Source organism: Cibotium barometz, chromosome 44 (assembly GCF_041138505.1).
Source record: "Cibotium barometz isolate CiBa-2024 chromosome 44, ASM4113850v1, whole genome shotgun sequence".
In the NCBI taxonomy this organism is placed as follows: Eukaryota; Viridiplantae; Streptophyta; class Polypodiopsida; order Cyatheales; family Cibotiaceae; genus Cibotium; species Cibotium barometz.
In genome coordinates this window covers 6,044,533-6,188,711 of record NC_141089.1, presented here as the reverse complement: position 1 = coordinate 6,188,711, position 144,179 = coordinate 6,044,533, and the positions used below count along the sequence as shown (strand labels likewise).

The following is a 144,179-nucleotide window of genomic DNA, read 5'->3' as shown; positions in this document are numbered from 1 at the left end:
AATTGTTGGAGAATGAGTTGTAGTAGTCAATGAAGAGCACGAGGAGATGATGTTGGTGATCTATAAATTGTTGCTATTTGAAAGTGATTGTTGGTGCGATCAATAAAATGAGCAGAAAGCATCATGATGTTGTCTTCTTCCTGGCTATGGGATGATTGCACTTTCAAAATTGGATCGTAATGAATTTCAAGACCATGGCCATTGGTTGAGGTGATGACATTAAAATTTCCAAGCTTGATGCTTTCACCTGCGTCAATCTTGTTTCTTGGAAGCATAGAACGTGTGACGACATCAACGATTTGTCACAAAGCATGTTGTCTTTGTGTTGTCTTAAGGAGACTCTGTTTAAGGATTGGATGATTGTGTGCGAGTGTTTCCAACTTATTTTGGAACCATTACCATCTTCTTTCAACTCGCAAACATTGAGTCTCTAGTTGGACACTCTCATCAATCTTTATGTGTGTGGATTGTATGGGTTCTAACAAGAAAAAGTTCTTTGGAACTTCGATTCTTGAGAGAGTTGTGTATGCCAATCCATGGCCATAGATTTTTTTGGACTAAATGCCAAGCTTTCCATCGTGAGCCCTTGATACCTGTGTATCATCCTTGATGATGCACATTGTATTGGGAATTGCTTTCTTGTGATTGTCTTCAGAGCATTTTTACCTATCTAGAAATCTTTTGCAACCATACGCAATGGTGTCCATGTATGGGGTATTGCATGTGTGTATAAGTGGTTTGACTCGTATCTTTTTTTTGTCCTATTTGTTGAAAGGAGAACTTGATCCAAACAAGTGGGGGTGAATCTTGCAAGTTTGAGCTCATGAACTTTCCCTCCGTACCATTCACAAGCCCATTTGCAATGTCATGGTTTCTAGCACATAACTTAGTGGTCATATTTGGCTTCAATTGGAGGACTTGGTGGAGGCCAACGGTTGCTTGAGGCTCATGTGGTATTTGTACTTTTATGCTGCATGTTTGGTGTCGTATGTCGATTGCCAGAAGGAGATGAGCCTCTCCTAAATTTTTATGATAGACTTTTTCATTATGCTTATTTTTATCGTCATTAGTGTAAAAGAGGTGGCCTATATCATTTTGTGGAGGAGGTGATCTACAAAATGTAACATTTAGGTAATGCAAGTCCGCGTCTATATAAGTGCCTGTTCTTATTCTGTTAAGAATGTTTATGAAGGTTGGATCGTGTTGTCTCATAGTGGTTTTTAGCTCGTAGCACCTTGGTGTTGTTTGCCAATATGTGGGTGCGATTACTTCTAGTAATTGTGTTTGTGGCTTGAAGATCCATGAATCATGAACAAGACTTTCTTGAAAAATATCACCACACAATAATGACATCAACGCCACCAAATGGTTTATCATGCATGTGCTTGATACAACACAATCGACTATCAGCAATGCTGAGAGCTTTGGATCCAATGAGGGAAATCTCATCAAATACAACCGAATTAAGATTCTTGTAATGTGTGGATAAGATATCTAGTTTCTGTGTGGATAGACTTGTAGGTGTATTTGTGAGTAATGGTAATAAGTGCAATGCTAAATGGATTGTTGTTCCACCTATGTTGAATGCAGCATTTCCCGTGTAGGCCATAAGTAGGGGATGTTGAAGACTCAACATCATCTTGAAACGGACTTACTGTAATGTCATAAGAGACCTTGTATATTGAGCAATAGTGTGAATGTCTTTCCTGTGCCTAGTCCACCAGTCAAGAAACGATCAAGGGATTTTGTTAGTTCTTGTTTGTAGCCTCTTTCAAAGCATGACATCATTGAAGATTACTCATTGCTCATTGTTTAGTTTTGGAGCTGTTCTTAAAATGTTGCATTGGGCATGACGATGTAGGTTTTTGGGGCTCTAAGTTCAATTTTTATTTTTATTTTTTGGGTTTGGAACATCAAGTGCAATGTCATAGTGCTCTCTTTCATTTTTTGTGCCACGATTTTTAGAATTTGAGCTCAATGCTTTTGAGCAAGACCTGTTGCATTCATTCTCATCTTGTATTGTGTTGATGGCTTGCTATACTTTTGTATGTTACTAAGAATAATGTCAACATTTGAGGTGTAGACATCATGCTAAGACCCATAACCGTCCAAGCTTGTTGAGAGCTCATTATTTTGGAATGGCATGAAAAAGCAAGCATTGTTCTCAATAGTGATTCTCAGGGTCCCTTTCCTTGTTATAGTTTATGTACCGCAGTATTCTTGGTTTCTTTTGTATTTTGTGTGTTCTTTCAGTTGTGTCAAAGAGTGCTAGGAAATCTGCAAGGAATATGTTGGAGAGATGTGCAGGTCATCTAGTGTACTTTTGAATTGAGTCAGGGAAAAATATTTCAATGCTATTCTCAGGCAATTCTGCGAAGTGGCTCAACAGTGCTAGCACTAGCATTCAACACACCATTGGAGTTCTTGCTTTATGGTTCTAGTCAATGTGGTGTCTACTTTTGTCATATATGAAGTGCAATAGCTTGTTGCACCATGCGCATTGAGAACAAATTGAATGTCTATGTTGGTGAACCATAGTTTAGATAGATTCTTATTGAAATTATTTGTGTTTGTCTCTTGCGGCCTTCGCTGCAAAAAAATTGGCAGCATGCTTATTGTACTACGAATGTAGAAAAGGTATTCTAGTTCAGTTATTTGCAAGCGTTGCAACCAATTTGTGAAGGAATCTTGGCAAGGTGTTGAATTCCTTAAGGCTAGTTTAAGCCTTTTTCTTGTTGTTTTTGGCAGTTGTGAATTGTTTGAAGTCTTTGGGAGCGGTCGTTAACAAGATTGTTGATCACATAGGAATCCTAGGGAACCCAAATCTGCATGTCTTTTTGGTTTTCATGCATGTTTTTCTATGGCAATGTGTTTGTGTCTCACGAAGGTTCTCTGGAAGCTTATCAGAGTTTGTGCTTATGTATTTTTCAACAAAAAGTGCAATTGCTTGGTCTGTGTCTTTGTCTAAATTGGAGCATTTTCAATCCCTAGCAGGCCCTGATCATGTTGACTTCCCCTTCTTTGGAATTCTATGACAAAGAAGTAATCTTGGAGTCTACCTATAATGGTTTCTTCAGATGTAAAGAGTTTTTTCATTGCTTCGAAGCAATGGACATAGTAGCGTGTACATGTAATGGGATGAGATCGAATGAGTCGTCATTCTTATGCACCAATTATCTCATCAAGTGCTTTCTCGATTGGGTTCAAAGCTTGCAGAGAATCAATCAGATCTCTTCATAGTCTCTCATCTGGTAGAAAAAGTGACGAAGAAAATGGGAGGGCCTAGTTGGTGAATCATCGAAAAAAAGATTTTTCTTGAGCTTCTCTTTGAAGTCAAGAGAAGTACGCAATGTCTCAAAGTCTCTATAGCCTATCTTAGAGGCTAAAATTTGCTCTATATTGGTGTCACAAATGACATCTCTTACTGTGAGGCTAGAACCTTTCAATTTGCATTTGCATAGCCAAACCCAAATTGATGATAGCACTTTGTTGATCATGATTTTCATAGTTTTGAAGAATAAATATTCAATGTTTAAAGCAAACCGTATAACACAATGCATCAACTCCCATTTTGATGTCAATTGGTAGTTTTTCATTGCGTACAGATGGTATTTTCTTTCTTGGCCAAAGAACAATGTTGGGAAGCATAGTTCTTCACAATGTGTATCCTTGAACAGACTCAAAGGTGGAAAGCCTTCACATGGCGCAACATGAATTATTGAGTCATTCATGTCTACCACTTGATACGAAGAGTAGAGTCCATGGACAAGGTCAAGAAAACGTGGAAGGACACATTGAACTCTCTCTAGATCAGCCATCACATTCACTATTGACTATTGAACTCTCTCTAGATCGGCCATCACATTGACTGTTGTGCCACGCAAGCCAAGTTGCCCGTTGTGTGTGAGCTCATGAATCTGCGCAAAGGTATTCTAATCAATATCAAAATGCGCCTTGATATTATTCAAGTTTTTGACACTTTCAATAGATGTATTGAAGCCTTGAGTCACAAGTGAAGCAAAGAAGAGATCGTATTCTTCTTTCAGCGCTTTGCATAGAATTTGCAAATTCTCAATGAGTATTCATCGTGCTTCTGACCAACATAGAACTGAAGGGGGCATAGTGAAGTTGGCAAACATGAGGTGCAAACAAGAAGCACATTTATGTGAGGATGTATCTTGTATGGCTTGTAAATAGGTTTTAAGGGAATGCTTCATTTCCATGCAAACAAGTTGAGGTAACTTTGTCATTAGGTTGTAAACTTTATTTGCAATAGAGCTTAAGCTATGCAATGAAGAGGGATACATTCCCAAGAAAATGTTAGATATCGTATTTGCAATCTTTTAAATGTTGGCGATGATCAAATGTACAAGCAAGTCTTCTTCCTCCTTTGACCATAGAATTTGTTTTTGTTTATCTTTATTTTCTTTCACTCCACCAAAGCTATAAATTTTATCATGCGATTGAAGAAGTATGAAGTGGTGCATTGCCATTGCCTTCTTTTTTTTTTGCCCAGATTGATCAACTTTGGCTCACTACGCACATAAAAGTATAAGGCTATGTGCAAGCTTACTTTAAAGGTACAGGCAACGACTTCCAAGACACTCATTACTAGAGCCAAAGGATTTGTCATTGTGTGCACAAGTGAATGAATTTTAGACGATAAAAAATGGACAAATTTCCATTGTTTTGCAATGCAACAAAGAAGAGAGGATTGAAAAAACAATCAAATCCTTCTCCACATAAGCTTGAGACAACCATTGGACCACAAGGCTTTTAAAACTCTTCAAGACACAATCTTGATTGCACCATAAAGTGAATCACATTGAAAAGACACATATTCAACGGAAACTTTGAGGAAAAGTGAAAATCAATAGACATAAGTTGTAAAAAATTCAAGTCTATTTCACAATCATCCATTTGGGAAGTAAAAAAAGTAAAGAGGTGATTATGCCATTGGGATAGTACAATGGTGATAGATAGCTATGGAACAAAAAAAAATGTATTTCAAGGTATCTAGGATGTAGAAGGAGTTGGGCTAAAACCAATTACACAACCTTGATTGTCAACCAAAAATGAACCCACCACTTGAGTAATTTCAAAGAGTAACACCCTAGTTAGAATAGCATTTTTTTGCTAAAGATTCATAAGAGAGTCTTTAAGACGACTAAGCACTTTATCAACACTCTCACCAATCAAGGTCACATCAGTAGCTAGTCCACTAGGTGCAACAATTTGAGCTTGAAGAGAAGCCACTTCAGAAATTTCCACAGCTTTGCCGCTTCAAAGTAGTAGCCACCATTAGAGAGCTTGTTTACCTTTGTTTACTTGCAGATTGCACACTTATTTAAACTGAAAACTCCATTGAATTTTGTTATCTCCAAAGCTCCCAAAACCTAATTAAAACACTAAGGAAGATATATACACATACAATTTTCATTCCATGTATTTAAGCACTCACTTTTACCTCTTTGCCATATCCCATCTCGGATATTTGAACATGAAAGGCAGCCTCAAGCTCGCGTTTGCATTTATCTCCGAAAATAGGTGTCAATAATGTGATGTCCAAGATAGAGATAGTGTTAGGCAGCTCCTTCCAAATGCCAATGTTTCGAGCAACAAACATGACAATTTCACTTCTTTAAAACTAGTCAACCATTTGATGGTAAACATTTTTCCTTTTGTTCACGAAGGTAAGTTACAATTCAAGCTTCTTGTGAGGCACTTACAAAAAAACTACGAAGAAATTAAGCATTGAAGAGACTTAGAGGTGCCAAATCCATTAAAGTTGGACCATCTGCAATGGTCAATTTCTTGAAGTTACCAACATCTCTACTCTTTTGAACTTTGTCAATTTAAATAACAACAAAGCCAATGGTAGCTTTCAAGGTAGGATCACTTCGGGCTTTAAGAAAATAGTTACAAATTTGTATTTTATGCACAAATACTAAAGATACTTCAAAGGGCTCAGCCTTGATTATAAAAGTAGTAGCGTCAACACACAAAGAAAAAGCAGCACTCCCCCCATCATTGGCATTTTTAGGAACAACAATTGCACCTTGTATGTGTATACATGCATTTTCTTCTACTTTGTCCATAAATTTATGAATAAACCCTTCGCTAAATCACTAAGGTTATAGTGCTAAATCCCTCCCTATCAGTGAAATCCGCTTTTAAGTACTTCTTATAATCTTTAGTTGCCTTAAATGTACCATAAACATTCAGCACCCTACCCTCAAAAGCAAAATGAAGGCTACTATTAGTAATTTGTGAGATACTAAGGAATGGAAGAGATAGAGAAGATTGGGTAGAGGTGTGAGGAACAAGCGAGATCAACTTTGGTTTGCTTAGCTCCTCATTAGCTTTGCACACTGCAACACAAAGTATAAATCATCATTGGGTTTTATAAGGATTATTTGAGAGTGAGGAGAAAGAGGCTTTACCTTTCTTTCGTTTATCAACAAACATTTCTATATTTACTTTATGCTTACAGTGTTGGCCTCTCTCTTCTGAGAGCTTTTGCAAACAATTCCTTCGATTTGTGTACAAGAAAGATGGGGATCTTCCAAGCACACACAATCAGACTTCAGAAACCATTCACAAGCTAATAATGTCGAGGGATAATGCACACCCTATTCATCCTGCTCTCAATAGCTTTGGAAGAAGAAGTGGGATAACTATTTTCTAAACAAAGAAGAAAAAAGATAAGCTTTTCCACATAATAGTCTAAGGTTAAAATATGTTTCAAAGACTAAGTAAATTTACCATTGTCAAAATCCATGTTTGAGAGCTCCATGCTTGTTCAAGCAAGCAAAATACCCACAAGCAGGAGACACTTCTTTATATAGTAGTTGGGCACATTTCCTTTAATTTCTTTACAAAAGAAAAGAGATAATATTAATATTAATGATCCTTACCCTCAGATTCATAAATCAACTTCAGAAATCACAGATAAAATCACACATTCACTAATTAAATCAGCCGACCATGAAAATATGCGCCCACTCTTTATGTTTACTCACACATGCCATCTCATTCAAAACTTCTTTTGTAGAGAAAAAACAACATTACTCCGAAAAGATTTGCTCCGAAAAAAATAAGATTACACTGGAATAAAAAGCAACATTAGATCAAAAAAACAATGAAAAACGGCTGCTGAGAGTGAAGATGATGGACAACGATCCAACAAATTTGCATGAAATATCTAGAAAGATATTTGAAAATTTTTGGTTCGCAAGGGGTGCCCATGTGCTCAACGGCAGGTACACGATAAGAAGAGAGAACTCATGTGCTGTGCATTATAAGAGAAGAAGAGTTGGGCGCTATGTTTTAGATTTATCTATTTAAATTAAAACCTTAAAGATTTTTATTTTATATAAAATTGTGTTTTTCAATTTGACATTAAATACATATCCTATTTTCTAAAAAGAAAATCACTAGCTGCTCCTGAAAGACACTTTATATCTAGCTCATATTATCCGTTCCATAATTTATAAACAATGAAAAATTATAGATGGTATTAATGGCTAAGCACAGCTAAAAATCTTCAAAAACAAAAAAAAATCTATCTAAAAATCCATCTAATAAACTCTGCTCTCTCTCACTAGAGGATAGGATATGCCAGCTCTGTCACATAAAGCCCGAGACAGAGGATCATTACATATGCCGATGCCTGTATACTATGAGAATCAAGGGAGGTTCCACTGGACCACTTTTTTCCAGGATCATGGACTTCCTAGATTAGAGATGCGTGGGACTTTTTCTTCTAGAGCTCCGTAGACACAGGGAGTCCTTAGTGAGATCTAGATCAGCTATACTTGCTCGAGGACCAGCAGAGAGAGCTCTCACTGACTTCTTCCATTCCAGCACTCTGAGGGTCGATCCACCCATCATATCTAAACCACGGGCTAGTGCAGGAGCTCGGCCGAGAGGTGTGACACTCGACAAAGCCGCTGAGTTATGCAAAGCTCAACGCCCCATACCCCATGGCCTTCGTCCACGGCCAAGAGCCCATAGCCACGCCACCACAGGAAGATTGGGCCATCATCTCCCATCATTGCAGGACCTTCTCCCGCTAGCTAGAGCTCAGTTTTACCACCTTGAGCACCATGTCATAGTGGCCCATGAGGGATGTATTAGGGTGATATGAGAGCTCTCTGCTCATGTACCTAGATCAGATTTTATAGTTCTAGATTTTTGTTATCTTTCTTTATTACTATTTTATACCCAGGATAATGTACCTCATGGATATGATGTAACCTTTTGGTCTCATAGGTCATTTTGACCTTTTGAAGATGTTAATACAACTCTCTCTCTCTCTCTCTCTCTCTCTCTCTCTCTCTCTCTCTCTCTCTCTCTCTCTCTCTCTCTCTCTCTCTCTCTCTCTCTCTCTCTCTCTCCCCCCCCTTGCACGAAATGAGTAGCAACAATAAATTGAGAATGTCATAGCCACCGAATCAAAAGCATTATAGGAACCAAGGCCTCAGCAACACGAACGTGACATCATGCAAGAAACCAAAAAAAAATCGATCTAAAAAGTTATTGAAACTCTACGCACTCTCTCTCTCTCTCTCTCTCTCTCTCTCTCTCTCTCTCTCTCTCTCTCTCTCTCTCTCTCTCTCTCTCTCTCTCTCTCTCTCTCTCTCTCTCTCTCTCTCTCTCTCTCTCTCTCTCTCTCTCTCTCTCTCTCGATCATGAGTAGGAGCAGTGAAGTAAATTGGCCGCCCCTAACACGGACGTGTTAGCATAAGGCCCATGGATATAAACAAATCAAAGTGTCATCCACATGAATGCCTCAGCAGTCAGCATCAGCCCGCCCCTAATAGAGATGCGTGACCATGAGCTTTCTTGATTCACGTCACAGAGATAGCCCAAGTGTGGATGGACTCATAACATCACAGAGAGAGGCACAAGGGGGCGTGACCCCAAGTGTGGGTGGAGGCATAACATCACAAAGAGAGAGGCATAAGCGTACGTGACCCAAGTGTGGGTGGAGGAGCCGCAACACTTTGTAAAGTCTCTAGTTAACACTAATCTTAGCCTCCTTTATAAATCCTCTAATAAAAAAAGGAAACAATGTTTTGGAAATGGACGGATGAAAAATGAGATTATATTAGAAGAGGAGTTTTTACAAGGAAAGTTACATGGTAAGGTGGATGTGATTGGAAAAAGGATTGTGATGTAGAGTTTAAGATTGAGGTGGTTGAGTGATTGGTTAGATTGCATTTTTTATAGGGTGATGGGTAGGATTACAAGTGAAGGGGGAGGGGGGGTAGGAAGTTGCAGGGGCCGATGAATGGCAAGTTCAATCGAGTGTGGTAGGATGAAGTTTACAAGGAGGGTGCTAATCTGTTTAGTGTGAGCATGCAGAGAATTGAATGATCTGACCCAATAATAGTAGTTGGTTCCAAATTTTGCATTGATGCTCTTATTATTTGTCCATATGTGGTCTATAGTTGATTGGTGTAATGTGGTTGGTAATGTGATGTGTTATGATATGTTGTGAGCAGCCAAGAAAGATGTGAGCATATATTTTTGTTTGCTTTAGTGCGGCAATGTTAAAATCGTTGACGAGATAAGGACAATTTGGTGTTGTGTGCTGAATTGATGGAGAATGAGTTGTAGTAGTCGGTGAAGAGCACGAGGAGATGATGTTGGTGATATGTAAAATGTTGCTATTCAGAAGTGATTGTTGGTGCGGTCAATAAAATGAACAGAAAGTGTCGTGATGTTGTCTTGTTGTTAACTATGGGATGATTACACTTTCAAAACTAGATCATAATAAATTACAAGTCCGTGGCCATTGGTTGAGGTGATGACATTGAAATTTCCAAGCTTGATGCATTCACCTACGTGCAATCTTGTTTCTTGGAAGCATAGAATGTGTGACAACATCAACGATTTTTTGCAAAGTATGTTATCTTTGTGTTGTCTTAAGGAGACTATGTTTAAGGATTGGATGATTGTGTGCGAGTGTTTGTAAAGGTCCAACTGATCTGGAACCATTCCCATCTTCTTTCAGCTCACAAACGTTGAGTCTCTACTTGGACACTCTCATCAATCTTTATGTGTGTGGATTGTATGGATTCTAACAAGAATAAGTTCTTTGGATCTTTGATTCTTGAGAGAGCTATGTATACCAATCCATGGCCATGGATTTTTTTGGACTAAATGCGAAGATTTCCATCGTGAGTTCTTGAGACGTGTATCATCCTTGCTGATGCAGGCTGTATTGGGAATTGCTTTCTTGTGATTGTATTCAAAGCATTTTTACCTATCTGGAATTCTTTTGCAACCATATGCTTTGGTTTCCATGTATGGGATATTGCATGTGTGTATAAGTGGTTTGACTCATATCTTGCTTTTTGTCCTATCTGTTGAAAGGAGAACTTGATCCAAACAAGTGGGGGTGAAGCTTACAAGTTTGAGCTCATGAACTTTCCCTCCGCACCATTCACAAGCCCGTCTACAATGTCATGGTTTCTGGCACATAACTCAATGATCATATTTGGCTTCAATTGGAGGACTTGGTGCATACTAATGGCAATTTCTTGAGGCTCATGTGGTATTTTTACTTTTCTACTGCATGTTTGGTGTCGTATGTCGATTGTCATAAGGAGATGAGGCTCTCCTAAATTTTTGTCATTATGCTTATTTTTGTCGTCATCATTGGTGTAGAAGAGGTGGCCTAGATCATTTTGTGGAGGAGGTGCTCTACAAAATGTAACATTTAGGTAATGCAAGTCCACGTCTGTATGAGTGCCTATTCTTATTCTGTTGAGAATGTTTATGAAGGTTGGATCGCGTTGTCTCATAGTGGTTTTTAGCCCGTAGCACCTTGGTGTTGTTTGCCAATATGTGGGTGCAATTGCTTATAGCAATTGTGATTGTGGCTTGAAGATCCACGAATCACGAATAGGACTTGCTTGAAAAATATCACCACACATAACAACATCAACGCCACCAAATGGTTTATCATGCACATGCTTGATACAACGCAATCAACTATTCGCAAGGCTGAGAGTTCTCAATCCAATGAGGGAAATCTCATCAAATACAACCACATTGACATTCTTGTGATGTGTGGATAAGATATCTAGTTTCTTTATGGATAGACTTGTAGGTGTAACAAAGAGTAATGGTAAGTGCAATGTTGAATGGATTGTTGTTCCACCTATGTTGAATGCAACCTTTCCCATGTAGGCAATAAGCAGGGCTGTTGGAGACTCAACATCATCCTTAATGGACTTATTGTAATGTCGTAAGAGACCTTGTACAATGAGAAAGTGTGAATGTCTTTCATGTGCCTGCTCTACCAATCAAGAACTGATTGAGGGATTTTGTTGGTTGCAGCCTCTTTCGGAGCAAACCTCTTTCGGAGCATGACATCATTGAAGATTAATCATTGCTCATCGTTTAGTTTTTGGAGCTATTCATAAAATGTTGCATTGGGCATGACGATGTAGGTTTTTGGGACTCTAAGGTTAATTGTTTTTTTTGGGAGGTGGGTTCGGAATAAACTACAATGTCATAGTGCTCTCTTTCATTTTTTGTGCCAGGATTTTAAGAATTTGAGCTCGATGCTTTTGAGCAAGACCTGTTGTATTCGTTCTCATCTTGTATTGTGTTGATGGCTTGCTATAGTTTTGCATGTTGCTGAGGAATAATGTCAAAATTTGAGGTGTATACATCATGCCAAGACCCATAACCATCCAAGCTTGAGAGCTCAGTATTTTGGAATGGCAAGAAAAGCAATCATTGTCCTCGATAGTGATTCTCGGGGTCTCTTTCCTTGTTGTAGTTTATGTACCGCATTATTCTTAGTTTCTTTCGTATTTTGTGTGTTGTTCCAATTGTGTCAAAGAGTGCTAGGAAATTCATAAGGCATATGTTGGAGAGATGTGTAGGTCGTCTAGTGTACTTTCGATTTGAGTCAGGGAAAAATATTTAAGTGCTATTCTCGAGCAAGCATTCTAGGGATTGTCGCCGTTTTAGCAATAATGTACATTCTTCTGTCAGGGCCATGTTGTTATGGGCTGCCACACCTCCAAGAGGGAACTCAATGAATTCACCTTAGGGAAGAGCAATAGAACACAACTATCATAGGGCACTTACCAATGCTTCAAACTTGTGTCCCTTGAGGCCTCCAAGCTCACTTCTTGAGAAGCTGCAATCCTCCAAGCTCCACCTCCATGCTGTCACCGTAGAGTCGCTCGTACCACCACATAAAGCAATCACTCTCTCTCACTCCTCAACACAAGCATGCAACATACAAGTATAGAAGAGGCACAAGTGCTAGAATGCTCTCTCTCAATCTCTCTCTCAAGACATAAACAAGAGCTCTCAATACCACAAAGAGGGATTGTGTCCATTCATTATGAGAAAATGCCTTATATACAATTGGCCCTTATTCACACTTGGGCTCCTAAAACTTACTTAACTAAAGCCTTGGGTGGCCAATATCTCATAATGTACAACTTTTATAGTGCCTTTGCATGACACTTATTAATGTCCTCAAATGGAGGAGCATATTTGTTAATCCAAAATGGGATTAACATCCCCCCTACTGATGTAGGTTCTATCCTCATAACCTGTTAACTGAGGTCGAAAGATGTGGACGTCGAACTCACTCACGATAGAAGTTACAGTGTGATTGAAGCTTTTTTAGGGTTATTCTGAATGCCGAGTGTGATCTCCAGAACTCGGTGTCGACCGTCTTCGAATGTGACATGCATATAGGCTGGAAGACACCTTAGGCAATGATAATACAACATTGTGCCTCTGTCATAGGGTCCTTGATTCATGTCAAATTGTGGCTACTCAACATCATACCCATCATACCGTTCCTTGGATTGATCTATCGGGACCACGAGCAATTTTAAGAATCGAACGCTGGCCACTATTAAGACAGGTCCGGGATACGGCGCCATGCCTGTATCCAATTCAGCATCTGCTTTCGTTGCTCTCCTATATCTGTAAATGTGGCTGGCATGAAGATGGGAAAGTTATAACATACATGTGAATCCTGTTGCTTGGCCTCTTGAAACTCCAAAGGTGTCCATCTTCTCTTCAATGGTATGTACTAGGCATCCACTCTTTGAGTTGGTGGCACACACATATATTCATGGCTATATTCTGAGATTGTGAGATACTCTTTTCTCCAATCTGGCTGGATGCCGAAATCCTCCAACTTGGGGTTTGCATCATCTGTTATAATTGTTGTGTACCCCCCTCTTGTGTGGACTGGATGAGTCTTCCTCCATCTACGGAAGCAATAACTGATCATAAATGTTACCATTCTTATTTGCAACAGATCGGCCAATTGTGGATTTACTAACTTGGTGTACCGTGCCATGTTAGACCATAAAATGCCCTCTCCAGCCAAAGGCAGGAGCTCTTCTAATTCCGGTCCAAGTGCTCGGAGAGGGTACGGTACATAGGGTTGCTTTGTCAATGTGACATCTGAGTATGCTTTTCTGGTAAAATCCGCCGAGTTGGTTCAAAGGCTTAGGTCCTCAGACAAGTTTATATCATATTGAAGCAATGAGAGGGTTAGTGTAGACAAAAAGAGAGTAAGAGTTTGAGGAGGAACTCGAGGAGTTATTGGCAACAACTGACCTATCTTCGAGACTCGTTCAAGGAGTAGGCGCATCTCATCTATGGGTTCTTGTCATTGACTTCATTCTTGGATGACCATTTAACGTTCCAATTCTTGGATGACCATTTAACGTTCCAATTCTTGGATGCGTGAGTCCTTGGTGCTGAGAAGGTTTGAAATAGCTATTTCTCTCACCATCCTCGCACAGCATCCAGCTCCTAAAGGCGCCTTATGGCTTCTTCTTACACTTGTCTGGCGGTAGCATATCTTCCCTGAGCCTCAGTAATCCTTTGAATTCTTTTTGCAGCCAATTTTTGACTGTTTTGTAGTTGTTGTGTGACTTGCACCATTGCTTCTTAGTGTGTAATCATCATTCTTTGTATCTAAGACTGGTTGGTGCTGATGGTGTCATTAAGTGCTCTAATCTTCTCGGTAGTTGCTTTGTTGTTTTGTTCTCTTTCTGGTTGCAATTGGGTCACTCTATTTTCTACTTCCTTTAGAGTTAAGGATAGTGTATGGATTCAGCCTTGTAGCTCTTCTTCCTTGGCTAGGGAAGTGTGCTTGAGCTCATGTACTTGCTGGGCATGGATAGCTGCTTGCTCCTGGTTATGTGTAACTTCATTCTAAAATTGCTCTTTGGCTTGCTACAGTTGCGCTTTCAAATCGGTATTCTCTTTAATTCTTTGCACAATAGTTTGGCTTAGAACTAGATTATTGTTTTCCATCTCTTGGTACTTGGCTTCCTGCTCCTTGGTTACCTTTAAACTCTTTAGGATCACATCCCTATGGGTTGCCGCTGCCGCTGTTAGGTGTTCTTGCAATGTCTGTACTCGGTTGTTTGCCTCTTGAACCTACTTCCAGAGTGTGGCATTGCGATCATGAAGCATGTGGGTCATGAGTAGATGGCACCGCCATACCCATTGTTCTTGCTTCCAAAGGGAAGCACTTGTGGCTACGGCCCCTTCTAGTCTTGCATGTGGCAGATTCAGGAGCTCGTCCAATCCCTCTATGGTTTCTTGAAATAATCTTTCATAATCCCGATTGTGTAGGAAGGAAGTTTCTGGTATCACCTCCTCATCCTCCAGACGTCTCCTTTTGCTTGGACTCGATGCATCTTCAGCCCGTGGCCTTTTTCCTGTATCCAATGGCTCTTCTGTGACTTGCACTAGGAGTGATGTAGCTTCTTTAATTCCTTGAGGTTATACTACTACTGGCAATGCTTATGGTTCAGGCTCTTGTTGCAACCCCACAAGTGTGTCTGACATTGTGGAATTCTTCACGAAAGACATATTTTCGAAGATTAATTGGGTCGGGCTTTGAGGAGGAGTCATGTGTTATTCTTCCATCCTTTCTTGATGTGTTGCCTCGCTGACATTGGCTTCCTGCTGCCCTAGTACTTCTTGGTACGCCTTTATTTCTTGCGCAAGTTTGACCTCAATTGTCTATGTTTCTTCAGCAACATCTGGTATGAATTCCCTCATCTTTCTTTCAGTCTTCTTTTTCCTTCCTCTCTTGATCTCCATTATCTCTTTAGTCTCCATGAGCACAGCTTGTCCTTCTTGCATTTCCACAGTAGTCAGTGTTGGTTGCTCTGTTAGAAGTGCTAATTGCATTCTTTCTTATGGTTCTGGTTCTGGGAGAGGTCTCTGAGCCACATGGTTTAGTACCTATGTCATCAGGTATACGGGTTGCAAAGCTTTGATGGGCCTTAAGGTAATTCTCCATCTCCCTATGGATGTAGTAGGCCCAATCATCCTCCTTTTCCTCATGTACCTTGGCTATTCTGTTTAGTGGTACCCTATTGTACCTGTCCACTGGCTTCACTTACATTATTAGTGACATCGCCTTGCATGCCTTTTCTGTGACTTCAACCCTGATATTCTCATATTCGAATCCATTAGAGTTGTACGAGCACTTCTTCAGCATTGCATCTAGGGGCATCTTGTCAAAAGCATGTGTATGTATTTTTATTGATGGTGGGAGCTGCAAAGCCTCACATATCAAATCCTCTGTGATTAACACTTGCTCCATGGTGCCATCTGCTTTAGTCACTATCCCCCTCTTGGTGGCTTTGTCGTACGTCTTTATGTACTCTCCACATAGTTCTATGTCCATGTTTCGGGGGAGAATCTATGCCATCTGCCACCTTCTCTAGCAAGTGTTAATCCTTTGTGATTAACACTTGCTCCGTGGTGCCATTTGCTTTAGTCACTATCCCCCTCTTGGTGGCTTTGTCGTACGTCTTTATGTACTCTCCACATAGTTCTGTGTCCATGTTTTGGGGGAGAATCTATGCCATCTGCCTGAGGCCCACCTTCTCCAACTTGTCTTTAACTTCTACATCTTCTAGAATCTGGAGGCACTCCGGGCTGTGGTATAGTAAAGCCACCTTTCCATGCATTGTGTGGAGCTCTTTGCTGATTATTGCACCATGGAATGCATGGGCATATTGACCCACGTAGCTCATCTTCTTGCCCCATGTTGGTCTTTTCTTTTGGCTCACTGGGGATCCCATTGCACTGGGTGTCACCGTGGGAGTCTCTGAGGCTTCTGGGTCAGATGTTGCTAAGGTCGACATCTGTACATGGAGAAAAAGGTCACTAGTGGGGCATGTGCCATGCCTTGTTGTTGTCTTCTTTCTTTTTCTTTTTTCTTTTTTTTTTTAATGGTAAGAAGGTTAATTATGATGAAAAGTGTGTTAGTGGTGTGAGCAATTAACGGGGTATACATGTTGTGACGTGACAGGGTCCAATTCCCGTGATTAGGTTAAGTACGACGAAAGTGCATTATTAAGGCCGTACAGGGTAATCCCGTGAAATGGGGTAAACTCGTGAGAGTTAGTTTCATGAGTTGGAATTCCGTGAGTTTTAGTTACGTTGTGAAATGGTAGTTTCGTGAGATGGGATAAACCCGTGAAGGTTAGTTCCGTGAGTTGGAATTCTATGAGATTTAGTTACGTGAAATGGTAGTTTTTATGAGATGGGATAAACCCATGAAGGTTAATTTCGTGAGTTGGAATTTCGTGAGTTTGCAAGTTTTTGACTCTAGTGAGTTTGCAGGTTTATGGCTCTACTAGCCGTGATCTTGTAGGTTTTTGGCTCTAGCCCGCTGATAGCCGTTTTTTTGACTATCCACATTACCACAGGGAGCTATCTCGGCCAAGGAAAATCACATAAACTCTTTGTCATAAATACCTTTTCACTGTAAATAGGCGTGTGTGCGTTAGGGACTTTATCCATATCTTTTATATATTTTTATATTATTAAAAAAAGTAACTTATCAAAAATAAATAAAATTATTACGACCCATTTTGTGTAAATATTTCATTTCATATAAGGGCCTAAATATGGGGGTCTCTATTTTCTCTAATTATGTAAATACTTCATTAGGTGTGTGTATTACAAAACCTAAGTATATTTTATTTATTTATTATTATTATTATTATTATTTCTTCATAATACTTTTGGACCATCATTGTACATATGCTTCAACTTCACCATGCATAAGTAAATCCTATGCCCTCACATTTCTATCCACACCGCTTAGAAAGCCTACTACCTAATATCACTTTTTCCCTTAGACTATTTCATCTTTTATTCTCTCATCTACCTTAAAATAATGAGGGTCTCCCTCCCTTTTGACTTCCATAGTTTAGTATTTTTGTATATATTTTTTACTATTAAATATTTTTTATATATTTTATTTTATATATTTTCATTAAATAGTTTTTTATATATCAATTATTTTTGTATATTTTGTTTTAGTATTTTTATTCACAATTAGATCTCTTTGTTTATTTTATTTTCCTGTCAATAATAACCATATCATCATGATATGTTGACTAGTTAAAGTACTAGCTTGTTTTTTTTCTTATTATATCTTTATAAAATGGAAAAAAAAAATCTCCTCCATGCAGGTGTCCACATACACTTGAGTCTCTAAGGTCAGGACATGATGTATGTGGGGCTCACTCTCGGAGCTATCAAGAAATTCCACCAATGGGGATCCACACAAAGATTTTGAAAATTCAAAAAATACATGATTCTGCTAAAATTTTTGCACCCGCCTTCACTCCGAATTTGGACTAGTCATCAAAAGACAAAAGTTAGATCATGAGCTCAGGAATATGTCAAATTTTTTGAGAATTTTTGGAGCTAATGGCGGTGAGATATGAATTTTTTATTGGACCCCAGTCTGCCCACTTTTTGGCAAGGTACACCTAGTCTCTTCTCACCTCCCTTACACATTCATCACCTACACACTTACTCATTCCTTTCTCACTCCATCAAACCTGCAAACTTCATGTCCTCTCTCACTCTCTCCACCTTTGTCCTCTCCTTCCATCTCCATTTGCTCTCATATCTACTCTACACCCATACCTCATCTCCATTTCTCTCCCTACTACTTCCATATTACTAAATTATTTTTCCAATCTCAAAAAATACATAAAAATTTAGCATGAATGTATCATATTAACCTCTGCAAATATGGGGTTTCCATCTACAAAAACCCCCATGTTCTTCACCTCAATCAACTTTTATGGCGTCGAATGCAAGAAGGATACCGGCCGGCCGGTTAACTTAAAAATCTACACATGGGTGAGTCCAAGCTTCTTCGAGCTTTCAACCACACAAAGGATCTTTCCAAATCTTTACTCCTCTCACTCAACCTCTCAGCCCTTCTCACCCATTTGTACATTGTACTACTAACCTTTTATAGTGATTACTAACTACTAACCACTAAACATATGTAAATAAGCACCCACTCTACTACTTTTTGAGTAGGCATTACTACAAGTTATTTGCTCAAACCTCTACATCACACTCTCCTCTCATCTTCAATAATTCTCTCACCTTGAGCCCACATCCATGTGACTCAAGGGATAAGAAGAGGCCCACTCTCATTCCAAAATAAAAAATTCATAATCTATTATTTTTTATAATAAAATTGATTGGGCTTAATCCTAATTGGAGCTTCTCAAACCTATAAATAGAGCCCCTCCATTCCTTGTGGAGTAAGGGGATTACACACATTGTACACCACTCCCAACTCTAGTGTGTAAGGAGATAGTGAACTTGTGATCTCTCTCTACACATTAATACCTTTGATTGCATAGAGAAGCTTGAAGCTAGTTATGTCATTGTGAGGGCTTGAGTGATGCCATGCTCCCTATCATAATTGTATCTTTCCCTTGTTGCATAAATAAGATTAGTAGTTTGGGTGCAATTGTGTACAAGTCTTGGACTCCTACATCTCCAAAGTTGATTTAGCAAAGTGGTCCGATGTTTGATTTAAACTAAATTCGATCCTTGTTTTTTGTGGTGTGATTTTATGCTTGGTGGCTTGAGGGCCTGTTTTTCATTTGTTGCCTTTCAATCCATGGTAAGAGGGTCGTATGGTGAGAGGGCTCCCGTAACCTTAAGACCATGTGTATACCGACAAATAAATCAAGCTTATATTGTCTCTCTAAGTTCTTCTCCAAGTTTGGTGTGCATCTATTTGTGTTATGCTAGTCTCTTACACACACAATATCATATGTTATGAGTGTTTGTTGAGGGTGTGTGTGCCTTTTGATTGATGTATATGGTTAGCTTGTGTTGATTGGCTACAAGGAAAGATCTTTGGTGTCCTAGTTCACACACATAACTAGGTGGTGTCCCTTTTCTGAGTGTGTGGTTTTGGGGTTCTTATGTTTGTGTTACATTGTGCCCCAAGCCCATTGAGTAACACGGGAGCCTTGCAGAGTGCTTAGAGGCCGCTCTTCTTGTTGCCCGCCCCAGACTGCCTCATTGCCATGAGTTTGGAGGTTTTTTGGTTGTGAATTATTTAGGTTTCATTTTTTGATAAATTTGATGAATGCATGATTTAATCAAACCGTAGAGCAAAGTTTGTGCAAGAGGGGTAGTCAATGATTATGACATTGTTTGACAATCAAAGATATTGATTGACAAGCAAGACATTGCTAGACAAAGATATTCCATGATTACAATCAATGATCTGAACACATGAAAGAAAAGAAAACACAAAGGAAAGGCCCAAGCTCCCACCTCAACCCGTATGTGTCAATTTGTACTCGAAGAAGTGAGGAGAAAGGTGATGCAAGACGGGCTCGATTGTTGTGTTGTGCACATGACTGCAAAATGACAAAAAAAGGAAGGATTTTTTATTTTATGGGGCAGCTGTCGGACTGGGCAGCTACCTCAATGAATAATGCCATGTGTCTTCCTCTACGATTGGTCCATAAAAAGTAACCGTTTCACAGCGTGAAGCATTTTGGACCAGTTCACAACGTGAAGCTTTTGAGACCAATTCACGACGTGAAGCTTTTAAGATCAGTTCATGGCATGAACTGTTTTGTACGAGTTCACAGCGTAAAGCTCTTAAAATCAGTTCACGGCGTGAACCTTTTTGAAACATGTGTGTGCAAGATTGATACCCTATATTTCTCTTCATGCTTAGACACTCAACCATGCATTCAAAGAAGTGAATAATGCCCAGTTTTACCTTGTATCCATTTTGTGGCTAATGGATACCTTCATCTTTTTATTGCCATGGAAACCAAGGTGGTACTTTGGCACCTTTGGGTAGGTGTTGTTGCAGGTGTTTTAACTCCATGTGAGAGTGCTTGATTCTTCCCTCCACCCAACTAATTCTTCCCTCCACCCAACTGAACAGTGTTTCTATCGAGTCTTGTGGATTGGGGCTTGTATCAGTGTCCATTTGTTGCACCTTCTTTTTCCTCCTTTCAATGTCCTTGTCTAGCTCCTTGATCAAAGTGGTTACAAGTATTGGTTTTGTTATTTTTAACCCATCTTGCTGGGTTGGCTTCTTCCTCCACACGTGTTTGTGTACTCTTAACATTGGTTTTAGTTGGGAGTTGGTTCTGAATGCCTTTACTACCCTTTTCTTTGTATTCGAAGGTGTTTGCAATGGTGGCACTGGGTGGAGTTTGGGCACCCATACTATTGTATTGCCTTGTTAATAACCTTGTGCCATTAGCAATTCCTTTCAAACCCATTGCTTACGAATGCTTTGTGGAGTGTTATTTTGTTTGAAATACCACAAACTTACTTGTGAGATGAAGACCATTTATGCCCCTTGTCTCCATTTTGAACCCTTCTTGTTGATTCCTTATTGACGCCCTTCTCATCCTTGTAGAGCTAGTTTCCAAGTTGACCCTTAGGCATGACCCTTAGGCACACACTCTTGTGTACCCTATGATTTGGGCTACTTTTTACGTAGGGATTGCGAAATTAATACCTTTTTCGTTTTATGAGCTGATGTCACCGTGCTTGGTGTTTCTATATCCTCAATCATGGCCTACTTCCCTATGTTTATCGGGCTCCATAAGGGTATGAAAATGATATCGTTGCCCTCATTCAGTAGTGATGTCCTCTTCTCCCATTGGATATTACAGTTGCTGGCGCAAATCCAGGATTGTCCTAGGATCATTTCCTCCTCCATTGAACCTACATGCATGACTAACACCTTTCCAATCAAGGAATTATTTCTGATGAAAACATTAACACTTAAAAATCCCTCAACTTTCGTAGTTGTCAAGTGCACAATGCGTACTTGTGCATTGGTGGTTTCAAGGTGTGGTTTATCTAAGGCTACCCATGTCTCATATGAGATCAGGTTATGACTTGATCCCATGTCTATCAATGTAATGCTCCTTTGTATGACATTTAGCTGTAGAGAGTTTCACCCTAAGTCGCACTGGCTCAATGTTTAATTCATCTTTGTTTAGGAGAGTTAGTGAACTCATGTTCACATGCAACATTCTCTTCTGGAGTATCTATTTGGCTTTGGCCTCCCTTGCCTTAGCCTCTTCTTGAGCTTGCTGGATTTTTTCTTTTGTAATCTCCTTCCGTTGTTTTAACAGATGTTCTTGCAAGATCATCTCTTGGGTCAGTGATCCAAAATATTTTTTAAGTTTGCTCCCATTGATATAACCCTCCATTTGTACACCCTCAATTATCTCAATTCTAGCCAACCCCTAAGGTGTGATCTCGAACACTCGGAAGGGTCCTAAACCTTTGTAGTTGAGTTTCTTTTTTCTAGTGCTTTCTACACCATACATGAGGACAAGGTCTCCATTTCCAGTTCTTTGTGTTTTAAGTTATTATCAAACCAATGTTTTCTTCGTAGTTTTTCGACCATAAGTCTATGTGATGCAATTAGTCTGGTCTCATCAAGCTTCTCTAAATCGATTAGCCTTTCAGCTAATGCATTCTCCGTCAAATGTTCTTGCACTGCAAGTGTATCCCGTCACTACCTTATAGGTATGCCCGTAAGGCTGCTGTTAGCTTATGCTCCCAATCCGTTTGACTTGCTTCCAATGTTTTTTGTCAAGATAGTACACAAAATCTTGTTTGTACTCTCTACTAGCATGTGGATAATAAGGTGATGACTTCCAGTGGATAATAAGGTGATGACTTCCAGTGGACTACTAGGAATCCAACAAGTAAGTGATGAATCACCTCATTAATGAAATGTGAACCACGATCACTAACTAACTCTAATGGGCAGCCGAATCTTGAAATAATTTGCTCATATAAGAACTTTGCTATTGTTCGAGCAGGCTTTGGCTTCTGCCCATTTTGTAAAATAGTCTATGGCCACAACGACATATCGGGCTTGTGATGGATGCGTCGCTAGACTAATAGGTCCAACAAAATCAATCCCCCATTTCTCAAAAGGTTGTCTTACAATAACAGGGGTGAGTGGCATCCTATCCCTTTGTTATGGGATAGAAAATCGCTGACATTCTTCACACCTTTTGACAAACTCTGTGGCATCCCCGAATAACGTAAGCCATCATAGACCTGCTTGAAGCACCTTGCGAGCCGTAATCTCTCTAGCAAAATGTCTTCCGTCTATCCCTAAATGCTTCATCCAAATCGTGAGATGAACTCATGTTCTCTCACGCATCTTCTTAGAACATTGTCCTTACCTAGCTTATATAGTTCTCTCGTAATTAATTGATAAGGTGCAGCAAGCCACGCATTCTATCTTTGTTCAAGGGTCATTCTTGGTGGAAAACCATAAGCTAGATAATCGGATATTTCCTCCCTCCATTCGGGCACCATGTCCAGTTTGAACAAACAAGCATGAGAGAGGTCATCATCATCAACACCAGTTGTCGGTTCCCTGTTTGGAATTCTTGACATATGATTGGCCAACACATGTTGTGTCCCCTTTCTCACCGTAACTATGAAGTCAATTCCAATAGTAATAGCAACCAGCGTGTGATTCTTCCTAAGGTACAAGGCTTGTTCATCACCAAATATAATAAGGCCTGATGGTCCACGAAGAATACGAATTTGTTGGCCAATAGGTAATGTCGATACTTCTTGACTACATAAACCATGGCCAACCCTTTTCGCTCTATGATGGTAGTGTAATTCATCTCTGCATTATTCAACTGGCAAGACTAGCGAAGCAAACTGGGTAGTCCAATTTGAACTCACCAAGCTGTGCTAATACGTATCTAATAGCAAAGTTTGATGCATCGATATGCACATGAAATATAAGGTCCCAAATAGGTGGTCTTAAAATTGGTGCGCTAGCCAATGCTTGCTTCAATCGATCATATGCTTCCTGGCATTCCTTAGTCCATTCAAAGATAATGAGTAACTTGTATAATGGCCTAGTGATTTCAGCATAGAAGATTATGAAGCGGCGGTAATACTCAATGTGGCCCATAAATCTTTGCACACCTTTGTAATTAGTGGGTGGTGGCAGTTCCAAGATCAACTTGACCTTGTTGTCATCTGTGGATATACCGTTCTTAGAGACAATGTGTCCCAATATCCTACCGTGTTTGACCCAAAATTGGCACTTTAAAGGGTTTAGGGATATACGATACAATTGACATCGCTCAAACACCTTCCTTAAGTAAGCCAGATGGTCTGTCCATCGAGAGTGTACACGCAGATCATCAACAAATACCTCCAACCACTTCTGCAAGTAGTCTTTGAAGGTTGTGTACATTAATCGTTGGAATGTTGCTCGAGCATTGGTGAGACCAAAAGTCATGACTTTGTAAGCAAACGTCCCCCACATTGTATTGAAGGCTATCTTATGTTGGTCTTCTGGTGCTATAGACACCTGATTGTAGCCTAAAAATCCGTCCAAGAAGATGTAAGCTTCTTCACCAGCTACTCTCTCCAAAACGTGTTCTGTATATAGCAATGAATAATGATCCTTCCTAGTAGCTGCGTTGACCTTTTTAAGATCAACACATACCTTAAGTTTTCCATTCTTCTTCATCACTATTACGATTGGTGACAACCAATCTGTATGTTATATCTCATAGATGAAATCCGTAGCAATGAGTTTATCGATTTTCTCCTTTATAATTGCCGCATATTTAGGATTCATCTGGTATGTTTTTTTGCCTTGTTGGTCTTGATCCTTCCATGATTGTGATCGTATGCTACACCACCTCAGGCGATACACCCTTCATCTCTTTGTAGTTCTAGGAGAAACAATCCTTAAACTCCTTAAGGAGAGTAACAAGCTCATTTTCTTTAACCGAAGTCAAGTCCTTAGCAACATAAACAAGCTCATTTTCTTTAACCGAAGTCAAGTCCTTAGCAACATAAACAAGTTTGGCTTCCTCCCCTAGTCCCGCAATATCAACTTCCTTGACTTCAGCTGGGCCATCGTATGATGTAGACAACCCATCTTCCTTAACTCTTTTTTGCCGTTAGTCGGACCACCTTTCGTTTGTCAACTGTGTAGGTTTTAAAATGGTATGGGACTAAAAGCAAGTTTGGTTTATCCTCATTCTCACCTTTTGTTTTAGCCATAACTTTCCTACCCTCTTGCTCAACTTCTACCAAGGCTTTGTTTCGTTTTCAGCACACCCAGCTTTCATAAGCTTAGGCGTTTCTGGTTCTTGAAGGATGACTTCTTCCTTATGTTTCCCTTCACGTGATATCTTGCTCAATTCCTCACCCCAATCCTTAGAAAACTTGACGTGTACCTTAGTGACTTCGAGGTATCTCAACCACTGGGCATCCGTGCGTTTTCTTTGTAGTAGGGCATTTCGTCAAGGAGTATATCATTTCTTCTTTCGCTATCTTTTAAGGCATTGGGCACTAGTATGGCCCTATGATCCAGTCCCTTCTATGCTAGAGACCTTCTCTTCTGATTCCTCATCAATGGTTTGCCAATTGACCATACAGACAAAGGTAGGGGGAATAGTTCCAGATTCTACATATATTGGGTTCCTCGGGGTTGCATCACATCTATGGTAGCTAGCACATGCATCCAATTTTCACTGAAATCCAGAGGAGGAAGTGATGTATACATTTTCGATTCCTCTTCCTCTTTGGAATTTTCCACAGTGGGCTGGCATATTTGTACGGATGTGGTCCGCTCAGTTGTGACCAAATCATCACCAAACAGTTACCCTTCCATAGGGTGTGCTCTCCATGTTCTCAGATCTATCTTTAAAATTTGTGAGTCCCTACGCACATACACATGATCTAATGCCCGCACCAATTTGGATTCCCTCATGAAGGGTCTCCTCAATATTATGTCATATGAGCCCGGTTGGCGCAGAAAGTCCATTACTACAAATGTATGATATTAGCGAAACATAAAGAGTTTGAGTCTCACATTCTCTAAAAGCCCAATGGGCCTTGAAGATGTCCATCTGCCATTTTAATGATAAGATCTACTCTTTTTAGACAGGATTTTTCCAACACCGTTTTAGGGGATGATGCTAACCCCCGCCCCACCATCCAGGATAGCTAGTGCTACATGGAACCCGTTTATGATGAATTGGGATTGTAGCATTAGTGTTGTCACTTTCGTAATAACACCCCAATTGATTAACCGGTATCTTGATGACTCTGGTTGTTCTTTCCCTTGTGTGTTTTAAGGTTCTTTCTGCCAGAGGTGACCGAACATCCTCTGTAGTGTCGGCTGGACTTAGCGTGCCTTCTACCCATTCCTTTATGTCTGCCCATAATGTTGGTGAACTGTGTAGCAGTTGTCCTAATGGCATTTGCACAGAAGTGGATAGTACGGCCGCGAGAGGCTGCCTATGTCTCTAGGTTCTCTAGCAATTGAGGGTTCCTTCCATGTGTGCATCTCGTATCCATCCCTGGGGAATGAATGGATGGACTCATCCTGCGTATCTTCCTCAAACATTCTTGACATCGTGTTTCCTTGAGATTCCTCTTCCGTCTCTTCTATAATTGGAGTAGGTATGTCCAATTCCCTTTCCCTTGTTGGTTTGTTTTCTTGGATATATTGTATCCCTGAGCCGGTTAGCCCTTAACTTAGCTTTGTGAAGTCGTTGACACTCTTCTACTAGGGCCTTGGCTTCCTCAAGCTTCCTTATCTCCTCTTCAGCATTCGGGTATTCACCGACTCTTTTAGGGGTTGATGGTCTTTCCCCTTGCATCTCTAGGTCAGGCTCTTTTTGTTTGACCGCTTGATCCCCTTCTTCTCTTGATTGAGTGGATCTAGTGTCGTTCGTATCTTCTTCGGATCCATCTTGGATTGTGACCCTAGTGTCACCCTTACCCACTTTTTTCACCCTACTTCTCCGGCCAGTTCTGGAAATGGTTACCTCTGTTGGGTTCTTCCCTTTGTCCCCCAATTGGGCATGGGCTCCTGTCAGGACATTGAGTGGCATGATATTTCTAGGTTGCACACTAATGGTCCGGACGGTGGCCTGGTTAGAAGTGGAAGACAAACTATTTGCACGGTATGGACAATCTTTGATCAAATGATCAAAGATTGCACGGTGGCTTTGGTTAGAAGTGGAAGACAAACTATTTGCACGGTATGGACAATCTTTGATCAAATGATCAATCCCACATGCCTAGATGTTTCTTTTCCCTCCTTTACCTTCATTTTTTCTAGTATTGCATTACTGAGTTCATCCACAGTCATGTTTGCGACTTGCTTGCTCCGAGTTCTAATCTTTTGGTGACTCCAAACATGCGAAGTCATTGCTACCAAAGATATTTTGACATCTTCCGGTTGTGGCAGTTCCAGCATATTATTTTCATATATAATCGCGCCAGTTTACAGCATGCATCCAAAGTAGCCGGTTGGGATAATACCAGATAATCATGCATCTTGTGGTTTCTAACTCCTCTCTGGAAGCAAGGCAATAACTGATCATCATCACTTAGCCTTTCCCGTAGTTTGCACCTTGAATTTAAGTGCTTTGGCCCTGACACATAGTCTCGCATCGACTCCATTTCCTTTTGTTTGATGTTATGCAGTTGTGTCACAGGACTCCATTTGTCGCCACTTCTGGCAAAGCTGGGCACAAACACATTCTTGAGATGTGTGAAATTAACCTTATCTTTGGGTCTAAGGGTTTAGAACCATTGATACGCTTTTCCTACTACTAGGGTCAGTGAGAAAGCATGAATCATTGTTACATCACTGACTGGCCCCCCAAGTGTTGCATGTGGACTCAAAGATCTCTAGATGTTGAATAGGATCCCCATCCCCAGATAATTTTTGAATGAGCTTTGAAATGATGTGTGGCTTCATTTGGGAGGGTCGGGATTCTAAAGCAATGCCTAGTTACCTGGCCATTCCTCGGCCCATTTCCACAGCTATATTTAACAAATCCATCCTTATAAGATCTATGCTTAGATCCTCCCTTGGTCTTTGAGGAACTACTCCCCCCTACCTAGACCTCATCCTCTTCCTATGTTGGCTCTTCTAGGCATTTCCGGTCTATATGACAGTCCGCCGGCCACTTCATTCTGGAATGGCTTATCATTAGTCGCCTATGTATGCCTTTGTAGAATTAAGAGTTCCATGTCTTGTAGGAATGTGAGATGATTGATCATCTGCTCAATGTCCTTTTTGGTGTACAAGCAGTCTTCCAGTTCACCCGCTTCTCTCTTGGTAGATTATCTCCTTCATCTAGGGTTACAAACCCTTCCTCCGCTATGGGCTCTTCATTAATGGGTTCTAAGTTTGGAATTTCTCCCTCACTTCTGCCCATGACTATTTCTAGCTCTTTACCCCGTGATTGAAGTAAATTTACACTTCCCATCTCCTTTTGTTCGGCTCTAGCCCTTCGAGTATTAAGCTCTTGTTTCCTTAAGCTCAATTCTCATAACTGTCGTTCTACCTCAATCCTTTTCAGATCCAATTCTACTTCCTCTAAGGTTGGGAAGAATACTTGACCAATCCTGGCTGCACTTTCCATGTCTCTTCTCATCCGGGGGGGGGTGCCAGTGTTTGACAGCCTCGAATTTGAAGTTTGGATATGTACTTCTTGCCTTGGACCAAGTCTAGTGCTGGTGGGGTTGGCGGACCCATGCCCGCCGCCCGCAGATTGCACTTCTTCATCATTGCTGGTTTGGAGACCAAAAAAACGCCAGGCTATATCAATGATACCGCTGGATTTGGTAAGGGAGGGTGGTTTTTTTGGAGACCAAAAAAACGCCAGGCTATATCAATGATACCGCTGGATCTGGTAAGGGAGGGTGGTTTTTCCTCTTCCCCAAACCCAAAGTATCGTAGCCCTTCTTCCATGGATTTTTCACTACTAGTTTTGACGGTGGTCAAATTCCTTAAGACACTCAATCAAGTGCTTACTAAGTGGCCTGAACCCACACTCTTTTGATAGGAACATCCTAGGTAATTTGATGCACTATCGTCATGAGTGAGGTTGTCTCCTTTCCATACCTCAAGCGCATGCGAATATGATTTGATAAGCTATTTTGCTGCCCCAATCAAATTTTGATTGGATTCTGTCGACTCGTTTCTAAGGTCGTGAGATTGCAAAAAACATTTTAGGGCGTGAAATGTCAGAAAATTTCTGATAACAAAATTAAAGGGTGAGAGGCAATAGCAAAAAGCAGGGGGGCTAATGGGCAACCTTTTCTAACTGATATGTTGATCTCAAAACCCCCTACAACTCTTCCATTAAGCAGCACTTTAGAATATCCACCCAAGGAGAGAGTATAAATGCATGTGGCCATTTTAATTCCAAATCCAAGCTTTTCCATCACCCAATGAATGACCACTGTATCCTATCATAAGCTTTCTCTAAGTCCAATTGCATCATAATGCATTTCTGTTGGGTTTTAATGGCCACATCTCTACCCAGTAATGCAGTAAAAATATTATCATAAATGGACCTGCCTTTGATAAAGCCATGCTATTTTTTAAAAAATTACCTCTTGCAGCACAGGAGTTATTATGAGGGCAATCACCTTAGCTAGAATTTTGTACATCACTGTTAATAAAGTAATAGGCCTCCAATGCCCAAACCTGCTACCAACTGAGTTGGGCCTTCCTAGCCTCTGCCTTAGTCTGCTTGACACTAGATTTGCTTTTAGCTTTAGCCCAACCCCCTTCCATCATGTTCTCCCTAGATTCCACTAATAATTCCTTCCCTTTATACTCTTTCTTATGAGTTACTAGAGGTACTCTCTCTTTGTCACTTCCCCCGCATTTAACCTCTTTAACCTCGTCCCTTGTAGATTCTAAGTCAAGGAAGTCTTTGGCCATATGCCTAAAGGCCCCACATCTGAAGCAAGCACCAGGGAAAGCTCCAAACTTGAGGCTTAACTCAAGCTTACCCAATTGACCTAAATCTATCTCCATAGATTTTGGAGTTTCATTAGCTGGATTCCAAGTGATACACACGCTATTACCATCCTTCCTCCTTCCTCATCACCAAGAACATATAACACAGAGCAAAGGGATTGGGCTATATCACGCAACACAGGTCTTAGCAGGGAGGAAGCCCTATCACTTCTACCCAAACAGGGCATGCATTCTGTAAACTTTTATTGACATCAAACAAGGGATCAAAAGGAAAGACATGCACTAACCTTTGCCCAAAAAACAAGGGTTCCTTAGTAAACAACTCAGACATAGACTGACCTTTGATAAACAACACATTGAAAAGACCCTTCCCCAGGTAGAAAATCTTAGAAACAACGCAGTCATGCATAATGCTTTCTTGGAGCCACTTACCTGATTCGCCCTTTGACGGAGGCTTGCCCGGATAGAAAAGAAACACGCTACACATCAAAAACAACCCTACTTGGCTTTTAATGAAATATTGGCTAAGTTTCAAATGTACCTTGCTCTTCACCTGCTTACAGTCTTTTATTCAGCTAGTCCGGAACACATTTTTTATTTGCGCACTCCGCCTTGACGTCCTCACCTCTGCGCTTCATCTCCTCCTCTACCTCAGGATCCCAGTCCCCCCATCCACTCGCCCCCTCATCCTCACGTAGAAGCCATCTGCTAGAGGCCACCGCCATGCAAGGCCCAAGATGTCGACCACCTATAGATGTACAACGGACATGCAACCACACGAGTGGATTAAACACACCACTAACCCACTAGCCTTTAACATGCGCAACACGTAGCAGTTAGAATCCGATCGCGATCTCACTCCCATTCACCTACCTAGACCACCATACAACGATCATCATCGTGCTTTTTTTAATCATGGCTTTTTGTGGGTGGTGTTTATTGGCCTTTCTTTTTCTATTGCCTAAAAGGATCGTGAAGATCACTCTCTTTTTTCGAGCCCAACTAGCAAAAAATGCACATAGCTATGGAAAATAAGCCAAAAAACATTCTCTTTGCTTAGGAAAATAAGTGAAAAATGTTTGCGTATTATTAGAGGCTTTACAAAGGAGGCTAAGATTAGGGTTGAAGGCTTTACAAAGCATCGGGGTTCCTCCACCCGCACTTGGGTCGCGCACATTTGTGCCTCTCTCTGTGACGTTATGCCTCCAACCACACTTGGGCTCTCTCTGTGATGTGAATCAAGAAAGCTCATGGGCACGCGTCTCTATTAGGGGCAGGCTGATGTGACTGCTGAGGTATTCATGCAGATGACGCTTTGATTTATTTATCTCCATGGGCCTTGATGCTAATGCGTCCGTGTTAGGAACGGTCGATTTACTTCACAGCTCCTACTCATTTTGGAGAAACTGACACACACACACACACACACACACACACACACACACACACACACACATAGTCCACAGAGATGATGTGTTTGTGTTAGGGGTAAGGTGATGTTGAGGCCTTGATGCATGTGATGCTTTCAAACTACTGCTACTCATTTCGTGCAAAATGAGAGAGAGAGAGAGAGAGAGAGAGAGAGAGAGAGAGAGAGAGAGAGAGAGAGAGAGAGAGAGAGAGAGAGAGAGAGAGAGAGAGAGAGAGAGAGAGAGCACAGAGTTTATTAGATGGATTTTTAGATCGATTTTTTTTTTTGTTGATGAATTTTTGTTGTGCTTAGCCATCAATGCCATCTAAAAAAAATTCGTTATTTATAAATTACAAAACGGATAATATGAGCTACATGTAAAATGTGTTTCAAGAGTACCTAGTGATTTTCTTTTTCAAAAATAGGATATATATTTAATGTCAAATTGAAAAACATAATTTTATCTAAAATATCAATAAATCTTTAAGGTTTTGATTTGAATAGATAAATCTAAAACACAGCGCCCAGCTCTTCTTCTCTTGTAATGCACAACACACAAGTGCTCTCTGCTTATCTTGTACCATCCATCACACAGGCGCCCCTTGCGAACCAAAATTTTTGAATATCTTTCCAAATATTTCATGCAAATTTGTTGGATCGTTGTCCATTACCTTCACTCTCAACAACCAATTTTAATTATTTTTTCGATCTAATGTTGCTTTTTATTTTGGTGTAATGTTGTTTTTTATGGAGTAATGGTGTTTTTTCTATGGCAAAGAAGTTTTGAATGAGACCGCATGTGTGAGTAAACGTAGAGAGTGGGCACAAATTTTCGTGGTCGACTGATTGAATTAGTGAATGTGTGATTTTATCTGTGATTTTTGAAGTCGATTTGTAAATCTAAGGGTAAAGATCATTAATATTAATATTATTTCTTTATCTTGTAAAGAAATTAAAAGACATGTGCCCAACTACTATATAAAGAAGCGTCCCATGCTTGTGGGTATTTTGCATATTCGAACAAGCATGCAGCTGTCAAACATGGATTTTGACAATAGTAAATTTACTTAGTCTTTGAAACATATTTTAATCTTAACTATTATGTGGAAAAGCTTAGCTTTTTTTTTCTTTGTTTAGAAACAGTTATGCCACTCCTTCTTCAGAAGCTGAGCAAGATGAACAAGGTGTGCATTCTCCCTCAACATTATTAGTAGCTTGTGAATGGTGTCTGAAGTCTAATCGTGTGTGCTTGGAAGATCCCCATCTTTCTTGTCTCCACAAATCGAAGGAATTGTTTGCAGAAGCTCTCACAAAGAGAGAGGTCAACAGTCTAAGCGTAAAGTAAACAGGGAACTGTTGTTGCTGATAAAGGAAAGAAAGGTAAAGCCTCTTTTTCCTCACTCTCACATAATCCTTATAAAATCCAATGATGATTTATACTTTGTGTTGTAGTGTGCAAAGCTAATGAGGAGCTAAGCAAACCAAAGTTGATCTCAATTGTTCCTCACACCTCTGCCCAATCTTCTCTATCTCTTCCATTGCTTAGTATCTCACAAATTACCAATAGCAGCCTTTGTTTTGCTTTTGAGGGTAGGGTGATGAATGTTTATGGTACATTTAAGGCAACGAAAGATTATAAGAAGTACTTAAAAGCGGATCTCACTGATAGGGAGGGCTTTAGCACTATAACCTTAGTGATTAGCGAAGGGTTTATTAAAAAATTTATGGACAAAATAGAAGAAAATGCATGTATATGCATAGAAGGTGCAAATGTTGTTCCTAAAAATGCCAATGATGGGCGGAGTGCTGCTTTTTCTTTGTGTGTTGATGCCACTACTTTTGTAATCAAGGCTGGGCCCTTTGAAGTATCTTTAGTATTTGTGCCTAAAATACAAATTCATAACTATTTTCTTAAATCCCGAAGTGATCCTACCTTCAAAGCTATTATTGGCTTTGTTGTCATTCAAATTGATAAAGTTCAAAAAAGTAGAGGTGTTGGTAACTTTGAGCCATTGACCATTGCAAATGGTCCAACCTCAATGGATTTGGCAACTGTAAATCTCTTCAATGCTTAATTTCTACATAGTTTTTTTGTAAGTGCCTCACAAGAAGCTTACACTATAGCTTACCTTCGTGAACAAATGGAAAAATGTTTACCATTAAATGGTTGACCAGTTTTAAAGAGGTGAAATTATCATGTTTGTCGCTTAAAACATTGGCATTGAAGGAGCTTCCTAACACTCTCTCTATCTTGGACATCACATTATTGACACTTGTTTTTGAAGATAAATGCAAACGTGAGCTTGAGGCTGCCTTTCATGTTCCAATATCCAAGATGAGATATGGCAAGGAGGTAAAAGTGAGTGCTTAAATACATGGAATGAAAATTTTATGTGTATATATCTTCCTTCATGTTTCATGAGGTTTTTGGAACTTTGGAGATGACAAACTTCAATGAAGTTTTCAAATTGAATAAGTGTGCAATCTTCAAGCAATCAAAGGTAAACAAGCTGGCTACTGCTTCGAATGCCACAAAGCTGTGGAAATTTCTAAAGTGGCTTCTCTTCAAGCTCAAATTGTTGCACCTAGTGGACTAGCTACTGATGTGACCTTGATTGGTGAGAGTGTTGAGAAAGTGCTTAGGCTTAAAGACTCTCTTGTGAATCTTTACCAAAGAATGCTATTCTAACTAGGGTGTTACTCTCTAAAATTACTCAAGTGGGTTCATTTTTGGTTGACAATCAAGGTTGTGTAATTGGTTTTAGCCCAACTCCTTCTACATCCTAGATACCTTAAAATACAATCTTTTTGTTCCATAGCTATCTATCGCCATTGTACTACCATTGAATACATGTTTTATAATGCGCTTCACTTTATGGTGCAATCAATATTACATCATGAAGAGTTCAAAAGCCTTGTGGTCCAATGGTTGTCTTAAGATTACGCGGACAAAGATTTTATTGTTTTTTCAACCCTCTCTTTTTTGTTGCATTGCGAAACAATGGAAATTTGTCCATTTTTATCATCTCAAATTCATTCACTTGTGCACACAATGCCAAATCCTTTGGCTTTAGTAACGAGTGTCTTGGAAGTCTTGACCAGTAACTTTAAAGTAAGCTTGCACATAGCCTTATACTTTTATGTGCGTAGTGAACCAAAGATAATGAATTTGGGTTTAAAAAGAAGAAGGTAGCGGCAATGCACCACTTGATACTTCTTCAATCACATGATAAAATTTATAGCTTTACTGGAGTGAAAGAAAATAAAGATAAACAAAAATGAATTCTATGGTCAAAGGAGGAAGAAGACTTGCTTGTACGTTTGATCATCGCCAACATTGAAAAGACTGCAAATGTGATATCTAACATTTTTTTGGAAATGTATCCCTGTTCATTGCATAGCCTAAGCTCTATTGCAAATAAAGTTTACAAGCTAACGGCAAAGCTACATCAACTTGTTTGCATGGAAATGAAGCATTCCCTTAAAACCTATTTACAAGCCATACAAGATACACCCTCACATAAATGTGCTTCTTGTCTCTGTGCCTCGTGTTTGCCCAAACAACTTCGCTATGCGCCCTTCAGTTCTATGTTGGTCGAAAGCACAACGAATGGTCACTGTAGCAAATACTCATTGATGATTTGCAAATTCTATGCAAAGAGCTTGAAGAAGAATACGATCTCTTCTTTCGTTTCACTTGCGACTCAAGGCTTCAGTACATCTATTGAAAGTGTCAAAAACTCTAATCAAATCGAGGCATGTTTGATATCGATTAGAATACCTTTTGCATAGATTTGTGAGCTCACACACAATGGGCAACTTGGCTTGCGTGGCACAATAGTCAATGTGATGGCCGATCTGGAGAGAGTTCAATGTGTCCTTCTACATTTTCTCGAGTTTCAAGCATCCATATTGGTTGGAATAAGGAGAAAGTTGTCCTACAATCATTTGTACATGAGTGGCTCTGTTCGCCCTCTTACAACCATGTCAACCTTGAATGCATTACTCCCTACACCTCTTTATCGTGCGAACAACATTTCTCTCAACAATAATTGGTTGGCACACATAACAACCCTTCGATGAAGTCTTGAAAATAACAAACTTCACAATGATGAGTACATCAATGTTTCTCTCAACAATAATTGGTTGGCACACATAACAACCCTTCAACGAAGTCTTGAAAATAACAAACTTCACAATGATGAGTACATCGATGGACGGGATGATGAGCCCTTTTCTGATTACCTTGTCCATGGACTCTACTCTTCGCACCATCAAGTGGTAGACATGAATGACTCAATGATTCACGTTGCGCCATGTGAAGACTTTCCATCTTTGAGTCTATTGAAGGATACACATTGTGAAGAACTATGCTTCCCAACATTGTTCTTTGGCTAAGAAAGAAAATCCCATTTGTATGCAATGACAAACTACCAACTGATAAGAAAATGGGACTTGATGCATACTGATAGACGGTTTGCTTTAAACATCAAAAATTTATTCTTCAAAACTGTGAAAATTATGGTCAGCAAAGTGCTATCATCAATTTGGGTTCGGCTACGCAAAGGCAAATTGAAAGGTCCTAGCCTCACAGCAAGAGATGCCGTTCGTGACACCAATATAGAACAAATTTTAGCCTCTAAGATAGGCTATAGAGACTTTGAGACATTGCATACTTCTCTTGACTTCAAAGAGAATCTCAAGAAAAATCTTTTTGCGATGATTCAACAACTAGGCCCTCCCACTTTCTTCGTTACGTTTTCTACAGCCGAGAGACTATGGAGAGATTTGATTGATTCTCTGCAAGCTTTGAACCCAATCGAGAAAGAACTTGATGAGATAGTTGGTGCATACGAACGATGACTTATCCAATCTGATCCCATTACATGTGCATGTTACTATATGTCCATCGCTTCGAAGCAATGAAAAAACATTTGGCATCTGAAGAAACCATTATAGGTAGACTCCAAGATTACTTCTTTGTCAAAGAATTCCAAAGCAAGGGAAGCCAACATGATCATGGCCTGCTATGGATTGAAAATGCTCCAATTTTGGATAAAGACACAGACCAAACAATTGCACTTTTTGTTGACAAATACATAAGCACAAACTTTGATGAGCTTCCATAGAACCTTCGTGAGGCACAAACTCATCGTCGCCATACAAAAACATGCACGAAAATCGGAAAGACATGCAGATTTGGCTTCCCTACGATTTCTATGGGATCAACAATCTTGCTCCGAGTGCTCCTAGCAACTTTAAACAATTCACAACTGCCAAAAACAACAATACAAAGGCTTAAAATAGCCTTGAATAATGCAACACCCTGCCTGCCAAGATTGATTCACAAATTGGTTGCAATGCTTGCAAATAACTGTACTAGAATACCTTTTCTACATTTGTAGCACAATAAGCATGTCGACAATTTTTCTTACAGGCGAAGGCCACAAGACATAAACACAAATAATTTCAACAAGAATCTATTTGAACTATGGTTTGCCAACATAGACATTCAATTTGTTCTCAATGCGCATGGTGCAACAAGCTATTGCACTTCATATATGACAAAAGTAGACACCACATTGACTAGAACCATCAAGTAAGAATTCCAACGTGTGTGTTGAGAACAATGCTAGCACTGTTGAGCGACTTCGCAAAATTGACATTGCGATCTTAAACACACAACAAGTGAACTCGCAATACAAATTGTATACGTGGCCTTGTCACTACCTCTCAGCACTTCTTCTAGGCAATGTATCTTTGTTAACACGTGTGTTAATCCCATTTTGGATTAACAAATATGCTTCCCATTTGAGGACATTAATAAGTGTCACGCAAAGGCACTATAAAAGTTGTACATTATGAGATATTGGCCACCCAAGGCCTTAGTTAAGTAAGTTTTGGCCACCCAAGGCCTTAGTTAAGTAAGTTTTGGGCACCCAAGTGTGAATAAGGACCAATCGTATATAAGGCATTTTCTCATAATGAATGGACACAATCCCCCTTTGTGCTATTGAGAGCTCTTGTTTGTGTCGAGAGAGAGAGAGAGAGAGAGAGAGAGAGAGAGAGAGAGAGAGAGAGAGAGCATTCTAGCACTTTTGCCTCTTTTATACTTGTATGTTGCTTGCATGCTTGTGTTGAGGAGTGATTGCCTTATGTGGTGGTGCGAGCGACTCTACGGTGATAGTGTGGAGGTGGAGCTTGGAGGATTGCAGCTTCTCAAGCGAGCTTGGAGGCCTCAAGGGCCACAAGCTCAAAGCATTGGTAAGTGTCCTATGACAGTTGTGTTCTATTGCTCTTCCCTAAGGTGAATGCATTGAGTTCCCTCTCGGAGGTATGGTAGCCCATAACATTTTTGGCACCACTGCCGGGGAAACACCTTTGTTGCTTCCATCCTCTTTGAGTTTCAGCTCCCATTACATAAGATTCACCATTGCCTTTGCATATTCTGGTAGTGCGTTGTTGTGTAGGAAATGAATGGATAAGATTTGAGTGGAAGTAAAGAATCATGAGAAATTGGTTGTGTTTATTGTGTGTTTGTGTGGTGGAGTGGTCTTGGAAGAGGGCTCCATTGTTTTTCTAGTCAATTTTGATGTTGGCATCACCAGAATCATCAACGTGAAGAACGAGCAGGGTGGTGTTCTGTTTTTCTTTCTTTTTAAAAATTTACAAAAATTATAAAAATAAGGAGCCATTGATTTTGCCTTGAGCTGTATTATATTCCTTAGGCGTGGCACAATCATCTTGGAAGCATTTGGATAAGGATTTTGTACCCAAAATTGCCTCAGTCAATGCGGGAAGTTCCCATGTAAAACTGCAGGAAAATAGTTTAGACAAGAAAATAGTTCACGATGTTGATTCACTTTTTGCAACTTCATGCCATGAAATGCTCCCGGCATTAACGCCGTGATTAGCGCCTCAATTCACGGGATTACCTTACCAAAAATAGGTAGCCTTATCCTGACACCTCTGATACCACAGGGTATGACAAAATTAAAAATCATGATTTACCAAAAACTCGTTCTTCACAACGTGAACTATTTAAGAGCAGTTCACAACGTGAATTGATTGCATTTCACGGCATGAACCATTTTCAGTTCATGACGTGAACCATTTTAGAACCTTTCACGGCGTGAACCATTTGCTTTTTACGACGTGAAACCTTTTCCCTTCACGATGTGAACTGTTTTTACAATTTCATGCCTTAATTAAATGCGACTCATGAACCTGGTATTGTCAGATTTAAGGCTAAGGAAGTTTTTGAGACCATTGACAATCATAACAAGGTAACGTGGAATTCTGAGTCCAAAGCAAAAAAATTTAACACGTGAAAGTGTAAAAAATCGTTCACGACATGAACAGTAGATGGGCCCTAGAGCTAGTACATATGCCAATGCCTCAGGCTCTAAATGTAACATTCTAAAATCTAGAATCATAAGCCTGACTGAAGACAATGACTTTGATCTTCAAAGGTGGGGTTGTGAGGCGGTACAAAAGGACTATATTGTCAGATTGCTTGGTGTTCCTTTTGGGGTTGGACTTACTAATAAACAGCTGGCAATGTGGGCCATTAATATATTTGTGGATAAATTGAAGAAGTGGGAAGGTTTGAAAGTCCCCTTCCATAATAGGATTGATATTTGCAACTCAGTTCTGAATGCTTATATCATGTTTCTAGATTTTGTGTTAAAGTTTGGGAAGTGTCATTGGAAGAAAATCATTGGCCCTATTAAGGACTTTCAATGGGGAAATGGTAATGGTAAGAAAAGAGTCCTTGCTTGGCTAGCTTGGGATAAAGTAAAAAGGAAGGGAGCATTGGTGTTATTCATTTGCCCACTCATTGTGTTGCCAGAAGGACTTTGATGCTCCCTAGGGTTTTATCTCAAAATGTTACTTGGGATTTGTCTGCCAAAACGGATGCATCAGAATTGTTATGCTCATCATGTTTCATCATCCTCTCTCACGGATTAGAAGAGGGGCTGGCCGCCGTGAACTGATTCATCAGGACTTTCTGTTGTAGGGTCTCTGTTATTCCTCTTACCTTTAACTGGTGCTGGCTGGCCGAACAATTCATGATTTGATTTAGTTCAGTTTCTGATTTTGTTTCAGGGTGTGTACCCTCTTTTGCTGAAGGTTTCATCAGGTCTTAGTGTCTCCCCATGGACCTTCCACATGGGACCTTGTAACTACATTTTTTTCTAATATATTCCACCGTTTTAACTAAAAAAATGTTACTTGGGCTTTAATGATAAGGGAATTGGTCTTGATTGAGGTGAAAAAAGAGTAGATAGTAGGTTTTCTAGATTTGGTGTGTCAGATTTGGAACGGTTAATATCAATAAATATTATTGGTCCCCAAAAAAAAGCATGATGAACTGAAACGGCCCACCTACTTCTTATGACTTTTTTTCCTTAGCCAAAAAAAAGGAACCATAGGGGATTTTTGTCATAGCATTGAAACTAATTCAAAACCATAGGGGATTTTTTTCTTCCCATTGAGGCGTTCTTTTAGGAGCCAGGAATTTAGGTATTAGGCTGTTAATGCTAAAAGGAGGCGGGAAATGTTGAAGAGGAATAAGGAGTTTAATGGGGACGATTTAAAAAATAATAATATACTGTTAGTTGATGACGGGCAGCGCCGCCTTGTCTGGAGAGTCTGTGCGAGACAACGATTTGACAAGCTTCGGGCGGAGGGTGTTCTTGCAGAGACACGAGCTCTCCAGTCTCGCCTAGACCTTTTACTGGCTTAGGGCGCTCTATGCAGCAGCAGGCAAGGGCACTTGCAGTCTTTTCTTGGTTTGGCCATGTCTGTTATCCGGTTACGGGAGTTCTTGATGTTGCCTCCGTGGTGGTTGTTACAGGGTCTCCTGTTATGCAGTGTCGTTGCGGCCAAGTGCTTCCTGCTCCCATGGAGTCCCGGACGGTGGTGGCGGTTACCCGCAGCGCCTCCCGCGCGTGCGCTCTCTATTCTTCTTCGTTTTCCTCTCCTTCGCTTGTTCGTGTGCTGGCGCTGCGGCAAGAGCTGCCAGTTCTCCAGGCTTACTCCATCGCCCCGTCTCCAACGTGCTTCTGGGCCTCCCGCATCCATGAAAAGCCCCGGAGATACGTCTTCCCCAGCCTCCACCCTGCCTCTCAGTAAGCATTCTCACAACCGCTTTTCTGCAGCATTAAACTATCAAGAACCCTACTTGACCACTTGATGAAATGCATTTTCATAAAAATAAAAGAATCAGGCACAACCACATTGTAGCATCCTGGAGTTGGCCTTAAGACTGTGCCCAATTATTTTACATTTTTAAAGATGCCATCATGAAGGAGACTCACGTGGCAAGGTTTGCCATTTGTCAAAAGGCCACATGATGTTTCTATAAAATGTCACCTTGACATTGGTTAAAAATCTGCACCTTCGTTTTGTTCACCCTTGGAGCGTGACGGTAGGTGCTACAGAAGCAACAGAGTCTCAATAGAAGCCAATCTTAAATGGGAATGGGTTTACCTAAAGATAGGTCCTACAGCTGACCGTGTCTCAATGGCTCATGCAATGGCCCCTTAGGTGATGAAGGTGGTAGCTTGGTGTCTGTGAGAAACCACTTGGGCCATCCTGCACCAAACCTAGTGATAAATCCCTAGTGTAGGATGCTGAATCTTGATCAATGTGCCATCGATGGTCGTGGGAGCCCACTATGTGCACCCTCTATTTGGGGGCAAGCTAATCCTACTTGAAGGGGTCCTAGTAAACTGTAGCTGGCCATGACTACCCACAACAAAATCAAGAGGGGGGTGGCCTTTCGATACGGAAGATCGCCAAATGGATGTAAAGCCAGGAGAAGATGTCCGCGCCACGGGTTTGAGGGGGAGGGAAGGGGTGCTGTGTGCACCCCTGGTGAACTGACACCTTAAATGGGAACTTGGCTATGTGCAAAGGAGCAGAGCACAGATATCCCCCGAACCCAAGGAGCTGAAAAGCCCATCAGGAGTAGGGTGTCCTCAAGAAAAGAAGCCCAATCCACATTGTTGTAGGCGTTCTTGAAGTTGAGGAGGAGGACCACCAAGTCCTTCCAGTGAATTTGGGCCCTTGCAGTCACCTCTCAAAATGCAAAAAAATGTTAATCTAGGATACTCCCATCTCGGATCAAACCTATCTGCATCCCATGGATAAGGCTTATGAGATGTAACTGCAAGTGGCGGCTAATAGGTTTGGCGAGGATTTTGTAAGTGGTGCTGAGAAGGGTGATGTGACACTAGTGTCGCACCTCAAGGTGGTCGCCCCCCCCTCTTTGGGTGGGGATCAAGTGGATCAGACCCTTAACAAGGTGCTTGCGGAGGGAATCTATGACCATGACTTGGCCTTTATAAGGTCTTTCTATAGCATGCAACTTCTATGATCGTGTATGATCTTGTAATGCACAGCAAGACCTTCTATATACCTTTATGTTAGTGAGCATGAAGCAATTCACTTTTATCTTTATTCACAGGAGAGCGAGCTGAAGAGAGAGAATGTAGAGAACATTGGATTGGGTCCCAATCTGAAAGAGTGTACACAGCGGAAGCATACAAGCACTAGAGTGTGCTAAGAGAGAGTGCAAGAGAGAGAGTGCAAGAGAGAGAGAGATATGAAGCAATTATGCTGAATATACTGCAGTGAAACAGTCCCAAGCAAGAGACATAAAAGGTCTTATAAGTGAGGGATACAAAATGAAGACTAGACAATGAATAAAGAGAGAGGCAAGCCCACCTATATATAGGTAAAGAGGGCTGGCCGACTGGGCACCATGTAGTTGGTCGATTGGACATGAAGTACCTGACCTAGGAAAAATGCCAGAAAAATATGGAAAAAATAGAGTGGTCAGCCCACAACCAAGGGCCATGACAAGGGACCAAAAGGAATCCAAATATGAGCAGAAACTGGGGATGAATGTGGTAACACCCCCTCTCAGCACTAGGTGTTGAACAAACTCCGAGAAGCCGAAGATGAGGAGCCAAGGAAGCTTGAGAAACCGGCTTGGTGAATAAATCTACTGCACTCTCTGCCAAAGGACAATACTACAAACACAAATCTCCAACAAGAACCCGTTCACGAACATAGTGATATTGAGTCTCGATGTGTTTCGTACGAGCATGAAACACAAGGTTCTTGGCGATGGCAATGCAACTTTGGTTGTCACACCAAAGAAGAGTAGATCCGGTATGAGGAAAGCCAAGTTCTCCCAATAATCTCCGCAACCAAATCGCCTCACATGCAGCATAACAAACTGCTCGATACTTTGCTTTTGTAGAGGAAAGTGCCACAGTAGGTTGCTTTTTATTGCTCCATGAAATGGCTCGAGACCCAAGTGAAAAAACACAACCAGTGGTCAAACGCCGAGTATCTGGATGTCGAGCCCAATCTAAATTAGACCATCCAAGAAGAGTGCACCCTTGGCCATAGAAGATGCCAAAGTCAAAAGTACCACGCAAGTATAGAAGAACTCCAAGAGCACACCGCCAATGCTGCTGATGGGATTTGGAGATGAAAGAACTCAATAAACTGACTGCAAGGAGGGTGATCTGGGGGTGTACGCAAGGAGTCGATGGGCATCAAGGGTGGCCGGGGATGGTGTGTGCAGAAGCCGACAGACAGTCGATGGGAATATGTATTTTGAATGTTGGGGGTGCGCGAGTTTGAATTGGGCGAAAGAAGCGGCAACAGTGGGGGTGGTGTGCAAGGTGAAATTGTGGGATGCACACAATTATGATTATTTGTGAATGTTGGGGGTGCACAAGTTTGAATTGGGTGAAGGAAGCGGCAGCAGTGGGGATGGTGCGCAAGGTGAAATTGTGGGGTTGTGCACAATTATGAAAAAAAAATAAAATATTGGGGGTGCGCGAGTTGGGGGTTCATAAGTGAAACAGTTCGGGTGCGGAAGTTGGGGGTGCGCAAGGGGAGAGGTGGCAAAGTTTGGGTCCCCAAATTGGAATGGGTGAAAGTGTGGGGTCCCCAAGGTAGATGGCCCAAGGGGGGTAGGGTGCTCGTTTTTTGGTTTATTTTTATATATTTTTTTTGAGAGTGCGCAAGGTGGGTATTGGGGTGCACGAGGGGGATACGGGGCGAAGGGGGTATGCCCAAGGGGAATATGTGGCGAACGGGGGTAGCCAGGTAGTGTGGGGGTGTGCAGAGGGAATAAGGGAAGGAAGGAGGATGCGGATGCACGAAAAAGAGGCATGGAGTGCGCAAGTGTGTAGGGTTTGCACTGGATGGGATGCGCAAAAGGGGTGCGGGGATGAATGGGATGGGGATGCACGGGATGTGCAAGGGGGTCCATGTGGGGATGCACGAGGGGGTCCACGGTGAGGAGATGGGGATGCACAGAAGTGTGGGGATGCATGGAAGTGCGGGGATGCATGGGGCATTGGGGTGGGGATGCACGAGATGCACGGATGGGGATGCATGGGGCATTGGGGTGGGGATGCATGAGGGGGTCCGTGGTGAGAAGATGGGGATGCACAAAAGTGCGGGGATGCATGAGATGGGGATGCACGAGATGGGGATGCACGGAAGTGCGGGGATGCATGAGATGGGGATGCACGAGATGGGGATGCACAAGGGGGATGCACGGAAGTGGGGGGATGCATGAGATGCACGGATGGGGATGTACGTGGTGTGCAAGGGGGATGCATGAGATGCACGAATGGGGATGCACGAGGGGGTCCACACGGGGATGCATGAGATGCACGGATGGGGACGCACGAGGGGGTCCACGGTGAGAAGATGGGCATGCACGGGATGGGGATGCACAAGGGGGATGCATGGAAATGTGGGGATGCACGAGGTGCGGATGCACGAGGTGTGGGGATGCATGAAGTGTGGGGATGCACAAGTGGGATCCACGGTGCATAAAGTGGTATACACCCAAAGTAGTGGTTGTATTCCCAAAAAATAAAAAGCTGCACACCCAAGAGGTAAGGCGAGGATGGGAACAATGATGGGGCTGTCGAAATGTGGGCACGAGACCCCAAAGTGATGCACTTGGTTTTTTATTTTTTATTTATTTTTGGGTGTGCCACCTCATGTAAGGAAGGAAGGCAATGTCAGAATATGCAGCGGAGATGATGACAAAATCTGGGAACACAAGAGCAAAAGCAAAAACGCAGGCAGAAAAACAGCACAAGAGAGAGACAGATGTAGGCGTGTAACTCTGCTCTATATACACAAGAAGATCCCGAGGAATGATACAAATGAGGTATGGGGGCTGAGGACCTATATATACCCCCCTAGAGGGCAGTCGGCCAGCATAAGGAAAAGCCCACGATTGATAAAAAGGTCCACGACTGCATAAATGCAGTCGGCCAGCAATCTGGTGCCCAAAATTGATCAAAACCAGTCGGCCAGCAGCAAGAGTGCCCACGACTGATAAACATCCAGTCGGCCAGCACTGTACTGCTCTTGGCACCCTCTGGCAGCCCTCCCAAGCCTCAGAAAAATGGGAAAAAATAGGGGAAAAATGCGGAGAGTGGGGAAAAATGGGAAAACACCTCATAAGGGCGGGCACACCCACAACAAAGGCCCTCGTGTATAAAACTAGACAGGAGATGACTTCTAACAGGCAAGGGGGGATGGGGGGTTGAGGCGAGGATCCTAGGTGGCCGATACTGTGAGGATTATGTTGTTAATCCCTCATATTGTGTACTAATTACTACTTAAGTACTTAACTTAGAGAACAAGAGACTTCAAGAGAACACTTGAGAGAAGATTGAAATTGAATTGATTAAACTGAGTACAATAGGTCTCTTATATAGGAGATGAAGAGACACATTTGAAGAGGCATGTCCTTCGACGGAAGGACATGACCATAGACGAAAGGATACAACTTTAGGAGGCTAAGAGATGTGTCTATTCGATGTAGAGGCACAACCATTCATCAAGGGATACAACTATTCGTCGAAGGGATGTGGCTATTCGATGAAGAGGTACATCTTTTGGCGAAGAGTTGCAACCAGTCGAGGGTAGGGGTTCCCTTGGTTGGTTACTCTTTGCATCTGCAACAGGAATCAGCAATGAAGAGAGAATTTGATACATACATACGTCACAATCGTGACATTTCCCTCCCATTTAAAATAAAACCCATGTGTCAAATGATTGACATCCGTTTGTCAAAGAATTCCTAAAGAAGATTAGGGTACTGTTGCATGTCTTCATCTGTTTGCCAAGTGGAATCAGACTCATCCAAATTCATCCACTTCACAAGAAATTTTGTAGTCAACTTTCTTCTTGTTTCCTTCTGTCGCACGTCAAGAATCACTTCTGGAACAAGGATAATATGGTCATCTTCAATTTCTGGTACATATGAAGATAAGTCTGGAATAGGCGAATCTCCTTGAACATACTGTTTGAGCCAAGAAATGTGAAAAGTCGGATGAACCTTCCCCCATGAAGGTGGAAGTTCCAACTTGTAACTGACAACTGAATTTTTCTTAAGAATCTTGAAAGGCCCATAGAAGCGAGGTCGCAACTTTGGAAAAACCGACATCACTGTTTTGTATCGGTGAGGTGCACATACAACAAGACCAAATCTCCTTCTTGAAAATCTGCACGTTGACGATGCTTGTTGGCTTGTTTTTGATATTTTTGTTGCACATGGATCAATTTATCTCGAACTTGCACAAGCACATCTTGCATCTCCTGAACCAATTGATCTGCCAACGCCACTTTGTGTTGTAAAACAAAGTTTGTAGGCACAAGAGGAGTATGACCATATGCTGCTTGAAATGGAGTTAATCCAATTGCTGAATGATGGGAATTATTAGAAGCAAATTCCACGAGTGGCAAATAATCTTCCCATGATTTCAAACGGGATTGAATGTAATGTTGAATCATTTCTTCCAAAATCTGATTGGCTCTTTCAGTCTGTCCATCCGTTTGAGGATGATAGGTTGAACTGAACAACAAATTCGTGCCAAGAGATTTGAACAAAGACGTCCAAAAATGTCCAGTGAACTTTGGATCTCTGTCAGAGATGATGGTCTTCGGCAAACCATGCAATTTGAAGACATGTTGCACGAACAATGACGCCACATCTGAGGTTGAAGCAGCATTCTTGCAAGGAATGAAATGTGCCATTTTGGAAAATCGATCATCCACCACAAGAATCTGAGCATTGAGGCAAAGTGGTGATAAAATCCATACTGATACTGATACTTTCCCATCTCTCATTGGGAACTGGCAACGGTTGAAGTAACCCTTGAGGAAGTTGTCGAGAGGCTTTCATTATCTGACACGAATGACAAGCTTTGACAAATTTGATAACATCTTGCTGCATCTGAAGCCAGAAGTATGTAGCAGACAAAAGCCGATATGTTTTGTTGATACTAGGATGAGCAGCATAAGGAACTTCATGATGCTCTTGAATGAGAATCTTTCGCAATGAAGTATTGTGAGGCACATAAATGCGATCAGAAAAGAATAGCAATTCATCTATGATGGTGTAGGTTGTAAACATGTTCATTTTTGCAGGACTGGGATTAGAAGATTTGAGAGCACGGAACGCATCTCCAAAATCTCTATCAGTCAAATACTCATTTTTGAAACAAGCAGGGATTTCCATTTGCACATCTGTGATGGCAAAATTAGTGGCTCGAGGCATGCGGTCCAAAGCATTTGCAACCACATTCTGAAGACCAGGAACATACGGGATAGTCATGTGGAAATTAGCCAAGAATTCAACTCATCGGCCTTGTCGAGAGTTCATTAGGCTGAGTGAAAATGTACGTCAGAGATTGATGATCTGTATGTACAACTGAATCTGCTCCAAGAAGATAATGTCTCCAAGTCTGATAAGCATGCAAGATTGCGAAAAACTCCTTATCATACACAAGATACCTGCTTTGAATGGCTGAAAACTTCGTGCTGTCAAAAGCAATGACACGATCATTCTCCATTAAAACTCCACCAGAAGCACGATCTAAGGCATCTGTCATTACATCAAAGGGCTGGGTGGGATCTGCAATGGCCAAGACCGGGTTGTCGTCAAGGCATGCGTGAGATCATTGAAGGATTGCTCAGCTTCAAAAGACCACTGAAGTTTGTCCAGCTTTGTCAATTCTGTCAAAGGGCATCAATCTCTGAAAACCTATGCACCTTGTTGTGATAAAAAGTTAGCAAGTCCCAAGAAAGATTGAACATCTGAAATGGTGAGAGGCAAAGGCCAATCCACAATCGCCTGAATCTTTTAGGATCTATTGCAATCCCATTAGCAGAAACGATGTGACCAAGATATTCCACATGGTTCTTGAAAAATTCGCTCTTCTTCTTGTTGATGTACAGCACATTGGTGTGTAGTACTTCAAAGACAATCTGTAAATGCTCTTTGTGATTGACCATAGATCGGCTAAAAACCAGAATATCATCGAGATAAACGATCACAAACTTGTCCAAGTACGGTCCAAAAATTTCATTCATCAGGGTCATGAAAGTGGCCGGGGCATTGGTTAACCCAAAAGGTATGACCAAGATTTCATAATGGCCATATTTTGTCCGAAAGGCTGTCTTGTACTCATCACCATTACGGATACGAATTTGATGATAGCCGGACTTCAAATCAATCTTGGAAAACACCTTTGCACCAAGCAGCTGGTTGAACAACTCATCGATGCGAGACAAAGGGAATTTGTTCTTGATTGTCAGCTTGTTGAGAGCACGGTAATCAATGCAGAGCCGCATTGATCCATCCTTCTTTTTGACAAGCAAAACCGAGGTTTCGAAGGGACTTTTGCTGGGACAAATGTGACCTTTGTCTAGCAACTCCTGTAATTGCCTTTGTATCTCTTGAGATTCAGAGTAAGAAACACAGTATGGAGCTCGGGTTGGAGGAGGTTGACCTGGGATAAGATCAATCGGGTGATCCACAGGACGACGAGGAGGCAATGTCGTCAAAAGATCATTCGGAAACAGATCCTGAAAAGGCCTGAAGAAGGGTTGCTCCAAGTAAGCAGTTGTTGATGACGAGGCTTGAGATTGCTCACTAGTTTCTGCTTCAATTTCCCGTAACATGACCAAGGATGTTGTACAGTCACGTTTGCGGACGAGGCGTTTGACTTGCAGGGCAAAAACAACAGTGAAGGGTTTGGCACTGAAAAGGCCACGAAGTTCCAGCTCTCGACCATCATGGTATAACTGGATTGAATGAGAACGAAAGCTGATCACTGGATCATATCGATACAGCCAAGATTGTCCTAGTATCATGTCATAATGTGACAACGGCATCACTGAAAAATTAAGGTGATCTTGGTAATCTTGAATCTGGAACTGAAGCTGTTGCACCTTTTACAATTAAGGAAGGAATCATCGGCAAGCTCTACTTGAAAAGCATCCACAAAATGTCGGGTCTGTAGGCAAAGCTTGTGAACCAAAGAAGTGTCCACAAAATTAGTGGAACAACCACTGTCCACCAGCACATTGATGGGATGGTCGCCAATGAAACCCAGAAGACTGAGGACCTGCTTGGAAAGATTCATCGGAACAGGATTGGTACTTTGGCCATTAAGCATCACGGTACTGACAACTTCAGAAACGCGAACAGAGCAAGCTATTTGTTTGTTTTTGTCTTTCACAGGAGGCGGGTCATGATCAACATGGTGGCAACTGTCCACCTGAGAATTGCGCTGAGTGTTGGAGGGTTTAGGGCGCTGAGGACATTCATACCACTGGTGATCGCCAGAACAAATTGTATAGAGGCCTGGACGACTAGGTTGGGATGAAGTGGCAGTCCATGAAGAGTTTTGCTGTCCTGAAGAGGTTTCTCGCTTGAAGTTGCCAGTGGGGCTGTTGAGCTCATTCATGCAGACATCGTTCAAATCTCATTGGGACGTAGGATTGCGGATCTTGCGGTATCTGCAGAGTACGAAGGATCTTGGACTCTTCTCTACACAGGAGGGGGATTGATGGATAGAGTCCGACTCCAAGGTTGGAGTGACTCAGATCGGGGAGGAGATCTACTTCAGGTTACAGTTTTACCCTCGTCTCAGGAGCAATTTCTTGGAGTAGTAAGAGGCAGCCAACTATTGCCTTATCATTGACAAAGGCAGAGTATCGGATTGCTTGTGGTGCTGCTTTCGAGGTTGTGTGGTTGTGGAGGTTGCTTGGCGAGATTGGGTTTCCACAGAAGGAGCCCACAGTCATCCAGTGCAATAACCAGAGTTGTATAGCTATTGCTCTGAATCCATGCCCGGACCAAGCACATAGAGATACAATATCACTTTGTACGTGAGAAGATCTTGGCTGGTGACATCTTGCTACTTTATTGTTCGACGGAGGACAATGCGGCGGACCTCTTCACGAAGTCTCTATCTCAGGCTATGTTGTGGCGGCACTCCAGCTCCTTGGGGTTGGTTCCACATCCAAGAGCTGAGAGGGGGTGTTAGAAGTCATCTCCTGTCTATACAGTTACACCAGGGCCTTTGTTGTGGGTGTGCCCACCCAGATTAGGTGTTTTCTCATTTTTCCCCACTCCATATTTTTCCCTATTTTTTCCCTTTTTTTTTTGTTGTGGGAGGTTGTCCTGTGCATGTCGGCATACCTCTGTATGCGGGCCGACTGTAGTATGGTGTGCTCTGACACTGGCCGACTGCTCTTTGTCTTTTTATTGCTGGCCGACTTCACTCATGCTAGCCGACTAGAGATCTTGTAGTCGGGTGTCTACACAGGGTGTCGGTTGTCCCTACTACAGGCCGACTGCACATATGGGGCCATATAAAATGGCCCCATGGCCCCCCACTTGTTGTATCATAGATTCGGGATTTTCTTGTGTATCTAGAGCAGAGTTACACGCCTCTCTCTCTCTCTCCTTCTCCATTGCTGTATTTTTCGTATTTTTCTGTAGTGCACTTGCTCTTGTGTTCTCAGATTTTGTCATCATCTTCGTTGCATATTGTGACAGGTCCCGAGAGCCTTGACCGAGCGACCGGTCTCTTTTTCCACCTCAACTCTCCAATCACGAAAGTGTTGAAAAGCCTCATCCTTGGTCTTCAGAAAGAAAACCCAAGTATATCTAGAAAAGTCATCCACTATCACGAGCATGTACAACGCCTTACTCAAAAGACGCGGTACTCATAGGACCACATAAGTCTACATGAACAAGAGCAAGTGATGTCGAAGATCTGTGTGTCACCTCCTTCGGAAAGGCGGCTTGGTGTTGTTTCCCTTGTAAACAAGAGGAACAAGTAGAAGATGGAGCCTTGATGGTCGGTAAACCCTCAACCAACCCATCCTTTGAAGCTGATAGCTCAAATGGCCAAACCGAGCATGCCAAAGAGCAAAGAAGCACCAGAAGAAAGCAGAGCGGTCAACTTGTACAGACCACTATCTTGGACTCCTTGAGCCAAGATGCTACCAGTCGCCTTATCACGAATGGTAATCTCATAACGAGAGAAGATCACCTCTGCACCCTGAGCTGTAAGAGCACTCACTGACAAAAGGTTAAAAGCCAAATCTAGAATGTACAGAACATCAGAGAAGTACCTCTCGTCCTCGGAAGAGCGGAAGATGGTGGGGATGGTGCCATGTCCATGCATTGGCACGGAAGAAGAATCACCCAAGGTGATCTCGCATGATCTGGCAGTGAAGTCCTCGAACCAATCTCGATGGGGTGTCATGTGAGCAGTAGCACCGCTATCCACAATCCACGATCGTGACTGAGAAGTCACAAGAGCAAGTATACGACGAGTACCTGCTAATAGAAGAATGCCATCATCCTTCTTGGTCTAAGACACCGCTGTAGAGGAAGAGTTCTTTGCTGCTTCATCCCGCTTCTTGTGACATTGGGGCGATTTATGACCCTTCTTGCCACAATAATGACACTCAATGTCTTTGTTTTTAGAAGATGTGCTTTTGTCTTTATCCTTGTCGGTATCCTTGGAGTTCTTGTCAGAACCCCCTTTCCCTTTCTTTTGTTGATTCTTCCCTTTATCTCGCGGGCCATCAGAGGTGCCAGTCTGCTCCTCAAAGCGAGACTCAATCTGCATAATGGAGGGGAGAACTTCCTCCCAAGTAATTGGAACAAGACGAGGAGAAGAAACAAGAGACTGAAAATATGCATCAAACCTCTCTGGAAGCTTGGAGAGAAGCCGAATAGCCATGTCCTCTGCAGAGATGTCCTTGCCACAAACAGCAAGCTCGTCTTGGAGATCTTTCATCTTCGAGATGAAAGCAGATAAAGATGGAAAGGCAGAAACTGATAAGTTCATAAGTTGCTTTTCCAACGCCAAAATCCGACCCGGAGACTTAATCTCGTAGAGATGTGCAAAAGCCTTCCAAACTTCATGTGCAGCATCTGCCGTACGCACATGAGAGAGAACAAAATCTTGACAGTTCAACATCAGAAAGGAGAAAACACGATGATCATTTGCTTGCCAAATATCAATCTGTGCTTGAGTCACACTACCGGAAGGGTGGGAGGAGTGGCATTAGCCGGTGTAACAAGCTAATCCCAAAGATCCACGCCATGCAAGGCCGATTTCACCTTCACCTTCCACAAGGTGTAGTTGGAACCATCCAACTTTGTAGACTCAGAGAACATATGAAGAGTAGTCGGAGCAGCCATCACAAAAGCTTGGGCTCAATCTCAAAAATATGCACAATCTTAGAAGAAGAAGTGTCCTCCACAGGTACCAAGAGTGCCACCAAAGCCCGAACCACCACAATCCCCCTCTGCAAAAGGGAATGTCCACCGGAGAGGAAAACGCAGCCAAAGAGGGGCTGCTGTCCTGAAAAAACAGGCTGCCTAGATCCAAACTCTAAGTAGGATTGAAACGCTGATGAAAAAGTTACCTTCTGGCTGCAAGCGATGAAGCCAAACTGAAGGAGAACCAACCAGCAGAAGCTGTCCAGAAAACGCAGCAAGAAGAAGGCCGCAAATCTGTGAAAAACGCAGAGGATAAGGGGCTGTAAATAGGGCTAAATCTGGGGCAGCAGATGGAATCGCTGAACCGGGAGCAATGATACCATGAAAGAGTGCATAGAGCGGAAGCAATAGAGCACTAGAGTGTGCTGAATAGAGAGTGCAAGAGAGATAGAGATATGGAGCAACTATGCTGAATATACTGAAGCAATACAGTCCCAAGCAAGAGACACAAGCAGTCTCATAAGTGAGGGAGCAAAAGATATACAAGGCAAGATGAAAAAGTGAGAGGCCAGCCAACCTATTTATAGGTGGGAAGAGCTGGCCGACTGGAGTTACATATGCTGGCCGACTTGGAAAAAACCATAGTGGCTCTGTGAAAAATCCCAAAAAAATATGTAAAATAGGGGTGGCCAGCCCACAATCAAGGGCCATGCAAAAGGGACCAAAAGGACACCAGAAATGGGTAGAAACTGGGGATGAATGTGCTAACAGAGAGGTTTGTTGGCTTGTTTACTCGGCTTGTGAGCACGCCTTTGACAAATGTCACAAGATTGGGCATGAACCCAGCAATCCTTGAACATAGAGGGCCACCAGAGTCCTGAGTAAAAAAGCCGTTCAGCAGTGGTGTGACCAGGATATTGACCCCTAGATGGACTGTCATGAGCATCCTCCACAAGCGCGGAGACCTCGTGGGGGTTGACACACCGATGGAGGATACCATCCTGACCAGCTTTGTAGAGTCGGCCAGCCACCAGTTGAAATGGACGGCTTTTCAGCAAGAGGCGATGCTTGTCCTTGGGAGAGAGATTGGTAGGAAATTCGCCTGTGGACAAAAGAGCAACTACATCCCCATACCAAGCTGGCGCAGCATCTACCTTGAAAAGCACACTATTAGGAAGATCATCATGGATACTTGCAGGGGTGGCGGGCTCGCTGGAGTCAATGTGTGAGAGATGATCTGCCATCACATGGGGTTTGCCTGGCCGCAGAAGGATTTCAAAGTCGAACTCTTGGAATAAGAGGAGCCATCTCCACACTCGGCCCACCACTTGGGGTTCGTTGAGGAGGTACTTGAGAGCATGATGATCGGTGATGACTATGAAGTGCACGCCCAGTAAGTAGTGGCGAAACTTTTGACAGGCATACACTATGGCCAAAGCCTCGCTTTTGGTGGTGCTGTAGTTTCTTTCTGTAGTGTTGAGGAGGTGACTAGCATAGTAGATGGGCCGGTCAATCTGGTACTTCTCACCTGGTTGGGCTAGCATTGCACCCACGATAGTGAGGCTGGCATGTGTATGCACGTGAAATATGTTGGACCAATTGGGAGGTATGAGGATGGGTGCTTGTGTGAGACAATGCTTAAGATAGGAGAAAGTGGAGGACTCAGAGGTGGACCAGAGGAATGGGGTGGTGGGACTAACAAGGTGGGTGAGGGGTAGGGCAATGTCGGCATACATGCGGATGAAGCGATGGTGATAACTGGTGTGCCAACACCAAACTTGAGTGCCCTTAGGAGTGATGGGAGGGGGTGATCTCAAGATGGCAACTATCTTGTCGGGATCTGGGGCGAGGCCTTGGGCGGAGACTATGGGGCCGAAAAGTGTACCCTGCACAACTAAGAAGTGACATTTGAAGGGGTTGAGACGGAGATGAGAGGAGCGACACTTACCAAAGACTAAGGCTAATTGGTGGAGATGGTCAGCAAAGGCTTCCAGACACGTTGCAAGATGTGTGCCGGTGAAGTCATCCATGAATGCTCTGAGGAAGCTGGTGAGAAATTCCTAAAAGATGTTGGTGACGATGTGTTGGAAGGTGGCTGGAGCGTTGCACAACCCAAATGGCATTTTGTTGTAGAGGTAGGTGCCCCATTGGGTGACGAAGGCTGTTTTGACCAGTCATCCGGATGGATGGCCACCTGGTTGTAGCCACTGAAACCATCCATGAAACTGTAGAGAGCATGACCAGCTACATCTTCCAGCACCCTATCCATGAAGGGGATGGGGAATCCATCTTTGATTGTGGCCTTGTTGAGAGCACAAAAGTCAACACAGACCCGGATTTTGTTAGTCTTCTTCTTGGGGGTGACCACCATGGGGGAGAGCCACTCCCTGTGTTCCACTAGGGCAATGGTGCGAGCGGCCTCCATTTTCTAGAGTTCCACCTTCACGGCTTCTACATACTTGGGGATGAGTTTGTAGGCGTGGCCCCCGGATGGTCGGGTACCCTCTTGGAGAGGGATGGTGTGCACGCCTATGTCGGTTGGCACGTCGTCCAGATCCTAGTAGGTGCAGGCCTGCCCGAATCCGTGGCTCACTACTTGGAAGCTTTGACTCTTTCTCTAGTTGGTGCAGTAGCAGATCCAATTGCTTTCGGGCAGCTGGGCTAAATTGGAGCAGTTGGTAGAGTGACATCCCCACCTGCTTTCATTGAGGAGGTCAGCCAAGGAAGCTGTTGAAGGGTGTGGGGTGGGGATTCACATCAGCATGCCCAGTAGGGGACATGGGTGGAGCCTCCTGAAGATCTTTGATAGTTTGCAGAAAGGCGTGGTCTACCACATTATGAGAGATGTGTGAGGGGACTTCACCTTGCTCCGTTGATGGTTCTGGTTCTCCAAGGACCCGCGTTTGAGCACGAGTGACCACACTTATGGTGGGGTGCTCCACATGAGATGAGGGTGGTGGGTTGTTTGGGTGAGGGGACACTCCCAAGGTGAAGGATGGGTGAACTGGCACCGAGGAAGGGGTGTCTGCAACACTTCCCACAGAGACTAAGTGAGTGGCAGCTGGCGTTGGGGAAGGAAAGTCAATGGAGGCACCAGCTCGTTGCTTCGGGTAGTCCCGGGTGTAGTGATCCTTGGCCTTAGGGCAGTGATGGCACGGGGGTCTGTCTTCTGGATGAGGACATTGACCTTGGTAGTGACCATATTACCCACAACGGTAGCATAAAATGGGACGGTTACGAGGAGCAAGTGGGCGGGGGGTAGGGGTGACTGCAAGGGTGGTGGGTGTAGGCGGTGGTGGGGTGGGCATGAGGGGTGGAAGGTAAGGGTTAGGGGGTGAGGGTGGGTGTGGGTATGCAGGAATGGCGGGCGGGTAGACAGGTGTGGGTGTGGGGGTGAAGGATCTGGCGGGGGTGGGTGGCGGATGCTGATGCAATTGGCGGAAGCCCTTCAAATAGTAGCAATCCTTGTCCTCATGATCACCTTCCTCATAGAAAGAGCTGTACTTTCTCCGTGGGCATTCTCGGGGGGAGTGCCCGGGGGCTTGGCAAATGGCGCACCACACTGTCTTCTTTGCTTGTTGTAACCCCTTGAGTTCTTCGATCTCCTTCTTTAGCTGGGCTAGGGTGTTGTCTTCACTTTGCACCTTGTGAAGCTTCAGAGCGTCCAGCTCCCTTGTGAGTGTGGCCACAGGGTCAACAGGTGAGGACATGACTCCAGAGGCTGAAGAATTGTTGTCACGTTCAAACATCAAGCGAGCATTCTCTAGTTGAGAGGCCAGCTCTTGGAAGTCCAGTAAGGTGGTAGGTACAGGCCTGCTTTCCTTGATCTTTTGTTGGGTGGACTGGGGCAGGGCTTGCAGCGCCTATTGCTTGACCATAAAGTCACTCGGGTAGGTTGGCAGACGAGATACCAAGACCCTTGTTTGCGTCATCAGCTTAGACACGCTCTCCCCGGGCAAGAGTTGAAGTCTTCCCAAGTCTTGGAGAATGCGGTCTGCATAGTTCCCCGGCTTGAAGGTGCGAAGGAAGGTATCCCTCAAGGTGGGCCAGTCCATGAAATGGTCACTCACAATCTGACTAAACCACTTGTCAGCGGAGCTTTCTAGAGTGGATGGGAATAAAGCCAAGTAGGCATCCTCCCGCTTGAGACCACGGCTTTTGCACATAGAGATGAAGCACCGCACGTGGTCATCCCCATGTTCCGAGGTGGAACCCTTGAACATGGGAAACTTGATGTTAATCCGGCACAACACCATTGACAAGGGTTCTCGAACCGGAGGGTTGTTCTCGAGGTGACCTTGATTCATGGCGGCTATGGGTAGAGGGAGAGGAGCAGGAGCACTTTTTGGAGGCACAAAGTGGATTGGCCGCTTGCGGCGGCTGTAGCACTTGACAGAGAGGGGACTCTTGATGGGATTGATGGAAGGACTCCGTGAACGTGTATTGGGCATGCAGAGATGATGAACTATGACAGACTCAAAATTTTGGGAACTCCTGACTCACATGAGTCCCCGGTAGGATCGCCAAATTTTTAGTGTACTTGTAGCGGACTGGGATGCACGTCGTGTGTAGGCACACTAAATCACTAGGGTCCTCTCTTGGGCAGTATACCCTCAAGAGTTGGCACAAGCTAGGGAGATGGTGATCTCTCTGTCCCACTCCACTACGCACTCACATAGACTCAATAACGGAACACCACACGAGATACCTAAGTGACATACATGCAACACAAGATAGAAGTAGGCAATAGTTGGGACATCACAAGACCATGTATTGCATTGGGGATTCCCCTCGGTACACCACAGTCTCTCTATATACAATGGGCGTGGCCCCTTGGGCTATTATGAGCCAAGTGCTAAAAGTGGTCATTGACAGATGCCGTTGAGTAGGTGAGAGCGCCGAGCACAAGTAGGTGACAGATGCCGTTGGAGTGGGTGAGAGGCGTCGATGAGTAGGTGGGCACCGCTTTGTCGGTCAAGTGGGTAGCCAAACTTGGAAGTGGGGTCGCCGGAGATTCCCACTTTGTGTGGCTGGTGGTTGGTCTTGTGGGCACCCTTGAGGTTCACGAACTTTGGGATGCCTGATCTTGGAGGTGCCTGATCTTGGGGTTCACACAGTGAGGATGCAGACTTGGGGATGCCCGATCTTGGGGGTGCTTGATCTTGGGGTTCACACAGTGAGGATGCCGACTTGGGGATACTCGATCTTGGGGTTCACACAGTGAGGATGCTGACTTGGGGATGCCGGATCTTGGGGGTTACAGAGGATGCCGGCTTGGGGATGCCTGATCTTGGGAGTTCACACAATGAGAATGTCGACTTGGGGATATTGACATACGTAGAAATTGATGGGGAGTTTTATGCTTGCTCTAAAGTAGACGTGAGTATCTCCTAGTTGTGTGAAAACACAATCTTTGTTTAGTCTTAGATGAGAATTGGACATGGGAGATCTTGTGGTTGGAATTTTGTACTGGAAGTACATGGCACTAGGACTTGTTTGTGCATTGAGTGGAGTAGTGTTGCCGACAACTAAAGTAGGATGCCATTTGGTATGACATTTAAGTTGTGCTGTGGGTCTGTGCTAGGATTGTTATGGTATAGCTTGTTGCACTATAAGACTGGATGTCCTATTGGGATACAACTCTTGGACGAGAGTTGGATTGACAGTAAGGACTTTGATCTTTGTACTAGGGTCTACAAGAGGAGTCTTACACTGGCCAAGGTTAGAGGCAGTAAATTGAGCAGATGCTATGGATGGATGTCCGGATTTGGGGGTTCGCTTACATAGGTTTGTCTCCTTATACATTCACGAGGATGTGAATTGAACAGGAGGGAAGTATGTTGCATCTTGACAGGCCTAGGGTTAGGGCTAGGGATGTGAACTAACCAAGAGTAGGGTTAGTTCTTAGCGAATGTGTGGGGACTTGGAGGGTCCACACATAGGCTAAGGATGCTAGCAAGATGAGCCTAGATTGGCTAAGAGCTTATAATTAATACCCTAGGGCTAATAATAGCTAAAACCTTATAAATAAATTAGGAAAGCTTATAAATAAAGCAAGGGCCAATAATAGCCAGGTTATTGCTATATAAGTGACTTTGGGGGTGCTTATGAGTTGTTGAGGCATCCATGCGGTACACAAGAGGGCTACCAGGGGCGCGCAAGACCTCATGATTGTGGAACTGCAAGGTGGGTGGTTCAGCCTAGTGGTATGGGACGTGGGTCGCTAGGCTAGGGCCATTGGTACCAAACAGGCTCGTGGGGGCAATCATTCCTTGGCTCAGGGGTGAGTTCTTAGCTTAGGAGGATGTTTTTCATGAAGATTAGAGGCAATACCCCTTAGTTATCACTAAACTTTCTAGCCATTTTTGGCATCATCAGCTGCATGACAGCTATCATCCCTTTTCATTTTTTTTTCCAAGAGCTATTTGTTCATCTATAGTCGATGTTATCTTTGAGTAGTTTAGGAATGTTTATATGAGTAAACATGCTGTGTGGTACTGGACAGGAAGCAGTTTTGCAGATTCTTTAGAGCTGCACATGCACGTGCATTAAGCGGAGGTCAAAGCTCCAAGTCAAAAAGTAAACGACTTCAAGCTGAAACAAATGAATGTTTGGACTGGTGGGAGAAGGTAAGAGAGGGAGGGGGAGCTATGTAAAGCATTGCCAACTGAAGAGGGATTCAATCTTTTTTTAATATCGATCACATATTGGCATCGTTAGCATATCTGCATGGAATTTTTGCTTGCTAATAGAAAATGGAACAATTGAGCAAACCAGCTGCAAAGGAGTTGACAAAGAGGCTGAATTACACGAATTTGCTTGGACTCGACGACAACCTAAAAAACGGCAGGTGCAGTTGCAATAGTCGTTAGAGTTATCATCTTATCTCGTTTCTAGCTAAGCCTTGTGGTAAATGCAGGTGTATTTGATTACTCTTTGTCTCAAAAAAGCTCTCATTATTTGGTTATATGTTTTTCTTTTCCAAGAATGGCATTTGTGCTGATTTTGGACATTGGCAGAACAGCTTTAGAGAAGGGTCTCTCAATGGCGAACTTCTTGAAGTGAAAGCGAAGTACCCTCGTGAAGTGTTGCTTTGCAGGGTATGCTTAAATCAACACTTCTTGTTTCATTTAAGTTGGCATGTCAAGTAGCTGTTTCTAGTGTTAGCACTGGCATACCTTTGCTTGAAGTGTTCTCTAGCACAGGTGTTTTGCTGCTTACAGTAGACTTGGGGTTAGGTACACTTTATACTTGGTGGAGAGGAGATGGAGAAAACTGGAGATACACAGTAATTCTTGATTATTACAGGTGATAAGTTATCAAGCAGATAGGCATACATCAGCTAATCAATCTTCTTCCACTTAGAAAGGTGGTACCTTACCTTGAAGGCTGTGAATGTATGAAGGATGCTGATGAGAGGTTGATAGTGGCACTTGGCTTGGTGGTGGGTTTTCTTTTGAAATAGGGGGTGAGAGGATTAAGGAGAAAATCAGCTCACTGTAGATATAAATATTGTGGGAACAAATGAGCAAGAAGGAAACAAATATTTTCTTTTGAATTGTACATATAATTTGCTGATTATTCTCTTTACAGTTAATTTACACCACGCATCAACCTGATTGGTGTTTATGAATCTTTGTTTGGGGTGTAGGTGGGGGAGTTCTATGAAGCAGTCGGTTTTGATGCTTGTGTTCTTGTAGAGTATGCATCTCTTAATCCCATGTCTGGGTTGCGAAGTGACACAGTACCAAGAGCTGGCTGCCCTGTCATGGTAAGGCAACACCTTCTCTAAGAGTCTTCCTTTTCTCTTATAAAGAAGAGATCTGGTAGTCCCTATTTTACCCACAAGCTTATTTGCCTCATAGTACGTTATTTTGATCACTTAAATGAATTGGGTAACTTCTGGATATCATTGGTTGAGCTTTCTTTGCTGCCTTCAAACATTTGAAGCTCTATGCCGATCACAGAATTTGCGGCAGACATTGGATGCTCTCACGTCATCTGGCTTTTCAGTGGTAAGCATCATATATGGATGAGATTGTGAAGCTTATACATCTGGCTGTTTGTTTCCAAATTTTTCTAGATATGAGCCACTTACATGCTCATCAACCACTATTTGCACCTTGATGACAGGTTGTAATTGTGAACAGAAAATGGTGATTTTTTTTCCACTTCTGATAATGGATTCAAGCTATGTAAGTTTTTGCTTAGATTGGCGTTGTTTTTCTCAGTGTGTCTATGAGGAAATCAAAGCTCCCAGTCAAGGGCGGCAACGCAAAGATCGTTTTATCTCAGGGTATCATAAGATTTTGTAAAGAGAGCAATTTTATCTCTTAGTTGCTGTGTTCTGCACTTCAATCAATTATTGCCTTGTAATTCTTGAAATATTTTTGATGGCTTTCAGTCATGCACATCCTGGAAGTCCTTATGTATATGGTTTAGCGGAAGCAAACATCGACTTGGATGTGTCAGAAGAAGTTTTTGTGGTTGGTATGCACGGCCTCATTTCTTCATGCAAATCGTGAATTGTGGTTTGGTTGCAAAATGATCATATGTTAAAAAGTCTGCTGTTGCTGCCACAGGTATATCAAAATCTGCACGTGGTTATTGCCTGGTCTCTGTCTCAGAAATGATGAGAACATTCTCGGTAGAAGACGGGCTAACTGAGGAGGCAGTGGTTGCAAAACTCAGGGCAAAAACTTGCTATTATTTTTTCATTCATCGGTCCTTGCGAGATGATTCTTCAGGTACTCAACAAGGAGGTGAAAGAATGTGAGAACAGATAATTTTTAATCCTCCTGTGATGGAGTGAGTGGTAGGGTTTGTAGTATGGGAAGATATGCCTCCTGTAAGCTGAGAGTGCTGATAGCTATTGCAGGAGTGGTTAGATGGGGTGAGTATGGCGAGGGCGGCTTGGTGTGGGCAGAATGCAAGGGTAAATCATGCGAGTGGTTTGATCATGATCCTGTATCACAAGTCATCTCAAAGGTAAATAGAGTGTGGTTAACCAAATGTAGCAATTGGTTTCTGTACCTCTGTTTGAGAGAACTACTACATGCTTCCAAACTTGGTGTGTCTTGACTTTGTTTTTCAACGTTAGTAAGTGTATCACAAAGGTAAATAGAGTGTGGTTAACCAAATGTAGCAATTGGTTTCTGTACCTCTGTTTGAGAGAACTACTACATGCTTCCAAACTTGGTGTGGCTTGACTTTGTTTTTCAACGTTAGTCAGTGCACATTATATCGCAAGAAACACAATTTTTATCACCAAAAACCAGGCTGGAACCCTATGTGACAAAGTGCTAAAAACACATACAAGCCAGATAATGTGAAAGTGATTCACCTACAAGGAAATGTCATTGTAAGAATCATCACATCACCAACACCATGCAGGCTTAGAGTTCAGGCAGAAGCAGAAAGATTACCCTTTTCTTCTGGCAGATCACCCATGGTGTGTGTTTCCTCTTCACCAGTAAAGAGTAGTTTTAGGTGCATGTTACAGGCCCACATTGTCCCTGACGTTTAGTACTTTTAGAGACCGTACCCACAATTGCATATGGGATGTGTAGAAGCTCAGGGTATCACAAATATTTCAGTTCTCATATCTTGTATCAGAAGATGGCCATCCTGCATCACTTGGAGGTTAGTTGCATGGCTTCTTGATTCATGCCAATACCTTCAGAGCGGTTGCTCTATATGCTACTTGTGGAGTGTACATATTACAAACCTGGTGCAGGTCTCAGATTCTCTCTCTGAGCCATGTCACTCGGTACTGGACTTAGATTGGAATTATAATGAATTTGACAGCTTGGCAGGTTTGTTTGCCATATGCATGGATGCCACTCAGACTTCTCCTATGCAGGCCATTTGTCATAATTGTTATTTCAAGCCTTTTACATTTAATTACTTTGTTAATCAATTGATTATTACATGAACTATGATAACCCATGCGACGGATTTTACTAACAAACACATCTACTCATCAAGGGACATGCCGCTTCTAAAAAGTTTCATTCAAGTATCACACCTTCCAAGAGGCATGGCTTGATTGTAACCTTCCCCCCTTTTTTTTAAGTGAGCCCCCCCGCATCAATACAATAAGACATCTTGCTTTCTGCTAAACACTTTGTAATTTCAGCATTGACTCTTAATCATGTCCAATTAAATACCTAAGACTAGCAATAGTCTCAGAGCAAAGAAGCTCCACTTGTGAATGTCCACACGTGAGAGGATATGCCTACAGGTTGAATGACTTAGAGAAGAAAAGAATCATGATAAGCAGAGATATTGTGTTTGTTGAAAATGACAGCCCCTTTGGTCAGTTAAACAATGAAATTCCACTTGATATTCACCATTGGAGATCAAAATTAGCAGCCATGTATGATGCGAAAAATAGAGCAAGAAAAAGGACAAGCGCCTGAGTATACCATTTCAGAAACGCTTGAACAGCTTAGTTTGGGGGATGGTATTGAATCTGAAAGTGAAGTACAGCAAGCTGTTTTGGATAAACAACCAGGGCAGCAGACACCAGTGAAGAGGGATAGAGTTCCTAGATGGTACTTGAAGGTGCTTGAAGACTCAAAGGTTAAAGATTTGCCTGAAAGTAGCTCAAAGAGGGTTATTAAGGTAGCGAAGAAGGGGCCAAGCCCTTATATGTAAGAACTTGGATGTGCCTAATACTTTCAAGGAGGCAGAAAAATCAGAAAGATTTAATGTAATGAGAATATGATGCCATTGTGAACTTGTAGACCTACCAGCAAGTAAGAATATTGTTGGATGCAAATGGATTCGTAGGGTAAAATATAAGGCAGATGGCGGCATAGACAAGCACAAAGCAAGGCTTGTTGCAAAAGGATTTTGTAGATGAAACCTTTGCACCTGAAGCAAAGTACAACACTGAAAATGGTGATTGCATTAGCTGCATAAAATGCTTGGATACTTCATCAGGTGGATGTTAAGCGAGCCTTCCTTTTTCCCCCCCCCAAACTAGTGTTACACCCAAGATCCTCCGGTAGTCACCATTTTTCACTCTCCATAGGTGCAGGTGCCTGTAGGCGCATTTTATCTCCCCACCCATAGGCGCATTTTATCTGCCCGTTAAGCGAGCCTTATTAAATGGTGACTTACAGGAAGAAGCATATATGTAGCAGCCACCATGAATTGTTTAGCCAAGACAAGAGAATGAAGCTTGCGGGTTGATCAAATTTCAATATGGACTCAAACGGGCACCGAGGTCTTTGTATACCGGTGTTGACAGTTTCTTTGGTAGCATATTGTTATATATCTAACACTAATCCTTGGTATAAGGTCCTAATCTGGTCAGGGTTGGGGAGCCTTGGGAGTACGGGAAGGCCACAAGTAGGTTATAGGTGAGTAGGGTTCATTATCAGTGACAATCCATGGTTATTGGCCATTTATAGCTGGAGTTATTTATAGCGACGGCGGTCATTATATAAATGACTTATGGGTAATTGTGATTCATTCAGACATAGAGTTGGTTGATGGTCTATGTTTGGACGAGACTCCTGCCATGGACATGGCGGTTCACAGGTGGTCTTGCTGAAGGTATGGCGCTAGGGTTGACTGGCTTAGCATGTGGGGAGTGGAACCCTAGCCCCTTAGGATAGGCTTTGGTGGTATGGCGCTAGGGTTGACTGGCTTGGCATGTGGGGAGTGGAACCCTATCCCCTGATCATCTTGTCCAGGTATCTCTCGGTCATTGTGCTTTTGTTGATTTGCAAATCTGGTTAAGTGTTGTGTTCTGAGGGTTGCATGAGGGAACTTGTGTGGATTTTGTGCACAGAGAAATGAAATGAAATGATATATTAACGTCTCTAAGAGGCCATAATGGCCTATGAGACCAAAACTCAGGTATGCATGATGGGCTGCTATGCCAATGGGCCTATTGGAAATCGTGAAACCCCGCACATCAGGTATCAATGAAGGAGATCCCATCAAGTAGTCCACTGTGCTCGCTCCCCCTTAGAGTTCCAGTGTGTGAGAGCATCTGATCCTTGCCATCTCGATAAGCCATTGTATATGACCAACCCATGTGCACTCCCGAGTGTGAGAAAATGCCTGCCATAATCTGTAATCTCCCCCTCATCCTGTGCTGATCTCTGCAACCCTATATCCTCTGCGGTGATCTCCCGGTACATAGCCTCTTGAGTATCATACAACTCTGTCTGCTCTGTGCCTGTACGTGCATTAAAGTCTCCCAATAGTAATATGTCTCCCATGTTGGCAAACCTCATGATATCATCATATAGTGGTATATAGGGCGACTCTCTTGATGGTGCAAACCTGGAGTGGGCTGGGGGAAAGTAGCATACTGCCACATATAGCTCGCGGAGCCCCTTTCTGCATATTCGGACCCACATCTACCTCGCATCTGCATCTCTACGTACCACATGTATTTTGTCACGAAGCTCCTCCCTGAAAAGTATTGCCACTCCTCTAGATCCTCTGGTGCCTCCCACTGTGTGTGGCTGAGGGCGGAACACTGATTCCCATCTATAACCCCGCACGTCAGGAAGCCTCTTGTTTGTGCACTGATGGGTCTCTGTATACATAGCAATATCACTGTGTCTGAAAGTATCCTCAAAGTATTCTGCATTTGTTCTAAGGGCTCCATTGCAATTCCACACCGTGAATCGCAAGGTCTCTTTGGTTGCGCACCGTCAGGCGGGCCCTCTCCGTAATGATGACTCGGCCATCTCTATATACCGCCCATTTCCCCTCTTTCCTTGCCTCAAGCACACGTGGCATGTGTTACTTCCGGTGTGCTATCTGGGTCCTCATCCAAATAAATCTTTTCCCCCTTAAGGGCCATCCTTTTGGAGAGGAAGGCCGCCTTCTTCTCCAAGTCACCAAACTTGATGATCAATATCTTTGCCCTGGTTTCATCTCTGCCTACTTGCCATGCTCCGGTAATGGGTACATCAGTGGCTCCAATTTTTGTTGCAAGAGCTTTTGCATCCTCTTGGGGATTTCCCTTATCTTCCCACCCAACTACACGTACATGTAAGGCACGTGCCCGTCTCTTGGCTTCCTCTTCCAATGTAGCATTCATCACCTCTACTTTATTGACTGGTGTATCCTTCTGTTTTTTAACTACTTCAATCCATGGGTTGACTTCCTCAATTTGTTTCTTTGTGGCAGTGGCAATTTCAGCCCATGAATGCATTTCCTTCTCACCTGCAGCCACTTTTGCCTTACATGATTCCAAAGTGTTTTGCATTTCTGTGATGTGTTTTTCGCGGTCAGCCATACATGTCTTCAAAGTGCCTTCGTACGATGCAACTGTTGTGCCAATCTCTCGGAGCATGTCATCCTTCCATTTCTGCATCTCTTTTTTCATTTCCGTGTGCATCAAGGCTTGGGCTAATTCCATTTCAACCCATACTTGGGCTTGCATTTCTCCCTTCAATTGGACATATATCTTGGGGATTTCCCTTATCTTCCCACCCTACTACACGTACATGTAAGGCAAGTGCCCGTCTCTTGGCTTCCTCTTCCAATGTAGCATTCATCACCTCTACTTTATTGATTGGTGTATCCTGCTGTTTTTTAACTACTTCAATCCATGGGTTGACTTCTCAATTTGTTTCTTTGTGGCAGTGGCAATTTCAGCCCATGAATGCATTTCCTTCTCACCTCCAGCCACTTTTGCCTTACATGATTTCAAAGTGTTTTGCATTTCTGTGATGTCTTTTTCGCGGTCAGCCATACATGTCTTCAAAGTGCCTTCGTACAATGCAACTGTTGTGCCAATCTCTTAGAGCATGTCATCCTTCCATTTCTGCATCTCTTTTTTCATTTCCGTGCGCATCAAGGCTTGGGCTAATTCCATCTCAACCCGTACTTGGGCTTGCATTTCTCCCTTCAATTGGACATATATCTCTTCCTTCAGCGTTTCGTATATCACTCTCCTTTGGGCATGCATCTGCTCGGTCCATTCCTTTTCAAGCTCCTGTCACATGGTGTTCATCTCTGTCCTTATGTGAAGTTGTAGCTCCTCATAAAGGGCCTAATCTTGTCGGGCCATCTTCGTAATCCTTCGTGAGCCAGGGGACATGATTCCTCCCCTCAGTCTTCTGCGCGGTAGGCATTTGGTGCCTTCGTGGGGGTGAAAGGTTGTCTCACCATCTTGTTCCCCCTCTAGGGGTTGAGACATGTTTTCCCCTACTACTTGCTGCCTTGGGGGCTGGATGTGCGGCCTCTCCCTTGCGTCCACACGTCAGGGCCTGCTGGGCTGTGCGCCGCCTTTGAAGTGGAAGAGGCGGCAAACTGCGGCTAGTGGCTACGTCTGGTGGCAACAACCACGATTGGTGCAAGCTAACCTGGCTGAAGGCAACGCTCCCGTCAGCCAACAAGCCAGTGTCTAAAGTAAGTGCGCTCAGCGGCCAGCAAAGTCGGCGCTCATCGAAGACTGTAGAATTATCAGCGCTGGGCGGCCAGCTTTCTTGGGTGGCCTCATCAAGGTGGCAACAGAACACGGCAACAAATACGCGGCGCCTGCAATGTTCAGTCAGTTAGCCGACTCGATTCCAGTGTCTCATGCTCTCACATTAGCCAAGAAAGAAATGAAATGATATATTAACGTCCTCAAAAGGCGAAAATGACCTATGAGACGAAAAAGGTTACAACAATTGGTGGATCTGATACATTGTCTGTGTAAGAAAAGCTAAAACAACTAAACAACTAACTGAAACTGAAACAACAACTATGAGGAAAAGTAAGGTACTAGGAGCTCCTGATGGATAACATATGGGAAGGAAAACTCCAGCAACAAAGGTAAGCATCATATACATCACTATCCAAAGATGTCTCTCATCGGTTGATGGCAGATATGCTCAATGTCCTCCATGGTGAGTACCCTGACTAGACGTCTCCCATGCCGTGCTAGTATGGTTCTGATCCTCTGTTGTAGTCTCCGCCGGTGTCGAGATGGGCCTCTCATCTTGGGGCGCCTGGACTGCTCCAGCTCTATAGCCCGATCAATCAGTGTACCTCTGGTGCGGCTATACTTTGGGGCTAGCTGCAATGCTTGCTGGCTTGACTGCTTAGTCTCTGGTCGAAAGAAGTCTGTAATCTGCCTCTGTAGGTGTCTCTCCCTCTTTGATCCGCTCCCTCTCAAGAGACCCTCTCTATGTCTACGTAGCTCCAGCAAGTATAATCTGAGGCATCTTTGATCCTGGTATCTCATGACTCTGGAAAGTGGTCCGAAACCCTCTCTGAACAGGCAGTGAAAACAGCCTCGTATCTCATAATATACTGGACAGTGACAAATCCTGGCCTCAGCTGGTACTCCTCTGAATCTGCCAGTCTCAATCTCTAGCTGGTGTGAGGATGTGCGCATCTAACTAATAGCACACCGTACCCCATGAGAAAGATGAGTATCCATGTAGCTGGGTCTAATCACAAACCCATCCTCCGTGAGCTGGAGAAGATGACCTCTATAGAAAGCCATCTTCGTACCAAGCTCGTGTGTTGGCTGTATCCATGTCCTTCTAGTGTCCAGTTGAGTCAAGTCTTGCCTGATAAGTCTGGTAATCTCTACCCGTGTGAGAAAGAAAGAAAGAAAGAAAGATTTTATTAACGTCTTCCAAAAGACCGAACTCGGCCTATGAGACAAATCAGTGTACCTGTGTGGGGTATCCTCTGTCATCCCAACAAAATGAAAAAGCTGAATCTGGGTGTGCAATAAGTACAATGCGTGGGGGAGGTGATGGAGCTCTACTACTAGGAGAATGCAAAGCTATATGCATGGAGTATACAATCATGATATGCAACCTAGCTAGCTCCATCCTGTACCATACTCGGGGTATAGAATGGTATACATCAATGAAGGGGGTGTCCACAGCTCCCTGAAGAACATGCCTGGGTTTGCTCTGAAGCGAGCCAGTCGCTCCGCACCCTCTGCGTGAAATTGAGCTCTGATCTTTGTCATCTCTCTCTGGTATAGGCGTGGTGTCCGAAAGCCAGGTGTCCTCTTTCTCCTGCGGGCTCTGAGTGTCTCTGCTCTCTGGAGAGTAATTCCCTGTTGTGTAGGGGCTGGGAGTGGGGTGGATCTCTGAAAAAATGTAGTAATCTGTGTCTATCGTCCCCCCTGTGGAGCTGTTTGAGCCTGTAATAATGTCTCTCTGTGACGCTGAATGTCTAGAATGAATCTCCCTAGTATGCGCTGGTCTGCTGCCTCAAAGATTTGGCGTAAGGAATGTGGCTCTCTGAATAAAATGGGATATCTCTCTCTGATGGTTGTATATGCTCTGCATCTGCATACATAATGCTCCTCACCCTCCACCTCCTCTCTGCACAATCTGCATACCCTCTCCTCTCGGGGGATCTGTGTTGCTCTGCCAGTCTCGATCTCCAATCGATGTGATGAGACTCTAAGCTGACCAATAGCTACTCGAGAGCCGTGTGGTAAAAAGCCCTCCATGTATCTAGGCCTCTCTATAAATCCATCATCAGTGATACTCATGAAGTGATCTCTGTAGTATAGCATCTTCGGTCGAAGAGGCTGTGTAAGTGATATCCATGTCTCTCGTGTATAGAGCTGCCATAGGTCCTGTCTCAATACTTTGTTCCTCTCACCATGAGAGAGACGGATATGTGGTGCATCCCTGTCATACTGGAATGGTGGTAGATGATCCATGTCTAGGCCATGCTGTGAGAACCAATGTGTGACCTGTGCATACCATGATCCTCTGTCTCCTACCTCAGCCAGCTGTCTAGATGCCTCAAAAGCTCTGTATGGTAATCTGTCCTGTGGCATCTCTTTGAATCTGTCTAGCAGGCATATAGTCTGGAATATGGCCTCTACCATCATAGGAGGCATAGCAAACTCTGCTCGAATAATGTCATGAGGTACTGACGGTTCGCTGTGTATCATGCGTGCCATTATGAGGGCCTGTGGTCTCTCTATCTGTGTCCACCAATGGGTAGCAAGTCCTGGCGCCCATACCGCTGCTCCATACATCAGTGCCGGTGTGACTAATGTGTCAAATAGCCACCCTTTCGTCCGGGGTTCCTGAAAATGCGCCTGGTGGCACTGTCTCTCTGGCATAGCCAATGTTGCATATCTTCGTGTCAATCTGGCTCTGGCTGCTGAACCCATGGTGAAGCGCGTGGCTGTTGCAGAGAAGGTAACCCCTAGGTACACGTATGATGTCACCACCTCCACTTGACGTCCTGCGAGAGTGAATGTTAGCTGACTCCTGCCTTGTCTCAATGTATGAAAGAACATAACCTTGGTTTTCCCAAGGTTCACAGTAAGACCCCTCTGTGTGCAGAAATCATCGAGTGCATGTAGATGCTGCTGGAGACCTCCTGGAGACTCAGACACTAATACAATATCATCAGCATAAAGCATAATATGTATTGAGGTGCCTGCTAGATCAACTCCATCTCCGCCTCCCCGTGTAATGAAGTCAGCCACCTCATCAATGTATAATCCAAATAGTAGCGTGGGGGAAAGTGGGCATCCTTGCTTCACACCAATGGTGCTAGCAATAGTCTCGGACATACCTCCTGGGCATCTGACTCGCCCAAAAAGCTGCTCATATAATGCATAGATGCCCCGTGTCATATCTGCTGGTATGCCAAGAGACTGCAGGCGCTGAAAGAGCCTCTCTCGTGGTACTGTGTCAAATGCCTTGCAAAAATCCACAAAGCAGCAATAGAGCTTTCTCTTCCTCACTCTGGCCTGATCAATCATACATCTCAAAGTGAATACATGGTCAGTGGTAGAGAAAGCTCTCTTGAAGCCTGCCTGCCCTGATGAGCGTAAACCTGTTCGCTTTGCGTATAAGCTAAGCTCTTGCTCCAACACTGCACCATAGAGTTTGGCCAACACGTGGCCAACCATAACCGTCCTGTAGTTGCTCGGATCGAGCATATCCCTTGTTTTGTGGATCGGCACAATGGTGTGCATCGTCCACTTCGCAGGCAAACCCTCTGCTAGTGCCCTGTTAAACAGGTGTGCAAGAAAAGGAGCCAAAGAATCTAGTGCATATATGAGATGCTCACCCTGTAGGCCCATATGGTCGGCGGCCCGTCCATGCTGTAGGCGGCGAATAGCTTCCTTTTGTTGGAAATAAGTGCACACTAGGTGTACTATTTCTCTAGTCTACATTTGTCTAGTCTCAGTTTTTGTCTTAAGTCTTGAGTGTGTGCCATGTGGCACCTCTATAATTGTCCCATAAGTCAGTCTACTCTATCTTGTACTTCTCACCTATATATTGTGGGTGTCACATCAATGAAAGTATCAATCTTGTGTCTTGTCTACACTCATCTCAAGGTATGTCTACGCTTTGTGTCTTCTTCTAGTCTTGCTTTCATTTCAGTTTCAGTTTCAGCTTTGTCTCTACCCCATTTTTCATAACATGGTATCAGAGCAGGTTTATCCTGGCTCCCCTCATCTTTGCCCTTGTTTCCTGTGAGCACAGTCGCTTGGTTCAGAACAGGCCGCCGCTTAGCTGGGTGCTGCCCCTGCTCTTGGTAGTCGACCTGCTGCTGTAGCGCCCAACAACTATCTGCCGCCACATTTTTGGGAGCTGCCTCACGTTTTTTTTTTGCATCTCACCGTTTCTATATGTTCGCTCCTGTCCTCTAGTATTGCACATGCAGCTTGTCATATCAGTAAGCAACCTGCCAGCCTGAACTTTCTGTCCGCCCACTTTCTTGCTGTCCGCCGTGTTCAGACTCATACAGCCCGCTGTACTGTTGCTGCTCTCCTTTGGCTGCCTTCTTCATCGACTCAAGGGTGCGCATCATCTAGAAGCAGCTGCAGATCGACTTTCCTCCTGTTAACGAGCTATTTGCTGCATTCAGTTCTGCCATCGCTTCCTCTTGAAGAGTCTACAAGGTACTGTGCATTGTCTCCTTCAGTTTGCTGGTCAGTCCTTTTCTTATCCTCATATCTGCAAACTGCTAGTTCCTCATGCTTCGATGGGCTGTCACATGCTATGGCCTTGACAAGTGGTGAGAGAGCCGGCTTCTAAAAACAGTTTGGATCTCTTCTTTCATTCATTTCTGCAATCTTGTAAGGGAATAGACACTGCCCTTGCATTTTAGCAAGAGGTAAGACCTTCCCACATGGCCTCTTCTACTCATTCTCTCATGTCTATCGACAAATTTAATGGGTCCAACTTTCATACTTGGCAAATCAAAATCAAGTGCCATCTTATGAAAGAAAGTCTTTGGGACGTTGTTCACCATGCTGCTCCCGAAGATTCCGACATTGAGCAAGTTATCACTTATGCTCCCACTGCCAAGAATGACAAAGCCTATGCTATCATCTTGCTCGGTCTTGGAGATGATTACATTAATCACATCTCCGACATACAATCTGCTTCTCGAGCATGGATCACTTTGGATACCCTTTTTGGACCCCGCTCTACTAAAAACTCTAAGATTGCACTTATGATCTCATTCTTTGATCTATATATGCAGGAGGGAGCTACTATAGCCTCTCATGTGAATTATTTTCGCAGTCTTATGGTTCAGCTTGCATCAGTGAAGTCCCCCACCTCCGAAGATATTGCTATTGCTGTGCTTCTCAAAAGCTTACCTGACACCTATGCTACTCTTGTCACTACCTTCAAGTATCACAATAATCCTACTCTTGAAGGTGTCATCAATGCTCTCCAAGAAGAGGAAAGAACTCAACAACAAAAGGTAACTGACACTGCATTTTTAGCAAAGAAAGGAAGTTCTAAGGTAAGAAAGCCTTGCACCCATTGTGGAAAAACTAATCATATGGAGAAGGACTGCTTCAAGGCTCATCCATGCACCATTTGTGGCCGTGATAATCACCGGGAGAAGGACTGCTACTCCAAAACCTCTACATCAGCCCCTGCATCTACCTCAGCCCATGTTGCTGCAGCATCTCCATCAGCAGATCTTGCTGTTCATTCCTCATATGATGAGGAGTGGGCTTTCTGATTACTTCATCTTTCTTGTCTACCACTTTGACCACCGATGATGTAGGTCAAGGGATTCTATGCCTTACTCATTCTGCTTTAGGACCTCTCTCTTGTCCCTACCCGAGAGGCAGAGATTGCCCTTGAGGAGGGGATGTCTTCAAGGTCCATCTGTTTGTCTACAGTCAGTCTTCTGTCTATCTAGTCTTGTCTGTCTGTCTATTTGTCTATCAATCTGACTGTGTCTTGTTTTAAATCCATCTTGTCCCTATCCTTGTGGACCCATATGAGGATATCACTTGAGGAGGGGTGTCTCAGGATCTTTGTCTGTCATGTCTTCTGTCTTGTCTCTCAGTCTAGAGGTCTTTATGTCTGTCTTCTAGACTTGTCTTTCTGTCTTCCTCCTAGTGTCCACTTAAGGAGGGTGTTGGAAATAAGTGCACACTAGGTGTACTATTTCTCTAGTCTACATTTGTCTAGTCTCAGTTTTTGTCTTAAGTCTTGAGTGTGTGCCATGTGGCACCTCTATAATTGTCCCATAAGTCAGTCTACTCTATCTTGTACTTCTCACCTATATATTGTGGGTGTCACATCAATGAAAGTATCAATCTTGTGTCTTGTCTACACTCATCTCAAGGTATGTCTACGCTTTGTGTCTTCTTCTAGTCTTACTTTCATTTCAGTTTCAGTTTCAGCTTTGTCTCTATCCCATTTTTCATAACACCTTTACCATCAAGTGGGTAAAGAAGCTAGTTGTGGTAGGTCGAGGCTCCTGTGTGGCTGAGGTATAGGTGGCTGCTGTGGGGCATGGTATAGGCCCTCTGCATATGTGTGCTATATGGGCTGTAATAGTATCCATAGGTGCCAGGGGATCCATGAGTAGGAGCCCATCCTCTACTCTGCCAGTGTATATGTCTGCCACGTCATGTGTGAAGTAGATGGTAGTGTGTGGCGTCGGTATGTGGGGGGCTGGTGATACTGGTGATCCGGCTAGTGAAAATGCCAAGTATGTATGATCTGCCCCAATCGGACGAGGTGGGATGGAGAATGAGGTGACAAGCTGTGATGCCTCCAAAGATTCCATAATGTAGTCCACCACCGTGCCTCCGGTCCGTGTATGACCCCCATGTGGGAAGTATGTCAGCCCTCTTGATCCCGGCTGCTGTAGCATCCCGTTATAAATAACGAGACGATGCCTGGCTCCCAACTCTAGTAAGTGGTCCCCATAATGTCCTCTATCTGGTCCAGTGTCCTCTGATGCCCGACTAGCCCCTATCTCCTCTGGATCCACAGGGTGGAGGATCTCCATGTCATCATAGTCATACACCTTACACTGTCTGCTTTGTGTGTGGGCATTGAAGTCACCCGTAAGAAATACTTCCCCTAGTGTAGAATAATGCATAATCTCCTCTGGCAGACAACTGTATGGTGAGGCTCCTGTCTCCTCTTGTGGCATGTCCTCTGTAATGACATAGGAGGATCCTGACGGAGGAAAGTAACATAGGGCTATGTATATAACCCTGTCCTGTGAGAGCTGTAAGCTGATCCACATGTATCTGGCCTCTGGATCCTGTGCTACCACTCTCAGTCTCCCCTGTAGCTCCCGTCTGAATAGAATTGCTACTCCCCCCGACCCTCTCGAGGTACTTGGCGTGTGGTCCTCCTGTATGCTGACTCCCACTGGAATCCCTCTACTCGAGGTAGTCCTCTCTCTGGGCTCTGATGTGTCTATGTCAGAAGTATGATGCCTCTCCCCACCATAACATGCTCCAGTTGTCCAAGCTGCACCCATAGTGAACCAATACAGTTCCATACTGCCATGTGTATCTCTGTCAGTGGCCTGGTCTGTGTCCCATAGGCCGCAAACCGCTAATCCATGGGCCGGCCATCAATGATGACCCGACCATCTCGATAGAAGGCCTTCTTGCCTTCTCTCCTCGCGTGTAAGACTCGTGGCATGCAAGCTCTCCTATGCTCTAGCTGCATCCTCGTGAGATCATCATCCAAGGAAATAGGAGCTCCCTCTAAGCCTCGTAGTATGACCCTCTTCCTCATGAAGGTGATCCTCTCCGTCTCTCCTGCAAACTGTAGGATGAGGGCTCGCTTGCATGTTGAGTCTTTCCCGGCTCTCCATGCTTTGGTGAAGGGGAGAGGGTCCTCTTCCCTCTAGCCTAGCTTCATGCATAGAAGCTGTGCATCTTTCTCGGGAGTGGAGTTGGGTGTCTCGGCTATACCTGTGATTCGAATGTTGAGGCGGCGGGCATGCCTCATCTTCTCCTCCTCAATGGTGGTGTGAATGATTTGATGTTCGTCCCTTTGAGTCTCCTCCCTCACTTCTTTGCGGATGTTCTTCTTCACCACCTCAACCCATCCTGACTGCTTGGCTTCGAGTTTTCCCTCCATGTCCGTTGTGATCTCCTTGGAGATCTCAACTTTGATGGCCGTGAGAGTGTTCTCATTGATCTCCCCTTCTTCCTTCTCGGTGTTCTTGACGGTTACCAGTTCCACTTTCAATGCACTCACCTCCTCCTTGAGTGCTGTGTTCTCTTGTTCAAGGCCCGTGACCCGTGCTTCGAGGGCCATGATGTGCCGATGGCCCGATGTAGTTTGTTCTCCACCTCATTGAGGTTGGAATCGGATGTCTTCTTATTCTCCTTGATTAGTGCCTTCATTGCCGTCTCGAGGGCCTCGAGTTTCTTTTGGAGACTCGGGGCCATTCCTCGAGATTGAGGAGAAAGAGAGAGTTATGTTGCTGCCTTGGGGGCTTGAGCAAGGGTGGGTGGGAACCCAGCATATTGCCAGCAGTACTAGCCGTCAGTGGCGAGCAGAGAGGGCGGAAGCAAACAGGGAACAGCGAAGGCGGCGGTGAGCAAGGGCGGCCCAGGGAGAAGGTGGCGGCGACAGTAGCGAACAGAGGAACAACGAAGGCGGCGGTGAGCAGGGGCGGCCCGGCGGCGACAGTAGCGAACAGAGGAGAGGGCGGCGAACAAAGCAGAGGGCGGCGAACAGAGGAGAGGGCGGCGAATAGGGGCGAAACAGCGAACAGAGGGAGGGTGCATCCAGGGAGATTAAATGATATATTGACGTCTCTAAGAGGCAATAAAGGCCTGGGCGACCAAAATTGAGAGTACATCTAAAGTTGGTGTCTCATCAAAGAGAACAACCAAATGAAACTGAAAAGTACAATAAACTAACCGTCTTATAGCTATAAGAACTGTAAGTAAGACTCGTAGATGATATTAAGTAGAAAATACTGGAAAATGTATATCAAGTAGATCCATGTATGTTGATCAATTTAAGTGCTGTCTTCTCCTCAGATCAAATATCTCCGCCATGGGGCTATCTAGAATGGAGAGGTCGTAGAAGCGAGGGCCTCCAATGCCGAACAATAATGGCTTTGATCTGGCAATGGTGAGGATGTCGTGGTCGGGATCTTGGTGGGCGTGGCCGACGAGCACGACATAAGACGACTGCTCTATCAGTGGTGACTCCCTGGGAGCATGGCTGGTGCCATGATGGCCCGATGGAGGAGGTATTAGGAGGTGTGTGGGCTGGGCTGTTGGTGCTGGTGTTGAAGAAATCTGTCAGGGTCCTCTGTCTAGGTACATCATGGCTCGGTCTCCTGTTTGCCTAGAGTCTCTCTGTGTCTCCTGAGCTCAAGTAGGAACAATCCCAAGCATCTTTGATCCTCAAACTCCATGACCTTGCATAACGGCCCAAAACCCTCTCGGAAGAGGCCGCGATATGTCCCTCGGATCTCATAATATACTGTACATCGGCAAATGTAGTGCTCCTCTGTCTTTGCCTCCTGGTAGCATAGCTGATAAATATGGTCATCCGAGATCTGATGCGCATATCGCCCTGTCTCAATCCGCAGTTGGTGTGATGAGGTCCGGATCTGTCCAATGGCACAACGTATCCCATGTGATAGGTGTACATCCATGTACGTTGGGCGGGTAATAAAACCATCTTGTGAGAGAGGTAGAAAATGGCTCTTGTAATGGGCCATTTTCGTGCCTAAGGGCTCAAGGGGACTAGTGCATGTCCTCTCTGTGTCCACTCTGACCATATCCATCCTAATCATGCGGTTCTGCTCTGAGCGGGTGAGATTCAAAAATGGACAATCGAGGCTGTACTGAAATGGTGGTAGTGCGTCTATCCTCAAATCATGTAGGTCAAACCATGATCTTAGCTGAGCATACCAGCAATGAGTATCTCCATCCTCTGCCAACCGTATGGATGAGGTCAAGGCCAATCGGGAGTACCTTTGTTGAGGGAGTTCCCATAGCCGCTGTAAAAAGGTAACTACCTGGAATAGGGCTTCAGTCACTACTGGTGCAGCACCCAGCTCAACCCGAACAATCTCATGTGGTACCGATGATTTGCTCTGAATCATGCAGGCAATCATCATAATCAGTGGTCTCTCCATTTGCCTCCATCCCTCATCCGTCCCTCTCTGAGATATGTGATGTATGCTGGGCTCCCAAATTGGAGCTCCGTACAAGAGGGTCAGTGTGAAGTGTGTATCAAATAGCCGCAATTTGGTGCGCGGCTCCTGAAACTTTATGTCTGCACACTGCCTCTCAAGTGCCCCCAAGGCTGGATGCCCTCCAGCTAATCTAGCTGCTGTTGCCTGCTTCAGGGAGAAATGCGGTCCTGTGAAAGTAACTCCCAAGTAGACATATGACCTGATGTACTCAACCGGCTCCCCTCGGAAAGTGAACTGATACTCTGATCTCGTCACCCATGCCTATGTGGTGTTAAACACCATAACCTTGGTTTTCCCAAGTTTCACTGTCAGATTTCTATCCGCACAGAATGCCTGTAATGCATCCATATGTCTATGTAATCCCTCTCGAGAGTCTGAGATTAGAACAATATCATCCGCATATAACAAGATGGGTATCAACACCCCTGCCAGGCATGCCCCTGGGCCTCCCAATCTGTCTACATAATCGGAGACCACATCCATGTACAGTCCAAAGAGGGTGGGCGATAGCGGGCATCCCTGCTTCACCCCTATCGTGTTGGTCACCCTATCAGATAGTCCGCTTGGAGCTGGGACTTTGGCTGTCTCACAGACTCATACAAAGCATATATCCCCCACTGCATATCCTCAGGTACGTCAATGTCATGCAATCTATGCATAAGCCTGGCACGTGGTAAGGTATCGAAGGCTTTGGGGAAATCCACGAAGCAGCAATATATCCTCCTCTTTTGTGCCCTGTCCTCCTCAGTAAGTGCAGGAAGTGTTAGTATGTGATCCAAGGTAGTAAATCCTCTCCTGAAGCCGGCCTGTCCTTGTGCTCGATGACCATGCCTCTCTGCCCAGCGGCTCCGCTTCGACTCCAATATAGAGCCATATAGTTTGGCCATGTAATGACCAATCATGATTGTCCTATAGTTGCCTGGTACCATGGGGTCTCCACTCTTAAAGAGTGGTACAATGATATGCTCTGTCCAGCTTGCCGGGAAACCCTCACAAATGGCACAATTAAACACATGTACGATCAGCGGAGCCAGAGTATCGTGCATGCTCTCCAACTAGCTCTGTGCCTTTCCATTCTATAACCTGTCTATCGCATATAGCACCATCCTCATAGTAAAAAAGGTGCTGCTAGGTGGTCTAGCTCCCAGTGGAGGGGGGGTGGGTGGCTGTCCTGGTGCATCATATAGCTCTCTAGCATAAGCATGCCGTGCCTCAGGTGCAGTAATTGGACTACCAAGTTGTCTCTCTTGTAACATCTTCCATGCCCTCTTGCTGTCTTGCCACAGGAAGAGTTGGTAGATCTCCTCCTCTAGCTTAGCCAGGTAGGCTCGTTTCTTCCTCCGCACAAGATCAATGGCAATCTCACGTTGTAGCTGTGCCCGTGTCTCAAGGCCAACTGTTATGTGGGGCTGTGCTGCGGGGGGGGTGGGGGGTGCGTGTGTGAGGGATCATAGTGCAGGAAACACATATGAAGCGGATGCATGTAGTACACCTGCCAATCCTCTCGTAATCTCGTCCAGAGGGCTATGCGGGTCTAAACCAAACAGGCCATCAGATACTGTATCTCGATAAAGCCTAGCTGTCTCACGTGTAAATTGATATCTTGGGTACCTAGGTAGATGAGTGGTTGGCCCATCTCTCGGGGGTCTACCTACGAGTGTGAAACTCAGGTATGCATGATCGGCTGCTATGCCAATGGGCCGACTGGAAATCGTGAAACACCGCACATCAGGTATCAATGAAGGAGATCTCATCAGGTAGTCCACTGTGCTCACTCCTTCTTTAGAGTTCTAGTGTGTGAGATCATCTGATCCTTGCCATCTGAATAGGCCATTGTATATGACCAACCCATGTCCACTCCCGAGTGTGAGAAAATGCTTGCCATAATCTGTTATCTCCCCCTCATCCTGTGTTGATCTTTGCAACCCGACATCCTCTGCGGTGATCTCCCGGTACATAGCCTCTTGAGTTTCATACAGCTCTGTCTGCTCTGTGCTTGTACGTGCATTAAAGTCTCCCAATAGTAATATGTCTCCCATGCTGGCAAACCTCATGATATCATCATATAGTGGCGTGTAGGGCGACTCTCCTGATGGTGCAAACTTGGAGTGGGCTGGGGAAAGTAGCATACCGCCACATATAGCTCGCGGAGCCCCTCTCTGCGTACTTGGACCCACATGTACCCCGCATTTGCATCTCTATGTACGACATATATTTTGTCACGAAGCTCCTCCCTGAAAAGTATTGCCATTCCTCTAGATCCTCTGGTGCCTCCCACTGTGCGTGGCTGAGGGCGGAACACTGATTCCCATCTATAACCCCGCACGTCAGGAAGCCTCTTGTTTGTGCACTGATGGGTCTCTGTATACATAGCAATATCACTGTGTCTGAAAGTATCCTCAAAGTATTCTGCATTTGTTCTAAGGGCTCCATTGCAATTCCACAACGTGAATCGCAAGGTCTCTTTGGTTGCGCACCGTCAGGCGGGCCCCTCTCCATAATGATGACTCGGCCATCTCTGTATACCGCCCATTTCCCCTCTTTCCTTGCCTCAAGCACACGTGGCATGTGTTCCTTCCGGTGTGCTATCTGTGCTGGTGTAAGGTCCTCATCCAAATAAATCTTTTCCCCCTTAAGGGCCATCCTTTTGGAGAGGAAGGCCTTCTTCTCCAAGTCACCAAACCTGATGATCAATATCTTCGCCCTGGTTTCATCTTTGCCTACTCGCCATGCTCCAGTAATGGATACATCTGTGGCTCCAATTTTTGTTGCAAGAGCTTTTGCATCCTCTTGGGGATTTCCCTCATCTTCCCAACCAACTACGCGTACATGTAAGGCACGTGCCCGTCTCTTGGCTTCCTCTTCCAAAGTAGCATTCATCACCTCTACTTTATTGATTGGTTTATCCTTCTGCTTTTTAACTACTTCAATCCATGGGCTGACTTCCTCAATTTGTTTCTTTGTGGCACTGGCAATTTTGCCCATGAATGCATTTCCTTCTCACCTGCAGCCACTTTTGCCTTACATGATTCCAAAGTGTTTTTTGCGTTTGTGTGATGTCTTTTTCGCAGCCAGCCATACATGTCTTCAAAGTGCCTTCGTACGATGCAACTGTTGTGCCAATCTCTTGGAGCATGTCATCCTTCCATTTTTGCATCTCTTTTTTCATTTCCGCGTGCATCAAGGCTTGGGCTAATTGCATCTCAACCCGTACTTGGGCTTGCATTTCTCCCTTCAATTGGGCATATGTCTCTTCCTTAAGTGTTGCGTATATCACTTTATTTTGGGCATGTATCTGCTCAGTCCATTCCTTTTCAAGCTCGTGTCGCATGGTGTTAATCTTTGTCCTTATGTGCAGCTGTATCTCCTCATAAAGGGCCTCATCTTGTCGGGCCATCTTCGCAAGCCTTCGTGAGCCAGAGGACATGATCCCTTCCCTCAGTCTTTTGCGATATGCATTTGGTGCCTTCATGGGGGTGTGGAAGGTTGTCTTACCATCCTGTTCTCTCTCCTGGGATTGAGACATGTTTTCCCCTAGTTGCTGCCTTGGGGGCCTGGGCAAGGATGGGTGGGAAAACAGGGCTGAGCAGAGAGGCGTGCACAGAACATAACAGAACAGGGCGATTGCTTGCGCACATGCTAGAGTAGAGAGGTGCGCAGGTGGGCGCGCACAGAGCAGAGCAGAGAGGCGGGCAGAGGCGCTCAGGTCATCTCAGCAGGTGCTCAGCATTCGCGAGAGAGAAATGAAATGAAATGAAATAGATATATTAACGTCTCGAAGAGGCCATAATGGCCTATGAGACCAAAACTGAGAGTACATCTGAAGTTTGTGTCTCATCAAAGAGAACAACCAAATGAAACTGAAAAGTACAATAAACTGACTGTCTTACAGTTATCAGAACTGTAAGTAAGACTCCTAGATGATACTGAGTAGAAAATACTGGAAAATGTATATCAAGTAGATCCATGTATGATGATCATTTGAAGTGCTGCCCTCTCGTCATATCAAATATCTCCGCCATGGGGCTGTCTAGAATGGAGAGGTTGTAGAAGTGAGGTAGGTGCCCCCGATCCCAAGCGATAATGGCTCTGATTTGGCCATTGTGAGGATGCTGTGGTCGGGATCTTGGTGGGCATGGTTGACGAGCACGACATAAGACGGCATGAGAGAGAGAGAGAGAGAGTGGGTGATAGCGAGAGCTGTTTTAGGGTTTCGAATTGCTGTCTGCCCCTGTTTTAGGGTTTCAAATTGCTCTCTTATTGCTGTTTTAGATTTTCAAACTACTGTTTTTGGCTGTTTTAGGGTTTTGGGCTGCTGTTTTAGGGTTTCGAATTGCTGTTTTAGGGTTTTGGGTTGCTGTTTTTAGGGTTTCAAACTGCTGTTTTAGGGTTTTAGGCTGCTGTTTTAGGATTTTGTATAGTTGTATTCTGTTGTTTTAGGCTTTCATCACAAAGAGAGAGAGAGGGAGAGATACGAAAAAGTGGGAGAGATGTCGACTCTCAATGAAGATTTCATTACCAAGACAGTGGTTGCTTTGGGTCCTAACATTGACAAAGGCGAGATAGAGGATGTACTTCGTGAGCTAGGCCTTTCTAAGAGGCCTAAATGTTTTGGTGGTGACAATAAAGATGAAGCTATGGTTGTGGCAACAACCCCGGACACAAATATGCCCTTGTTGGGTGATGGGTCGAACAATGTTTGTAATGATGCACAGGTGGATTGGGATCTCTTGTTGGATTTCGCGAATCCCCTTCTTCACGAATATGTGTAACATAATGAATCGAAGGCAGTGGCTATCCCTGAAGAGGATGTTTTGGAAGTGTCAATGGATACGCCCCGTGTTTTGTAGGTCTTGGCTGCTTTCCATGAGAACTGCAATTTTCTTTTTCATAGGGCGCTTTCCGCCAATGCATATGATCTGTTAGTGGTTGAAACTTGACTTCCCTTTTGCCAGCCAGATGTGGTAGATGAAATTTTTGATGGACCTAGGGGTTTTTTTGAAATTATGCTTAAAACGCCTAAAGCTCGCTAGGTGGTGCTTTAGAAAGTGCCTTTGTTTTTTGAGGGCCATTTGGTGCATGCTTTCCCATGGAGACCCTTGGCTGAGTTTCAGGAAATTCTCAAGCAGGAATGTCCCGTTTGGGTGGAGGTGGAGAATTGTCCTGCCATGTATTGGCCTCTGTTGCATGAGGCAATGCAATCTTTGGGAAAAGTTTTGGTTCCGCTCCGTTCTAGATTGCTAGCATCTTAGCTCAGGGAGTCCAGGATAGTGGCTTGTACATGTTGATTGTTTTGCTCTCTATTGGTTCTTCTTTGCTCTTCGGCATGCTTGCTTTGGCCATTTGAGTTATTAGCTTCTACAACGAGCTTCGAAGGATGGGTTGGTTGAGGTTTATTGACTATCAGAGGCTCCAACTTCTGTTTGTTCCTCTTGTTTACAACGGAAGCAACACCGAGCCGCCTTTCCGAAGGAGGCGACACATAGATCTTTGACATCACTTGCTCTTGTTTATACAGACTTATGTGGTCCTATGAGTACCGCGTCTTTGAGTAAGGCGTTGTACATACTCGTGATGGGGGATGACTTTTCCAGATATACTTGGGTGAGGCTTTTTAGCACTTTTGTGATTGGAGGGTTGAGGTCGAAAAAGAGACCGGTTCTTCGGTCAAGGCTCTCAAGACCGACAGAGGGGGTGAGTTTACATCCCAAGAGTTTTAGCAATATTGCAAGGATCATGGCATTCGAAGACAGCTTACTACAGCATATACTCCTTCACATAATGGAGTTGCAGAGAGAAAGAATAGGACCATCATGGAGATGGCGCGTGCTATGCCTAAGCATTCTTCATTACCTCGATGTTTCTGGGCTGAGGTGGCTTCTATTGTAGTCTATATTCAGAATAGGTCTTTCATCTGTTGCTTTTTCAGATAAAACTCCATACAAAGCTTTTCATGGCGAGAAGCCCTCTGTTGTTCATTTCCGGGTATTTGGTTGTTTGGCGTATGTACATGTGCCTAAGGAGCATCGCTCTAAGTTGGACTCGAAGTCTTAGCACATGACTTTTCTCGGATACATTTATGTGTCCAAGGCATATCGTTTGCAAAGTTGTTGTGAGCCATGATGTGGTGTTCGACGAGACCCCTACATCTTCAAGGGGGGGTGGTAAGCTTTTTCTTCCTCCGCCTCCGCCTTCTCCTCCTCCTCCCCTTGCTTCTGTTACACCTCTAGCTATAGATTCTTAGTTAGATGATGATGATGACTTTGCTCCTCCTTTGGCGAGCTCGAGCAGACCGGTGCGTGGATGGTATTTTCAGACAGTTCGTGATTCTGGGTTACAAGAGCTTCCTTTTGCTCCCCTGCGTGGTTCTCTCAGACGATCTTCCAGAGTTGTAGAGAAACAAATTCATGAGGGCAACATGTTTGTTAACTATGCTCTTATGTCCTCTATTATTCATGGTCCTTCTGATCCCACTTCTGTCGTGACGAGGCTCTTTCATATGAGCCTTGGGGTCGTGCTATGTAGGCAGAGTTGGATGCTATTGAACGGAATGGCACTTGGATTTTGGTGCCTAGGCCATAGTAGCGTAAGGTGATTGGTGTGCGATGGATCTTCAAAACGAAGTACCGAGTTTATGGCAGGTTGGACAAGCACAAGGCGAGGTTGGTTGCCAAGGGCTATGCTCGGCGCCTTGGAGTCGACATCGATGAGACCTTCGCTCCGACGGCCCAGATGACTACCATTCGAACCGTTCTTGCTCTTGCAGGACATCATAGATTGCTTGTATTCCAGATGGACGTCAAGTTGGCTTTCTCGAATGGAGAGCTTACATAGGAGTGTATGTTGATGAGCCGTGGGGATTTGAGGTTCCAGGTAGACATGGCCATTACGAGTTTCTCGTATTATCTTTTGGGCTCACAAATGCTCCTGCTACTTTTCAGCAAATGATGAATGATCTCTTTCGAGATTATTTGGGGGAATTCGTTGTAGTGTTCTTAGATGATATTTTAGTTTATAGCATGTTGAGCATCTTATGGTAGTCTTGGGGATAATGATTGTATAGTAAACTCTCTAAGTGTGAGTTCTTTTGTAAGGAACACACATACTTAGGTCATCGAATTTATCGAGATGGTATGAGTATTGATCTCGAGCGGATTTAGAAGGTGTTGGATTGGCTGGTTCCTTGGACAGTGAGACAACTGAAAAGATGCAAGGGAGAAGAGAGCTTGAGCTCTTGCAAGCGCACACACTTACACACTCACACAAACCCTAGAAGAGAGCACATAAGGTGAGAGGCTGAAAATTCTTCTTCACAAAAAAAAGAGGTCTACAAAGAAGATAAAGTGACTAACACACATAATAGAGTATATACAAGCAATCTATAATGTGAACACGCTAAGAGGAGTGGGTAGATGTGGACTAATCGATGTAGTCCAGCTGTAGAATCTTTGGCGAAGATATGTCGGTGCCAGTTACCAAACTCGCCAGTGATATAAATGTCAAACGGTCATGCAGGCGTCTCGTGAGTGTCCGCTCATGTTGAGCTTGATATCTCAACACTCCCCCTCAAGCTCAACTCCAGCTCATGTACTCCAAGCATATCTCAAAATCTGCGGAGCTTGTTAGCTCCCAAGGCCTTCGTGAAGATGTCAGCAACCTGATCCTGTGTGCTGGCGTAGACAAAGTCGATGTCACCTGGCAAGACTCTCTCCTTGATGAAGTGGTAATGTACCTCAATGTGTTTCATCCGCGCATGAAGAATTGGATTCCAGGCAAACTGTATACTGCTAAGATTGTCACAATGTATGAAAACCTCTCTCCACAAATCCCAAATCAACACACCTCTCCTCATGTAATCCCAAATCAACAAGTAGCTTGCGTAACCAGGCTACCTCACATGCTGCCATCGCAGCTCCTCTGTACTCTGCCTCTGTACTCGACAAGGCAACTGTGGGCTGCCATCGCAGCTCCTCTGTACTCTGCCTCTGTACTCGACAAGGCAACTGTGGGTTGCTTCTTATTGCTCCATGTTACAACAGCACTCTCCAATGAAAACATAAATTCATTGATAGATCTCCTGTCTGAGATGCTACTTGCCCAATCTGCATCTGTGTACCCATATAGCTCCAATGGTACACCTATTGCATAAAACAATGCATAATCAACAGTGGCCCTCAAATACTGAAGTTTACGTCGCACACTGTCAAGATGTGGTTTGCGCGAGACTTGCATAAACTGGCTCTCTAAACCAACAGTGTAGCTCAAATCTAGCCTGCTGATCGTGACATGTATCAAACTTCCCACTATCTTCTTGTACATAGTGGGATTCTCCAACACATAACCTGCATCCGCACTAAGCTTTTGCTATTTTGATCTAATGGCATCGAGATTGGCTTACAATCAGCCATCCCATACTTGGACAACATGTCCAATGCATACTATCTTTGCAACAACCAAATATCCTCAGGTGTGCGAATGATCTCAATTCCCAAAAAGTAGTGCAGATCTCCCAAATCCTTTATCTCATACTTCCTTTTGAGAAGACTTTTCTTATGCTCAATCTCATCCAAGTTGTCACTCCCAACAATAAGATTATCTACATAAAAATGGTGATGATCACAATACTCTTATCACTCTTACGCACATACAAAGAGTGATCTGCATCTGCCATATGAAAACCAATAGTGACAAGATACTCAACAATCTTGTCATGCCATGCTCGTGGAGCGTGCTTCAGTCCATACAAGGCCTTACGAAGCTTACACACATACTCTGGGTGAGCTGTATCCTCAAAACCTCGTGGTTGATCCATATACACCTCTTCTTGCAAGTCACCATGCAAGAATGCATTTTTTATATCCATCTGATGTAAAAACTAGCCTTTAGTTGTAGCCACTGCAATCACAACTCTCACAGTTGCTATCTTTGCAACTGGGGCAAATGTCTCCTCATAATCAGTCCCATGTGTCTACGCATATCCTTTGGCTACCAATCTAGCCTTGTACCTGCTTATGCTACCATCACTGTTATGTTTCACCTTGTACATCCACTTACAGCCAATAGCTTTCTTGCCTTCAAGCAATGGCACCAAATCCCAAGTCTCATTTCCATACAATGCATCCATCTCCTCATCCATAGCTTTCTCCCAACACACATTTCCAATAGCCTCATCAAAACATCTGGGTTCTACAACTCGAACAACTTTTGCCATATAAGCATAGTGATGTGCCACATAACCATCATAAGTCAACCTTTGCCATATAAGCATAGTGATGTGCCACATAACCATCATAAGTCAACCTTTGCAAAGGGTTTTTGGCTCTTCCAGATCTTCGTAACTCTACATTCATTGCTTCCATAACCTTCTTCACACCAGGTGTTCTCATTGTTGGAATCCCAAGCTCCTCATCAAGGCTCATCTCCGAGTCACTAGAATCTTCATCAACAAGAGAATGCCTTGTAGAAATATCAGGCATACCAAGGGGCTCAACCACTCTCTTTGCCTTTATGTGATGGTCACCATGAAACTCGTTTCGGTGGCTTTGAAACTCGTTTCACGTTTCAGTGTTGAAACGTTTCATGAGCACATTGAAACCATATCGTTTTATGTGGGGAAAAAGGTTGTGATTTTGTGTGCTTTTTAGCTTTTATAATTCTCTCTTTCCTTCTTTCATCCTATTTGTTCTTTTCTCTTCTCTTTTGTATGTCTTCTTTGTTTACTGATGATAAATATGCTAATATCATCTTATAAATATTGGCCAATACCTTCACATTTTATGTATATGATCGTTTCGGTCCAACGTTTCGTTGTCCACCTACTTGGTGTTGAAACATTTTGTTCCAAAATAAATTGTTTCAACATCATCTCGTTTCGATAGTGAAACGTTTCGCGGTGAGCTTGGTACCAACTACATTTTCAGGATTGGTATTATGACGTAGCCTGCCACTCCATGGTCTATCAACATAACCGTTGGATGAGGACTCTTCTGGTCCACTCAATGACTGTGATTGTTGACTTGCATTCTGTGCAACCATATTTCCACTTACATCAGTCCCAACAGCATTCTTTTCAGCAACATACCAGTTACACATCTCATCAAATGCAACATCCCTGCTTACTCTCAATTCATGTGTAGCAGGATTATACCATCTATATCTCTTTTGCTCAAGGGAATACCCAATAAACACACATTTTTTTGCTTTTGGATCTAGCTCGTTACGTAACTCATCAGCACATGCACATATGCAATATATTCGAAAACTTTCAAGTGAGACAAATTAGGTTTCTTGCCAGTAAACTTCTCCTCTGGCGTTACATCATATGTATGGTTGCAGTAGGAGTCCTGTTCATGATATAAACTGTTGTAGACACAATCTCAGTCCAATAGCTATGTGGCATATTCTTCTCAGCCATTAATGCTCGTGCTATCTCTGCAATGTGTTTATTCCATTTTGTTGCGGAGTGTATCTACATGTAAATTGTCTCTAAATGCTATTCTTTCGCAAGAATTCAGAGAACTCAGTGGAGAAGTATTCTCCTCCTCTATCTAACCTTAGGCACTTCACATGCTTTCCTGTCTGTTTTTCAGCCATAACTTTGAAATTTTGAAAATGAGTGAACACTTCACTCTTCTCCTTCATGAAGTACACCCACACTTTCCTTGTGTGGTCATCAATGAATGTTACGTAGTACTTGCAACCACCCATAGACATAGTCTTCACAGGACCCATACATCTGAATGCACAACATCTAGTACATTCTTGCTTACATTTTTGTCATGTGGAAATATATGTTTTGTTTGCTTTCTAAATTGACATGCTTCACAAACTTTCTGCATATCTTCAACTTTAAACTTAGGTAGTCCTGTCACAATTTGTTTAGTCTGCATAGACTTCATCCTTTGCACATTGACATGCCCAATTCTCTTATGTCAAATGTCTGTATCTGCAACAACTCCTGAATCATTTGCAAACATTGCAGCATTCACTTCAGGCATATTTACATTCAATGTAAACATTCTGTCCACTCTATTGCTTTTTGCAACCAACCTGCACTTATCTTTAAAGTCTTCTACATAACAGTCATCAAGATTAAATCGAACTTTTAACCCACTCTCAATCATCTGGCCAACAGAAACCAGATTCTTTGTAATGTTCGAAACATGAAGTACATTTACCATCCTGCATAGACAATGGCACATCTCTAACATGGGCAATCGGATAAGCAGTGTCATCTCATGTTTCAACAAAACCTGGTCTTTCAAGACGCTTCATTTCCTTGAACCACTCACCATGACTTGTCATGTGGTTCGAAGCACCTGAATCAACATACCATACATCATCCTTACATGTTGCTACATCATTTCTAGACACATCATTAACCGTATGTTGCATAACAAACCTCTCATTATCCTCATTATTTCTGCTAGAGGATGCACAGTTGTTTTGTTGCACTTTTCCATTTCGCATGTCACTTTGCTTCTTATAGCAATTTGCTTGTATATGCCCCGACTTACCACAGTAAAAACAGCATCGTGTATCATTATGCTACCTTGGTCAATTACCACGACCTCGTTGACTTCCTCTACCTCTAAATTGACCTCTTCAACATGTGTGTTGTTGCGAATCTTGGGACTGTTACTGCTGCTAACCATAATTCTGATTACCTGTTCGGCCACCACCTTGGTCATGTCCACGACCTCTACCTCGTTCTCTACCTGCACTTCTGTAGAAGGCCTGCTGCTCTGAACTGTTTTTGTTTTGTGAAGACTTTTGATCTTCACCTAAGTTTTTCTCTTCAATGATCAGCATTGATACCAAATCAGTGAAGTTAGGAATGTTCTCCCGAGTCTGAATAGACGTCTTGAACGCCTTGTATTGTGGCTCGAGATCACCTAGACACACTTCCACCTATCATTATCATCAATAGAAACACCAATTGATGCAAGGGATTTCATAATTTCCTTGACCTTCAAGGCATAATCATTCACAGACATATTCTTCTTCTCCACGGTATGAAGCTCATTCTTCAACTGAATCTTTATATGCCCAATCATGGTGTCATGTATACTAATAGAAAGCCAATACATGACATTCCTTGCTCCTTGAACTCTTTTACATCTGCAACAGTTGGATTAATATCCGGTATCACCGGTGCCTTCTCATGTTCACCTTTAATGTAATCCCAGCAATCTTTTTCCATCAGGAAATTGGTCAATTTAAACCTCTAAGCATCGAAGTTGTTCTTGTCAAGCTTCTTTGCAACAATCTGGTTTATTTCATCATTTGACATCTTGTCTGCAACACAATTTTATCAAAAACAGTACTCTTGTTTGACCTTCACAAACTGCTGTATTCTTTGCAGCAGTACTATACTGCACCCAAACTGTTACAATGAGTGGCCTCAATTTGCATACATGTATCCAATGGCAACTTTGAGATCTCTTTGCAGTACATAGTGTCTGCACAACAAATCGCCCTTCCTGCAGTTTCAAAAATAGAGTTTTGCAGAGAATCGAAACTTACTCGCAGTGGTGGGGGTGAACGTCTGCGAACTGAACAACGGAGTTCCAGACATGTCCAAAACGCGTTTTCGCTCCGAAACAATAGTCCAACGGACAAAATAGTTGCCTTGTAGCTCTGCTCCCGCGAAGAAAGCTCCTCAATCGGAGTTTGTTTGCCAGTACCTTCCGAAGAGTTCTCGACAAGGGTGTAGTAGCCAACACAAAGGGGGAAAAGTAGATGAAGCTCTTACCCTTGTACCGCTTCCTGTGCTTCTCTTGCTTGCTGCTCAGTCCTTAGCATGAACCAGGCTCTGATACCATGAAAATATGCAAGGGAGAAGAGAGCTTGAGCTCTTGCAAGCACACACACACACACTCACACAAACCTTAGAAGAGAGCACACAAGGTGAGAGGTTGAAAATTCTTCTTCCTATTCACACAACAAAAGAGGTCTACAAAGAAGATAAAGTGACTAACACACATAATAGAGTATATACAAGCGGTGCATAATGTGAACACGCTAAGAGTGGGTAGATGTGGACTAGTCGGTGTAGTCCAGCTGTAGAATCTTTAGCAAAGAAATGTCGGTGCCAGCTACCAAACCCGTCAGTGATATAAATGTCGAACGGTCATGCAAGCGCCTCGTGAGTGTTAGCTTATGTTGAGCTTGACATCTCAACAACTTTGAGTATCTTTGGGATTCACTATCTTTCTTAAAAAGTTAGTGAAGTATTATTCGAATCTGACTGTTCCTTTCACAAACCTCCTTAGAGGACAGGGACGAAAGTCTAAAAATCTTATTAATGGGAATGAGAAGCTTGAGGATGCTTTCCATACTCTTAAGCTTAAGTTGAAGGATGCACATATTTTGGCCTTACAAGATTCTGACAAACCATTTGTGGTTGAGACTGATGCCAGTGATTACGTGGTAAGGGTTGTCTTGTTCCAGGGGGGTCTACCTATGGCATTTGAAAGCAAGAAGCTCGATGATAGCTAGGTTAGGTGGCATACTTGGGAGAAAGAATTATATGCGGTTATACACGCATTGAAAATTTGGAGACATTATTTATATGGATCCAATATTCTTATCTTGACTGACCATGAGTTGATCAAGTACATCTGTGATAGACCTGAGTTGAGAGGGAGGAAGGCACGGTGGGTAGAGCTTACACAACACTTTTATATCGAGATTCAATATAGGAAGGGTAGTTTGAACCGGTTTGTTGATGCTTTGAGTTGGATTGGGGAGGTGAATATTAGTGCTGCAAAGTCCTCCAGCCATCAAACCCCTATAGTCAAGCATAAACATGGAATATTGAGACTGGCATCTAGCTCACCGCGCAACAGTAGAGCCATTTAGGCTCACCCACTTAACCCCACTTAAGATGCCTTACCCATAGGCTATGGTTAACCTAGCTTGAGGGTCTTAACCTTGGTTAGCCTTGGGCCGTAACATACTTAAGCCCTTAAGAACCATTGATGTCCTCGGCAATGAATCCGGGGAAACGACTCTTTAGTCTACACATTGACTCCCATGAGCACTCTTTACGCTTTCCCTTGCAACTTTTAGCTATTGTTGTAGTCTTGGTATAACAGTAATTTCTTGGTGCAGCAAGAGACAATCGATAGTGGCGTTGTCATTTGTAGAGGCTGAGCATATGGCAGACAACCATAGCTTCAGTTTGTAAGAGCATATGGCTTCAGGATACTTGATGATTTGGGATTTCAGAGGAACAGCTTCTTTGTGACAACGGAGTTGCTTTGCTTTAACAAAGAATCTAGTGTTCCATGCATATTGATATTCAGCATCATTGAGGCATAGAAATATAATGATGATTAACTGGGGGATTTGACTACGTATCATCATCATTCCATTTCAGCAGTCCATGTCATTAGCCATAAGTCATAGTTAATGTTGTTAGCTACAAGTCATGGATGATGTCACTAGTCATGAGATATATGATGATGTCGCAAGACTTGTGAGTCAAGCGTGTGTCTCTTGCTTAGTCCAAATGTCAAAAGTGTGTGAGACAAGTCACATCTTAAGGAGGTTAAGAAAACCTATATGAAGGGGTTATCCCCTCACTTGCAATCTATTCTAGCAAATTGCACATTTGGAAACTCAATAGAGTACTTGTCCTCTACAACTTGTGTTTCCTTCATTTATAGGGTTTCATGTTCTAAGGTCCTAGAAAAGGAAGGGTGGACTGGCTGGGCAAGAAGGGCATTGAGGAAAGTGCTGGGAGGGGAGACAGTGGACTGTTGGGCAGATGGGAAGTGCCAAGTGGTGTGACACAAGGCCTAGGGCTGCGCAAGAACGCTTGCCTAGGTAAGATTGAGGACGGAGGCAAAGATGTGTGTGGAGGCAGCCGAGCTGTTTCTTTGGGGTATGTGTGAAGAGGAAGGGGGAGTAGGGGTGATGTGGCAAGTCGTATGTGAGATATAGGCTTAAACTTGTTGCTCCCCAATCTTCAATAGAAAAAAACCATTGTTTGAATTTCTCAAGGTACTCTCTCATCATATTGCATCCACAACATTATGGTGGACCATTAGTATACCTAACATCACTTGTTTTTCTTTATAGGGTCTTTATGCTGATAGAGTATGTGTGCAATTTATGTCTAAGAATTGCAGGTGAAAAATCTTTATGATTTAGATTCCAAGGAGGAGTTCAGGGAGGTGATTTTTCCTTCCAAAGGGCGGCCCAAACCATTGTACGTGGGAACTGCTGCACAGATTGGTGCGTCACTTGATGATTCGGTTGAGTTGTTGAGAATTTTTTCTCTGAAGAAAGTTTTGGATCTTACTGCAAGTCCTTGACAAGTGTTTTCAGGTGTCCTACCAACTGTTGGGGTTCCAAGTTTGTTGAAAGTGCTTCTTCCAGCAGATTGCACAGGTCTTTGTCGTGTGTAAGTTCTCGCCTTGAAGAGATTCATGGAGCATGCTCTTTGCTACAAAATCTATGCTCTAGACATGCATCCCTGCATACGTGTGTGCATGCAAGGCACAGTCATTTTTATGCGTTTTCTGATGCTACAATTAGGGTTGACTCGTTGAGCAATTCTGCACCTATAAATTAACTTAAAGAGTTTGTGTGTGCAGTTAGCATTTATGAACTCAAATATGCTGGTAGTTTCTCCTTATGATCTTAATGTGTTTCCTTAGGATCTTTATTTATAGCCATGGCATTCTTATAGGAAGCCACAGATTTCCTCCTTTATTTGGGTTTCCCTTCATGGTGGTCTAGCCACCAATCAGTGGAGGTCTGTTACTGGTGCTTGCCCAGCATGCCCTAGATGTGCATGAGTTTCGGAGTTAGTTTACCATTGTTTATGGGAGTGCAGGGAAGCATAGAGGGTTTGGTCTGCACTCCCATAAACAATGGTAAACTAACTTGGTTGACACAGTCTGGGCCTCAGCTGAGGTTCGAGGGGACTGACAGGAGCTTGGCCATTATGGTTAGGCAAGGAGTTGCTTGGCAGTGTTGTCTTCAGGATTTGCCACTTTCACACTTTGTCCCTCCGGCACAGAGGTTAGACAATTCTTGGGAGCCTATTGCTAGCATCTCAGCCTGGAATATCTGGAAGGCTAGATGCACTGAGGCCATTGAGGGTACTATTGTTCTTGTTTCTCAGTGTCTTTGCAAGATTTGGAGTGATATTATTCACACCATTCTGGCTACCTGGGCCAGAATCCAGGGATCTTCGAGGGCTCTGGAGAGGAAGCGTGGCCAGTTTATGAGAGAGTGGGACATTGGTATCCTTTTCACATCCTCTCATTTGGGACCCTATTGGTAGCACAGGGCTCCTGATTGGTTGAGATCTCCACCTTGCTTGGTGTGAAATCTCCATTTTGTAAAATTTTACATACTTAATAGAAGTCTCCTTCTGAAAAAAAATAATAATCTTAGAACGGGTTCATGCAAAGCTTGAAACGGGTTTATGAAAAGCTTAAAACTCAAATATGCTGGTAGTTTCTTCTTATGATCATAATGTTTTTCCTTAGGATCTTTATTGATAGCCATGCAAAGCTTAAAACGGGTTTATGAAAATCCCTCGGTGATAGAAAGGCCTTGCTGTTCTTTTGGCTTTTATCCATGCAGGGATGACAGTGAACTTGTCGAGATAGGTCTTTGGAGCGAGCCACTCATGCCTATGTAGCTCTCATGTTCTAAAGTTCTCCTCTTGAAGAGGTTCACGGAGCATGCTCTCTGCTACAAAGTCTATGCTCTAGACATGCTTCTCTGCATACCTGTGTGCATGCAACACACAATCATTTTTATGTGTTTTTTGATGTTACAAATTTCTATTTTTTTTTCAAGGAAGAGACTTATATAAAGTATGAAAAAGGCATACAACAATCATGGCTATAAGACGGAATAGGGTTGAGCAATTCTGCATCTATAAATTAACTTAAAGAGTTGGTGTGTAGTTAGCATTCATGAACTCAAATATGTTGGTAATTTCTCCTTATGATCTTAATGTTTTTCCTTAAGATCTTTAAAGAGTTTGTGTGTAGTTAGCAATTTTTTTTTCCAGAAAGAGACTTCTATTAAGTATGAGAAAAACATACAACAATCACAACTATAATCCGAAAAAGAATAGAATCAGCCCAATATGTAAGGTGATTTCAACCACTGAGGAGCATCATGATGCCATGTAAGACCTGTGGTACTAGAGGAAAAGAAGATGCCATGGTCCCACTCCCGCATAAATATCATGTGCTTCGCCTGCGCAGAACGAGAGGGCCCCTGAATGCGAGTCCAAGTAGCCATAAGAGTATGGATGATATCACCTCATATAGTACTAATGCACTGAGACCCAAAAATTTGGACACCCTCAATAGCCTCCGTGCATCTAGCTCTCCGGATCTGCCATGCTGTAATACTAGCAACAATCTCCCAACTGGTGTCAATCCTCTGTCTGGGGGGTGTATAATCAGAGTGAGAAACATCCTGCAATAAACGATGTTGGGCAATACCTCTACGAATGAAAATAGCAGAATCTAGAATCTGTACCGTTGCTCTCATAAAAAAACTGCAGACCGGAATGGGAGAGCCAAGCAACTGCCCCCCAAGTCACATGCATGGCTCGGCCACTCAATTTGCCCATAAGTTGGGCTACAGAACCGCAAATTTGCTATGCAGTGTTGCATCCCCATAAACAATGTTGTACGGTCTCAGAATCTGTCGCACACCTAGGACATGAAGGTGTTACACCGAAAACCGATCTCCACTGATTGGTGGGGAGACCACCATGTAAGAATAACCAAAAGAAATAAGAGATCTGGCTCCTTCTGTACGAGTGCCAAAGTCTATGCCAATATCTGCGCTCTATCACTGGAGAAATATCATAGCTCTCCCAATGAGGCCTGAGAGTAGGGATCCTATGCATCTGTCAAGTGAGGAGAAGCTTGGCATTCCGGACAGTGAAGTTGAAAAAAGGAAGGCTTTTCAAAGGATCAAAGGCATCAATCTACTCCCACTCTCCTGGATCCCATTGAAGATATTTGATAGGACTGCCACCATATAACCACAACCACCAAGAGCCATGAGTCACTATCTGAGGAGAAGGGTCAATGAACCAATGCTTTCTCGAACGACCAACAACCCTCACTAGACTAAGCCTAGTATCTGGGATGATCTCCTCCATACTACATCTCCTCAATCTCCCTCCAAGCATGATAGAGTAAATGATGCAATCTGTAGCTCTCCTGGCCCGGGAGAGCAATGACCTGCAGAGGTATGCCTATCCTCGAAAAAAATCCCAGCTAACTCGGATGATAGTCTGCGTGAAAGGTCCCAGAAAGCCACTCATGTCGAATAGTTGCATCAATCTGATCAATACGAATGCGAGAGCCCCTAAGATGCTGAATGGATGCAGTTCTCCGATCCTCCGGAAGACTCTTAAAGATCTTCCAAGCAAGAACTGTGTATGCACATCTCTCCCATCCTGACCACTGCATATAACGAGATGCACCAAGTGGCCGACCAGCCTCATCCCTAATGAGCTTGTTCCACATTATACGTTGTCGGTAAGCCTCATCCAAAGACCTAGGAAGCCTTTGTCGCAAAAAAGATCTCGTGCTTCTCCATGCTCTGACAATGGCTGCAATAAGAGGAGAAGATGGTGCCATGATATCAGCCTCTATGAACAAAAAACGTGTGCTGGGCATCCAGTCTCTCTCGACCCTCGGTGTACATCCGGAAATCTGAGACAAGAAAAAATCCTTCCAAGCTTAGTGACCACAAGTTTGCAAAATAACGCCCTGTACTGAACATATAGATCGATAATATTCAAGCCCCCCTCTCGTTTGGACTGAATAACTGTGAGCCAAGCTACCCTGACACGTGTCTGAGGTGCCATCCAAACTCGACTTGAGAAAATTGCGGATCAATCTCCGCAATTGGCCAATGCACGCACGAGAGAGCACCAACAAGAGACAATAAACCAAGCTGAGGCAAGCAATACCTGATTAGCCACCAAAGCTCTGGAAGCTAAATCTAATCTCTTGGAGCTCCAATGGAGGAGCTTCTTCCGGATACTCATAAGTACCGGAGCAAACTGCTGTGCAGGAGAAATATCAATCCCAACTTGGCATCCCAAATATCTAGCAGTGCATCCTCTGCTGATCCAAGTAAAACCAAGCTCTGCACCCCAAGAAACTCTCGGTGAATCACTTACCCAAAAACCAACAGATTTGTGCCAATTAATGAGTGCCCTTGCTGCCAAACAGAACTCCTCTAGTGCTACCCGGAAGGAACATAAGCATATATGTGAAGCCTCCAAGAACATGGCTGTGTCATCAGCTAACTCAGAGTCAACCAATTCCTCTCGAATACGAAGAGGCAACCTCAATCTCGAAATATCAGCAGTGGAGCGGTGAAAGATGCTCATGGCCTTTGCAACTATGATATATAATAATGCGGCTAAAGGGCAGCCCTGCTGTACTGAGCGAGAAATTTGAAACTGCTCTTCTCTATCATCGGGAGCGAGCACTCTACTACTGTGGGCATCACGATACATGCATGAAACTCCCTTGATCCATCTCTGAGAGAAGCCCATATGGCTAAGAGTACCCTCAAGGAAGTCCCAATCCACTCTATCATAGGCCTTCTCAAAATCGAAGAGCACAATGGCTAAGGGTTGATTGCTCGCTTTAGCCCATTCGACGGCCTCCCAAAATGAGAAAATGTTATCAAAGATGCTCCTGTCGTGTAAGAATCCATTCTGAGTATCATGAATGACATCCTTCAAAATAGGCTGCAATTTGATGCTCACTGCCTTAGCAAGAATGTTATAGGCAGTCCCAAGTAAGGTGATAGGTCTCCACTGGCCAATCAATGTCTTATCCCCGCTCTTAGGAATAAGATAAACCCTTCAGTGAGAGAAGAGAACCTGTGTCCCACATCTCCTGCAGAGCCGATGTGATCTCAGCCCCAATCTCATCCCGAAAAGTAATGAAAAAAACAGCGGAGAGGCCATCCTCCCTTGGACACTTACCATGAGGTAAGGCATGAAGAGTATGACTGAACTCCTGCATAGAAAAAGGGGCATCGAGAGCGGCACACATCTCCCGAGTGATCAAATGTGGCAATGCATTCCAAACCTTCCTTTATGCCTTGTGTCTCAAATCAGAGTGCGGCTTAGCACTAAGAAGCTGGCGATAGAAATCAATGACAATCTGTCGAACCATGAGAGAATTTGAGTGAAGAGTGCCATGTGAATCCTTCAACTGCCTGACACTATCTCTGGCATGAGATGGGCCGTGAGTAGCAAAGAAATGTTTGTTACATCTGCCACCCATCTGTGTCCAAAAGGATTCTTGGGCATGGAAACGGTACTCCACGTGCTGCTCAAGAGAGTGATGAAGTTTTGCCCTAACGGTACATAAAGAATCTGCAACCCATTGAGCATGAGGATGTTTCTCATGCTCTTTCTGCAAGGCAGCCAATCTACGTCTAATAGCCCTTTTTAAATCCAAGGCCTCTTGCCTCTTAGATAGGGCACATGTGATAAAAGTCACTAATATCATAGAGAGAAGAGGCCAAGGTTTAAGAGGCCTGTAAGAAATCATGAGACCTCCAAATATCAAGCATACGACGCGATAGCTCTGCATCTGAAAACAAATGATCAGGGATGTGTACATGGGGTGCTGATCCATGGCAATTCAGATCTGTAATAGATAAAACCACTGGGCAATGATCCGATTTAGAGGTGCCTATAGCAATAAAAGTATGCCCACCTCTGTCAAACACCCAATGATCCACATAAAATCTGTCGAACCGTGCATAGATACATCCTGCATTTCTTCTCCTGTTAGACCATGAATAAAGAAGAGTGGATGGACTCCTCAAAATGTCATCCTCATGCCAACAATCTCTGCCGCGAATGGAGAGTATAAACCTCTCCCAAGACGCTCTTTCAAGAGGATGCACCAAGCCCTCATGTCCACCTCTTTTATCCGTTGGCATCTCAACCATGTTAAAATCCCCACCAATAATCCAACGGTCGGCAAGAGGCATCAATGTAGTGAGAGATTTCCAAAAGGCAATCCTCTCACCTCTATGGTTAGGAGCATAGAGGTTGAGAATACCAATGCGTGTAGTATCTTGCATAAGAAGGATCCACTGTGCTTTTGCAGGCAAAATGACACCATGTCCAATGATGCAAGGCAAGATTAAAGCTGAAACAAAGATATAGACACTACCCTTGGTACCAGCAGCTGGTGACCAAAAGGTGTGTCCCGAGAGAAGTTTGCCTGATCCCCCACACTGGCTAGCATCCACTTTATGCTCTTGCAAGAGCAATACATCCATAGGTCCACTTGTGACTGCACAATGAAGCTGGGTTTTTATAATTTGTTTCTGCCGACACGGAAAAAAACCCCCAAGACCCTGAATGTTCTAAGAGACAATCCTCATAAGGACTCAGAGTAGGAACGACCAGATCTCGTGGTCGACGAAGGACCCCCCTTTAGAGGCGGAAGTACATCTTGCATAGGTAAGGGAGGGAAAATCTGACGATGTAAACCTTACCTCTCTCTCCCACTCCGGAGAAAAGCTAGGGCTAGTCCTTGGAACTGGAGAGGTACCATGACAATGCGAATGTGCAACATCATCCTCAAGGGTACAATCATCCTGTAACTGTACTGTAGCATCCTCTTGTGAAGGATGCAGATCATGTGCTTGCAAAGCCTCATCCTCCAACGAAGGATCAACATCCTGTGAGGCAAGAGATGCATAGGGGTTAGGGTGCTCCACAAGGGGTGTGGGTGAAGGGGCAGGTACGGGGGTCGGAGGGTGCCTACCATCCCTAACCACAACCCAACGCTGTGTGGTCTGCTGTGGCAAAGGAGCAATAGGAGTCTCGGCAACTACAGAAGGCCTCTGATGGGCAGGACCACGTCGCCTCCTAGCATGGCCCCTCGATTTGGGGCAATCTCTAGCAATGTGACCCTGTCGATCACAAATCCGACACTAGTCATGTCTGCCTGCAATCTCTATCTTGTGGTGGCGGAAATGAGATCCGTTAGGTCTCTGAAGCATAACATGATCATCAGTAATCGATGGATTAGGAACAAGCACAAGGACCCGGGGTACACCGTCAAGAGTGGCGGTAACGGCCGCGCGGAAGCTGAGGCGGGAGAGCTTAGAAGGACTGGTACCTCTTGAACCTGGCGAAAGGATGCCCCTATGGAAGCTAAAAGCCTCCAATAGGACCGAGGAAGAGCAGGGAACCGTAGTGAGACCGGGGTAAGGCGCTGATCCTCCGCCACTAGATCAACGCCCACTTGGTACTGAAAGAAGAAAATCTTCCTAGGACCAAGAGGGAAGGGGCTGCCTGCCAAAACCGGAGAAGTAGCTTCTGAAGAATGAAAGTCCACCTGGAAGAAGCCTCGACCAAGCAAACGAGTATCCTGAAAGTGCACAATCAGCTCCGAAGGGAGAGCTGCTAGAAGCCATTCACGGGCCTGCGAACGGGAGGGGTGGGAACCATAAACTCTTAATGCTGGTAATTTCTCCTTATGTTCCTTAGGATCTTTATTGATAGCCATGCAAAGCTTAAAAGGGGTTTATGAAAATTCCTCTGTAATAGAAAGGCCTTGCTGTTCTTTTGGCTTTTATCCATGGAGGGATGGCAGCAGGGAACCAGTAGAGACAGGTCTTTCGAGCGAGCCTCTCATGCCTATGCTGCTCTCATGTGCTAAAGTCCATCCAGTATTGTTCGTGGGGCTGCAGACAGGCCAGGATTGTTTGGGTTGCCATTTCTTTCTTTCTTGGTAGATTGTCCCGTTCCACTGGTTATATCACTTGGGGGTCTGTTGCATGGCTGAGTCAGTATGGACCATAGGTTTCTGATGAGAGCTTGGAATCTTCTTTGGCTATTAGGATTTATGGTCATATTAACGAGTTTTCCCATATGAATGTAGTTCAAGTCTCCGTTTTAGGTCATGTCATGTGCCTATTGATATTCATTAGCAGACGGTTGCCAGCATCACAGCTTGGCTCATTTGGAGAGCCAGATGGATAGAGGCCATGGACAAAACTTAGATTCTACCTTCTCAGATCCTATCTTGCATATTGTGCATACACTCGTGGCCATTTGGTTGACAATAGAAGGTTCTACCAGATCTGCGATTACCAAGAAGACGAGCTTTGTTAGTAAATGAGAAGATTGATTCTTTTCTGAGTCTTCCTCTGGCATATCTTGGTATTTTCAGCCATCTATGTGGTTTATTCATGCTATGCATGGTGTATTTATTCCTTGAGCCTTGGCTCTTGTGTTGTTTTTATCATACTTAATAGGAACTTTTGCGTGCAAAAAACCAGGTTTATAGAGCTTTGGACCTGTTTATAATTTGTATCATCTAGACCAAAAGATGCCTTTTTTTTGTGTGTGTGTGGACACCTAGGCGTACAGGTTTGTGCAAACTTGCCAAAGATCTATATTCAAGCCTTCATTTCAATCACACAAAAGGTGTGCGTGTATGGATGCTTCTGGAGGTCTTTGTAACTCACATGCAGATGCAGTTAGAAATGTGTTTTTGGTTGTATGCATGCATTTTCCTATTCGTCTGTGTTAGCATAAATTTGCTTTACCTAGGGACACGTGGCTCTTTCTTTTTTTGGGGGGGGGGGGGGGGGGGGGTGGTTTTTTTTTTTGGGGGGGTTTTTTGTTTTTTGTATTTTTGTATAGTCCGTATCATACATCCAAAACTTCAAAAATTTGGATTTTGGGTTGGACACTAAACTGAGATTGGTTTAGTGATCTATAGAACATGGGATTTGGCTTGGCATTGGACAGCATGGTAGATGGGTTTGGCAGTGGATGGGTTTGTCACCATAATGGGGTGCCATGTAGACATGTATTCCTTGCAACCGCCTTAGAGGCAAAGTCAGGAAGATTATGGGCAGATTGGAGCCTTGTGGGCAACCCAATAGGTGTCCAAGCCATGCACCAGTGGTTGGGAGAAGTATTGAGCACAATATGAACACATTTTATGACAATTTTGATGATGTTTTTAAATCTGAATGTGGGTGGCCAACCAGCATATGAACCCCCCCCCCCCCCCCCCCCCCACCCCCACCCCCACCCCCACGCCCCCACCCCGCCTCCCTCCCTCTCCGACTAGCCTTAGGCCTAAGATCCTCCTGTAGTTACCATTTTTCACCGCCAGTATGTGATGGATGTTAACATTAGGTGATGGATGCCTGAGAGGCCGAGGAGGCTGCATAAAGCCCATATATTGCTGAGATGGCTGAGCATATGAAGTAAAAGCAAGATATTGATTCGGATCACTACCAGATAACAATGCTTGGACAGGCTGTACCATATACTGAAGTGGTACTGCACTGTAGGAGACAAGCGTACTTGAGTTCCTGGCGTATTATCCTTGGGCTGAGTGGATGGTATGGTAGGTAGATGTGTCGGCTTCCTGCCACAGCCATACCTGCCATAGCATGATGTTCCACCATAGCATTAACATGATCAAAGCTTGGAGACATGTAGCTCTAAGAGAAAGGGCAGAATTCAGCAAGTGTGAAATAGTGTGAGGGTCTATGAAGCTTAAAGATGGCTGCCCAAGTTTATAGAAGAAGGGTGCGTGCTCAAGGAGGTTGACTAGCAGCCCAACCTTCACACGAAAGGGTCAGTTTCCACCCAAAAGCTTGTGCCCAGATTTAGCCTCTTTAACCCCATGTTTCAGCCATTAAAATTGCTAAAAGCAAACCTTAACCACTTACACCCAAAATATGCCCCACTTTATCCTGCTTTAGGAACGGTTGCGTCTCTGTAGTGCGCCTACACATGTATTCTCGCAGCCTAACATGGGTCCCTACTTGGCGGCGGACCTGCCCAGCCAGTACGGCAGCCCCAAAAGGGCCCTGTGTATGGTTTGTTGTATGGGACGGCCTTCCCACACACGCAGCCCACAATACGACCACGTCCTGGGAGCATGCCCCAGAATAGTTGGTATGATGATGACTGTAGGGAGCTCAGAGCCCGGCTACAGAGAGAGGTGGCCACAGGTGTTACTACATACAGACAGTCAAGCATCATCTTCCGATCCCTCATTCGGCGGAAGAAGAGAGCATTCTTAGCTCGGCTGGAGAGAGACATCTATCAGTTGTTTTTGAGTCAGGATTCTGGGGAGGCCTGGAGATTGCTTAGAGAGCACCCCCCGCCTCCGGCCATTACCTCTCCAGATACATGGGGCGAGTATGCAGCCTCCCTCTACACAGTACCAGAGCAGCCACCACTACCGAACCCTCCAGAGCCTTGTCCACCCGCTTCTACCTTCTTCACAGCAGAGATGGTGAGGAGGGCCATCAACAAATTGCATACAGGGAGGGCACAGGATCATGAGGGCATTGTAGCCGAGTATTTGACTTGGAGTACTTCCACGATTGTGCCGGTACTCAAGTCTGGAGATCCGAGCCTGCCGACTAACTACCGCACCATTATGATTGGTCACTCGCTGGCCAAGCTATATGCCTCTATTCTTGAGCAGGAGTTGAGCAGATGGGCAGAGAGACAAGGGGTCCGAGCTCAGGGACAAGCCGGTTTTAGGAGGAGATTCTCTACTTTGGATCATATCTTTACCCTCAGGGCTATCATTGAGGAGGGCAGAGGACATGGGAGGAGGATCTATTGTGGGCCGTGGCTTTGTGGATTTCCGCAAGGCCTTTGACACAGTGCCCAGAGCTAGACTGATGCGCAGGCTGCAAGACTTGGGGGTTCCATGTGAGCTCATTTGGGGTACTATGGCACTTTATGAGACAGTAGTTGGGCAGGTGCGAACTTCAGAGGGTCTCTCCCAGCCAGTACACTCCACTATAGAGGTGAAACAGGGCTGCCTGCTCTCTCCGACTCTATTTGGACTATACATTGATGAGATCTCTGATTATATTGGGACACGAGGGGACAGAGGAGCCCAGTTGGCTGGCACTTGGATACCTCTGCTCTTATATGCTGATGATATTGTGCTTATAGCAAACTCACCAGAGGGTATTCAGAGGCACTTGGATACTTTACATGCTTATGCACAGGATAGTGGGCTCTCAGTTAACCTTGGTAAGACCAAGGTTATGGTGTTTAACACTACTGCTCAGTGGGTTTGGAGATCAGTGCCTATTTTCACATATGGGCAGGAGACAGTGGAGTATGTTGACTCATACACATATCTTGGAGTGGTGTTCATTGGGCCCACATTTTCCATGAGGGGGGCAGCATAGGCCAGATTGACTAGAGGATATGCAGCACTAGGAGGTCTAGAGAGGATGTGCTTACAGGTAGAGTTCCAGGAGCCACGCACTAAGCTGTGGGTTTTTGACACGCTGGTCACATCGGCCATGCTATATGGAGTACAGATCTGGGGGCCTAGCCTAGATCGTCATAGTCGATCAGGATGCACATACGATGGATGGAGATCGATGGAGAGACCTGTGTCCATGATCTCCAGGATGATTCGGGCTAAGGCCTCGGTACCCCATGAGATTATTAGAGCCCAGATGGGAGCACCACCGATCATAGTTGAGGCTCTTGCTAGATCAGTGTCCTTAATTCATAGCACCTGGGAGCTTCCCCAACACCGGTATGCACGACTTGCTTTAGAGTCCTCTCATCAGCTAGCCATGGAGGGAGACACTTCATATTGGTATGCGTAGATAGCATGAGCTCCACGGGTTCAGTTTAGACAGACTTCCACCCTTCCAGTACTCTCTAGAGGCACCCTCTCTCACCTTGACACATTCTGAGATTAGTAGAGTCATCAGATAGGACCTCATTCAGTTGGACACTAGGAGGACATGGCTAGAGCCCTCACAGGAGTTGGAGACGAAGATGGCTTTCTATAGAGACCATCTTCTCCGCACCACTGAGGATGGCTTTATACTTAGACCGAGCTACATGGATACCCATATGTCTCATGGATTGAGGTGCGCCATTGGGCAGATCCACACCTCTTCACATCAGTTAGAGATAGAGACAGACAGATTTAGAGGCATACCTCCAGGGGACAGGATTTGCCAGATTTGTTGGATAGAGCCAGAGCAGAGGAGCACTACATCTGTCGCTGCACAACATATTATGAGATTCGAGGGCGCTACCATTGCCCTTTCAGAGAGGGATTTGGAACACTGGCTAGAGTCATGGACTATTGTGATCAGCGATGCTTGGGTTTTTATCTCTTGGAGATCCGCAGGCTCAGAGAGTCCATTATCAGGAGCAGACGCCTGACTGGCAGGCAGTCCACATAGAGACAGATTACTGACTTCTTTAGAGGGACTACCCGGGAGGGCACACAACCGACAGCCAAGCAGTGGGCACCCCGTGGGACTCTAGTTGAGAGAGCTATCCAGTTGGGCAGATCTAGACGCCCCGAGGGTTCGCGGATCTTCACATTGGAGACGGTGCCTTCATCTGAGGATTCAAAGCATCATTGTTGCGAGGCATCGGGCTCGTCCGACCAGGCATCTCACTATGGCAGATATCCAGGCCATTCGACAGAGACCCATGCTAGAGCTCCTAGGATGATTACGACTCCAGCCATATACTGTTGTACTCACTGTCACTTTTGTATTCCCCCATATTCATGTATTCATGTATCCATGTACCCATGTACCCCATTTTGACTAGTAGCATTAGCTTCCCACTCTCCCTAGTTGCTGCTTCCGGATGCCCCGTACTGATGTATTGTGGGGCTAGATACTTACCTTCAATTCTTTCTTTTCTTTTCCAGACAGTGTATCAGATGTCACGTGGTTGTAACTTTGGTCTCATGGGTCACTTTGGCATTTTGAAGACGTTAATATAACATTTCATTTCATTTCATCTCTCTCTCTCTCTCTCTCTCTCTCTCTCTCTCTCTCTCGGGCTGCTTTTGAGGCATCCAGACAGCTTGCTGAGGAGGGACATACCTGGTCATGGTAATCCTAGGTGGTACAGTGGATATCATCACACAGGATTGATATTGACAGATTACCACCCTTACAATATGACCTAGCTGCACCACACAGATGCTTCTCTCAGACAAAGAGGAACAGAGTCATGAGACATGACATTTGGCAGGGCCACATACAGGAGACTTGGCTATCTCCCAGTCAGCCACTCCCGACGAAGATGCTCTACTACAGAGACCACTTCTTGAGCACCTCCACAGACGGCTTCATCCAGCGACCACGATACTTGGAGGTCCACTTATCACATGGAGCCAGAGTAGCCATTGGGCGACTAAGGGTCTCATCACACCAACTAGAGATCGAGCTTGGGAGAGCAGCACGCATCCCTCGAGCAGAGCGCATTTGCAGATTATGCTAGACGGGGGTAGAGACAGAGGAGCATTTTGTTTGCCAGTGTGGTGCTTTGCAGGAGATCAGGGCATGCTATCCTGAGGTTTTTAGAGGGACCACATCACTTAGACAGATCTGGGAGAGATCAGACCAGAGACAGCGGACCAGAGACAGCTAGGCAGACTACTACTAGCACTACAGAGACACAGGGAGATCTTACTTCAGACACCCGCACATCATAGCGGAGGAAGACAGTCTCTTCAGCCCTAAGTGTCCCATACCACCTGGCCACGAAAAAGCAGCCCACAGATTGCAGCCCAGAAAATCTTGGCGACGGATTTTCTTCTCTTCCTCCTTTCGGATTGTTCTTGACTTAATACCTGTAGGTCTGGCTCTGAAACCAATGTAAGATCCCTGTCTGGCAGACACCTGAAATTAAGTAAAACACACAAGCATATAGACATTGGCATCTAGCTCACCGCCCAACCAAGTCAGCCATTCAGGCTCACTCCTGAGCAAGGATGTTAGTAGCATCCTAGACATGGTTCCATGTGCAAAGCCTTGGCACCCACAGTCCCATACCTTTGGGACACAGCCTTCCAGTGTATGCACGGAGTAGTCTCATGGGCCTGGAGTCCAGATCTGAGGAGCTCTCCGTCAAACTGACTCTAGAAGTCACTTATATAGGCCTCCTATAAACAAAGAGCTTTATGTAGCGTATGCCTCATAACTATCACTACCCTCCCCACAAGATGCCTTTATCATATAGCTCTCTCTGGCCTTTTTGGCCAGTAAGTGGGTTGATGTGCAATGTGTGGTTATGAAACCCAATCACTCTCACCCTCTGTCAGTTGCTGAGGTCTTTTGTCCAGGGGGGAGGGGGATCGGCTCAATCTTCCCCGTGGCCCTATAGAGAAAGTTGAGGGTGTCTCCATGTGCACCATGGACTGCCATTAGGATATCATGTCTAGTAAAAACCCCTACCCACTCGGGGGGAGGCTGGTCCTGGACTGGTGCGAGCCATTAAGTAGGGATGGAGTTGTTGATGTCAAGGGCGGGTACGTCTCTGCTTGTGATCCCAGCTAGGCTTCTCACTCGAGCCTCTGGAGAGCTGCTTAAGGTGAGCCACTCTCCAAGAGACTGGGCTGGTCCCTCGCTCAATGCTCCGCATGAGGCTTGAGGATGAGTACCAAGCATGTGGCCACGAGGAAGCGTAATAAAGGGGCTCCAAACCAGCGGTCTATCGAAGTCTCTCCTCTAGGATTGGGGGAGATTGGTGAACAGCAGAACGGATGTGGTCCCAAGCTTGGAAGAGGCTGGCCCGAATCGGTCCTCGAAGGCTGGCTGCTGGGCTAAGGCTGTGGGTCCTCGTCTCTATGAAGATCCATCGCAAGCTGCAAGGATGAGGGACCACCAAGAACCAGAGTTTGGGTGGAGATGCGGCCCTTGAGAAAGGCCTTCCACGGCTCACCACCTACATAGAAGGTTCGAGGATCAATAATGCCTAGACCGTCACTGTGGTGCGGCTCAATGATGACTTTCCACGCCCACCTTGGCCTGTGCCAACCTGCCATCACTGCCTGCCCAAAAGAAGTTGTGGATCAATCGCTTTACCTGGCCAATACATGCCCTAGAGAAGGCTTAGTAGGAGGTGATGTACCCCATGGTGGCAAGAAGGACCTGGTTCGCCTCCGCTACTTGACCAACGAGTGAGAGCTTGGTCATGCTCCAGTAAAGAAGCTTCTTCTGAATGCCTAGGAGTGGGGCAAGTTGTTGCTCTGAGGTGATGTCGATCCCAACCTGGCAACCAAGTTAATGAACTGGGGTACCCTTAGAATCCACTGGAAGGACTCAACTGGTCACCAAGCCAGGGAGGGGATGTGCTAACCCAGAAACCACATGACTTGTGCCAGTTGAATTGTGCTCTTGAGGCTCGGCAAAAGATCTCAATTACATCTGCAAACCTTTGGAGTTTTTCCACATCTGTGAAGAGACCGGCCGCTATGTCATCTGCGAACTATGAATCGAGGAGCTCCTCTTGAGATCTAATAGGAAGCATGAAGCCCTGTAGTCCGGTCTTCTGGAAAGCGAAAAAACTGTTCATTGCCTCCGCCACCACAAAGAGGAAGAGGAGGGGCAAGTGGACATCTGTGGAGTACCGAACGAGCAAGTGAAAACCTGTCACCCTGAGCACCTTGCATAAAGACCTGATTGTCAAGAGGCACTTTGGACCCAGGGGAAGCCCGTCCTGCACATAGTCCCCTCCAGAAAACCCCAATCCACCCTGTCAGGCTCTCTCAAAATTCAGAAGGAGAACCGCTAAATCCCGTTGATGTGAACTGGCCGTGGTGGTCGCCTCCTGGAAGGTGAAGGTGCTTTCCAAGATGCTCGTATCCAGGATAAAACCTATTTGCGTGCAATGAATCAGACTTGGGAGGTGAGGCTGCAGTCGATCGTTGATGGTTTTGGCTAGGATTTTGTAGACTGTCTCCAAGAGGGTGATAGGCTCCTCCCTCCTTTGGGATCAAGTGAATCAAGCCCTGTGCGAGGCTCTGTGCCATATATTCGGAAATCTAGATTCCATTGAATGCCGCTCGGAAGCCGCCCTCCATGAGCTCCTAGTGACAAAGAAACAAGGGAACTGGAAGTCCATCCTCACCTGGGCACTTACCCCTAGGGAGCACTTGCAATGCCCCTGCAATCTCCTCAGAGGAGAAGGGTGTCATCAAGAAACTACGGAGTGCCGATGGGACCCTCTCTCCAGTGTGCTGCTAGCTTTGTTTTGTTTCGATTTTATTTTCCGTTCCAGTTGGTCTCATAGGTCCATTGGGTCTTTAGTAGACGCTTAATATACCTTTCTTTCTTCTTTCTTTCTCGCAACCTGTACCTGTTGGGAGTGAGGCTCCGTAGTGAGTAGGGAATTGAAGAAACCAGTGGCTATGGCTCAAACCTAGGGTGGTTCAGAAACAATGGTGTGGTCCGATCCTCTAAGCCTCCGAATGCCATCTCTCCGGTGGTGAGGCCCTCTCATCTCAAAGAAATCCTCTATGCCCCTGTCCCCGGCCTTAGTCCAGAAGACGCGTGGGCATGGAATCTGAACTTCACTCTCGTCTCCTCTCTGGAATTGATCTCAGTGCAGGATGTGGCCCATCTGAGCCTCAATCCAAGGGCCCTTTGCATGCGCTCCTATAGGTGCTGAAGGGCGGCCAGCAGGCTCCGGCAGAGACTCTTCTCCAGCTCTCTAAATTTTGCTAGTTTGGTCTGAGTTGCCTCTTGGAGAATGACACTAAGCCCAGTATCCAGGGTCGCTGCTGCCGACTGCGCCCTCCTGAAATACCAAGCTCTCTCATAACTCCTCAATCCTCTTGAAATATCAAGCTATCCGGTAACTCCTCAATCCTCCTGCAGATCTCCGGGTCCTGGATCAAGCTTTCGGGTACGCGGAGACTCTGCTGTCTATCTTGTCACCAGGGGTCCTCAGAGAGGATGATGGGCGAATGGTCTGAAAAGGTAGTGCCGGGTAAATACCCACCAAACCGCCTCGTCCATAGGCACTCATCAACATAGAAACGATCCAAATGGGATGGTTTGGTCCCTGCGCTCCTCTTGTTAGATCTGGAGAATCTCAAATTCCCAAGGCTACATCCAAACTCCAAGAGATGCTAGAGGTCTTGTTCCCTGATGGTGAAGACAAGCTCCTCTCAGGCCAGAAGCTCTGCACCAGAAACGGTATCCTCTGTGGTCTCCAGCATGTTGAAGTTGCCCCCGATATACTAAAAATTAGCATGGGGAAGGCCCTGCCGAATCATGCTCGACCTGCCATGGAGTTAGGGGCGTAAATGTTGAGGAGGCCCACCCGGTCCTCTCCAAGCCTAATAATCACTCAGTGTGCCCTCCCGATGGTTATGATGCCAGAGTCCACCTGTTGGAAGAAGCTGCTCACTAACTGAAATACATACTCCAGCTTGGATCCCAGACGGGCGGAAGGTGGGTGACTGAAAGGTGTGACTCCTGCCCTGCAAAATCATCCCGCATTTGTGGGTATGACCAGCTGACAAGTGATGCTCCTGAAGAAAGAGAATGTCGATAGAGAGACCTGCTAAGGCTCTCTGTAACTCCTCGTGCAGGACTCCCCATCTAGAGTGGCACTGCGGGCTGCCTCATCCCTGAATGTTCCAAGAGACCATCCGCATCAAGGAGGTATAGTGGGCTGCGATCTGCCTGAGCTGCCCTTCACTTTGTGAGACTTGGGCGAGGGCTTGGATGGCGAGTAGTCAGTGTCTTTCTGGTGTGCAGACGTCTGAGGTGTTCCCCGATCCTGTGCTCCATGTGGGTCCACACTGCTTTGGCACAGCTGTATGCATAGCCTGGGCTTCAACTATCACAGGAGAGGTATCTGTAGGAGGGGGGGAGGGGGGCTGCTTGTGATACATGAAGGCAGACATAAAGGATCACCTCCAAACTGGAGCTCTTGAGGAGGCGGTGGATAGGGGCAGCAAGACTGGGGCACGAGGAGGAGGGAAGGCGAAGGAGGGGTGAGCATAGGAGGAAGGGAGGAGGCAACGAAGAGGCGGGAGAGGGCGGAGAGGAAGGGCGGAAGGAGGGAAGGGTGGTAGGAGGGAAGGGAAGGAGGAAGCTGGGGCGAGTTGGAGGTGAAGGCGCACAAGAGGTGGATGAAGGGCAGATAGGAAGACTCTGAACAGGAGGTGGGTAGAGGGGTGGAAGGCGGGGGCACACAGGAGGAGGCAAGGTGCGGAAGGCAGCTTGCAGAGGAGGGCAGCGTGCAGGAGGAGGGGAAGGTTGGAGAAAGTGCTGGCAGACATGTGCGGGAGGTGGTGGCAGCACGAAGGAGGATGGGAATGAGGGGAGAGGAGCGATGGCGAGAGGAAGCTGGAGCACAGACGGGGGAAGCTCCTGCTCGCTTTTTTGAATGGAGCCCAGTTTGCCTTGAGCTCTACTTTATGTGATTAAGCTTTCATTTGGTTGTGGAATTAAGTGGCGTATGTTAAAAGTTGTGACCAATTTAAGTGTTTAATTGCAGTAATGGTCAAGTGTTTTGTGGAACCCCTGCCCCACTCGGAGTTACAAATGATGTCTTAAGAACTGTAGCAATTGGTGTTTTTCTTGTGGCTATTGTTGAAGATGGCATTGTGCTGTCAGTGTAATTGACTCTAAAAAATGTGAGGCTTTCTTGAAGCTTGTGGTTGGCTCTGATATTGGTGGTGTCTCTTTTGCTGCTGGGCTTGCCCACGGGTATTGATGGGGGAGTTGTGTGCTAAGCATCTTCAAGGAAGCTCACTGACTTCTATCCTCAGTTGAATGGAACTGACCTCTATCCTCAGTTGAATGGAATGTTTCTCATTTAGATAGCAATAAATACTCAGGAATTTGTGTGGACCTTTTGCGTGCATATTGAATTTTCTATTCATATGTATCCTTTTTACATATGTTTTAGAGGTGACAGGGTTATCTTCCTCTTCTTGGACACCAACTACATGTCTGCATGATATGCCATAGCGTCTGTAAAGGTCCTGGAAGGTGCTCATTGTTGTCTGGATGAGCCCCTGTCTCCTCATGTGTCTACTGAGAACCAAGCCTTCATGGATAGAAAGAGATCTTTTTGGGTTGAAGTTGATCAAGTAGGTTGCTGTCTTCTACATTCTAGCTGTACTTGCAAAAAACCCTTCCCAGATGCATGACACACTGTCTGCTCGATGTGACTGTGCACTAAGCCAGCGTGAATCCGTTCTGAGTACCTGCATGTCTGTGCTCGTTTTCTCCTATCAACTCTTGCCCAATAATATCATCTGTATTGTTTGCTTGGTAACAGCATTGAATGCTATTTAATAGTTTGTTAATCCGTGGACAGTTACTTGCGTGATCTGCTTCTTAATCCACCACCTCCTCAGATTGCGACATCAATCCAAGGTACACCATGAGCATTTAAGGACCTTGCAAACTTACCCATATTGCTTTGAAAGAGGGATGATTATGATGTTTTCCTTTCCATTTCCAGCTGCTTGCAGGTTGATGGCCAGTATCACAACTGCAATTCCGGATTCTCCGTGTGTATCAGCAGCAAAGGTGAAACCTTCGCCTCTTAATTTTTTCTGTGGACAACACTTTTCAATCAAAATTTTTGTGCAAATGAACTCTCTTGGCTCCCCCCTTCACTACAGCTGGTGAAGCTTATCAGCAGCAAAGAGGCCAATCACATCGAGTTCTCTCGTATAAAAAGTTTGGCAGAAGATGTTATCTGGATGCACAAGGACCAACAACTAAGCCCAATCTTGACATACCTCTTGGATCCAACCTCATTAGCAACTGGTCTCAAAATGGAGCTACAACATCTTGTAAATGTTCTTCCCTTGTTCTGATGCATTCTTAGTAGTCTTTGTGCTTCTTACCTTCCAACTTTAGGGAAAAAACACATGATGTCAATGGGTCATCTAGCCTCTGCCTGTTTGCATTACATTTGCTTGCTATGCATGCATTCACATGTAGGATTTGAGCTAAAAAATTGTGTAGTTGTTTTGCATGTTAATCAAACCTTAATCTAGACTGTAGCAAGCAAAGATGCTTGTGCTATACTTGGAGTTAGAGCTTGTATACAACTCAGGTGTAAGCAATACTTGGATGTCACAACCTGCACGCACAAAAAAAATTCACACTTAATACAGGCGTTTTTTTGTATGTGCTTGCTGGCCCTTGTACATACCTGTACAATGCTTAACACCTACTGTCCATAAGTCATAACCTTGTTTCTGCTTGTAACCCTGATTCCCTGCCAACCTCCACCCCTGTGGGCTGTGGTAGGATGCCTATGGAGACATTAAAAATGTCAACTACTAGAAAACCTCCATTTTTAAATTCTAACATGTACGTGAAAACACAGACAACTTTCATGCCATGAGAAGCCAGTAAAAAGATCTAGGCAAGGGTAGTGGTAAGATAATCCTGTTTTCAATCAAACAGATCACCTCAATGCACCTCAATGAACTACAATACGAGAAGGAATACAAACATGGGCTACTTTATACTTCTCATGTGCATGAGAATGATATGAAGGCCAAATATGGATGAATCGTCTGACTCCAGATTCAAGGCAATACCAAAGTTCATGGGGTGTAGAGAAGAATCTAAATCAACCAACATGTAAGTTTTACGTTGTGTGAAGATTTGTGATGAATACCCCAAACTCAACTTGTACATGTGTACATGAGTGATGTTCGTATTATGGTAAAGTCATGGGAGCACTCGTTGACTCAGTGTGGGCGTCATAGATGTGTGGTTATATGTGGCAATCAAACTTTAGGCTTTGATGGAAGTGTATGTGCAAGGGAAATGATGAGCCCAAGGTGTGGGAGTACCAGGCTAATCCAGAGCGTGGTCTGCTGGAGATGGTGTCAGTCATTCGGTTGCTCTGTATGTGTGCGCGTCCCAAAAATAAATTGGGTACTTGTAGATTGTATTCGAAAATGTGCAAGTGCATGGGAGCAATTAATTGTTGGGGGTGCCAATATAATATGTGTATGAAGGGTGAAAATGTCCAAGGTTAAAGGAGATTTGAGAAGGGTGATGTGGCTACGTGTGTGCATGGCAGGGGAGAGATGGCGCAAAGTGGCAAGGAGAGAGAGAATATTGCTGCCGGCGCCAGAGTTGGTGTGTTTGGGGCAGCTGCTGGTAGCGCAGCAGAGGATTACCTTGTTGAGGTGCAGCTAAAACAGAGTGTGTGGCGGCGACTGCAGAGGAAGAGAGAAGGGTGTCAACTGTAGAGGAGCAAAGAAAGAGACAGAGCGTGGACGGCAGAGAAGCAGAGAGAATATTGCTGCCGGCGCCAGAGTTGGGATGATGACGAGTAGTGGGAGGCGAGCCGGCCGTGGCTGTCTCGAAGAAGAGTAAGAAGAGGGAGCAGTACCCACGAAGGCACGTAGGGAGCTGAGCGGGAGTGAATGAACAGCGTGAGTTGCTGTGGGCTGGAACGAAGGGTGGCTGAGTATTTGCAGGGAGAGAGATGGGCAATAGAGGCGGAGGCGAGTTGCTGCTGAGAGGGAGCCTTCTAAGAAAGGCCAACGACTGTGAGCTGGGGCTGGCGATGCCAGGGTGTCGGTACTTTTTTGTATTTGCCGCTGCTGTCTCTCCATTGAGTTGGTGGCACCACTTCATGTTGTGAAGGTATCTTTGCCTCCGAAGATGGTAACATCAAGCATCAACAAGTGACGTCAAGATCATACCAGAGCTATGAAGGGTTGCCAGCATGTATTGAAGACATATATCTCTTGTCTCTTCTTTCTTTTGTGCAAGTCTGATGAATATTGTCCTTTGGGTGTGTATTGCATCATCCTATCATCTTGTAAAGATATATAGCATGGGCATGAGGGTATTGTGTAAAGATCTTGCATGATGATGAAATATGAAGATGATGATGAGTCCTTTCAAAAATCAACGAGTAGAAGACCTGGGGAGAGAGGATCCCTCAGAGGATCTTGGGAAGAGTAATCGTGGGCTAAAGGAGAAGGATTGGGAGCGACCAGGAGCTGGAGTGGGCCGATTGTGAATGGGTGCTAGATGAAGATGGTTCAGAGAATGTAATGGATGTCCAACTTTGTAAAGACGAATTCTTGTATTGAAATAAAGTTTTGTTCATACTCTTGGGTCTGGTTCGTGGTGTGTTTGTATCAGTGTGTGGAAGTCTTAGCTAGCCAAACGGTGAAGGGGACCAGGCAACATTTTTTTAGTATCAAGTTCATCAAGGCTAAACGAAGGTGCACAGTCCAAGGTGACACTCTATAAAGGCATATACAGCTATACCGCTTCCGTGTCATCAACATATTATGAAAACTTTAACTCTCATGTGTGGGAAAAACATTGAAAGTTAACAGAACTACAAGGCAAGTCATCTAAGGCATACTAACACAGGCCAGACCCAGACCAGCTTACTAACAAGTTGTAAGACAAGTTATAAGGCATAGTAAAGTCTAACAGAGACCAGACCCAGGCCAGCTTAAGGGTGCGTACATGCATAGAAGTACAAGTACCCCTTTTGGATTCTATTTAAAGCTGAGATACAAGTACCCCTGTTGGACCCAAGGGCCCGCTTTTCAAAGGGTGTGGCCTTCTGAACGTAGCTTTCCTTTTTGGCATATAATGCGTCTTGTGCTCATGCAGATGGAAAGCTGTTGTCCCACAGCAGAGAAGTGGAGCTGGTCTTTTATGAACTGTACACTATGATGGTTAGGCATCTGGCACAAGCCTTGAGTATTCCAATTGACAATCCTTATGGGTGGGGATAATGTTTGTGGAAGAACTTACCAAGCAGGGTAATTCCAGTTGCATTCCTCATCCCACATCTCTGCCCACCTTTATGGCCAATGTATAAATAATTGGTCTCAAATGTTTTGAATGTTTATGATCTCATTTGTTTAACAGGTTTTCAAAGAAACATGCAGATTTTGGCTGTCATTTCTAGATTTAAGTGCTCATGACTTTATGAGAACAATGTGTCGTCAAATATAAATTTTCAATTCAGTGCACGTGTATCTGCTTTGACTGACTAGTTTATTATGCATTCAAGGGTAATGAGTGCACACATCTTATAGCCCAGTTGGACAATGTACTTGCGGCAGAGGAGGATCCTGAGCAGACATTTAGCAGCTTTTGGCATATACCTGATGAATTTTTCCAATGTATGGAGTGTTCATGGAGAGGCCGTGTCAGGCGTGAGCTTGCAGACAGTTTTTATGATGAAGTACAGAAGGCAGCTGAAAATTTAAATACCGCTGTATGTTCTATAACATGCTTTTGATGCTAGCGTTCAAATGTTTACCCAATGATATTAGTAGGACACACTTTGATGAAGTAGCTGATTGGTGTTTCTTAGTGTGTTTCTAATAGGTCGAGGATGAGTTTGTGCCCATCTTGATGCACGTTAGAGCTACTGATGCTTCTGTTGCTGGAGCTCCAAAGGCAGACATCATTTTTTCAAGAGACTATGAAGCTGTCTGGTTGAAAGTCCGAAAATTCTCTGCTACTAGTGTTGGGACCCCAGAAGCAAAGCTGTTCAAGGGCTTGCTGCCGGCAGTAGATGGAAAGGGTAAAAGAGTGAGAGAGGACTTGTATACTACTGCAACAGTTGAGATGGCACTTGAGCGGTATGTGTCCATTATAGAGTGAAAATGCTCTTAGAATTGAGATGGCACTTGAGCGGAATGTGTCCATCATAGAGTGAAAATGCTCTTAGATGAGTAATTGTGGCTATTTCTTCTGTCAGTAACCTTAGGATAGGGTGAGAATGTGGTTGTGATTTTCAAGACTGGTGACTCTGGATGTTTTGCTTGCAGGTACAAGGGCGCAGCGCTGAACGCAAGATGTAGAGTATACGAGGTCTTGAGGAGTCTAGCTGAAGATCTGAAAGGATATTTGAACACTATTGTTTTCATTTCTGTTTTAGCAGTGATTGGGAAGACCCTTTTTGCCCATGTGAGGTTGGTTTCTGAACGTTGTGATACTTTTGTTGGTGGCACTAGCAACGAAGGACTTTCAGTACACCGATGCTATGCATGTGGATGTGTGGGGAAGTATTTTTTCATGTGATGTAATTACATTCAACACACTGGTAACAGGGCTGGATGATAATGTACCACTAATATACATGGTCAATAAGGATGTACTGAAGTACACTATTCTATGAAGCTTTGTACTCACCTCTCTACTCCAGAGGCAGCTGATGGTCTCTTTATTCTTTGGTTTAAATATGGACGCTCCTTTGGATACGCCAAAGAAGATTGAGATCCATGTTGATGGGCTTGTATCTGAGGCTCCTTATGTGCCCCGGGCCCCCTTTTGATAGGTTCCATGCCGTGAGTCTCCAAGATATCAAGGTGGGTGTTTGTTGTGCTAGTTTGGCTCTGACGTGATCGTCTTGGGAGTGAGTGTCATCCATTTTGAATGCTCTATTTTGAGGAGGAGGAGGAGGTAAGGATTGTGTGTAGTGTCTAGTGCTCGGTGAATGTGTAGATGCAGTAATATTTCTTCATGTCTGTGAAGTCTTGTGTTAAAAAAGGGCCTCACATGATTGGTCTTCATACTTGTTGACTATGTGCAAGGGGCCAAATTAATCCTCAAATATGCAATGGAAATGCCCCTCAGGATTTTGGGCCCGGAAGGGAGACAGGGTGAACAAGGGGTTTTTCAGGACTCATGGGCTGCGGGCGAGAGGCGAGCAGGTCAGGCACCTGTGTGATGGCTCAGGGGTTGTGCAGTCCAGGCCGGAGGGGGTTCTAGGAGTGGCCTCAGATTTTTATGCCTCGCTTTTTCAGGGCAGAGGGCAGGATGGAGCAGTCGCTCCAGGATAGGGAGGTCGGTTTCTGAGGAGATGGGGTGGACTCTTCTTGCTCCATTCATGGAGGAGGAGGTCCTGGCAGCTTTCACTGAGCAGGAGGGGAAGAAATGCCCAGTCTTCCCCGGGCCTTCTTCCTTACTCTCTAGGACTCCCTTAAGAAACCGCTGCAGTTAGCTTTTCAGGAGATCTTCAGATCTGGTTCGATGCCTGAGAGCTTGACCTTGGGTCTTATTTGCCTCCTCCCTAAGGGGGGAGATAGAGCAGACATTTGCCAGTGGTGCCTGATCTTGCTTATGTCAACTGCCTACAAGGGGTTGGCTAAATTTATCAGCAGTCGGGTGTGCCATTTACTTCCAGACATCATCCATGAGACACAGACAGGTTTTGTCCAGGATCGCAGCATCTTGGACAACATTTTCACCTTCTTTGAGGCCACGGAGTGGGCACAACATAGCCATCAGCGGTTATCTGTCTTGCTTTTGGACTTTGAGAAGGCTTATGACAGGGTGGATTGGGATTTCCTGGAGGGCACTTAGGACAGGATGGGCTTTTTCCAGTGGGTGGATCAGAGGGGTGTTGGCCTTGTACAGGACTGCTAGTAGCAGGGTGATCATTTGGGGGAGCCCTTTGTGTTGGAGAGGTCAGTGCGACAGGGCTGTCCGTTCGCTCCATATCTCTTTTTGTTTTATGCGGAGGCTATGGCCCACTTTCTTCAGTCGCAGAGCACTGGCATCAGAGGCTTGAATTACTAGTAGTGGCCCCCCTGGATCATCCCCATGAGCTGTTGGATTCGGAGTATGCTGACTACACGTCTCTTTATGTGGAGAAGGATGTGGTGGTCTTGGATAGGGTGGTATCAGGCTTATATAGTTGTGGACAACTGATTATAAGGCGGAGGGGATGTCACCATTTTTAACTTTGATTAGTGTTTTGGGGGAAGCCCACACAAGCCCACACACAGAATGGAACCAAGGTGGGAAAGGGGATTTTCCACAGAAGAAGCATTAAGCTCGAGGATAAAAATATTGAGGCATGGGCACTTATCAAGAGATTTTATGGGCCTTCAGTATCATTAAAAACCTTTATGGCCAGCTTGCATGGATATGTGGACCAACGTGTGGGCCCACAAGGTCAAGAAAAGCTAGGCGCTCATGCTTGAGGGATATTTTCATTAAAACAGGGACACTAAAAATGGTCAAGTTTTATCATTTATAGAGGTAGTGGTTAAAGAAAGCTTAAAAGTGGGATATTTTAAGCAAGCAAGGTCACTTTTGGCAAAAAGGGAATATTTTAAGCAAGCACAACCACTTTTGGCAAAAAGGAAAAGCAGCTATCATATTTTTAGTTGGTTGAATCTATCTAAAGAGGGTTGGGCTGAATTGTAAAAAGGGCATGAAGAGGTTCCTTGCTTAGGGGGAGGGGAGGTGCACAGGTTTACAAGCCGGTAGTTGTTAGTTCTATAGGCTGGCCGACAACAGCTGGTTTTCTCTCTTCTTCTGTTGACTGGTTGCTGCAGAAGCTGGCCGTATAGCAGCACCCTCGCAAGAGCTGGTCATACAGTGGCAGTTTTCACACTCCTCTCGGCTGGCTGTTCTTTACGGTGGATTGTACGAGCTGACTACACAGTTCTCTTCCCTCTTTTGCCCTTAGACAAGAGGCTATATATAGTGGGCTATCTTGAGGCGGCGGACTCGGGAAATTGTTTGAAATGTTTTGGGGAACCGTTTTGGCCTGGCTTTTGTGAAGAAAGCTTTGTCATAGTCTCGTGTATGATTTGTGGAAAGTTGCCCAATATATCTATGGAAATCTGGTGTTGATTGCACCCACACCTTTGATTCTTTGTAAAGTTTCTACGTAATAAAGTTGTTTCTAGGGGGGGCCGACCGTTCCGACTTACGGTGATGTCTATTTATTTCTCGTGGCTTCCTGCAATTATTCCTATTTGCTATTTGAAGTGCTTTTCTCTCTTGTTTTGGGCCCTGTCGATAGTAGGGGTATCAGAGCTCAGCTTCTCTGCTTGATTGGAGAAGAGCAAAGATCTTGGAAGGACCCGAATATTGTTATACTTTTCTAGATATCTATCTCATGAATAGAACAACTTTATTGAAGAAGTCATGTGTCAAGAGCATGAGCAGTAGAGAGTTTAGACTAAGGATTTACGGATTCAAAGAATTTATCCTCGAAGTATGGAGTTGGTATCTTATCGATATGATGAGAAGATATTTCTTTTGGCTTCATAATGCACCTGGCAAAGAAAATCTAAGTATACTTTGAGTTTACAAAATTCGTGCTTTTGATGTTCACTAACCCTTGTATGCTTGAACAAGGAGAGTAGTGTGCTGTTGTTTGCCTTGAGATGGTTTCAGGGAAACATTGTTTATCGCTCCCTTTATTGGGATGGACTATGTTTTTGGCTCCCTTTATTTGGGATGCATTCGACTTATGGAGCTCATGGGTATTTCATGGATCAATGATTTTTCTATGGATTTCTATTAGCGGCAGCCGAAATTCTTGTGCAGAAATGTTTATGAAGCACCATGATTTCTATGCCTGTAACTCATTTTTTATCTTATGTTATACACTTCAGCGCACCTCTCCTTCCATGTCTGTGATTCGAATACCACCACGGAGTGCACGTGGTAGAGTGAACTTGATTCCACCTCTCCAAGGTGTGTGGGTAGGGTACCCACACGGATTGCATGTGGTAGAGTGAACTTGAGCCCAACTCTCTTCCAAGTTGTATGCTTTGAGTTCCAACACAGAGTGCATGTGGTAGAGTGAACATGATGTCTCGTTGGCTTGGCTGGGGACATGATTTCTACGCCAAGGGTTATGTGGACTAATATCTCATTGGCAAGGGATTGTGTCTATGCCAACTTTGCACTCATGGGAGGGTGGTAACCTTGGTGAGTTTCTTTGAACTCATGGAAGGGTGGTAGCTCTGGTGAGTAAAGTCTCGTGGAATGGGAACCCTGGTGAGCATGTTTGGCTTCATGGAAGGATAGTTACCCTGGTGAACCATTTGTACTCTTGTGCAGGGCGAAGGAACCTGTGAAGAGATGGACAAGTGAAGCATGTTAGGCTTGGCCATGCGTATGGATCATAGGGGTGGTGCTCTTATGTAGTCCAATGGCTTGGAAAGATGTTTTGTGGCTATAGATTCTGTCTACTTTCTTATTGCAAGTACTCATAGCTACTTTTCGATTTATGGATATTTGGGACATAGTTGGATCTTGTGCCTATGTCTAACTCTTGATATAGCTGGTGGAACTAGCCAAAGTTTGTTTCTTGATACAGTTGGCTCTTGTGCTCGTATCTGACTTCATTTGGACTTGTGACTTCAATGCCCGGATTATGAATATATTGGATTTTCGACTTGAGCCTAGCTCTTTCTTTGTAGTGAAGGATGGATATCCAACGGGTAATGTAACTAGCACTTCGTGGAAGTTGGGACACGATTATGGATCCATGGAGACTTGTCTAGTCCCACCCATTTATTTGGGACATGATTATCTCTTGGACATATGCATTGAAGCTAAAAGTTATGGACAACTTTTTTACCAAGCTAGGGAGGATGTAACCAGCTTGGACATTTTCGAGTATCAAAGGTCCGGCTATAGTTGAAGAGTATGCTCGTGGTATTAGGCTTATACAGTTGTGGACAATTGCTTATAAGGCGGAGGGGACTGTAACCGATAGGGCCCGGAACAGGAAAGAAAAGCACTTCAAATAGCAAACAGAGAATAATAGCATGAAGCCACAAGAAATAAATTTACAGCACAGTGAGTGGGAATGGCTGGGCCCCCATAGGAACAACTTTATTAGGTAGAAGCTTAACAAAGAATCCAAGGTGAGGGTGCAATCAGCACCATATTTTCCACAGATATATTGGGCAGCTTTCTACAAAGCATACACGAGACTCTGACAAAGCTTTCTTCACCATATTTTCCACAGATATATCGGGCAGCTTCCTACAAAGCATACACGAGACTCTGACAAAGCTTTCTTCACAAAAGCCAGGCCAAAACAATTCCGCAAAACAGTCCAAACAATTCTTGAGTCTACCTCATGACAGCCCACTATTTACAGCTTCTTGTTTGAGGGCAAAAGAGGGAAGAAAACTCTGTAGTTAGCTGGTACAATCCTCCGTAAAGAGCAGCCAGCCGGGAGGAGTGTTGCAGCCAGCTGGGAGGAGTATTAAAACTGCCATAGTACAACTTGCTGCTGTATGACCAACTCTTGCGAGGGTGCTGCTCATGGTCAGCTTCTGCAGCAACCAGTCGGGAGAAGAAGAGAGAGTAAACCAACTGCTGTCGGCCAGCTTATAGACGACCAGCAAAAGGCAGGTGCAACACTGCTGTTGGCCAGCAAAGAGGGAGAACTAACTGTTGCTGGCTTGTTAACCTGTGCGCCTCCCCCTAAGCGAGCAGCCTCTTCATGCCCTTTTTACGATTCAGCCCAGCCCTCCGTAGGTAGAGTCGACCAGCTAAAAATATGATAGTTGGCTTTCGTTTTTGTCAAAAGTGACTGTGCTTGCTTAAAATATTCCTTTTTGCCAAAAGTGTGACCTTGCTTGCTTAAAATATCCCACTTTTAAGCTTTCTTTTACCACTGCCTCTATAAATGATAGAACTTGGCTAGTTTTAGTGTCCTTATTAATAAAAATATCCCTCAAGGATGGGCGCCTAGCTTTTCTTGACCCTATGGGCCCACATGTTGGCCCACATCCATGCAGGGTGGCCATAGAGGTTTTTAATGATACTCAAGGCCCATAAAAGCTCATGATAAGTGCCCAGGCTTCTATGCTTTTTTCTATGAGCTTAACCCTTTTTCTGTGGAAAATCCCCGTTCTCACCTTGGTTCCGTTTTGTGTGTGGGCTTCCCCCAAAACACTAATCAAAGCTGGTAAAAGGCCAGAATGGTGACATGAAGCATCTTCTTTAGCCTTTGCGACGGCAGCCCACGGTGGTCATACATGCTTCCCACTTGGTTTTTGGCCCCTCTCCTTTCTCTACCGCCATGATCGGCTTTTGTATCTCTGTTGTTAGTTCCAGCCCCAGACTGAACACACGTACTCGATGAGTCCTGATCCAGCTGTGAGCTGAGTTGTTGTATCTGGTGACAGCACTATGCTCCTTTTGTTGTACATTTTGATGGAATATAATTACCCCTGTTTTTCTTGCAAAAAAAAAAGAAGCCCTCAGGATCTTATAGTATGATGGAGAATCAAATACATTGTGCTTCTTTGTCTCCACCTCTTCTGCGTCACATACTTCCCATTTTAGAAACTCCTTGTGCTCCCGTGACATCTCAATTGGTGTTGGTTGGACTTGTAGCTGTCGAAATCTATCCTCAATGCATGTGAACTTCTTGGTTTTTGGGCTTTTGTGAAAACCTCTCCTTGTTCAATGTTAGAGACTGGTCCCATTCTGGTTTCTGGGCACCCTCCAGGGAGCGTTGGCAAACCACCAGAAAGTGAGCAGGCTGGCAACCGCAATGCGCATCCATGCATGTCCGCCAAGTGTTTGCACGCTGGCCGTGAAGAGGGGCCTGTCAAAGCATAAGTGCTTAACCTTAGACTTTAGTAATCAAGATAATAATTGCTGTTAAGGAAAATGAAACAAACTCAGGAACTCCGATATCTGGAGTGGTATGTTTCTGAATGAATAGAGCATTTAGAGCATGCTATTCATGGCACACACTTGCTACAGAAGTTCCTCAAAAGAGAGCCGGGGGCCACCCCATATGCATTGGACTTGCAGTTATTAAAAGACTCCCCCGCCCCTGTTCTTCACATCTGTGCTACTAGCTTCAGCCTTGTCCCTGATCTTCTGGGTGTCCACCTCAGCTACTACAGATCATTCTTATATAAAGGTATGACATGAAATCAGCGGGAAATCAGAAGCAGATTAATTCCCTTCAGTTGCAGACAGCATTCATCTGCAGACAGAGGCTCAGAGAGACTTGAGTTGTGATCTGGGCAACTTTCTTTAGTATTTTCATTTTCAGCCTTCATCCATACCTCTTGGGAGGCTTCTACAGAGAGTGCTTGCTCACAGAAGTAGTATCATTACAGATCCATGAGATTGTTCAATTCTTCCATTGCTTCTTTATCTCTTCTATTCACTTGCACTCAGATACATGTGTCTTACACAACCCCTTCTTTGAACAATTATACAATATACTGTGTGTGTGTGTGCATGTGCCCGCGTGCATCTCTTCACTTCTATGGATACATATCCCTATTTTCATCCTTTGTGACCTCTTCTTTTCCTGCAAAACTACCAGCTTGTTTATTTTCTGGTATCAGTTACTGTATTGTGTTCTTTATTTACAGTGAGGCAAGGCGCAGAAACTGGACCTTTCCAGAACTGCTAAATCATGATGCTCAGCTCAGCATGAAGGTCAGTGCCTAGCTTTGGACTCAATTTCTCTCTCCTTAAATAGTTTTTTTTTTTTGGGGGTGAAATTTGCATGGATATGTTTGAGATTATTATTACTTAGTTTTAAGTGATTGGGTGTTTATATATGCTTTTGATGAAGTTGTCTTTGTAGGTTGCCTGTTCACACAATTGTAAACAGATTGGCACAGCCAGGATGTGAGGGCAGATTTTCTGATGAACATGATTTTTCTCATTGGGTTCTTAGAATCTACTTTCTGTATGACGGAATGACTTTTATTTTCCAGGAAAGAGATCCTTCTATTAGATACCTTTGGGGAAGAGCCATCTAGTAGTCATGAAGTACCACCACTAGCCAAATGTATAGATGAAGCAAGTGCAATCCTGGGCAGACGATCAGCTCATAGAGATGGATGCAACCTCTTCATCTTTTCCCAATCCTTGCTTTCAAGATCAGGCTTTGAAAGAGGCAGCCCACACATAGCTGCTGCAGGATGAATCAGAGTAAAAATGTAGACACTTTGCATTGTTAGAGACCTATCAATGTATAGATGTCCAGAGAGTATGGCTGAGAATTGCATTTCTTCTTCCTCCTTTGAAATAACACTATATTCTTTTGAGGGACTCATGTTATGGATAAAGGTTGCATTTCTTCTTCTTTTTTTCCCTTCCTTATAATAGTCTATTTTGTGGCATTATTTACCTGATTTCAGCAGTTCTCCTAAAAACAAGGGTTCACGAATTTTCTACTAATCACTAGTTGTCTAGTAGTGAAGTGAATCATATGAGCATGAAAACTAGTTTGAATGTCCAGGCAGCACCATGTTCCATTAGGCTGTCTTTTGGTTTCAATATGTTATAGTTTACATTTTTTGATTGTATACAGTATCATACTAGAGTGTTTAAATACTTGCCTCATTTGGGAAAAAACTCAATTTTCTCCCATTGTCATTGGTGATTTTGTGCAGCATGATAATCAAAGTGTTGACAATATCAATGGGGATCTCTCTCGAAATTCCAACAAAAGAGTTGAGCTGGTGTTTCATGACTTGATACCATACTGGGTAGATAAGGCGCGCACATTAGCAGTGTCAAATTCTGTGAGGATGAACTCCTTGCATCTTCTCACTGGTCCAAATGGAGGAGGGAAGTCTAGCATATTAAGGTCAATTGGTGCCGCTACACTTCTTGGGATTTGTGGTTTGATGGTCCCTGCTGCCTCTGCTGTGATTCCAAGGTTTGATGCAGTGATGCTGAGGATGATGCCACAAGATAGCCCAGCAGATGCAAAGAGCTCATTCCAGGTGCATTAACTACATGGCTTGTATTTTGATAGCTTGGGCTGCCAAAATTGACTCTCATTTTGGCATGCATGAGTAGGTAGTGCAAGCACACACGCACACACGTGTGCTTCCCATTTGATGATGTTGAAATAGCCCTAGTTTTGATGATTGTTTCTTTACCCTTTCCTCATTTGTTTATGTTTTTAAAAAAATGGCTGCAGATGGAGATGTCCGAATTGCGAACAATTCTCCATGAAGTAACAAATAGAAGTCTAGTGCTGGTAGATGAACTCTGCCGTGGAACAGAGGTGCAGAAAGGTACTGCTATCGCTGCTAGTGTTATGGAGTATCTTGATTCAGCTGGCTGTACAGGGATTCTTTCCACACACTTGCATGGTTTGTTAGATATGAAGCTAAATGTGAAAGGCCTTGTTCACAAGGCTATGGGTACAAAAATTGAGAATGGGGTGTTAAAGCCTACATGGAAGATGGAGGATGGATGTTGCAGGGAAAGCCTTGCATTTGAGACGGCAAGAGGTGAGGGTGTGCCTGAATTTATTCTGCAAAGAGCAGAGCAGCTGTATCACAACCCTGAACTTGTTTTGCAAGAACATGTACAATTCAACAGAGACCAGACAGAAATAAAGGGGAATGCACTGGGAGGTGATATGGCACTGAATCATGCAGCTTGTAATGGGAGTATCAACATATCTCAAGGCATAGAGGATGGACTTCAAATTGAGACTCCCAAATTATCTAAAACAGGTACTTTCTGCATTATTTTACCTCTCAGCAGCAGCTTCATTCTGATGCACAGGTTTCTTGTATGTTTAACCTCCCTTAGACTCTATGGGTGGGGGTGTTTTTTTTTTTTTTGGTTGGGGGAGGGGTGTGTTGTGTGAGTATTGGTTTGTAATAGAGCATGATTGTGTTGTCTTGGTACGGTTGAATGCAAAGACAGTACATAATGCTGTACATACATTCTCAATTATATGCAAAAGGAAAATTTTGGAGATGCAGAGAGGATGTTCTAATTCTGAGGATGAGATAGTTTTCACACAAGTTGGTGATCGTGAACGACCGCCTCCTGCTGCAATGAACTGCTCTTGTGTGTACTTAATGTTGAGGCCTGATGGGAAGTTTTACGTTGGACAGGTATTCTTTCAGATATTGTTCTTTGAGTAAATCTACTGGCTTTATTTTCCCTGGCCCATTTGGATTTATTCTAGTTGACAAACTAAATCAGTATTATGCAGACGGACAACATCACCGGAAGGATAAAATCACACCGCACAAAGCAAGATCTACGGAAGGCACCTTTTGTGTATGTGCAAGTTGGAAACAAGAGCATAGCAAGTGAGCTTGAGACCCTTCTGATTAATCAGCTCCCCCTTTCGGGCATAGAACTTGTTAACAAAAGTGATCAACATCATCGGCACTTTGGGACGCAGCCTGCTGTACATTCCCAGTTACCCTTCTAGAAGTAACACTTCCTGTGCAGCAGTACCTTGTAAAATAAATTTTGAGATCACCAAATTTTTCTGTGGAACAAGTTTAAATTTGTTGATTATTTGGCTGTATCAATAATAAATTTTCCCAGCATTTTTCTGGGAGTCCTAGGTGCAGCAGTAATAGTGAAAAAGAGGTTGCTCATTGTCGGTAAAAGCCTTGTAAGAATGTAAAGGATGATTGAGAGCATGGTTCATTAACACCAAACTGCTTTGATCCTCTAGCAGTTTTGGACTTGGAGTATCACATTTTGAATGTCAGACAGGTGAGTGGCACAAAAATGGAAGGATGACCAGTTAAATATATAACAGCCACGAATGCTCTTAGCCCTATGGAATCTCACTGTTATGCAGTAAACAAGATGCAAAAATGGCTATGGCAATCTGACTATCTAGCATGGGGTAGACTCAAGTTGCTCAAGCTCTGTGAGTTCTCTCGAACCAGCCTGTTTACTACAGGCTTCTCCTGTAGCCACTGTGGTCAGTGAGTGTTGCAAGCTTTCTTTTGCAGTGCAAGTCACCTACTGGCTAAACTTGTGAAGAGAAACTTTTATCATCTTCTTGTAAAAGATGTGCAATATGATCACTGCATCTATTTAAGGCAAAAATGACTCAAATCCCAAGATGATGGCTGGAATAAGCTACTACTCTTCATGTGCTCGTTGCAGGCTTAGAATGACTTTGTTTCTAGGAGCCCATAAATGCTTTTATAAGGACATTGAATTATTGGCTTAAGTTCTCCTTCGGATATTTCTACTTGGTCTGATAGGAAATTTTCTTGTGGATTTCTAACATGGGAGGTGTTGATTCTGGCTTTGAGGGGATAGGACGCTTGGCATTTACCGGGGTTCGGATGTAGCCTCTAGAGCCTGCACTTTTCGCGATCCAACAAGAGTACAGGTTGCAACCTTTCGAGACTAGATGGGTTTTATGTGGATGAGTGGGCTTGTGGAAGAGGTGGCATGATTGGTATTTTGGTAGGCACTACTTTCTTTGATCATTGACCTGTCATTCTATCGTTGGAGGACCCATGGAGGCAGGACAAACATTTGAGCATCCGGATCCTAAACAGCCTCATGCAAAATTTTGAGATTTGCAGCAAGGTAGAGGAGATTTGGGAGAGTTTGGATTTGCACCCTGGTTGAGTCGCATGAGCTTTGGAGGCAGGCCTTGGAGAGATTAGTAAGATAGATCCATATTTATGGATCCTCCCGGGTGCGAGCCATTGAGACAGATCTCTTCAATTCTCTTCTTTGAATGTGTTGCTTTTGAACAACAGTGACTGTGAGTGGCATGCCATATGCCTACCATATATTTTTAAAATTTGCCACGTGTGTATTTGGATCCTCCTCCTTACCATGGAACTTCGGATACTTAAGAGAGACACATTGAGCCATGATAGAAAGTAGCGGAGGTAAAGTTACACCAGTAAAACCAAGTGGACTTGAAAAGACTCTTGGACCTATTGGAGCTGGAGCAACAAGAAGATGTGTCTTGGGCAATTTCGCACCATTTGATGATAGACTCTTGACTTTGTCTCCGTTCTAAAAGTTTGATTACCATCGGACGATGTGTTTGCAAAGTCAAGTAGCGCATAGTGTGCATTGGAAGAGGTCTTGGAAAATCTCTCTTTTGCATGCCATCATGTCCAAACATTATTTTGATGGGGGTGACCAAACTTTGGAAGCATGTGGCGGGTCTCCTTTCACATGCTCCCAAAGCTTGGTCACCATCGAACGATGTTTGCAGTCCAGACAGTTTACGTCGTGAACCGGTTCTCAATGGATCACGTTGTGAAACGGTCACTTTTTTTTCGACCAATCATGGGAGACCATGTGGCATACTTCATTAAGGCAGTCGCCCGGTCTGACGGTCGTGCCATAAAATCAAGTTTTTTTCCAATCAAGTAGTGTTTGGTGTGCAATTTTCAAGTCTCCTAGTACTCTTCTCCATGCCATCATACCTAAACATTGTCCGAAGGTGAGCAAACTTTGTGAGCATGTGGAGATGGTCTCTTTCACATTCTTGCAAAGTTTGGTCACCATTGATTGATGTTCACAAAGTCAAGTAGCATCCAGTGTGGATTTTTTAAGTCTCTAGTATTCGGAGGTTTTGAAAAATCCCACTCTTCTCTAAGCCTTCGTACTATACATCGTCCTCGCTAGTGATCAAACGAAGCGTGTTGCAAAGTCAAGTAGCACCCAATGTGCATTTTTCAAGTCTCTTAGTGCGGGGGAATTTTCCCACACTCATAAAGTTTGGTCACCGTTACACGATGTTCGCAAAGTCATGTAGCACCTAGTGCACATTTTTCAAGTGTCCTAGTGCTTGAGAGATCATGGAAAATCTTGCTCTTCTCTATGCTATCGTATCCACCGAGTGACCAAACTTTGTGAACGTGTGGAAGGATCCGCACTCTCACAAAGTTTGGTCACCATCGGACGATGTTTACAAAGTTAGGTAGTGTCCATTGTGATTTTTCAAGTCTCCTCGTACTTCAGAGGTTATAGAAAATTTTGCTCTTTTCCATGTCATGGTATCTAAACATCGTTGATAGTGACCAAACTTTGTGAGTATCGAATGATGTTTGCAAGTAAAGTAGCATCCAGTGCGTATTTTTCAATTTAAATAATATGAAATCTTAAAACAAAGTTGGAATATAAAATAAAAGAGACTTAGTTAAATCTGTTAACCCTTATTGGACACCTATCCAACGTTGACACTATCCATTCGCAACTTTCACTTTATTTAGTAAGTATTAAAAATGTTAACATTTTAAATTGTGATCAAATGTCTATAAAAGGTGCGCCACGTGATTAATTACAGAGATTGCATGCTTTGATTAAGTGTTTGTACAAGCTTAGGTGGCCAAAGATAGTCATGGACCTATATTTTAAGTATGGTCGACCAAGGTGTGAATGCGAGACATTAAGATAAGGATTAATTTCTATTCTCACCATTCATTCTCTTAGTCAACTAGAGTATTCTACATGTTTTGTAATTTTTGCATGTTTATCAAATTTTGCATGTTTTTTAATTTTTGTGAGTTCTGTAATTTGTGCATTTAGCTTAAGTCTTCTTCCTCTTATCATTTGATATTCTTGTCTATATATCTCTTGTTTTTGTTTACTGACCATAAAACTATCCCTTGCATAAGTACTTATGCTTGATGGTAGGACATTAGAAGAAGTATAGGTGGTAGGGGTATTGATCCAAGCTACTAGAGCAAAGGAAGAAGAGACTATGCAATTGGCACACAACAACGATTAGCAACCCAAATAGCCCAGTATATCCAAAACAAGTCCTAAGCGCATGAAGTAGTACTCGATAGTCTTGATACAAGCAATAACATTGCGTCTATATTGGAAAAAGAGCTAGGTTTGCAAATCATGGATCAATGTCTTCTCATACATGATTGGGAGTATGACGCATTAACAGAGAATCTTGTGGATTTTGCCACGGGCGAAGCTTCTGGTGTTAGTTGGAAAGAGATAGTCTTAATCAATACTTGGGGCCACAACAGAAGAGGAACGATTGTAGGGTATTTGTGGTTGCATCTATAGGATTATTGAATATGAAAGGATCCAAAGATCTATGAAGCAAGTTGGGAAATTCCTAACAAGAATGCTTACAATGAGCGAAATGGTAACACCTCCTGTGAGCCCAACGGATCTTACTATTATAGTATCACCCGGTTATACCTTGGAGCAATCAACATCTTCTAACCCACAAGGCCATGCTACATGGACTCAAGAGCATACTAGCATGAGCTTCACCTTCTTAGATCCTAAAGCTGCATCCATCCAAGATAATACTAGTACACTATCTGATCTACTGGTGGCAAGAACCACACCACCAACTATGGCACCTATGATTGACATAGAGCCACATGCTTATGGTGGTTATCATTGTAGCCAACACCACTTCACACATGGAGTCCTTGTGCTTGGCATATCTAGTATTACCATTCTTAGAGGAGTCACATCTCATTCTAGTGCACTTATGAAACATCCCTTTCTTAGAGTGAGTGTGCTACTAACTCCCTACGAGACCGACTACACCTAATGTCCATATGACTAAAGCACCTATTTGGGACGCTAGTAGGACATATACCTTATGTAGTACGTCTACTCTCGCCAAGGTTTAGAGGAATGTATCCTCATGTAGTGCCACGTGTTGCACCTACACCTACTCCTATCATAGCTCATGTTACATAGGCCTTGTTGGGAAGCGTTGTAGCAGAAAGCATAGCGCTTGTTGTGAGAGATGGTGGTTGACATAGCCATGGGAAGGTAGTCCAAATAGCCAGGCTAACTCATAAATTCACTAAAGATGGTGATCTTAGGAGACATTTGAAAGTATTTGATCAAATGTAAGAGGTCCTAGGAGAACAAAATGTGATTTTCAAGATCAATGTCTTTAGTTTAACATTAGACGATAAACTTGGGGATTGCTATAGAACTCTCAGGGTCGAGGAACGCTTGAACTTCACTCCTCTTAGGAGATTGTTCTTACAGAAATTTTCGTATGAAGAATTGTTATGGGGTGTGGCTTCACACAACTACACAAAGCCAAGCGAGAAGAAGAGGAGTCGGTTAGAGATTTCATTAGTTGTCTTAAGCATTTGAACTCTCATTTCCTTTCATATGAATGCTATTCGAATCATCAATTGCAGGATAGATTCATCCATGGACTTGACTATGAAGTGATCTATAATGACTTAAGTCATTAGAGGGATTACTACATGGGATGAAGTCATAATAAATGCCATCCAATTAGAAGATAATTTGATGGTCAAAGAAGCTAAAGTATCGGAGTCTAAATCTATGGCTTCCGGAGTCACATGACATAGAACTTCTACAGTTAAACCCCTTGCTAACGGTTACACTTTAGTAGGGATGAATTTCACAAATTTCATGAAAGCACTCTAAGAGGGAATGAAGGACAATAGAGCCCAAAAAACGTACATATGTACTTAAGGAAAGAGCTTCAATGGTGCTCAATGTGTCGAGAAGGATGTTTGATTAGTGAATGTCCAATCTTAATGCACTATAATGGTAATTGTACTTTTTGTGGACGTTATGGTCACAAGGCTTTAGAGTGTCACAAGCGTCTGTAAACCCTTGCTACTAATGTTTTTAGGTCTCAATTGGCTTTGTCGATCCCATCACAATCAAAAGTTAGAGTGCTTATGATAATATCTCAACCCAATGGTGGTCAAACGACACAACAATCTATTACAAGGAAAATTTACAATGCACAAAATGTGTCGCCTCCATCAGTTTTGGGACCTCAATCTCCATCTCCGAGGATCATACCATTGAATCAAATAGGTTTTGAGGAATCTTTTGAGTGTCCAAAATACGAGGTTGACTTAGACCACTCCTCACATGTCCGCCCGCTGACGAGGACTCCATAGAGCTTTATCCGGACTACTATGTAGTCGATGCAAGAGGCGGAGTCAAACTAGTATCCCGGTTAGCTGTAATAAGAAGAGGTCGAGACATCGACTCTTCTCTCAAGAGAATGCCTCTTCAATGCTATCATTGTCAGGGAACACACCGAATCTTTTGAGTGTTTCTTTAGAAACTAACCAATCACCCAAGTAGCATCTTTCAGCATGCCACATGCAATTTGTAATCGTTGTGGCATAGATCATTGGATCAAAGATTGCCCAATGAAAGTGGTGGTTGTAAATCAACAAAATGGTCTTACCATCACACCTTTCAACATGAATTGAGTGGGTAGGCAAACTCAAAGATCAATTTAGAGAAATCATGATGTGTCTATGAATGCAATAATGAGAATCATTGCTCAAAACACACTTATTGTGGAAAAGAAAGTAAAAAACCAAGCTATTTCAAAATAGCGATATTCAAAAAGAAGAGGGGCCATAGATGAAAGAAATCTATAAAGGAAAAAAATGAAGAAAACGAAATGAGTGAACTTCGGAACACCTGATGAACTAGTCTACATGAATGATATTGATGAGGATTCTGATTTAATGGACACATACTAGTTCTGAGCAAACTAGAGACATTCAAACAAAAACTAAGGAGACCAAAAAGGAAGGGATTCAAGCCTTTTTAAGAAACCAAACAAAGAGAAACTTGGTTCATATCTTGATCCTCTAAAAGAATTGGAACAACTTCATGAGCTTAGGGATGGTCACACATACTTAGGAGAAGTTAGAACCAAGACCAAAACAAGTAAACATCTCTGACACTGTGCATCCAAATAATCTAAAGCAGATCGTAATCCATAAATCCTTGGATATACCTAGTGTCATTCTTGAGATTAGTGAGAACTTACTTGTTGCAAGCATGGATTCTCAACTCTTTAAGAGAATGTTTGAGTATGAGAACCTTGAACCCGTTCAAGAGGTGGAAATTGTAATATCACCAGCACTCTCATATGGTAGAGAGGTGATGGGTACTCTTGAAAATCCTTAAATTGTTGGAGTTTATGGCTTTTGAAACAAACACAACAATGATTGTGTGCTTGTGTGGAGATCTTGAACTCTGCAAAGCATTGAAATCTCTTTTAAATGGAGAACTCAACATAGGACTACCACTATTTGTAGAAACCCAGAAGACTCAACCCTACTATGGAATTTCATTGACTCAAGTCATAGAAGATCCAAGAACCTAAGTAGAGAATGAGTACACCAAATCAATGGTCAAAATTCTATTAAATAAATTGGGTCAATACTTTGAAGGTGATGAATCTAATGTATTACTACTAGTCATCGCCAGGGACATCACAGTAATGGGAGTCTTTGATGGTGGTGTTGGAGTCAGTATAGTCATCAAAAAATGCTGGGAAAAAATGGCCAAACCGAGGCTTAAAGTCTTAAACATTGTGGTTAAAATGATCGATGGTACTATTAAAATGATCTTAAGATCAAGGTGTTGAAACATCGAGTGAGACATACGTTCATTGTGATGGATTTTCCTAAGCCACCCAGTTCTTATGAAATATCTTAGGAAAAGACTATTTATGCATGAAGCTAAAATGGTCCAGGATTGGTCCAAAAACCATGTTTACCTACAATTTGATGACTTCATCCTTAGAGTAAACCTGCTGACTGGTCACATACATCCAATGGATAGTGGTGGACTATTCGACCAGAGATCTGATACTACAATGCATTCAGCCCCATTGCAGAGAAGAGACCGATGTAGGGAAGGATCCATTCTCCAAAGATGCTAAAAATCAAGGTATTGAGCTTGAAGATGATCTAAACTAGATACATATGATGGCTACAATCGATAGCTGGGCAACTAGAAGATCTCCATGGGTTACACTTGCTATTGATGGGTGAGGAGTTCCCTAAAGTCGTGTCCCCACGAATAATTCGTACTCTACCTTCTGATATCGAGGAGATGATGGGTGAGGAGCTCCCTAAGGTCGTGCCTCTACGAATGATTTGTACTCTACCTTTTGATATCGAGGAGATTGATTATAGTGAACTTGAGTCCACATGGGATGACACAAGCTCAAGCACCAATAGTGGTGAGGGGTTTAAAATAGAGACTGAAAGCGACACTAACTTCTTAGTCCACCACAAGAAAAACACAGCCCACAACATCCAAAGAAACTGCAGGGAGTAGCTCCGAATTTGATACGGATTTCCAATCTGAAAAAAGGAAAAAAGTTCATCTCAAGATGCCAAGGAGCATCTCCGAAGATGGCAGAGACGTAAACACTATGCAATGAATCATCATAAAAGGTTGCAAGAGAAAGAACAAGTACTGCCCAATGGCTCTAGTACATGGGTGCAATTGACTTACACCAAAAGTATATAGATGATTAGGGAGAGGAGTTACAAAAGGTCAAGTATTGTAGACCACCCCAAATTGATATGGCTAAGGTGGAAGTGTTTGATGAACCAAAATCGAGTCGCTCACAGTAGCTAGAAGGAAACAAAATTGTAAACTCGCACAGAAGGAACAAGAGGTTAAGGTTGCAGAGCTAAAGGAGCTGGCGAAGGAAAGAAAAATAAGCTTGATTTGTGTCTAGTACCAGAGCATTACAAATCCTATACCATAGGTAAATGCAAGTTAGTGTTTGATATTGCCAAACTTAATCCCATAAGTGAGAGTGGAGGAGTCTATGAGGCGGGCCTACAGAGGTTAATCAATTAGACTTGGCTGAACAAGGAGAAGATCCTAAGCCTATCTACATAGCCAAAGACTTAAATAAGGCTGAGAAGACTGAACTTGTAGCTCTCCTCAAGGAGTACAAGAATTGCTTTGTGTGGACATACCATGAAATGAAGGGAGTTCTCGTAGAGGTGGTACAATACACCATTCCCATGGTACCTGAAGCTAAACTAGTCCAACAACAACCCTATCCAATGAATCCCAAATATGCAAGCATTGTTAAAGGAAGAGATTGATAAACTCATCAAGTTGGCAGATTTATCTATAAGATTTAGCACTCTCAGAATGAATCTCACCCATTGTGGTTGTGTCCAAGAACAATGGAATTGCCATATTCAAAACATGTGCTCAAACGTGTTGCGAAGAACAAGGAGGCTTATAGCTTTATGGATGGATACTCAAGCTGCAATCAAATTTCGATTTCACCCGAGGACCAAGCCAAACAAACCTTGGTCACTGAGCATGGTGTATATGCTTACAGAGTTACGGCATTCGATCTAACCAATGCACCGGTCACATTTCAAAGATTTATGAATATTTCTTTTAAGGACTTATTAAAGAAAGTTTCTCCAAGATTTTTTGGATAATTTGTGCATTCATTCGTCTTGGAAAGACCACCTAGTGTGCCTAAAAAGGATGTTTGAAAGGGGTCGATTTTATCGCATATCCTTACAAATTTTAATTTTGGATGAAACACAGAGTGATTCTTGGGCATATAGTGTCCAAAAATGGGATTTCCACTGATGAGAGAAAAATCAAGGTCATCTTGGAATTTCTCCCACCAACAAACTATAAGGGAGTCCAAAGATTCATGGGCCATGTCGGCTACTACCGTCGGTTTATTCTTTTTTATGCAGAAATAGCTCGTCCTTTGTATAGAGTATTGATTGTATTTATATGGACCGAGGAGTGTCAACAAGCTTATAATGCGTTGAAGCAAGCCTTGGCCAGTGCTCCAATCTTGCGAACACCTAACTGAGATCTTATCTTTCATATACACATTGATGCCTCTAATTTCGCAATTGGATGTGTTCTAGCACAACGAGCAGAGCAAAAATTAGACTATCCTATTAGTTTTGTAAGTTGGCAACTAGATGAAGTTGAAATCAATTACACCACCAGTGGGCATGAAGGATTAGCAATGGTTTATGCTATAAAGAAATTTTGGCATTACCTTCTTGTTAATAAATTTGTTTTCTATGTTGATCATTAAGCTTTTTTGTATCTGGTAAAAAAAAACCATGCTCTACGGGAAGGATCACAAGGTGGTTGGATTCTTCTTGAGTTCAATTTTACAATGGTTGTGAGGCTTGGCCAGAAGCATGTCATGGTGGATCATCTATCCCACATACCGAATGGTAAAGCTCCAATGGGGTTTGATGAAGAGTATCCAGATGTTACACTTTTCGAGGTTGAGGTTATTCTAGAATGGAGTGAGAGAATCGTTAACTTTTTAGCTAATGGTTTTCCAAAAGGAAAGGAACTGAGGAAAGATTTAGCAAGAAAGTTGCTAGAAGAGAGTGCACCTTATCAACTTATTGTCGGAATCTTTATAAACCCGGTAAGGATGACATATTAAGACGTTGTCCCATGGAGTATGAATACTTATACATCATCAAACAAGTACACCAAGGGATAGCTGGTGGACACTTTGTAGGCAACGTTACAGCAAGAAAAATACTACAATTGGGATATTGGCCACCCACGAAGTTAAAAGATTGTGCACTATTTGTTATAAGGGATGTGACGCGAGTATGAACGTTGTGCAAAGCCACATCAGAATGAGATGATGCAAATGCATCCTGTTAGAGTCAACCAATCTTTTGAAAAATGGGGCTTAGATTTCATTGTCCCTATTAGTCATGTTGCACATGGCACATAAGCATGCTTCATCATTGTTGCCACAAATTATGTAACCAAATGGGGTGCTGAAGCAAGAGCTTTACGAAAAGCAGATATCATGGCGACTACTAAGAACATCATTACCCACGTTGGATGTCCATTTGAGCTAGTGAGTGATCAAGGCAAGCATTTCATCGATGATGTAATAAAAAATCTCACTAACACGTTTAGGATCACTCACTGTAAGTTAATGTTGTATTATCCACATGCAAATGGCTAAGCACAGAGCACCAACAAGGTTCTATTTTGGATATTAATAAAGACTGTTGAGGCTCGGTGCACTAACTAGGAATCTAAGCTCACATTAGCTTTATGGGCCTATTGCACATCCTACAAAGTTGCATTTAGTTGCACACCATTTAAGATGGTGTATGGACTTGAGGTAGTAATGTCTTGGGAGTTCATGATCCCTAGCTTAAGGGTAGCTATAAGTGAAAAGATTGATGGTAACGAATTGGCTAACCGGTTATTTGTTTTAGAATAACTTACAGAAGAGGAAAGATAAATTTCACTACAAAACATGCTGATAGAAAAGGACCGAAGAAATAAGTGGTTTGATCAAATTATCAAGGACAAGGAAATCGAGGTAGGAGATCTTGTACTTATGTATGGGTCCGCAATGAAAAGAAGAAGTTTAAATATACTGGAAAGGGACCATTTTTAAAAAATACTATGGACCTCTTACCAAAGAATCCTTACATGCTTCTCATAACAAGAAATCCGCCAAGGAAAGGGCTAGTTAAAGAAGACCCAAGCTCAAGAGGAGGCACGTGAAAGATGTGTCAAACTTCAACAATGTCGAGAAGAAAACCTTAGATCTACTGCACAAGCGTATGTTGGAGAGGTAATTGACAACATGGAGGATCACATCCTAGCTCTCGGAACACCCATTGAGTTGCCTAGTCCCTATGGTAAAGTGTTCTATAATGCTATGCTCGACACGGGTGCTAGTCATAATCTACTCTCTTTTTCTACATGGAATCAGTTGGGTAAATCTTAACTTGAAAAGTTAAACATGAGAATAGAGGGTATAATTGCCAAAAATACCAAAGTACTTGGTTTGCTTAGAACTATCATCTATGGTGATAATGGACACTTGGTTGTTAGCATTTTCGTCATGCCCGCATGAACTTTAAAAGAACATGTCATTATTGCACGGATTTGGATGATAGCAGCTTAATGCGAAATAAACTAGGCCACAAGGAGTGTCACAAATGGCAAAAAATTCGAACGCTACACTTTTACATTCTACAAACATTGCCTCCACATCAAATGCATTAAATTAGCAACAAGCATTTGAATGCTGTAATAACAAAGCCTCAAGATCAACACGATACAATGTCGTTCCCTGCCCATCGACATCCACTTCACCACCATAAGGTTCTGTATCTTCAAGCTCCACATCTGTATCTATCTCTATATCAAACCAACTGCCACTAGGGAATTAGCATAGTAAGTCCCAACCTACCCTTTTTTGGGTACCTAAAGCCTCTCCACTAGTTCTCAATCATCAACCTATTAGTAAAAAACCTCGAAGGTCATGTCACAACAAAAATCAATCCACTCTCGATGGATTTGGACTTGTCTTCTTAAAGCTCAAGGCTATTACAAGAGTAACACATGGATTTGGGTGCCGAAGAGGATGCACATGTCTATAGCCTCATCAATCTCATAGACACCTCAATCGACCAATCAATAGTCTCTGCCAACTCTAATGTCAAAGCAAACAAGGGAAAACAAATTAATATACCTCCATTGTAAATATACCTCCATTGTAAAACAAATTAATATACCTCCATTGTAAATATCCCACAAGATTTGGATTCCAAAAGCTGTTTAAAGATGGCATTGCTCCCTGACAAAGTTCATGCCCATATCAAGAGAGAGCCTATTGGAAAAAGCTACCCCATGATAATATAGCTTGCATCAACATGTACAACAATATAGCAACTATACACATACTAAAAATCCGACAAACTATTAAAATAAAAAAATTTTAAAAAAAGATGATGAGAAAGAACACATGTTAAATAAGAGAATGAAGTATGACTATTCTGATTATAAGCCGAGAGGATGCACTTTCTGTGGATCGACACGAGTGACCCTATCTTGGACTCGGATTTCCAGGAATGGTACTATGAAGGGCAGCTAAGTATTTCTCCTTTCTAAACCCACTCAGGCTATTTTTATGTACCACTAGGGGAGCGATGTTGTGGAGTCATCTTTGGGGACCTATTCTACCTATAGTTCTATCGCCTTGCACCATGCCTCTACTTGTAAGCATCGCATGTGGTACATAATGTCCTATTTGTGTTGGTAATGTAGAACCTATTTTAGGCGCTATGGGACAGGATTATTGCAATCCATGGTAGGAGAGACACCACAACGACACAATCATGTGAGTGTACATTACCTAGTGGGAGGATCCTATCAAGATAGAACTCCACATGAACAACTTATAGAGTAGGAGAGGAGGGCAAGGACTTATGGACTTACATCGTCATTCTATGAAGTAATCTTATCGACTCCTTATTCCTTTTGGATCATGGTGGGTGATTTCCAAGATAACTTAGCTCACAGTAGCTACCTTAGCTCACTTCCAAGATAGCTTAGCTCGCACTTGCTTAGGTGTTTCTACACCCATCCTAAAATTAATATTGTTTTAAATTTTAATCTTTTTAAAGATTCTCCATTTAGTGTTTGAGTGCTTGCTTGCATAGTTATGTGACTAGTTTATCAAATTTCTTGTTACTACTTGGATAACCATTTAGGATTTGGTCCTAGTTTAATCCTCTCCCTGAGATCAATCTAAGAGTATGCCAAGTACTCCACCTTCCTACTTTTATATTTTTAAAATCAAAACAACACTTATAATAATCACTTAGCAGTTTCATTTATGAGGCTAGATAATAACTAGAGATGGTTTTACCAAAGTGATAATGTGTCGAGACTAATAAGGTCATAACTTGAGGCATGCTTTTTACTCTCTAACGAATTTAAACCAACCTTAATATTATCCATGTCTAGACTAGAAACTTTGACCATATGCAAAAATATTTCCTCACTACTTAATAAGGTGTTTGCATTATGCTTAAATTCTAATATTTTCTACAAGAGCACCTTACTCGTTGTACCATATTACCTTGTAGATCCAAGGCCTTCGACATTTCCAACACCAGCATGTATCTAACATAGCCTCAACGATCTTCATCAACATATTTCGAGGATGGAATTTACATCAAGAAGGGGGGCATGTTAACCCTCATTGAACACCTCTCCATCATTGATGCCATCCATTGGCAACCGTCACTTCATTTAGCCATTGACATTAAAAATGTTAACATTGCATATTTTACGTGTGCGATTGTCGCTTGTCTATAAAAGATGTCTTGCGATTAATTATGGAAATTGCATACTGAGATTAAGTGTTTTCACAAGTCTAGGTGGTGATGGATAGCCATGGACCTATATTTTGAGTATGGCTAGCCAAGGTGTGAATACGGGGGACCAAGATAAGGGCCAATTTGTATTCTCACGATTCATTCTCTTAGACAATCAATAGAGTGCTCTTCTTCTCTACTCTCTTGCTCTCTTGTGTGTCTTGCTTGCTTACCTAATTCAATTAGAGCTATTATATGCTCATTATGTATGTGTGAGTGCATGTGAGAGAGGGAGATTAAGTGAGAGGAGGATGGAGCTTCCATTGAAGTGTGGCGGCACAACGGAGTGGAGCTAAGATTAGCTTCTCCCTTGAACTATTTTATGCTCCAGAATGCGGTTAGGCAAAGCTCCACGACCTTGGTTTGTTTCAAGACTCTTTTTATGGTGCAAGGGCTTCCCATCCATGATCAACAGAACATATATGGCTCTACAACATGATTGTGTGGGAGCGCAACATTATGCTATCCCTCACATGATGCTCGAATTATCAAGAGATTTTTTTGGTGTATGGTGGTGCCCTTATTTACCGTAGAGGTCCACATGATTGCGACACAATACAACGCACATTCCATTAAGAGCACGTGCATGGTGTCCACCCCACGATTCACACATGACGGTTTGCATACTTTTATGAAACATATATGGATGGTGATTGGTCAGATTGTGCCTTGAGAGGATGGGCAGATGCATGGATACAAGAAGTGCTCTCCCTTGAGTGAGCATCCTTCACATCAAGTGTTATCTGAAACTACAATGAGTTGAAACATTTACTACAGGAGAGTGAGGTATTTGCCATTATTGTTGATGAGAGAGTTGGCTACTATCTCATGAGTTGTACTAGGCCAAAGTGCATCCTCGACCAAGACGATGATCATGGGTTTTCTTTTGATGCCCACAACCTTATTGTGGCAAGCCGGCTCTACCAGCAGACTGGAAATCATCAAGGGAGTCTTGAGTTCTAGTAGTGGCAGTTGGCAGTTAGAGGCATTTCAGTACTTTCAACTAGTGCTTGCTATAGGCTCACTCTTGATCAAAAACACAGATCTCATCCCCATTTTTGGCTTTGAGTGGATGACCATGAGAGCATTTTGGAGCATTTGAGAGCGAAATAGAGAGTACTAATTATTAGATCTCTATCTTGAGTGTGGGAGTCTACTTCTATCATAGTATTTTTGTTCATTTTATGATCGCCTCATGTTCACAGTTCACCATGAGAGCATTCTAGAGCATTTGAGGCGAGAGAGGATGATAATAACTGAATCTCTAACTTGATAGGGAGTCTACGTCCATTATAGTACTTTTGTTCATTTCATGGTTGTACTTTTAGAGACATTTCATATTTTGTCATGTTCACATTTCTTCTACCTGGATTTTATCTTTGTAATTTATCAGTGCAATTAATCTTGATTTTATCTTTGTACTTTATCAAAATGATTGATCTTCTTGATAATGGGCATCAAAAAAAAACCCATTATCATCGTCTTGGTCGAGGATGCACTTTGGCCTAGTACAACTCATGAGATAGTAGCCATCTCCCTCATCAACCAATAATGGCAAATACATCACTCTCTTGTAGTAAATGTGTCAGCTCATCGTAGTTGGCCAATGAACATAGGACCACTCATCATAAAACACTTGATGTGAGGGATGCTCAAGAGAGAGCACTGCTTGTATCCATGTATCTGCCCATTCTCTCAAGCCACAATCTGACCAATCACCATCCATATATGCTTCATAAAAGCACGCAAACTGTCGTGTGTGTAAATCGTGGGGCCCACCATGCACGTGCTCTTAATGGAATGCGGGTACTGTGTCACACTCATGTGGAACTCTACGGTTAATAAGGGCACCATCCATACACCAAAAAAATATCTTAACAATTCGAACATCATGTGAGGGATAGCATGATGCTGCGCTCCCACACAAATGCTAGAAACACCACTCAATTTGGCATGCATCTTTGAACCACTCAGCATCTTGTTGTAATTGATGACGACATCTCAAAGCGTGTGTCACACACGTGCTTACCCCATCATGCTCACCCTTCCCGTGTGACTAGTCTCAAAGAATCTCTAAATCATTGGGATACTAGATTGTACATGTCATGTATAAACCCATAAAAACAAGCATTGGTTATTATTTCCTTTAAGATGTTCCTAGTAAATTTAGGTTATTTATGAATCCTTGAGAACTATAAGTGCTACTACCTATAGAGGCAATAGAACTATTGTGCCAACTTGAATTGTGCTTTACAATCATCCCGACACCATGTGATCTCACGATCTCATAAAAAATAATCTTGGAGATGAAAATAGTGTTGCACAAAATGTGCATCATGTGAGCAATAAACATTGATGTAGAAATGATACTCTTGAACACTTCATAGCACCACCATGCTAGCTCTCCTTTCTCTTCGAGCTTTAATATCAGAACGTGCTCCCCTACACTCGGCCATGTTGGGATGGTCAATCAAAGCAACCTTGTCCAATTTTGGTAGCATCTGTGGCATGCTAGTAGGAGATCTCAAGTGGTCACACTTTGGACACCTTTGGATAGAGGGGGCTTAGTTTTCCATGATTGATAATTTGCACAATCTTAATTTGTTAAATTCTTACAAACATCTGCAAGGGTATTCAACTCATCAAGGACTCTACACATATTGTAAGTTTTACCTAGTTTCCACCAGTGAAAGTGGTACTGCAAAAAATAACCCCAAAATTTGATAAGATAAAAAATAGTGCATCTTCACTTATCGGTTAGTGACAAGATTTTGCATTTATTCTCACGAGGTTGGGATTAACACTCATATCAGTCCTCATAAGATTTTGATTAATGGAGCACCCCCAAAATCAAAATGCCCACTTAAATACGAGAGAGTTTACGGGTTTCCGTTGTTATAAATCGAGGCCTATGGCAACAAGGTTTTGTACATGTGTTTACGGAGATCACAAGAAGCCACATGTCCCAACACCAAGGTCTTCGAAGGGTTTACGCCAAGACATGGTCTCCAAAGACCCAAAGATGTAGAACTAAGAAGATAGGGTCAAGGGAGGACAAAGTGACATCAGTCTTGTGCTAGTAGTCTAGGAGGGTTCATGCGAAGGCACAGCCTCTAACATTTCATCATCTTTCTCTAAAGAGGATATGATTTAATAGCTAGCACATGAGCAACAAGAAGAGATCATAGACATGAACAACCATTGCTAAAGAAGCTGCATCCACATAATGATCATCAACATCTTTCTCTGAAGAGGATATGATTTTATAGCTAGCACATGAGCAAAAGAAAAGATCTTAACCTAAACAACCACTGCTAAAGAAGCTGCACCCACATAAATATCCCCAACATCGACAACCATTTTTCCTTGGATAACTTTTATTGATGTCCCCATTAGTTACTACTACAAGGTGGCCACAAACTAAAGATGGCCCTCTACTTGGAATGCTTCTAACCTACATCTTTCAGTTGCATCTTTTCACCAAGTTACATCTTTTAGTTGCATCTTTTCACCAAGTTCCAGACTACACTTCAAGAACAATAAAGGATCTCTTCTAAAGATTCCTTGGCTCATCAATAGGGACCACCCTTGCTTGACTTTGCACTTCACTGCATAGGACCTATATAAGGCAGGGCCACTTTATGGTGGTTACTTGGGAGAACGACTTTGATTGGTCCCACCAACAATTTTTTATCAGAGTTGGAGTTATTCAAGGAATGGGGACATAATCACTTCGTAATTTTTACCCATCCAAGTGGTTTTTTCTCAATGCATATTTTATAATTTATCCACTCTAATGAGCTCATAGTGATGTAAACAAGGGATGATTAAGCTAAATTTAATGCCGACATCAATTTCTCATGTATACTAGATTGATTACGTGACATAGATGTTATAGGCAATGATTAACCACCCAAACTAGTTGCCCATTCACGTACATGTTTTGTTATATAGGATAACATAACTTGCTTTAGCCCCCTTGTTGAGAAAATATTGAGTTCTCTAGCTTCCTTGCTTGCTTGTGTGTGTGGATCTCCTTACTTGATTGTGTACAAAGGGATAAGTAAGTGTGAGCTAGGGTTTGCTTATAGGTTATCTTTCTTTTCTCCACCATTGTTGCTTCTTGTAGCTTTGAGGGGTTTACCCTGGTTTGCTATTACATTGGGTGGGACACCATTGGAGCTTCACCTTGTTGCTTGTTGCTCTACCGGTTGGAGAAGCTTCTCCAAAGAGTCTTCTTCGAGTAGCAACTATTTTCCCCATAACATCTAAGGTAACACTTTGCCCTTTTCCTTGGTTTCCACATGCTATTGTGATGCATTTGCACTCTTGAGTGTGCGCTGTGGGTAGAGGATTACATGATTTCCTTGAGCTCCTCCAAGAATTTGGACTTCTTTGAATGCACACACAAATCATCAATTAATATCTTAAAAAATTATTTTACTTTCTTTTTGAAGGTCATACATATTATCAACCTCAAAAACTAAGGTTGTTCTTTAAATCAACAATACCTTATTGTAAAGTCGAATTTATATTTATCATGAAATTGAATAGTTTTTTATTTATTGACGAGTAATTTTAAAATTTAAATCAATTATTTGACAAAGATATAAAGGTTTTTATAAAGAAAATGAGAGAGAGACAGATATATATATATATATATATATATATATATATATATATTAATGTCTGCGCCAGGGTCTATGAGACCAAAAGTTACAATGAATCCATGAGTAACTGAATCATGGGATAACAAACTGAAAATGAAGAACTAAACTAAAATTGAGCTATCACTGCCAAAATTTTAAAAGAAAGCTCTATAAGCTACATCTAGGCTTACCTGTAAAAGTGCAATACATCATCATAAATAGAGATACAATCCAAAGGGTGTAATAAGCCTGTGGTGGCAGGGTCAAGTGGGGGTGATCGCCAAATGGGGCAAAATAGGCTCCATATCTGTAACTATGTGTGCTGATTGTTTATGTCCACACTTCGGCGTGGTGCACTTCAATATCGCTAAAGGATCTCCCGAAAGCTAGAGCTAGCCAGGGTATGATACTATTAGTCCTCTCAATCTTGTGACTTTTTGGATCTCTTGATTTGAGTAGCCCTCTCTAGAGAAATACCAGGGAACCTCAGGGCCTGTATATAGATGGGATGACTCAAGTGCTAGCCTGTGGGGGGGAGTCTATCTTTGCTCAAATTATAGACCCTTTGTATATATGTGGCTATCTAGAACATGGCATCCACAACTAGTGGGGAGACTACTACAAACTCTGCTAGAACATTGGCATGAGACACTTATGGTTTTATCCTCATCATACGTGAATACATCATAGCTTGTAGCCTTTACACCCTCCTCAAATCCTCTCCACCAAGATTAAGACCCCAAAAAAGGTTCCCCATACATTCATGTTGGTTTGCTGGTGGCACTAAGGTGTCAAAAAGCCATCTCTTGGTGTACGATTCGTGGAAGTGGGCCTGAAAGCACAGTTGTCCAAGTGTCACAACAAGAGTTGCATATCCCCTAGTAGTCCTTACATGCATTGTGAGGACTGTGACCTGGTGGAAAGTGACCCCCATATATACATAAGAGTGCACAATCTCCATTGTCTCCCCCTACATATGCGAATCTCATGTATCGCAGTCCTGAAGACTATGACCTTGGTTTTTCCAAGGTTAATGATGAGGTGTCTCTATTCACAAAAAGCTTGCAATGCCTCATTGTGCTCCTACAACCCTTATTTGGAGCTGGACATTAGCACAATGTCATCTACGTAGAGTAGGATAGGCACCTACCTGTCTCTATTTATAGCTCCAAGTCGGGAGACAAAGGGCATCTTTGCTTCAACCCAATGTTTCTCATGATCGTACCTCTAAGTGTCCTCACCCTCCCTGTCATCACTGACTCATATAATGCCATCACTCCCCAAATGATCTGCTCTGGAGATCCCAATTCTTGAATCTGTGAAAGAGTCCAGTGCAGGGGACTGTGTCAAAGGCTTTGTAGGAATCTAGAAAGCAACAGAAAATCTTGCTCTTTCTCGCTTTGGCCTCCTCGATCATGGTTCTCAGTGTGAAAATGTGATCCAGAGTGGAATAAGACCTCCAAAAACCAGCATGTTCTCTTGTTCTCATGCCATGCCTCTTGACTAATGCTATATAGATTTGCCATATCATCCACTAATCAAACCAAAACAAAATTGAACAAGTTTTTCCATTAAATATATTCTGTGAGTTTTTTTTTTCTAAAAATAAGAGTGTTTCTCAAGTATG

The 144,179-nt window shown here is 43.6% G+C and overlaps 1 protein-coding gene across 7 annotated transcripts; it reads left to right on the top strand.

The window, feature by feature from the left end:
• The first annotated feature begins 39,171 nt into the window (after window positions 1-39,171).
• Window positions 39,172-125,004, top strand: MSH1 (MUTL protein homolog 1). 7 transcript variants are annotated; one of them, XM_086782170.1, is made up of 24 exons: window positions 39,172-39,329; window positions 39,421-39,694; window positions 57,659-57,782; window positions 57,906-58,003; window positions 58,178-58,253; window positions 58,805-58,924; window positions 59,121-59,168; window positions 59,385-59,449; window positions 59,558-59,643; window positions 59,736-59,900; window positions 60,032-60,141; window positions 90,708-90,813; window positions 90,907-90,982; window positions 109,733-109,791; window positions 109,880-109,947; window positions 110,043-110,216; window positions 113,438-113,644; window positions 113,758-114,014; window positions 114,204-114,347; window positions 121,542-121,608; window positions 122,574-122,909; window positions 123,110-123,653; window positions 123,850-124,043; window positions 124,145-125,004. In XM_086782170.1, exons 2-24 carry the CDS (start codon window positions 39,432-39,434, stop codon window positions 124,367-124,369), a joined length of 3,612 nt encoding a protein of 1,203 aa, XP_086638296.1. In that variant the 5' UTR covers window positions 39,172-39,329; window positions 39,421-39,431; the 3' UTR covers window positions 124,370-125,004. The 7 variants fall into 7 exon arrangements, 4 of the variants coding, with proteins under 4 accessions (XP_086638296.1, XP_086638295.1, XP_086638294.1 ...); XM_086782169.1 differs by having other exon boundaries at window positions 123,808-124,043; window positions 124,145-124,490; XR_015263319.1 differs by having other exon boundaries at window positions 39,174-39,329; window positions 60,023-60,141; window positions 123,890-124,043.
• Window positions 125,005-144,179: the final 19,175 nt, after the last annotated feature.

Bases quoted from the DNA above. Each gene is read 5' to 3' on its own strand.
- MSH1 (XM_086782169.1), top strand. From the start codon at position 39,432: ATGCAGTGTCGTTGCGGCCAAGTGCTTCCTGCTCCCATGGAGTCCCGG. The intron at 122,910-123,109 runs GTGCATTAACTA...AAATGGCTGCAG, and splicing joins ATGCAAAGAGCTCATTCCAG to ATGGAGATGTCCGAATTGCG. The intron at 123,654-123,807 runs GTACTTTCTGCA...GGTTTGTAATAG, and splicing joins TCCCAAATTATCTAAAACAG to AGCATGATTGTGTTGTCTTG.